General features: G+C 40.9%; 6 protein-coding genes and 1 pseudogene across 11 annotated transcripts; 3 read left to right on the forward strand and 4 right to left on the reverse strand.

Annotated features, from left to right (window-relative positions):
- Positions 1-3167: 3167 nt before the first annotated feature.
- LOC117256014 (E3 SUMO-protein ligase CBX4-like) lies at positions 3168-11142 on the forward strand (annotated as a pseudogene). Its single transcript, XR_013488448.1, has 5 exons — positions 3168-3471; positions 3676-3719; positions 4253-4318; positions 6882-6948; positions 8459-11142. The product of XR_013488448.1 is annotated as an E3 SUMO-protein ligase CBX4-like (transcript).
- A 7876-nt stretch (positions 11143-19018) lies between these two features.
- cbx8b (chromobox homolog 8b) lies at positions 19019-23091 on the forward strand. The gene is made up of 5 exons (XM_033623148.2): positions 19019-19199; positions 19328-19371; positions 19605-19670; positions 19812-19878; positions 21603-23091. The coding sequence occupies exons 1-5, from the start codon at positions 19131-19133 to the stop codon at positions 22470-22472; spliced, it is 1116 nt and encodes a 371-aa protein (XP_033479039.2). The 5' UTR covers positions 19019-19130; the 3' UTR covers positions 22473-23091.
- Positions 23092-24517: 1426 nt separating this feature from the next.
- Positions 24518-42833, reverse strand: c3h17orf67 (chromosome 3 C17orf67 homolog). 2 transcript variants are annotated; one of them, XM_078163739.1, is made up of 5 exons: positions 42721-42825; positions 31796-31973; positions 30509-30609; positions 25600-25721; positions 24518-24775 (listed from the first exon to the last, which is right to left on the reverse strand). In XM_078163739.1, the coding sequence occupies exons 2-4, from the start codon at positions 31848-31850 to the stop codon at positions 25605-25607; spliced, it is 273 nt and encodes a 90-aa protein (XP_078019865.1). In that variant the 5' UTR covers positions 31851-31973; positions 42721-42825; the 3' UTR covers positions 24518-24775; positions 25600-25604. The 2 variants fall into 2 exon arrangements, with proteins under 2 accessions (XP_078019865.1, XP_033480062.1); XM_033624171.2 differs by having other exon boundaries at positions 24643-24775; positions 25588-25721; positions 42721-42833.
- On the forward strand, positions 35946-45347 carry dgke (diacylglycerol kinase, epsilon). The gene is made up of 11 exons (XM_033624168.2): positions 35946-36649; positions 37945-38104; positions 38221-38340; positions 38475-38618; positions 38745-38902; positions 40331-40379; positions 40492-40605; positions 40780-40851; positions 42396-42523; positions 42728-42839; positions 43642-45347. Exons 1-11 carry the CDS (start codon positions 36198-36200, stop codon positions 43861-43863), a joined length of 1731 nt encoding a protein of 576 aa, XP_033480059.1. The 5' UTR covers positions 35946-36197; the 3' UTR covers positions 43864-45347.
- A 3156-nt stretch (positions 45348-48503) lies between these two features.
- Positions 48504-85650, reverse strand: LOC117255357 (E3 ubiquitin/ISG15 ligase TRIM25-like). Its single transcript, XM_033624170.2, has 9 exons — positions 85630-85650; positions 63339-63951; positions 61734-61829; positions 61334-61567; positions 60461-60629; positions 60108-60173; positions 50897-51082; positions 50386-50526; positions 48504-49314 (listed from the first exon to the last, which is right to left on the reverse strand). Exons 2-9 carry the CDS (start codon positions 63930-63932, stop codon positions 49169-49171), a joined length of 1632 nt encoding a protein of 543 aa, XP_033480061.2. The 5' UTR covers positions 63933-63951; positions 85630-85650; the 3' UTR covers positions 48504-49168.
- On the reverse strand, positions 71217-85729 carry LOC117255355 (E3 ubiquitin/ISG15 ligase TRIM25). Of its 4 annotated transcripts, XM_033624163.2 has the most exons (13): positions 85590-85729; positions 84669-85284; positions 83854-83949; positions 83375-83608; positions 80201-80369; positions 79862-79927; positions 79097-79264; positions 75978-75998; positions 75205-75255; positions 75037-75093; positions 74374-74520; positions 71935-71994; positions 71217-71832 (listed from the first exon to the last, which is right to left on the reverse strand). In XM_033624163.2, the coding sequence occupies exons 2-13, from the start codon at positions 85263-85265 to the stop codon at positions 71300-71302; spliced, it is 2199 nt and encodes a 732-aa protein (XP_033480054.2). In that variant the 5' UTR covers positions 85266-85284; positions 85590-85729; the 3' UTR covers positions 71217-71299. The 4 variants fall into 4 exon arrangements, with proteins under 4 accessions (XP_033480054.2, XP_033480056.2, XP_033480057.2 ...); XM_033624165.2 differs by lacking the exon at positions 75978-75998; XM_033624166.2 differs by lacking the exon at positions 75205-75255.
- A 1430-nt stretch (positions 85730-87159) lies between these two features.
- Positions 87160-105024, reverse strand: rasal3 (RAS protein activator like 3). The gene is made up of 19 exons (XM_078163740.1): positions 104072-105024; positions 99661-99794; positions 99450-99528; positions 98133-98200; positions 97943-98028; positions 96345-96474; positions 96109-96207; positions 95349-96020; positions 95027-95171; positions 94784-94928; positions 94428-94664; positions 94112-94313; positions 93601-93692; positions 93381-93494; positions 90178-90364; positions 89836-89946; positions 89417-89607; positions 88998-89082; positions 87160-87795 (listed from the first exon to the last, which is right to left on the reverse strand). Exons 1-19 carry the CDS (start codon positions 104688-104690, stop codon positions 87685-87687), a joined length of 3507 nt encoding a protein of 1168 aa, XP_078019866.1. The 5' UTR covers positions 104691-105024; the 3' UTR covers positions 87160-87684.
- Positions 105025-116467: the final 11443 nt, after the last annotated feature.

Genomic DNA, 116467 nt, shown 5'->3' on the forward strand with positions numbered 1-116467 from the left:
GTTTGTGCGCCTATGGCGTCACTTAGTTTTTAATTATTTCCCTGAAATTAGGCTTCATGTTACATCTAAATATCATTAAATGAGTCGTCCTTGAGATGCTGTCTGCTTCTGTTGGATGTGTCCGTGTGAGCTGATTTTTCTTTATCTCGTTCCGATAAATGTTAAAGCCTAACGCTGTGTGTGGACTCTGGTGCTGCTCAGGTGAAGTTTCTGTGCTGCGCGGTACCATTAATAACACACGCACGTGCTGCATCACATTCCCTCCGCCCCGGGAGCACGTGCCATGTTCGAAAGCTCTTGCATGTTAGACGAAACTGTCGCGTGAGCGTTTTGTCTATCAACCTTCGGCATCATTAGCCATTGTTCCGGTGCTTATCTGATCAGCCTAAATACCATATCTGATCAATAGCCTGCTGTTATCTGTGTGTGACACCATCATGGTGTGTGTCGGGGTGAGGAGCAGACAGGTGACAGCTGAGTGCTCTCCTGTCCACTGTTTCTCGAGAGTCACAGCTTCCACCGACCCCCGAGCTTCTAACTGACCCCCGTGTTTCTTTTGCTCGTTCTTAATTTAGGAATGACGCAGCTGAATTAGCAGACTCTATGCATGGCGCTGCGCCCTTGTGCGCGCGCTGAAGCTGCTGCACGGTGCGCGCGAGCCCCGCCGTGCCACAGAGAGCGAACCAGAGAAGAATAATGGATGTTTTGACACTGTGTGTGCTTATGAAGGGGTACTTGAAGCAAATAGACGAGTGTGAATGTGCCATGGTGGTTCATTTCATGTGATATTTCACCACCGATTTGCACTCATTGCCTTATAAGGAAAGACAGTTGACTCGTGCCTTTCTGCAATAGGCCGAGAGCTGCAGCCTGCGGGAACCCTGCACTTTAACCCTTTCACGGCTGAATTTTATTTGGTTCAGCCGTATAAAACAATTCAATGTAGGCTTCATAGACAATTTAACGTTTTGATTTTGGAAGCAATACGTCGATAGTGTATCTGTGCTGTAGATATCAGTCTAATGATTAGTGATAAACAGTGGATAGAGGAGCCAGTGGCCGTAAAACAACTGGATAGGCTGTGTGGTTTGTCACCTCTTTGTCCAACTATATCAACATTTATCATCTTCACTTAGGTACAGCCTTGAGCACTGCCATGTCGAGATGGAACAGAGGTCTGTGTGTCCCTTCAGCCTCAGGCCTAAGCTGGTTCATACCGTGAGCCGTGTCTGCACGCTCTCCGTGCCAAGTGATAACGGAACCGGCTGGTGCCTGTCCTGTCGGGGCTCCGCAGTCAGAAATAACCCCACTGCAGTTAGAGCCGGCGGGGTGAGAGTCCCGTTCAGAGGATGCTGACCTACATCGGTTGCCACACAACCAGAGGGCTGTCTTTTAACCCCGCGAAAATCCACCAGAAAATCCCCGCGACACGGTGCCATCTGAAATGTCATCTCTTTGTGTGACCTTGACTCAGAGAGGATATGGAAAATCTATTCATTGCAATGCGCATACAGCGGCCGGGCTCTGTCCGCAATTTACCTGCACAAGCAACGATTCATGCCGCATTATCATCCAAAAGAAAAGGCTCAATCCTACATCACAGCTGCATCTGATGGGAATTTGTTTCCCCATTTCACCAGGATAATGAGCGAGGCCTGTATGGTGGCGGGGATGAATCGAACAGGCTCTGACCTTGACGTTGGTTGGGTCTGTGTTGAGTTTTCAGGTGGACGAATTCGTTTAGTGATATTGATTGTCTTATTACTACAAGTAAACCCAACTCTAACATGTGTCCCAGCTCATAAATACATGTTAGACAGCTCTGGATGTGGCATACCATTGAGGGCGCACGCATAAAACTATCCCAAACGAACCCGCCCTGATGTGTTGTGACTGAAATTACAGAAAGAAGCACGGGGCCTTTCCAAGCTGCAACATTTGAGTTGACGAGCAGCTCATTCAGGCCATCACGGTTTAGGACAGAATGCTCTCTTCTTTCATAGCACCCTCTTGCAGTTAGATCTCGCTTCACATCCAGCGACACAAGAGGGAGACATGTTGCGTTCAGTGTCATACCTCAGCTCGTAATTTGGATAACCACAATCAGATTTTGCAAAAAGCTTGCCTTTGTTTGGACTTTATGAAAAGACTTACGCACAGAGAACATTATGTATAATTAGTATCTGTGTGCGTCACTTGTAGGTGTTCTTTCCAACCACACACAGCAGTGGCTGGCTTCACACATTGGCACACCTTCTCAGCCACAAAGGGAAGACCCAGTGAAATCAGCTGGAGCAAAATACTTCACATACATTCTTCCATGGCATGAGTCTGGGCAGCCTCTCTAAGAGGAAATATTGCCTGTAACAATTGTGTTCTCTTATGGTTTTGTGTTACAACAGCATAGCAAAGAAGAAGTGTGCACAGCGTGCATTAATTGATGCCTTAATATCAACACTGATGTCTTATTAATGCAAATACTGACTAAAGGTTAATAAAGAATTCAAATTCAAAGAAAAGGCTAATTTAGTAGTCTACAGAGAAGCTCAAACAACAAATTAAAAGAACCTACAATAGTATAATTTACCATTGTAGGTTACAATAAGTTGTTACCATGGTTTCCATACTCCTTAATGAATATGAATGTGTCTTCATAACATTAAAACTACATTAAAACTATTGACAGCCATACAGAGCACAGGCCTAGGGGCCACCCTGACCTTCATATCCAAAATGTCACTCAAATTATCAACCTGAAGGAGACTCAAAATGACCACGCAGAAATGCAAAGGAACTGCAAAGAGACACATAATTAAAATAAATACATACATAAAGAAACGGTTTACAACAACTACAAGGCGACACAAAATTAACTCAAAGACAAAACCACAAAAATGCACAACTTGAGAAAGAGGCAAAACAACAACAAAAAGAGGCAAATCCACCACAAAGTCTGTGTGTCTGTGTGTCTGGCTGCTAATGGGGGTAGGTGGTGGGACATTTTGTGTACCCAGGGGTCCATTATCTCACAATCCGCCCATGTTTCCAGCTTTGTCAGACATTATTCATACACCACCCTCGTCGTGATTACACTTTCTCCGATAGCACCTGAAAGCAGCACGGGAACAACCCCCGCCCCTATTACCGCCCCCTCTTCTGACGTCACGCCAACGGCTATTTGCATGAAGTGTTTTCTAGCTGCAGCTCCAACTCGCCTGCAGAACGAGTCTCTCCGAGGGGAAAGCGAGGGAAGAGGCGCAGTGCAAACAGGGGGAGGCGGGGGGCTCTTGTGTTTCACATCAGAGGAGCAGCAGGAAAAAGCGGCCCGAAAGCGAGGATAAGGTGTCGGATAGCCAAAAGCAGTGGGAACAAACAGAAGAGCCACTACTCTCGTGTCGGAAAATGGAGCTACCCGCCGCGGGAGAGCACGTCTTTGCGGTGGAGAGCATCGAGAAGAAGCGCAGCAGAAAGGTTGGTCATAAGAGCACCGAAGGACATTTTTACACACATGCAGCTGGAAAGGAGGATCATTTCTCTTTGCTTTCTTTTCACCTTCACATGGGCTTATTTTTGGTTATTTTATAAGCTAATTTCTCAGGTGACGGTGCATTGCAGAGCGCATTTTGCTGCGTAAAGTAACGTTGCGCTGATTATCCCGTTTCTCTCCATTCACAGGGGAGGTTTGAGTACCTGGTCAAGTGGCGAGGATGGTCTCCAAAGTAAGTCTCCTTTTAAAACAGAATGATAACACAACAGTCAAAACAGAAGTGTGTCAATGTGTGCATCCGTACGAGCGTGGGCGCGCATAAGGGCGGTTGCGCGTTCTTGCTTTAGGCGCTCGACGCGTTGGCCTCGATGATGGATGTGGTTTTAAAATGTATGCAATCCCCAGCGTGCCAATTAAAGGAAGACATGTCTATAATTGAAGCCTACGTTTAAGAAATGCCCATATATCTACAGTTGAGTGGAGGCTGGGCCCATTGTATCCTCCTCCCCCCCCCCCCCCCCCCCCCCCCACAGCCGCGCGTAAAAGTTACTCATGATTTATTACACGTGCATCCAGAGGGAGTGCAAGTGTTTCGGCGTGTTGTTTACACATGCACATGCCTACAAATATGAGCTATATAAGTCAAGAGTCGTAAGGGTCGTTTTGGTGCCAAACTAGCCTTGTATCCTCAGCCAGCCTGTTAATGTCTGCCACTGTTTGACAGGTGAATGTGTCCTCACTGCTTACTGTCTGCTCTCTGAATAGGTACAACACGTGGGAACCTGAGGAAAACATCCTGGACCCAAGACTGCTTGATGCTTTCCAAGACAGGTACGTTTAGATTTGGATAAACCGGCCTCACAAGTGATGATGTACAAAATAGAGATCACACAATAAGGCAAACTGATTTAAATTTCCTACATGTCCAGTTCATTACTCAGTACATGAATTGTCTGATACTCACCCACATGTTTAAAGTAGGAACTCTGTAGTCAGGAACTCTATCTGGATAATCCCATGTTAATCAATGATCTGAACTACACCATGTGCAGAAATTCAGCATGGGAGGGTTTGGATTAGGATTAACACTGGTGTCATCAGAGAGTCAGGTTAGGGTTAAACTCAGGTCAGTGTTACCACAGCAAACTGTGACACTTTGTTGCTTCAACTCTCTGTTACTTGATAGTTCATTGAGTGGCAGCATCAGGTTATCAAGTTTAAGTGCTACCTGCTGTCAAAACATCCATTCACCAGATGCACCTGTGTCATCTTCCATGGCAACCAATCATATCACCCAGTAAACTGATTATTATTGATTATGCAAAAATAATAAAGTGACCAAAACAAAAGTTTTGTTTGGCTTATTGCTAATTTAGAAACTTTGTTATTTTTTCAGACTTTTCTCATTTACACTATTTTACATAGATACTGAAACTTCAGACATCCTACAGAAATGTTTGAAAAAGTATCAAAAAATACTCTTCACAGACTTTCTTTTCATCATTTATGAGGGGTTAGGGGTTGGTGCAAAAAAAGGGAGGGGGCATGTCAAATATTTTTTTAAGTATTAGGGAGGGACTTGCATTCTTATTTTTGGCACACAACTTTAAATGGCTGTATTTTGTATTTATTTTACTGCAAATCTTTAAAGAAAACATGCCCTGCATATTTCCTGCACATTCGCCAAAATTACACCATGTATCATAGTCAGAAACTGTAAAACTGGATTTTGCCATACATAAACTGTTTGCACAAACTAACCTGCATGCACGACAAGAGAGAAAAAGTGAGGCTTTTTTTCAACTCCAGGATTTAGCCTTCAACTTTTTTTTTTTTTTTTTTAAGATATTTTTTAGGGCATTTTGCCTTTATTGGACAGGACAGGTAAGTGTGAAGGGGGGGGATGACATGCAGCAAAGGTCCACAGGCTGGATTCGAACCTGGGCCGCTCCGGCAACAGCCTTGTACATGGTGCGTCTGCTCTACCACTAAGCCACCGATGCCCCGTAGCCTTCAACTTTAAACCTTTAACTTTAAAACATCAGCGGGTACCTTTTGAAAATCTAATAACTCATTTATTGTGGAGGGACGGTGATGCATTTTCCCACAGTCACTCAGGGAGGCTCAAAGAAAAATGTTTGTAGCATCAAGCATCAAACAAAACCAAAAAAAGTCTGTACCCCAGCCACTCTCCTCCTCTGATAAGTAAAGAACAGTCCCTTAGTTACTATTATTGAAATTACATCTAGCCTACCTCTTCCCTTATTGAAAATCCAGGAACTATGAATATGTGAATATGATATTATTTCAAAAGTCTAACCATGATACTCAGTGTCTCCTACTTCAGTGAAAAGTCCATTCATCCTTCATTCATTGTTTCAAGTTTTCATACCCCACTTGTGCATATCGGAGCATCATTAGCTTCTAAACCAGCTGTGATGTCACCAATCTTGCTTGTATGAGTACATTTTAAACTCAGGTTTAAGGTGAGCACACCTTCAGCAGACAGAACTTCCTCATGTCCTCTATTAGTGAAGAAGTCCATGGCTTTCAAAGTGGGCTGCCATGGTGAAATTAACTGCTTGGCTAGTTGTTTAATAGTCTGTTGAGTGACTGAGCACACAGCTCTACATGAAGGAGAGTGTAATTGAATTTCCTAAATGCATGGCATGTTAAACTGTCACTGGCTTTTCTCTCAGCCTCCCTCACCTTTTTGCTCACAGCAACCTTTCAGGCGCAGGTCACACGTTGAAGCAAAACACCAACGTCACTCTGTGTCTGTTTTTGCAATTACCTCCCTCTCTCTAAAGAGGAGGGTTTTTTATTGAAACTAATTGCGTGTCTCTCCGGGGAGCCAAATCGTCTGAATGCCAGGCTATGAAAATACACTGAGTCGTCATTGTAATTAGATGTGAGGGAGGAGGGTGGGGGAGGGGACTGACATCACTCCTGTCTGCGGTATTGAGTTACTGCCTCAGAGAGACTTTCATGGAGAAGGAGAGAAGCAAAGAAAAGTTGGAGAGGGGATGGCCTTTATCTTCTACTGTGGATACAGACTTTACTTTGGATATTGAGTGTTATATAGAGTGTCTTATCAAGCCACTGTTTAGCTTTTTGTAGCAGTTAAGGACAAGTGTAATGAGGTATCACACATGAATAAAGGTTAGGATTCTGTGAAAAGAACAATTAAAAATAAAAAAAAATGTATGCTCCTTTAATCCATATTGAGTGAATTACACTTTGCATCAGGAAGTGTAACTCCAACCTGTAACATGGGCTCAGCATTTTCTAATTGAGCCTGAGGAGGACACCCGTGACGTTGTGTTGCCATGCAACAGCGACTCATCTCTGTGAGATGGTTTCACTGATTGGCTGCTGTTTTCCTCTCCCACAGGGAACGCCAAGAGCAGCTGATGGGATATCGCAAGAGAGGACCCAAGCCCAAGCACCTGCTGGTTCAGGTGAGAAAATAATGATACTTAATACTTCTCCTGATTAGCATTAATGTGAACAATGAATTACAGCTGTGCTTAAGATCCACTTTCATGCATAATTCCATTTAAAATCCCAGAAAGCAATGTAGAGAAAATGTTGAATATTTGATGGAAGGCAGATTCAAAGGGGCACTCTAAGGATTTGATATTGCACTTCCTGTCCCTAAGGTGCACGTTAAAAAATAAACGATCAAAATTGAAGCTGCAAAAGGCAGAGATATCCTGGCTTGTAGTTCAAGACTGAAGCAAGCTCTGGAAATACTAAATCCTACATGTCCCATAATGCAATTTAAAAGCAATATTTTGAGAGCCCTGCCCCTCAAACCCAACAACACATTCAGTTTGTACTGCAGACTCTCTGTTAGAAATGCTATCAGCGTTATTTTCTCAAACGTCCAGAGCCACCGTAGACATTATACAGCCGTTTCCAGAGGCTGAGCAGGGCCCCTCTGTGATGAGATAACTGATCTTCATCACAGAGGAAGATGTCCACATAGTGGGGTTTTTTTTGTTTTGTTTTGTTTTGTTTTTTCCTATTTTTCAGTTGTTCTCAATGTGGAGGGGATGTATGCAACCACCTAGAAAAGCTTTTAAAATCTCTGAGCTTTTCAGAAAGCCACCGGTGCCATCACTGCCACTTCTTTAGGTAGACAACTGTCTACTGTCACAACAAAGACAGAATAGCTCATTTTTTTTGGGAGCAGATTGGCCAGCTGACTATGAAGTTTTCTATGAAGTGCTCCCCAGCGCCCTGCCAGCACTTTTCTGCTGAAAAAAGAACGCTGTGTGGCCCTAACTTAGGTGTGAGAGTTCTTGCACATCGACCATTTATTACAGGCAACAGATATGCATGGAGATATTATCTTATTTTTAAGGGACCAGTTCCCTGACCTAACAGATGTAGCTAAGTGCCTGTGAATCGTACATTTAGCGCATCAATCAGTGGTCCAAAAGGCCAGGGGAACCCCTCAGAGGAGTGTTTTTGTTTCTCTCAGGAGGGCGTTGGTGGTAACACATGGGATAAAGTCAATGACGGGACACAAAGCAGCCAGTGACATTCCTCCGAGCTGAGGTCACAGCCACAGGAGACACTTTGAAATGTCACTCTGATGGCCGGGCCTGTGACTGAGAGAGCTGCACAGGAGCTGTGGGAAGGCTGTGTGAACACGGACGAAGGCCCCTGAAATAAACTGTGTGCTCGTCCGGGCCTCAGAAGAGCCCCTCACACATTCCAAGCACAGTTTCTTCAGTGCAACTCGTGGGCCCCAATGAACCATGGCCTTTTGTTGTCTGACAGAGACATGTGTAGATACTGTAGGCAGTTTAACCATTAATCAAATGCTCCACAGGGAGGGATGCCCTTTATTTTAAATACATGTGCAAAAACACCAGAAAATCCCCTCTTCTTCACATGATATTGATATGTTATATGTATATATGCTTTTTTAAATAACACAAATTACTCTCCGTTTCAAAGGTTCCTTCTTTTGCCCGGAGATCCAGTATTCTGGCTGACCTCCATGAGGCGTCCCTGGATGAGGACAGCTGTCAGAAGACCAGCCCCATTCAGATGCTCCGCCCCCAGGGCCAGCAGTACCAGCTCAACAGCAAGAAGCACCACCAGTACCAGCCACTGTGCAAGGAGCGTGAGGCCGAGCAGCAGGCCAACGGCAAGAAGTTCTACTATCAGCTCAACAGCAAGAAGCACCACCACTACCAGCCGGACCTCAAGGGGCATGAGCCTGTATTTGCTAAGCCCCGAGAGGTCAAAGCTCCAGAGCTAGCTAAAAAGGGGTACAATCTTCCCCCAGTGCTGCAGCAAAAGTGGGTCCGGGACAAGGACTCAGGCTGCCTGACCAAAGTCAAGGACATCACCATGGAGCTGAAGAAGCTCCCAGCAGACCTCAATGGCCACAAAGAGCCGGAGAAGGTAAAACCTAAAGAGGATGCTTCACCGCAGTCCAATGGTGTCAGCAACAGCAAGCTAAAGATTGTTAAGAACAAAAACAAGAACGGGCGGATTGTTATTGTCATGAGCAAGTACATGGAAAATGGAATGCAGGCAGCTAAGATTAAAAACGGCGATTCTGCTGAAAAGCTGCTGCAAGGAACTGACAACAGCACGGAGAACCATCTCGAGAAGATGAAACTGGTCAAGAAGCTCGGCCTCATGAATGGATTTGCAAAAAACTCTAAAGACAAACCAACTTTTCACAGCTCTGGATTTAATGGAGATTGGCCCACAGAAAAGGAACAGTCCCCTAAAACGGAGCCAACTGTGACAGAACAGGATAAACATGTCGAGGTCAGGGGTCAGGGGCAGCTTTCAGTGGATCAACCTTTACAATTGACAACCAAGACTAATCTGCTCTCCCGGCCTTTGGATAGGGGAGGTCCCTCCCCGCTGGACCAAAGAGGAAGCCAAGGTGGATTTCAAGGACTAAAGCGACACCTTTCTGACACAGACAACGAGGAGCACGGGAGTAGTAAGAGGTATTTGAGCTCCAGGAGTATCAGCACTCCCAACACGATATCTTCGCCCACCCAAAGCATCAGCATTGACCAAAACGGACACCAGAGTCACACTGGACTGCAGGACTGTGGGTATGCAGACCAAGAGGAACCTATTGACTTGAGCATTGTCAAGTCCAGGCCTAAAGCTACCCAGCCTGAAACACACACACAAGCTCAAACTGTAACACAAGCTGAAGCACACACACAGGATGAAACACAAATGGACGTACAGACAGAAAGACACGCTGAAACACAAAAAACTACAGAGGAGGAGAAAGTCAGTTCAGTTTCTGTTTCAAACCATGACAAGAGGAAAGAGGAGACGTTTCCCTCTTTCCAGCCTTTCCTTGGGAATATAGTAATCACAGACATTACTACAAACTGCCTCACCGTCACCTTTAAGGAATACATAACAGTGTAATTGGACTGGGCACCAACTGTGTAACTGTATAAATGTACATTAGAAATATTTGTATTTTCAGATGCTTGAATGTACAAATGGACCCTTGATGTTGTTTTCATTTTGTATAGTTCAGATTTTTTTTTTAAAAAAAAGATCCTTTATTGCGTTATTTGCATATTTCTTCTTATAAGCTCTCTGTTGTTATTGCTGGAGATTTTATCACATGCAGTATCTCTCTTTTTTTCAGCTACTTAAAACTTAGTTTAAAAAGCCAAATTGGGTCAAATAAATGTTTGATTGAAGATGCACTTAACTCTTGTAAATACTCTTCACTTTTCTATGGATGTCATTTGATGATACACTCGACTGTCTGCATCTGAGATAATGTTAAAGAAATGTAGGCTATATGGAAAATTTTGTAAGGAGAAAAAATATATTGAATCATGGTAAATTACACTGTGTGTGTGTGCGTGTGTGTGTGTGTGTATGTGTGAGCAGATGGACAGATTTAAACAAGGATGCATGCTGCTTGGACAGATAATGCCATTAGGCATGCTTAAACAAGCGGATAAAGAAAAATGAAGCGCCTTTCTGTCAATATATGTGATTTGCATTGTTGAAAGGGGAAATGGTTTTTAAATGAAAATTATTAATGGTTCATGTTTGATATATATATTCTCCTTTGATTTGATGTCTGTTCAATGGTAAGGTGTTTTTCAAGTCATGCATCTTGAGATCTGATACTGAGCACAAGTCACTTCCATTAAGACAGCAGATAAACAGTCCTGTGACTATTTATTTGAGGTTTTGCAGCAGTGCAGTGACTAAAATTTGCTTTTTTTCACTTAAGTTATATATGTCACAAATCTGTCTTAACACTGCCAGTTGAGCTGTGTAATACAACAGAATAGTACCACCAGGTAGGTCTGTGGCCCCATTCTCTGGCTCCCTGACATGTCCTGAGTAACGTTATGTAAGGGATTGAATGGACTTGTCTTTTGAGTAACTTTTGCAACTACTCGGTTATTAAAAGTCTGTAAAAGCACACATTCTTGTCATAATCAGATCTGTTCCCTTGTGTCATACATGCCCCCCCACCCCTTTTTTTTTTTGAAATCCCCTCCAGCACTATGTGATCTGAACTGCTCTGTGAGATCAGATGCACTTTTGCTGTTTTGTGTGCAGACTAAAAAATGAAGGCTTCCTATGATACATTTTGCAATAATAAAATTGTTTGCAAGTGATATATGGACTTGTGTGCAATGTGTTTCTTTTTATAGGCTACATACATAATCCCACACCGTGCAGGCTCAAGGTTGGTATCCTGCATCACATTTGACCTTGGCTTCCCTTGGAGAATTAAAGCTTTTAACCGGAAAGGGTGGCTGCTATAATGCTCTTAAATGGCTATACATACCTCAGAAGTTGTTAAATCTGTACATGGCTGTCTTTGTGGCTGTGTGTGTGTGTGTGTGTGTGTGTGTGTGTGTAGGCTGCAGGCCATGAGGATTATTACAGAGCCTGTGAGTTTATTTTCAGATGGGCTGCCCAGACCAGCTATTTACCTTAGGAGCATATAGCAACAGGTCAGCCCTGGTTCACTGCCACAAATGGAAAGCAATGTCTTTTCAATCACTTCAAACGTTCACAATGAATTAAATTGAAAGCAACTGAAAAGTCAGTTTGCAGTGTAGGGTGAAGTCAGGTAATGTGGGAAATCAGATAAAATGGGCCGGATAAGGTTTTACATGCTGGGCTCTTTAAATATTAGCAGCCAGTCACCAGACATTATTGCATTGTTACTATAAATGTGCTCTCCATCAAACAATCATTTTGATTGGTCTGAGGTAACTGGATGGGCAGAACAAAGAGTTTAAAAAAAATCACTGGTCCCAGAGCTTGCCAGATAAGCCATGTGGCATGATGATTTTCTCATTTTGGTAATAAGATAGCTAAAACAATGTGTGTACAGTGACAAAAATGACTGCAGGATGTTGCATTTTATTAAATGTTTGACTTATAATTACTATTACTAATTTTTTTTATATTACACTTTACTTTTTACTGTAAAGGTTTCCGAGTGAGCAGATAATGCATTCAGTTAAAATGAGACAAAGGTTTAAGCTAAAATGAGACATTTTTCTGAAGAGAAACCAGCATGTTTTAGGCCACAAGGTACCATAAAACCATGCATTATGCGATTGTGTGTCTCTCTGTCATATTACAGACCTTTTTAGTCTTTTTGTCACTTAAAAAAATATTAAAGATGAGGCAGTGAGTCCATGTCAGCCACAATAGTCCAGAATTAGCCATCCTTGTTACACACATGTTCATTGTAGACAAGATGGCACCAAGGAAACAAGCAGCAATAGAACAGGGACAGCATGGCAGAAAAGTTGGACAATCTTTTTTAATGGATAGCCACAGGTTCCATGAATGATTCAGTGACTAAGGACTGAACTGATAAGTAGATTTAACCAAAAAACAAATATGACTGTCCCATTTTACCTTACCAGCTGTCCCATTTCACCCTAACATGTCATCAGGGTGAGGTGGGGGTTCTTGATGTGTTTAAAGATCCAAAGTTTAGAAATCATTTTATTAGGCGACATATTTTCTTTTAAGTAATATAGGAGAGGACAATAACAAGTTCTAAAAGTAATGCTTAAGGTAGAATTTTGAGTTTTAGGTGGTTTTCTTGGTAATCTACCAAAAAGTGTCCCACCTTAAATGAATTCACCTCTAATTCTGGCCTGTGAACATGGTGATTTTAGGGGCAATGCAGGGGACACATTCTTCTCAATATTTAGAACATGTGCATTTATCCCCTCAATAATTTTTTTTTTAAAGTAGCAGAGGACTTTTATTTTTGACAAACTTAAAGAAATTCACACCATAAACTGATGCAGAAAAGGCACAAATTAGTGCATAAAATGCACCAGAATGCAAGGAATAAGGTGTTTGATACTCAAAACATTATAGCGGAGGACCTCCAACCCCCCGCCTTTATATGTGCCCCCCATGCTGAAATAAAACCTATGTGCCCTTGCCCATAAACGCACCTCATATAGTGCAGTTTAACGAGCATTAGCCTACATGTCTGTGCTGTAACTGTTAAATATGTTATATGACGTGTAGGATCTCGAAATGATCGGATAATGATTATTCCTAATTGCTGTTTATTACCTGAAGCATATACCACAAACTATCCGCTGTGAGCTGGAGGTGATTTGTGGGTTAACCTATATGTGCCTTTGAGGAGGACTTGAGTCGTTTAAAGCTCATAATTTTGACCTGAACAGCTGTTCATGTCAGATGTTTCTCGAATAAATCCTCCTGACATGCTGAGAGGGACCCAGCAGGAGGCAGCTGCTTTCTCTGCTTGACCTCCAGGTTCAGCTTAAATGACATAACGTAGGATATGATTTCCACCTTTCCACGGTTTCCTGTTTCAGCGCTCCATATTAATGAGGCAGACAGCCGCCGCTCGCATTGAAAACTGGAGAGAGCTTTAAAGGGAAGATGTGCGGAGGACCTCCGTCATAAACCCAGCGATAGATTGCTGCTGTTTGCCGGCGTCTGAGCGTCTAACCTCTCTGCCTGCTGTCTGCTGCAGGGGGATGATTGATACCCGCCTGTCCCGACGCTGTAAACACACGAGTCGTCGTGCGGCGTAATTTCGGTGAGCGCAGTGATAGAGACGGCAGCCCTCGACCATTTCCTGGGTTGCAGCCCGCCAATAAAACTGCTTTCTGTGCGCGTTAATGTGAGCAACGACAGAGAAAATGGCTGTCCTCTGTGCTTCATCCACTTTCTTTTCTATCGTGCCTCTCTGAAACGCCTCGCAGCTGCTGCGGCCGACAAATAATTGCATCTATGTTTGAGCTAGGAAACTTCAGCGGGGAATGGGAAATTCCCCGTAGGAATGAAGACAACACACTTTCCTTTAAGTATCAAATGGCTTGTTTGCTTGTATGTCCGCAAAAAAAAAAAAAAAAACACTGCAAAACTCCGAACAAGCTGCTGAAGTTATCGGATAAATACAAGTGTAGCTTTAAAACTGTGTAGGAAGACGTGTTCTTGGTGATCCACCCTGCGTGTCCCCTCTTCCTCTAATCTGCCAGCTCATGTTCAATATGTGCACGCATGACCGAGTTAGGCCTGAAAATGCGCTCTGACACACCAACAAACTCATAGGTTGTGCGCGGTTGATGTACACAATCACATATTTATTCTGGGAATCCTATTAACTCTAGTGCTTTTGACAAGAACATTATCTAAAATCTGAGCCACACATGTAGGCTGCCTATTCCACAGAGTCCTCTGTAGGCCTGCGGGGTTTTTTCCACATCTAGATGCGCAGAAATAGACCACAAAGTGCATGCAATGCTGATTTTAAACTGCGTTAGAGATTTATTAAGTCACGGCAATTGAATGAGGAAGGAGGCTTAAATAAAAGAACTGCAACAAACGCAATCGTTCACACATCTTCCAGCCTATTCAATTATGCGTACTGCTCCAGTGCGGTATTTGAACTGTCAGGAGCTGCACATACAGCAGCCATCTGGTGTAGAATGACCACCTACAGGTTACAACAAATAATTTTGAGGTCAGCTGCTATAGGCTATTTTGAGGTGACATAAAAAACATTACAATTAAAAGAAAAAACAACTCAAAACCACAGCATAGGTCCGTTATCAGAACGACACAAACTATTCTTTAATGGGCGATCTCTTTCAAAAGGCCGATACAACGCCTGTAGCCTATTTTCCTCTGAAGTTGTTGTCTCACTCCTAACAGTGACTAAGCAACTTGCTTGGGTCACTCAGCTGGATCCAGTTTAGTGAAAAACAAGACTAAACCCTCAATCATCCAGCAGACTGCTGACCTCAGTCCGTAGCCTAGGTATGATCCAACGAGAGTAAAGGCACGTTTGCTCTGTACCGGCTGCGGGGGTTATTATATTATCCAGTCATCTACACTGTGTAGTTAATTACAGATTCATGTGTGGCACGAAATAGGTCTAACAGCTGCATGCTCTGGAGAGTGTCATGCATGTTGAACACCTATTCTTAACTCTACAGTCTGCGTGTGTGGTGCTTGTCTGTAGCATATGTGGAAATCATTTTTTTCTTTATGGTAAGGGGGATTAAGGAAACGAAGCCCCCGTTTAATACCAAATGCCATATATATATAAAGCATGCATAATGATTAGGCTACCTGTATGCACACGGCACCCTGACTACAAAACTGCCCTACAAGACCTTTGCACGTTGCACATAACCTAGCCTATAAATAGCCCAAGTGTAGTATATTGAACCTTAAAGTGGGTCCGACAGGGATGGTTGCAAGAGAAAGATTAAAAAATACAGAATACCCTTTATTTTTTGTTGTCTCATATGATCGCTGCATCTGAACTGATACCATCCGACGTCTCACAACAAAAGGCTGATCAAATTGGCTTAATGATGACGTTACAGTCTCTGAGCTCTCTGTCTTTCTCTTTAAATGTGACTGCATGTTCCATGGTACTGTCTGTGTGGTATAGCCGGGCTTTCCCGTTTGCGCGCACAAGAGGAACCAGCGTCTTGCCCAGATACAAGCCAGCCAATGGTGTTTTAACGGCGGCGGCACTGCTGCACTGCAGGCGCGCCGAGACCAATCGCATCCACAGTCTGAGGTGCGCCCTTCTTCCCTTTCTGTCTCTACTGACTGTTTGTTTGTGCATTGCAAAATATGGCAGCTAAAGAAGTAGTCTTAAACGACATCCTTTGAATCAGATCGTATTAAGATAATTGTTGTCCTTCACTGAGAAATAAATACCGTAGGCTTCATAAAGCGTTAGGGAATGCTCTGATTCCCTTAAAAGATTCCGATAGCCTTTACCAACATGTTACAATTTCACAGCAGATCTTAATAAAATGTGGATACCTTCCAAAAATCAAATGTTTGGTAAAGATAAGATGGATTTGCTCTCCCTCTCTATGACCTTCCCAAGGCTTCAGCTCTCACTGAATAAAACAATTTTGCAAATAGTTATTGTGCATGCATGAATGGAATTAGCAAATAATGTGATGAGTGGGGACACATATGATTTATCTTTACTAGGCCGTCGCTTTGCTGTCTGCAAGTGAATGGAATTTGTGGCAGCAGGAGTGTGAGATGATCCTCCTTGACTGGAAAGAAATTATAAGAAAAAACTGTTTCAGTAGTGAATGTGGCATCAGTGTATCCACGTCTAAATAAAGACTGAAGAGAAAATACAATCCACCATGGCATTGAATTTGCAGACTGTCAGTCTGCAAACTGTCTGCAAACAACCAAAGTACCAAACTAACTACACAGTCTGCAAACTACCTTAATCATTTGCACCTAACGCAGTTATGACGGCAAATATTATGACAAGTGAATTAGATAAGATACTGGTCAGTGTAATAAATCACTGACCACTGTGAACTGTCATTGTATTTAAATAGAGGTTTTTGTCTTGATCTCTGCTCTCAGCTGTTTGAAAATATCTGTATGTGGGATCATAAGTCTTTAAAGTGTTTAAATGAAGCTGTCGGCCCTGGACATTATTCCGTAAAGCGCTTTGTTCTTGTCTTGCAACCCCGAAAAGCCGTTCATTATCATCTGTGCTTTTATCTGACTGGAGAGTTTTTAATTCACTGAAAGGACAAAATCAGTGGTTCTGATTACATATTGAGTCATTCTGACAAATGTTCCGAATTAAATTTATTAAGCTGTTTGATTCAGAGGCTTTATACTGTCTGACGGTGATGCTGCAGAAAGTCAATATTCTTTGCACAGAGTCAAGAGAGGAGGTAAATAAATGTCATTTGCAGGTTTGGAAACTTTGGATCTTAACATTTAATTCGACGTTCGTACATTCTTTCAAATCAGCGATACCTTTGCAAGAGTCTTTTCCATGTAGGCCTACACGTTTTTAATCTTTTTTTTTTTTTTTTTTTTTTTTTTTTTTTTGCGGTGGAAATATCTAAATCGTCATTTGACATGAGTGTGACGCATTCAGATTAATCTGACTATGCCTTTGGTCTGTATAGGAAGGAGAGACTCGCATAAGGTAGCATCCTTTATTGAGATATTCTACTATTTTAATAGTTGGTTTGGCTATTAGTACTTCCGAGAAATGAGGCTGGAATAAGTCTGAGTCCAGATGATCTATAATCTATTTTCCAAAAGTCAGTTATCAGTTATCGGGTCATCGATTCGGCCTGCATGAAAAAGTCACATTAATAAGACTTGGTTATTTTTTCATCTATTTTGCCCTCAGTTGTTCTCTGTTTATTTTACTCTTCAGTTAATTAATGAATGGAAAATGAATAGTTTAAAGGTTTGCCAAAGATACTAAAGACAATTAAACTAATGTCTAGTATTGTGAATAATTTTCTTATTACTCTGATTATTTGACCTATTCCATTGAGCCGCAACTTTCCCCTGAAAAATGAATAAATAAATAAATGAATAAATACAAAATAATGATAGTTCCGGTATACATTATTGTTATTATTATTACCCTTTATTTTTCGGTCTTATTGTTTTGTATTAATTACAAGCCTAAATAATTACAATAAAAAAAACCAATATTACCCACCTTTGCTAAGGAGTTGCCCCTTTGAAAGGCCTATATTTTGTCTTATTTTCATATCATAAAAATGTAGCTACTTACCGGCCTGTGGATTGTAGACTGAGCATAACAGTGACCTGATTCATGAAACATCGCCACGTCATTGTCACTCATTATTATTACTATTTTTATTTATTTATTTGAATAGTTACTTAGGATTTGGGTAGGCCTATATGGTTTTATTTTATTTTGTTAAGTCACAATTTTAGAGTTTAAGACACAAAACTAATAGATAGCCTATATTTTCCTTTCTCGGGTGTTTAGCCTATTTTTTTTCTGGGTGATTGCGTTGGCTGGTGCATTAAAAAAATATACAGATTATTTCTGCATTTGCAGATCATTTTGACTGAGTAGCCAATCTCATTATCAGAGAAAAGGCATATGATATAAAACCATTTGTTAAGAAATATCAGAGGCGGACCGCAACCACTTAATGTTTTATTGAAAGGATCAATCAGAGTGTGAGCACAGAGATGGAGGTGATGGGTAGGCTCGACGCTAATCGGACCTTTGCAGTGAATGCAGACAAAAAGTCTATGAAATGCTTCCCTGACCTTTGCCGGATATTTAGGCTTACATGGGCTACATCAGCCGGTCTTTTCTTGGTTCATTTTCATGGCATCAGCTTCGTTTTTCTAACATTGCATAAATCACAGTCACCAATGGTCAGTAACAGAAATCCTACAGACTGTCAATTCACCCGATTTCAGATTAAAAAAAAAAAAAAATCAAAACCACCTCTCTGCTTTACTTGGATGTCAGGTCTTTGATTCAAGAGTGAAGTCCACTGGGTAATTATTACAAACTAAGAGCTATGGCTGACTATATGCAATAGGCTAAATTTAGTACATATGCCTGAATACTTTCCCTTCAAATGTAGCTACATTTAATGGTTAGCCTATTAGATGAAATTATATGAAAACAGATAGCCCATGATTTTCCCTGACAGGCGCAGTGTATTGATCCTCTGTGCTTGGCCTGAAACAGAAAGGACAAACAAAATTAATGCGAGCATACACTTGTAGCGAGTTGACACATAGTGTCATAAGGTGTGTGCTAATGGACTAATAGGTCCATAAGATCGTCTGGGTACTGCATGAGCTGATAGATACAATGCTGGATAGACTTAACATTAATTAAGGATGTCTCTTATGTTATTTCTAGCCGCATAAAGCAAACGGCATTGTCATTTCCTGGTTTCTCTATTTGCTTGACGACACTGTCGCGTGCACAAACTGCTTCTGTTACCGCGTGCATTTTTGAATATCTCAAATAACTTGCGCGAAATGATTCACCCGCCGCGCGGGGAAAGAGCCACCATTTCCCCCCCGAAAGAATTCACACAGGCGCACGCTCCTCCCCTTACTTAGCAACCCGAGCACGTAGCAACGGTGGGACCAATGGGCGTTCTTCTAGAGGTTCCACCGACTGCGGTTCCTTAGCAACGCAGTAAAAAATTGCGCTGACGTCCATTCTGAGTATTATGGTCTGTCGGGAATTCAGAGTGGCTGGGACTGGAGAAAAATATCTGTTCTGCTAACGTTAGCGTCCACCAAGCTAACGGTAGGTAGCACTGGAGTAAACATGGAGCTGTCCGCCGTCGGGGAGAGGGTGTTCGCCGCCGAGTCTATCATTAAACGGAGGATAAGGAAGGTAGGCGTGAGATGTAACGTGCCCTTTTTTCCCAGAGCGTTGAATTTAATGCATCAACACCGCACTCTATACTACTGTTGCCCTGCAGGCTAATGAAGTCATTTCTGTTTGTTTCTGATGGCATGCAGGGTCGGATTGAATACCTTGTGAAATGGAAGGGCTGGTCTCCCAAGTAAGTCCTGCTACATTGTGTCTCTTGTATGTTTTCAACCCGCGGCTGTGGTGTCTGTGCTGTCTCGGCTGTGGCTGTCGTTAGCTCGCCAAGGCTAGCGAGACAGCAGCCCGGATTAAAACTGAGGTGTAGCACGATGGAGATTTTTAGCTCTCAAGCTAACGCCACGGCCATCTCCACAGTGTGCGTGTCAGCGCTCGCTTCCTCAGTGTAACTAATGTTTTAATTCACAGATACAGCACTTGGGAACCGGAGGAAAATATTTTGGACTCCCGCCTGTTTGCCGCTTTCGAGCAGAGGTAACGTTAAGATGTCTGGGCTGGCCTTTATGGGCAGAGCCAGTGAGTGTTAACGTCCAATAACGTTAAATATACGGTGTCCTTGGTGCACTTTGCTCCCGTGACACTGAAAGTGGGTGTCTGTCACTATATTTTTCACAGGGAGCGTGAGAGGGAGCTCTATGGGCCCAAAAAGAGAGGACCAAAACCCAAGACATTTCTGCTCAAGGTAAATTCAGCAGCCTTGTTTCGTGTGTTCTGTAACGCGACAGTGTCATCATCCCGATATGATCGTATTTTCAATAACAACATTGTCTAACATTATATGATGTGTATCATGGTCCCCTCACTGTTCATTTAAGTACATGTAAATTCACGTCGGCCTCATTGTATTTCCCCGAAATACGCAAAGCTCCTTAATGATGCTAATGACGCATATTCAGTGTATTTAGTTTGTGTATTAGCTAATGGGGAACTGTTGACATGCTACAGGGCGTTTGGAATACATTAAAAAAAAGCCATTCCTGTCAGTAAAGCTGCCGTTGGAGCGTCATACTCATAGTCCTTAATGTTTTTGGAAGATCCGTTTTTATTGCCACAACTCTCATTAGATTCAAATACATAAAGGACTGTACTTTACTTATCAGAGTAGAGAGGTGGCTTTGGTGTGGCTTTTTTTCTATATCCTGTCCCTCCCTAGAGATTCAAATATTTTTTCTTAAGCCTCCCTGAGTGACTGGGGGTAAATGCATGACCCTCCCTACACCATAAATAACCTTATTTCACAGTTTCTGGGTGTGATAAATAGTGTGATTTTGGAGATGCCTTTCAAACCCACTTGTGGGTTTTGGAGTTCTAAGGGTATTCAAAATAAATATAAAATACGCCCATTTAAAGTTGAAAGTTTCTACCATTTGCTGAATTGAAAAACATTACTCCTTCCCCAGTGCTTAAAAAAATATTTAAAGTGCTTTCCCCATTATGCACCATCACCTCTCCTCTCATAAATAATGAACTGTCCCTAAATGTGACTGCTCTGTAGTTTGAAATGATCAATCTAGCCAGATGTAGCGAGCCAGAGGTTTCAGCTTTCCAGAACAACAGAGTGTGAAAGTTGCTTGATGACGGACAGTTTATCTTGTTCTAAATACCAGAATGTCCATTGACAGGACTCAAAAATGAGTTAATGGACTTTCACCAATAATTAGAGATCTGACAGGAATCATTTGTGGCTGTCGTTAATGCAGTAGCTTCTTAGAACATGTTTGAAACTCACACTCACACTCATTTTTCAACTTGTTGAAATGTCGGATACATGGAGTTTAATACCTGTGCCCAGTGCCTGGCACGGGCAGTAATTTAAACAACATTAATAGGCCTTTCTCAGAGAACATATTTTGACATGCTACAGTCGGCAGGGTTTTTATGGTCATGGAACCTGGAAAAGTCATGGAATTAGTAAAAATCATTGAAAGTTTTGGAAAAGTCATGGAATTTTGTTGTGTGTAATTAAATAAATTGTTACAAATGTAAGTGTCTGACTGTGCCTTATAGTTTGAAGTGAACAAAGCAATTATTAGAGATTGGAAAAGGTTGCTGATTAATTTTCATATCATAATTAACATTTGGAGTAAAGCATACTACGATTGTGTTATGTGTTGTGAATGGGTCCTTGAAAAGTCATGGAAAAGTTTTGAAAATTTTGGCCAAGAAAATGTGTGGGAGTAGGAAGAGCACAATATTCCGTGTTGCTGCTCCAGTGTCCAGGGTCCTGGTTTGTGTATGCTACCTCAGTGTTGTGCTGTCATGGTTCTACAATGACAAGTCAAAATGCATACTGTGAAAAAGGCCTGTTAAGTCAACTAAGAAATAAAAAACTTTAAGGTAATAGTTTATTTTTTCTGTATAAATCTGAATCATAAATCCCCTCTCTTTTTCCTACCTTTCCAAAAGGCTCAAGCTAAAGTTAAAGCCAAGTCCTATGAGTTCAGGAGTGATGCAGTCAGAGGGATGAACATCACTTACCCAACCCCAGAGCCAGTTGTCACCCCCAGGGCCAGAGAGGGCCTGAGAGCTGTTGTTCCCACCATCTTCCCACCCAGTACTGTCAACCGCGGAGAAAGCGTACGCGTCAGACCACCAGAACTGAGCAGCCGTGAGTACCAGCAGCCTTCCCTTCAGCAAACCAGTCCAGAAGACCTCATCCATATACCCAAAAAAAGAGGTCCAAAGCCAAAGCCTCGCTTCAAGGACAGCAGCTGCAGCCCTGCAGTCTCTGAGCCCCACAAGAGGAGAGCAGAGGAGCAGGTGAGCCACAACCCTCACAAACTGGCTAAGGTCCAGGCGGGGGGAGAGATGAGGCTGGTCAAAGTGGCCCACAGACATCCAGAGATCCACGGTCACAGTCATAAACACCACCATCACCACCACCACCACCATCACCACCACACACACAACCGGGGAATCTCGGGTGGAAGCTCCTACAAGCTCTACTCAGACCGCAGCGTGCATCCACACAGAACTGACATGGACACACACAGGACTAAGGACAGCTCCACCTACCTGGCACCTGTACACTTCAAGCACCAGTCCAAAATGAGCCAGAGCTTGAGTCGTCCTGCTGAGCTTCCACAGATGGAAAAGCCTTACTTCTTGGACAGGCCGTCCCCGACCAGGCTCGACGATGACTTGGATGAAGTGACATGGAGGCCCTCTATTGGGGATGTGGAAAAGGTCATGGTGACAGACGTGACGACCAACTTCCTGACCGTCACCATCAAGGAGAGCAGCACTTCTAAAGGTTTCTTCAAAGACAAAAGATGATTGACTGATTTTTTTTAGGCCGCGCTTTGTTTTCTCTGACTTGCATCAGAGTCATTCTGACGCCTATAGGACATAGTGTGATTACTAAGCCAAGCAGTTTTGTATGTAATGTATAAAATCAAGTTACATAATGTGCATATGTATATATTATAAAGTCGGGCATCTGTTTAATGTATTGACCAAATCAAATGAAGTCCATTTCACATCTTGCACTGGTGAACATGACTGAGTTGCATGTTTCCTTTGCAGCAGCTGTCTGTACAGAGCTTGTGAATTTTACTATTTTGCAATTGTAACTAACTAGAATGTATTTTTATTTCACTCTCATATCTTCCAGCCTGAGCTCAAGCTAGCAGATTTTTTAGAAGTGAAGTGAGGCTTAGATATTAAATTCAGTCTGTGGATTGAATATTTCTTATAATTTGAACTGATTAGACTGAATATACCCTGTTTGATTCAATAGGGTCGATATTTAAAAATGTACTCAAGCACTTTGAATTCAAAAGTATTAAGAAATAATCTGTCTGTGTTGTATTCAGAGTCCAAGTCTGGCTCGGAGTTTGTCATGTCTAACATTTCTAATTGTAAGATAAATTAATAAATTCAACACGGACACTCTACGAGTTTTCCCAAGCTGTGTATAACTACTTTTTCCATTAACATGGTATATTTTACATTTTTTCATAGAAAATCTTCATAAAGCTTTAATGTAATAAGATAATTACAAAGTTGGTGTCAAATTGCTTTTTAGACGCTTTCCAATAAACCCTTTGAATTTTCTCATGTGGTCGTGTTTTACTCTCAGTTATTATCACAGCGCCGTCGGCCTCGACATGTTTGTAAATAATTGGAGGCAACGCCTGAACCCGTACATGAATGAAATAATACATTTAATAGAAACCTGTTACGTAATTAGGCCTTTAGGTCACCATCTAAATGGTTAGGGTTAATTTATCGTTTCTTATATATGTTTTAATGACCTTAATTCCAGTCATAGGTCATTGTGAAATTTATTTAAAAATGCGTTATTTTAAAGGGTCACTCGTGCAAAGAGCAGAAGTTACAGGCCTCAGGCTTGGACAAAAACACAAAAACCTGCTGCAGCAGGCCTACATTCATCTCTGCTCAGAGTTACAGTAGGTTTGCAGAAAATTGGATTCTGTCTGTATCTATCCACAGCAGCCCGTAGACCTGTTGTGGACATTTGATTTTAATGTGTGCGTCTACGTTTTAAAAGTTTAGTCATTTGAATAAATGACGATGACAAACATGCAACTGTTCATTCTCACAGGCCCCAACCGCTATATTCCAATGTTTCTTATTCATTATTTTATTCATGCTGTATCGTTTCAGAACAAGCGGCGCATTTATTTATGTCTTGTATAGCCTAATGTTTATTTTTACACAGGTAAAATATATAGTAGGCCTATTTATTAATACCACAAATACAGCAGTTATAGAGTGTTTACAGATGTTCAGGATGCGCTTTTTAAAATACATATTTCCTCTTTTGAATGGCCTATTTTTTCTGATCAGGTTTTCTATAGGCCTATTTCTCCCGACTGTGCAGCCGGATGATCAACTCTCCACTGCTCTCTGCAGACATGACACCGCCGTGTTCATGCATGACGCATTAGATCCACCTATAAGCTTCGGCAGCACATAGCCTACCTTAAATGCACAGGACTGCCGATTAACCCATAAACAAGCGCCGTCTCTTTTGTGCAGTGGTTCCACATGAAGCGAAATAAATTATTTACTGTGCTTTTGATCACGTATCTGATCCCAGTCCTCTCTAAATCAAAAACTGAAACTGAACCAAAGTTAAAGGCTATAACATGCCAAAAATATAGATTTTTTCTCGCTGCCAAGGGGTTAACTAAACGTCTGCACCTCATTTCGATGTGATGCGGTAAACCAATTCTGTCACTAACAGGAGCTGTTTGGCTCTCTCCGTGAGGGAACAAGAGTGGGCTGAAACTAAAAGGTGTGCAGCTGTCAGCCTCTCCTCTTATGTCATATTAATAATAACCATAACACAAACATTGTTACTCATGCATTTGGATTTATTTGTGATTATATAATACATCTCACTCTGATGGTGACTGATACACAATTGAGAGAATAAATGCAGAAACCACTGAAAACAGTAAACTACACAGCTGTAATACAGAGAGATACATGCATGACCATTTATCCACTCTTCACATGGTCATATCTCAGCAGAGAGGGTGTGTCTTCCCATCTTTTAATTTTTCAAGAGTTTTCCCCGTTGGGTCCATGCTGTCACGTCTGGTCCTTCACTGTGAAGAGAAAACAGGGACAGAACAAATGATCAGGTGAAGTCAAACATGATCTGTGAAGCAGCATCCTAACAGGCTGTATCAGACATGAAGCATATTTCAGTATCACTCAGAATCAGTGGCAACAGTTTTGAAACAACCCCTAGGGCTTCACTTTGCTTTTACAGCATCTGATCATTTTATAAGCAGAAAGCACAGAATGTTATGCAAGTTTTTATTTTAGTGACAAGCCGATGTTACTCAGTTCCAAACTATCCCAACATTATTTTTTAATTTATTGTCTACATTGTCTGTGAAATACAGTTTATATGAAACCAGTTTGAGTTTTAAATGATTTCAGCAAGGTAAGTGACTGTGTTTAAGGACTACCAACTCCGGAAGGTGTTTTACAGGTTTCTGAGGTTTCCTGCTGTGCAAAACTGTCAAGATAAAATCACAAAAATAACAAAACAGGAAGAGAAATAACATTACAGCTATTACAAAATGTCAACATCCTGTAAAAATAAGCAATCCAGTATGCAAAAGAGAAAAAGGTAAAAAAGATATAGTTGTAGATGACTGAGGTGTCTTCACTGTGAAGCAGAACAGTTTGTTTGTCCTTTTGAAATGTTAAAAAAGTCATATCACTTCTGAACTGATAATAAATCTGTAATCCCAAATGTTTGTGTGGAAGAAGGATTATGTCATGTGTTGGGGTCTTGTTAGTAAAATCTGTGTGAAATGAAAATTGATGATTAAGCTGCTGTGTATGTGAATGCTGTTCAATTCATGTGCAGTGTGCATTTTGGGGGTTGAAGCGACATTGTGGGGACCTCAGTCATCACCATCATCAGACGGGGTGTCCGTAGTTCCTGTCACAGTGAGGGTAGCAGTGGGGGTTCAGCCAGTGCTCCAAGTTAGTCTCCTGGGCCCTCTGATCCAGAGCCTGCATGTGGAGCAGGTGCTCCTGAGGGGGAGGAGGAAGGCAAATAAGGTTGAGGTACCGAAAGAGGAAAGAAGAAAGCTGGTATAACTGTATATGTTTTGCCAGCCACATTTGCACAAATGAAACCGAGTGTTTGAAGTGGGGGAATCAGTGCTGACTCAGATCTATGAATTCCTCTGCTTTCATTTTTGCATCACACCACAACAGCACAATAAACTGCACAGAGTGAAATTACAGAGATGAGTATAGGGCTAAGCAGAGGGAAACATGCTTGGACTTGTACTCTGATGAACTGATGCCTTCAGAGCATCACAATGCACAAACACGTGGTGACAGATATAGAAAGAGCTGCTGCAGTTACAATAGTTGTCAAAGAAATGACAGTGACAAAGGCTGGACGTGCCTGTCTTATATTAGTCAGATTTGTAATATATTCAAAAACCCTGTGTCTTATATAAAGTTTTGGGATGAATGTTTTCTATAGCAAGTCAACCAGGCTCTGTTATAATAAGTAGGTAATATATTTTTTTTAAAAAGTGGCAGAGGGCAGAATAAATAAGGTGTTTGTGTGGAGTAAATCACAATGTTCTCCAGGCGCAGGAGGGCTCTGCTCAGGCCTGCTTCCAGACTGCTTTGAATAGTGGCACAGTAAGAAATGTTGGTTGGTAATATGAATTCATACTCAGGGCTGTATGCATAACATGAACTGTTTCACGTTTTTATCTCAAGCTGAATGGGTGCTGTTTTTTAGGGTTTGAGGACATTTGGGGTGTAGACCTGACCTCAGCAGGGGGGTCCAGGGAGGATTGTGCCCTGAGAATATTTTTTTGATAACAAGCTCTATTTTGATACTCCAGGTTATTAGTACAAAATATAAACCAACTAATAACATGTGATGTATTAATATAGATTAAACTACTCAGCAGTGAGCCTATATTTAAAATGAGCTCCACATTTATCAGCTGCAATGTTAAAGTGATGAACACATTAATGCATCAGTAATTATACTACAATAATACAATTCTGAAATGGGCCATTCTGCATAATGAGTACTTTTACTTTTGGTAGGCTATTTTACTTTGATGTTAATACTTTTGTACTTTCACTTGAATGATATTTCGAGCGCAGGACTTCTTGCAACAGAGTATTTCTACAATGTTGCTTCTTTTCCTTGAGTAAATAACCTGAGTACTTCTTCCACAACTGTACGTTAGTCTATTGGAATATTTAATAGGTTTTCTTTTATTCACACACAATTTTCAGACACAGCTCGTGCAGTGCAGTGAACGAACTGTTGCCCTCTCCATCAGCTGCAGCTGTCTGTCTGACTGTCAACAGTCTGAGAAATAAAGTCAGTTCGCGCACGGAGTTTTCAAGGAGTAAAATGAATGTGTCATGTAGCTACTTGTTTAGTTTGTTTTGGATCTACACTGTAACATTATGCGACGCGACCTCTGACAGAGAACCGTATTTGATTCGACATGTTAGGGCCACAATCTAAAGAGTACAGTACTGCAATACACTCCTCTGTCACCCGGGGTGCAAGTAGCCTACCAGACTCCCTTTAAAAATCGCAATTTTGTGAGTTGTTGAGTCAGGGAAAGCTTTATAAACGCTCTTAAACACGGACTACAACAAATTCTTAATGATTTGACTCCTCTTGTAAATTCGGCGAATGTAATACGTGGGGGAATTTCATTCTTTTTTATTAACAAACCCGTTTTGTCAGTTTGTCCGGGTGTGTCAGTAGCCTACCGGACGGGAAAAAAAGTCTAACACACCGGCTTGTAGGTGTAAGACCAGACGGACCTGTCAGCCAATAAAACACGAGTATTTCCACGTAGATTTGTAAACCATTTCTGATGGTCTTGCCTCCTTCGCGTTCACCGAAGATAAAAATGGCAACACCGTTTTCAATAGTTAATCCACTTGCAGATGTACCCAGTTTATCAGTCTTGAGTCTTGAGATTTTGCACATAAACTAACTGCTGTAAATCGTATCATCTTGTTCCATGATTAAACAGAGATTTGATATTGGACAACATCAACATACATATTACCCAGCAATTACCATTACATATCTGTATATGACAAAAACTACAAAAGAAAATTATTAGTTGAACTAAATCGTTTTTATAGCCATATTATAGTTGTGTTATAGTTAATGCAGAATAAGAATTTGTTATATATTGATATTTTACAAAAACACAAAGCCATGACAGAGATGGGTTTGCCTTTTTGAGGGCATATATAGAAAATCCCACAATTTCTGATTTAATGGGAGTTCTTCTTTGAATGTGGGCGTATTTCCAAGTGGCAATCAGTCTCCTCATCTCAATGGGCCCCAGTGCAACCACACTCCCTGCACTGTCTATATTTACACTCCTGGCTCAAAGTGAGAATTATTCAGGGCTGCAGTTGGCTGTGTTTGGCATCAGTGGGGCAGGCAGAGAGGTGGCACTGCGTCCCTGTGCCCATGCCTAAAACTGACCTCCGCTTTGCTCAGTATTTAAGGGGGTGAACATGGTGTATATTTACAGGACTAACTTATGCTGCCATGTTAGCTCTATTAAGAAAAAGCTGTTACTGACATTTTACGAGAAATGGTTCGAAAACATTCTGTCAATGCCTTAATCAAGGACATATGTGCATACAGAACGGACATTTGGCCCTGAACCATATGTAACATCTCGCCTATCTAAAAGCCAAAGATCTTAAGCTGCACAGCTGGGAGCTGGTATTCTTCCTCTGGCCAGTGACGTTGGGCTTCAGTAATATTCAGATGGAAAACAGAATGTGTGAGTTGTGTGATCGGGGTGAAGTGGAAAGTGAGTCCCATTTTCTTTTATACTGTACAAACTATGATGACTTAAGAGAGATGGCTTGTATAAAGCCTGACATGTTCTGGTGCTCAGATGAACAAAAGCTAGAATGGCTGTTTAATTTTGATGTTTTAAAGTTTGCCATTTTGTTGCAAAAGCCTGGGAGAGAAGGCAAGATAGTTTGTTTATTGGTACTTATTTTGATTTTAGTGCTGCACAGTAAATGCCTTAGAGAGTGATCCGTGAATTTGCTCTTACACAATGATGTTCTGATTATGTCCAATGCTTTTGCAACCTAAGGGTGCTCAGGTAAAATTCCTCCACCCCACAATGACTGTGGTCTGTAATGGACTCCATTTATAGCATAGATTAAGTTAATATCTATCAGAGAATCATTCAATTTCTTTGATATCTTAGCTTTTTACTTGAATATTATTTGTGTTTATTTATTATTGTTTTTTATGGTCTTTGAGATTTTTGCTTTGTCATGTTGCTTGACTCTTTGTTGACCTGATATTTAGATTTTTGCATGTCAACTGTATGTGGGCTCTTTTTAGAAATAAATCCTGTTTTCCATTATTCACCTGTTTTCCTCTCTGTATTAGGTGACAGGAATGCTATTTATAGATACGCATCCAGCTCCATTCTCCCACCTTTAGATGCAGTATGTCACTCAGCCTTCAGATTCATCACTGGTGATATGGGACATACCATTATCTGCTTTCCCTGCTTTGCCTGCTCTTTAAGTGAGGAGGGATCAGCATTTTACCTTATTTATTTATAAAGTCTCAGCCATGCTTTCTTGGATTGTTGGTGGCCATTATACCCGCTCACAGACATGGCTCACCCTGCAGGTGTCAAAAATTAAGTGTGTCTCCGGTATTAAATAAATAAATTAATAAATGTGACACTTGAAAAGTTAAACCAAACAAGAACATTTTAAAAAGCAAATGAATAAATTATAAAATGATGGAATATGTTTTTTAAAAGATACTGGTGTAGTGTGTAAATATGCATCTTGTACAAACCTATAGAACAATCACAACACAGTTTATTTCAAACCTGCCAGTTAGCATCAATACACAGAACATTAACACTTAATAAATCATTTATAACACACTGTAATATAGCTGTAAGCTTTTAAGTGTTTGTTTATTATCTGTGAACAACTTCCCATTATGAAGCATCTCTAATTAACAGATAATGAATGCTTAATGACATTAAGTGATATAATGTAGTTGCATTATATATGTATATGTTTTCATGAGTTTGGAATACAATTTAAAACAGTTTAAAAGAAGCCTGCAAGTAATAACTGCTTATAAAACACTTTATAATTTATTTATTTTTGTGTGTGGTGTTATCATGCATTCACTGCTGTTGATACAACAGTAAGGGATGCTTCATATGAGGGATTATTATTGTTGACCAAGATATTGATGATCACTTCAAATGTATTTATACTGGGTTCCCACGGTTATGGAAAGAATGGAAAAGTCATGGAATCTCACAATCACATCTTCCAGGCCTGGAAAAGTCTTTAAGAGTTTTGGAAAAGTCGTGGGATTGTGTTGTGTGTAATGAAATTGTGCTTATCTCCAGTGGATAACCTTCAACATAATGTAACATAGCAGCACATCTATTCTCTTTGGCTGTCGACGAAATGTAGCTCTAGTATGTATTGTCTCTAAAATTATGTTTGAATAGAATCTAAAATATTTAAAGGAACACCAGGCAAGTGGGGGAAGAAGAAAAAAAATGTTATCATGGGTTCTTGAAAAAAAAGTCAAAGCCATGAAAATGAGTGGGACCCTGTTAATAATTTCTTACAGCTGTGTTATATTTTATTGTGTATGTAGTGGTAATGAGAGGAAGGGTAAAATGTAGTGTTACCCACAGAGCTATAGAACTCAGTATAATCAATAGTCAATAATCAGTCAGTCTCCACCTGATGTGTCTGTGCTCTTTGCTCTGAATGAAACTTACTCTCATTGGCTCATCGGGGTGGCCAGGCTTCATTGGCTGATCCTGCCTCTTACTGCGGAGCAGCTGCTTAGCGAAGCTCTCCTTGATGATAGGGTTGGCATCTGAGAGAGACAAAGATAAGAGTTGGACTGCAAAGTGATCAGATGTTTACTCTCATGTCATGTGATACACACATCCAATTCTTCTACCAGTAAAGATTCAATAAGGCTGATATACTATACATCAAAGAGATAAAAGAATTGTAATTTTGGCCTTGTGTGTGTGTGTGTGTGTGTGTGTGTGTGTGTGTGTGTGTGTTAACAGTCTCCACAGAGATTAAGGGACTAAGACTGTCTGCTCTGAGTTAACCTCTGCCTGAGTTTTTTTTTTATAGCTTTTTTCTATGACCATAACAGCTGTTTGCTTGGTGGTTGGGTGTTGGCTAATCAGGATAACATTCCTCTCAGTGGACACTGTGTTCAGACCCATGAATAAACCTCTCACCACTATCTGCTGCTGCTGAGCTGTGGCTGACCTGATCTGTTTAGCTAGTCTATGTGAGGCTGTTTACTCCCCAAAGCAAGCCCCAAGGGAGCTGCTCAAACACACACACACACACACACACACACACACACACACACACACACACACACTGCATGAGCGAGGGCTCTCTGTCTCCCTCCAACCCAGGCCTGTACTGGGAGGCAGGGTATTTGGTGGAAGGTAACAAAGTGCCCATTCATCCTCCTCACTCCCCAGGGAGTCAGGCCCATGCAGCACGTGACCCCAGCAGGCAGCCAGGCAAGCTCTCTCCTCCTCTCCTGCCACAGGGAGCTGCTGTGAATCAACACAAGGCCCGAGCTGCTGCTGCGGATGCTGCTGCTGCTGCTGCTCCCTGGGCCTTTGCAGCAACGTGGCAAAACAATCACATTCATTCTGCAACTGTCTCATTAAGAAGGCTTTCAATAATAGTATTTGTGAAGATTTGTGCAATTTCACTTTATGTTAATAGCAAGGCTGCATGCTGAAATTAAATCAACTGTACATGAAAATGCACTTGTGCAAAAACAATGAAATAATGAAACATCATTTCCATCCTTGATTCAGCATCTAAACATAGCCATGCAATAAAAGACAGATGTCTTTTCTTTTTTAACTGACCCAAACCCACCGACTTGCTCACTGCTGTAAAATCACTCTGCATTGAAAAAAAAATGGTTCTTTTGATTTAATCTAATTTAAATTTCACCCATAATTCGCAGTGACAGGCTACTGCTCTCCTCAGGTAAATCCCTGAGAGTTTCCTACCTGTGTAGATGGTCAGCAGGACTACGCAAAGCAAAAACACCACCAGCTTCTTCATCTTCTTCACCTTTTTCCTGCCTGAGCTCTCACTGCTCTGAGGTCCCGACCAGAGTCCAGAGGGAGTGAAGGGGGAAACTCTCCTCCTCCTTCACGTCACCCACAAACTGTCACATATGTGGTACTGGGGAGGTATTAAAAAACACACACACAAAAAACCACCATAAGTGATGATACATTTACTGACATAGAAATATAAGCCACATTGCTACACATTAAAGCTCTAAGTTGCAAAATGACTGGAGGAACAATTAAAGCACATACTGTATGAGGTCTGTTGAGGCAAGTTGGAGACTGTCCACTAGATGGCAATGCAAACACAGTCATACAGAGACAGGCGATGCCTCTGGGGTGATGAGCTCTTTGTGAAATGGTCGGGTACAGAGTGATTTGCCTTTTTATTAAGCATGGAAGTATTTATCTGATCTCCTGTTTGAGAATATTTCCTACAGTACTATTTTTAATATGCTATTTCTATGTAACATCTATCTATCTATCTATCTATCTATCTACACAAATAAACAGTGCTGGACCTTGCAAATTCAGTGCCCTATGCAAGCTTCCCCTGTCCCCCCTGACCCCCTTTTATATTCATTACAAACAACAACAAGCGCTAATAGGAAAGCACCTGCCCTTTTGACCTCTGGCTAGATTTTGCAAGACTTTTTTGTTTCTGTCTCTCTTAATATTTTTATGTATTTCATTTTTTAATCTGGCCCATGGCATCAATGCTCAATTAAATGTGTGTTGTACACCTTACAGCTGCATTTGAGTTGAGCCCCTTGCCCTCCCTTTTCAACTTCCCTTGTCACAGCCACCGCATTTAACGAAAGCAAATCGAACGCCTGCTGAGCAGCACTCACGTCTCCCTGACCTGCCGCCATGGACAGCCAGGTAACCATAGTGTTTGCTCCAAGCCTTAGCATTGTTTATCACTTTTGTGACATTAAAGTACTATTAAAACATCTCAATACAGCAAGTCTAACTGAGGCAACAACCCACCATTAAGCTTAAGTGAGCTAGTCTGGGGTAAAATCACACCGTCTCCCTCCAGCTCTTTGCCAGGTTTGGGTTCACCAGCTGAATTACTTTCCCACTTCCACATGTCTTTATGAACAAAAGCTCAACTTGAAATAATGTTTACATCAATGAACAAAGAGCACAAAGAAGCAGAGGAAGAGCGCTGGCAGACAGGTAATGTAGTGTGGTAGTGTTTGGCTATGGCTCCTGTTTATGCACTGATTTCATTTATAAGTCAATCTATTTACTTCGTTTATCTTAGTCTACGTAATACTTGTTGAGTATGATGTGAGTACATGAGTTATTATGTTCTCGGCACTGTCCTCTGCTGTTAAAATGACCACACATCCCCTCAGTGTGAGACTGGGAGACCACGTGCAGCTTTTCAGTATCTCCTTAAAACTCACTTTTACAAGATGGCAAGATTGTTTTTTCCATTCTCACATGCTATTTTCTCTTTATATTACTATGTTATGGTGTTTTATTTTAACTTCATTGTCATTACATATTGAAATTGTGCTTCTTTTAGAACCATCATTTAGCATCTTTATGTGTACTTCCATGTATTTTGCAAATTTTATCCATTTTAAATTCAAGAATTTGTGTTTTCATATTTGTTTGTATGCAGTCATTACTTAAATTTAAATTTAATCTACTATATGTGAGCGTCATTCTCTTATCTGGCTTTTCCTTTTTTACATATGAACGTATTTCTTTTACCTGCACTTGCACCTCCATCTGTTTATGCATGGGCACAGTGCTGCTCAATATGTGTGCTCTCATGTCTCTAACTTTTGTTACACAGAAGGGGCTTACATGGGTTTCTGATTATTTTTTATTCAATTTTTTTTAAATCTTTTTTCACCTTGATCTGGAAAGCACTGTGAGCTACATAACAGAAATTATTATTATTATTAGCCTATTATCTCTACCATTATTTCTGTACAAAGATCATAAAGGTTTTATCTCATTCAAAATAGCCTATCAACTCCTTAAAAAAACTGTTTTCACATTTAATTACTTACCATATTACCCTATAATATTTTAATATTTTAGTTCTATCTATGATTCTAGCACTGCCATAGAGCACGGCCAGTGACGTCCGAAAGAAGACGTCATTGTGCGTCATTGTTTCCGGTTCCGCTCCTTGTTTCCCCCTGTGCATTGCGCATGTGTTTCCAGTATCCTGTGCACTTTAATGATATGTTGCTTGCATTAATTCCTGGGGCATAGAAAGCTTTTGTTCCCTCGGTGTGATTATCTAACACGCCATGAGCTCACGATGCAGAGCATGCGTGCTGAGGAGCGGCAGTATGCGCGTCAGGAGCTCAGTGTCAGAGATGATAGGAGGGAGAGATGAATCCTGTATCGTTCCCATGTTCGCTTAACTATCATCAGGAAACGGGAAATAAGCGAGATATCTCACATTTGGTGTAGTCTTGTCTTTACAGAGAGTTAGACCTACTTGAATTTAAGTAGAAAGCTTTAGGTCTTAAGTTTGTCAGTGTTCTCTGGCTATAGTTACTGCTGGGGGTCTACAGTAGTCTGAAAAACTAAAAGTAGTCCAATAACTGAGGGCTTGACACCAGCTACTGTAATGGCAATGATAATTAAAGGTCTGCACTGGAGGAATTGAATACAATAGATTACAATATAATAAAACAGATCAGATCTTTATTGTCTTAATTAAAGCCATCTAGAAAAAAAAATAAAAAGAAGAAGAAGAAAACAGATTTGTGCAAAAGCACTGTCATCAATTGTATCTGGTCACCAGGGGTGTTGCAGTGGAGGGGGAAAGTGGGACTGAATACCTGGGGCCCCAATGGAAGTGGAGCCCTCAAAAAGCCTGGAAGAAAAAAGTTTTGTTTGCAATTTTTACTGCTCAGTAATTGTGTGCCATAACTAAATGAAAATCCGTGAAAGACTGAACTTTGTATAAAAAAACTAGTGGAAGCTCTCTGAGGCCCCCTCTCACCTCTTGAAGTCCATTCTCATGATGATTTTATGAACAGTGAATTAAAGGACAACGTCTGGCAGTCCATTGTCCAGCTTGGTGGCTGCGGTGAGAGTGGTAATTACTAAAGAAAGTTGATGTTGATGCTTGTTAAACGTTAGCTTGCTAGCTAGCTAGCTAGTGCTAGCTAAGGTAACGTTAGCTAGGCATTAGTGTAGCTACCATTACCGACTCACACCCGTTCACACTGCACGGACTTGGAACACAACAACGCAAAATTCCACAACGCTTCCGTACCGCGTCTGTGTATGGTTTAAACACGGAAAAGCGCTGTGCAAATATTCCGCAAATCCGTCTGGCATTTCCGCATCGCGGCAGTGAGAATGAACTTTTAAGGTGCAAAATGGTTTAGTCCACTCTTCCACAAGGATTTGTCTCTAAACACAGCTAAAGCCAAGCTGGTGACTGCAGCTGCTGGAGCACCAACGCTCACTGTCATGTGGAAACCAGGGTTCCTCAAAAGAAAAGTAAGAAAGCAAAAGGGAAAAAAGCAAACTGACTTTGAAAAAAAAAAAAGATATGAAAATTAGAAAGTGCACGAGGGAGACATGGCTCAAGAGAAGAAGGGCAAGGGGCCCAAGAGACTGCTTATACATGGGACCCAAAATTTGGTGCTACACCTCTGCTGGTGACCTTTTGGAGGAGCCTGACCCCTAGGTTGGAAACCACTGGACAATACCACCAAACTGCGTGGTTAAAATAAGCTTGAACGATAAAATGCTGCCTGAACATTGATGCATTAGTGCAAAAACTTGATAATATCATACACAATAATATATCAATCACGGGGACGTCTTTCTCTGCAGAACAAGGACTTTTAATGGGCCTACCTGAAATAGTTTTTGCTCACAAAATTTTTAAAAGTTGGATTTTTGAAAGGAGTATTTTTTATATTGTTTTACTGGTACTTTTACTTCCATTTTCCTAACACAAAATTGTTTAAACTGATTGCATCTTCCATCGCTGGTTGTGTGCTGAATTATAGCACTAGGGCACATAGTTGTGCGCATGCGCATTTTCCATGTTGGTGCACTGAACCATCTTGACATTTATAGACTCTCTGATAAAGCTAAGGTAGCGAGGTAGCTCATTGGCTAACGTCACTGTCGTTGTGTTCTTGTTTCGTTCTAGTTCTTCTTTAAAATGATTAGATTAAGGCAGAAACCAGTGCCAGCGTCCTGTTGTTGTCTGTGAACATGAGTGTTGCGGGGAAGAGGTCGCGTGCGTCCTCTCTACACTCAGTGTTGTTAACACAGCTCTGCTCTTCCCTGATTTCCGCTCATTAGCATCACCCATCGCTACTGACCAGCAGAGATGTACAAGGAAAGGGACGAGGTGCAGGACGACTGCGGCTCCCGGGAGGAGTGGACGCTGCTATTCTGGACCTCTCTGGCCGTCATCGTCCCGGTCATCATCACCCTTTGGTGCAGCGCCCAGCGCTCCAAGCGGAAAACGTACATGAAGGATTTTTTTCGCAAGAGCAAGCACGGCTGGCACTACACAGACCTGTTCAACAAGCCCACCTACTGCTGCGTCTGCTCCCAGCACATCCTCCAAGGGGCTTTCTGTGACTGCTGCGGCGTGTGCGCCGACGAGCAGTGCCTGCGCCGGGCCGACCGCAGCCTGCCGTGCAAGGAGATCATGGCCCCCTACAGCCCCGACGGAGCCATGGAGCACCGCTGGGTCCGCGGAAATGTCCCCCTCGCCAGTTACTGTGCAGTGTGCAAACAGCAGTGTGGGACCCAGCCAAAGCTCTGCGACTTCAGGTAGCGTGGGTGGTGCTACAGGTGCAGCCGCGTGGGTATAAGGCCCACTTAAGTGTGCATTATGCAAATGTGTGTGTGTGTTTAAGACATGCTTTTTGCTCTTTTTGCACCCAGAAAGAGCTCAGACGCAATGTGATTGTATAGAGATAGATTTGTGTCAGTATGTGTGTATCAACAATCACTGTGTTAATGTGTCATGTGTAAATCTAAAACACCTTCTACAAATACGAAAAATATTTGCAAACTCACAAAAGAAGTTTTCAAATATAAAATGGACCTGTAGATACACAGATTCCAGAAAAATAAAAACACATCAGTGAATATATTTAATTTACAAAAAATGAAAAGCATTTATGAATATCTTTCCAACATTTACAACTTTCAAACAGATGTTTGTGTATCCAGATTTTTCCATAATCTCAAAACTATACTTGCGGAATTGCATTTTATGCACATGTTTTTTATTTTTGGAATTTGTTTGCAGATCCTTTTTCTAGGCAATGTTAGTCCAATAAATGATTTTATCGATACAGATTTGTCTCAATATTATTTGTGTGAACCAAGCGACAATGTATGTGCTAATGTGTAATACATAAATATAAAACACCTTCCACAAATACAAAAAAGATTTGCAAACTCACAAAACTTTTTTGCAAATATAAAATGGACCTGTAAATACACAAACAAATTCCACAATCTACAAAAAGAATTAAAAGCATTATGAATATTTTTCTAACATTTACAATTTTTGAACAGATATTTGTGAGTCCAGTTTACATAGGCCTATATATATATATATATATATATATATATATATATATATAGACACAAATCTATCTCCATATTTGTGTATTAGCAGATCAGTTTAATATTTGCTAAAATTTTTTTTTTTTTCAATTCACAAATCTTTTTTTGGTGTTTGTAGAATGTGTTTTATATTTATGGATTACACATTAACACATGGATTGTCGATCTGTTCACACAAATAATACTGAGACAAATCTGTCTGCATAGTTTACCTACAAACTGAGGTTGCTTAATCTGTCTTTAATTTCCTTTTATGGACTGCTGCTGGTCTCTGGGATAGCAGACCACAGGCTGGCATGATATCGTACTGTCAGATAACTGTCAGATGGTTTATCCTAATAATGACAGCTTCACAGGTCAGAGGTCAGTGTCAGTGACAGACCAGCACCCCTGCAGCTAGTGAAGATTTAGGGTGTTGCTTCCCTCAGCAGGAATCGCTTTTGTGTTTTTCTTGCTTTCTTAACAAGTGTGTGTCCCTGTGCCTTCAGGTGTGTGTGGTGTCAGACCACAGTGCACGATGACTGCCTGGACAGCCTGACAGATGCAGATCAGTGTGACCTGGGCGAGTTCCACAGCCTCATCATCCCTCCTCACTACCTCTACTGTGTCAACAAGCTCCGCCGTAGGCACCCTGACGAGTACAGCAAGGTGCTGCAGATGTGACGGGGTTGTTTGGGGCCACAGTGTGATCATACTGTGGGAGTTTTGTGGTGTCCCAGAGCTCTTTGAAGCAACGTTCATGGTGTGTTTGTGTGTTTCCATAGCTGGCATCTTCCTGTGGCAGTGGCTGGACTCCAGTGTTGGTCTTGGCTAACACACGTAGCGGTAACAACATGGGGGAGGCTCTGCTGGGAGAATTTCGCACCCTTCTGAATCCTGTGCAGGTCAGGCTGCAGCTTCTTTTAGTTTGTCTCAGACTCATCCTTTAACTCTCCTGTTAGTTGTCATCCTCATTTTCACAGCCTGGGGATGAGTCAGTATTTGAATTTCTGAGCAGAACATGTCTTCTCTCCTCCAGGTGTTTGACCTGTCTGAGCTGACTCCCTCCAAGGCCCTCCAGCTGTGCACCCTGCTGCCCCCCGGCAGTGTCCAGGTGCTGGTGTGTGGGGGTGACGGCACAGTGGGCTGGGTGCTGGATGCCATCGACACTATGAAGCTGAAGGTCGAACAGGACAGTCTCTGAGCTATGAGATCAAGTTTTTTTTAACAGTTTGTCCTCCTGTGTACCACCATGTCTCTGTGCCTGATTAATAACATACCTGCTGCTCTCATATTTTCCCTGTTTCAGGGCCAAGACCAGTTCATGCCAAGGGTGACCATCCTGCCCCTGGGGACTGGAAACGACCTTTCCAACACTTTAGGCTGGGGTGCCGGATATGCTGGGGAGATCCCTGTGGAACAGGTTCTCCGTAACATCCTTGATGCCGAGGTGGTCAAAATGGACAGGTGGGTCACTAGTGTCAGTCCTTGTGTTGTACATAGTGCTGGGTGATATATCGATTATACTTAGGGTATTGCAGCTTGTTCCATGTGTGATGTATAAAATCACTATATCACGAACATCGAGAATAATTTGTCAGCTCGCTTTGGGGTTTTACGTAGTTCTCTCGCTTTCTCCTGTGTCTTTCACTCTTTTGCTCACAGACAAGAAATGGGGAAAAAAAAGACTCACAAACATGATTCGTCACACACACTCCCTCACCCATCCAGACCACTCTTTCCTGGGTGATAGTGTGAGCAGGCGAGGCAGCTTTTAATACCTGCAGGGCTGCAGACCACGACTATTTAGTCACATTTTGTGACCATGGAGCACCAGTGTGACTTGCAGATATTATAAATAAATGAACTTGAGAGCTGTTAGTTTGTTTCCAGCTCATAGCAAATGAATCCTCATATTTAAGGCTGTCGCTGTCACAATATAACTTAAACAAGTTTAATAAAAGTGTGAGCAGACGAGAAGTATATTTTTGTACCTGTAGGGCTTTAGACCGCAACTATTAAGTCACATTGACCATGGAGCACCAGTGTGACTTGCAGATATTATTAATATATGAACCGGAGAGCTAGTAGTATGTTTCCAGCTCACACTGTAAATCCTCTCTTTTAACGGTGGCATTGTATGTGGTTTAACTTTCCACTTACTACCAATAGCTGACTGTTGATCAGAAGCTTCAAGTTCACAGCAAAACCATCAACACTTCTTGCCTGAGACAAGCTGGGTGCTTCAGAATAAAAGCACCAGTGGTTCTGTTTTTAGAAAGGCGATGAGAAAGATTTGAAAGGTTCCTTTTGCTCTTCACATTGTGTAGCTAGCACTATTGGGCCATAACCACCATCTAAATGATGTTAATAATAATGATCAATCTTTCTAAACGTAGACCATAGTTTTAAAACAGTACTTTATTTAACTTTATTAGAACAGTAGTTTATTTAACTTTATTGTAACTATTTTATTTAACTTTATTATAACAGTAGTTTATTTAACTCAGTTATTATGGTACTTTGTTTAACTTTATTATTACAGTGATTTATTTAACTTTGTTGTAACAGTATTTTAACTTCCCTAAAACAGTGCTTTATTTAACTCTATTAATCTAATTTGTGTTCATTTTGGACACTGAGGTCATAATCTCACCATCTCCAGTTTTCACAGACTAGTGGCAGGTTAAACAATTAAACATTGTGGGTATTTTACAAGCTGGTTGTATTTTTACACTTAAAATATGTAATGGTTTCTACTTTTAAAGCTACAGTAAATAATTAAATAGAGAATTCAGTATTTCTCCACCAGAACTGTATTCATGTCTTTCTAAAATTCTAATTATTGCTTGTGTTTCTTCTGCTCCTGCTAACTTCCTACATGATCCTTTTCAGATGGAAAGTGCAGGTGGCTTCAAAAGGCCTCTACTTTCGCAAACCAAAGGTGAGTTTCTCATCGATAAACAGTTTTATCTTTACTTGCAGATATGTTGGGATTTAGGCTCGCTGACACACTCAGCAGTACATGTAACACATATGCTGCACATCCTCCTCAGGTTCTGTCCATGAACAACTACTTCTCTGTGGGGCCTGATGCTCTGATGGCACTCAACTTCCACACACACCGTGAGAAAACACCCTCCTTCTTCTCCAGCCGCATCATCAACAAGGTCACAGAGTTTGCAACTCTTCATTTGAATACATAAATCATGTGCAAATGTTTATTGAATTTGAATATCAATACAAAGGAACTGCCTGTGGATAAGTTGGTTTCCTTGTTATCAGAAGCATCAGAGAAACAAAGTGCTTTGTATTAACGCATACTTTTCTGTTTTCTCCCCCAGACTGTATATTTTCTGTATGGCACCAAAGATTGTTTAGTGCAGGAATGTAAGGATCTGGATAAGAGGATTGAGGTACAGTTGCCTTGTAGAAGCTTCATGCTATTTCTGTCTTCAGATAATGCATTTTTCATTTACATTTTTCATTTGGAGGCTCTCTGTCTCTTACCAAGCTGTCACTATAAATCTGACTTTTTTCACATTTGACTTGCTTACTTAAACATGGCAAAGATAAACGACAGTAATAAAAAAAGAACAATATTTTACATTCTATCTGGGCTTGCTTGTGATTGAATATGATGTTTTGTGGTTGATGTTTTTTTTTTTCTGGATTTACATCTCTGGAATGGACATACAGTGTACCGATTAACCCTCAACCTGTATGTTTGTTATTGTTAACCTGCAGTTTGTTGGGCTGTTCTCTACAGTGTTTTTTTGTGAATCAGATACCCTGAGCATACAATAAGGGTAAAAGTTTGCATAGAATGTGGAAGCAGGGGAGAAACAGTTAGCCTAGCTCTGGCTGAAGTTCAAAGCAACACCTACCGCTCCATACTTAACCACTAACTGTCACTTTTATGTTTTTTTGTGTGTCAGTATTTAACAAACATGTTTATAAGTGAGCTTGAGAGGTGCTGGTAAAAGTATTATTGTGTCTCTGCACCAGGGATAGCTGTGGCTGAAGGGTTGTGTTTCTTAGTTGTCCCTCCATCCCAATCTCATGAACGCAGGATCTCAAGAACACCTTGGGGGACTGTCAACTTGGACTCAACAATGAACTGATTTCAATTTAGTGATCAAAGGTCAAGGTTACTGTGACCTCGTATCTGACTCATTCTCGTGAATGAGATATCTCAAGAATGCGTTGAGGGTCCTCAGATTTGGCACAAACATCCACTTTGACTCAGCGATGAACTGCTTAGAGTTTGGTGGTCAAAAGTCGAGGTCACTGTGACCTTGCATCCGTCTCATTCTCCTGAATGCGATATGTCAGGAACACCTAAAGGGAATTTCCTTAAATTTGGCACAAACGTCCATTTGGACTCAACAATGAACTGGTAAGAGTTTAGGACAAAGGACAAAGGTCATTGTGACCTTGCAAAACATTTTTTTTCCATAACTCAAGAATTCATACATTTAATTATGACCAAATTTCACAGAAATGTGTAATAGCATAACATGATGACAAGTTGACATTTTATATCTAAAAGGTCAGTGTTTTGCAAAAACACTTCACTGGCTATTATTCAACATCATAACTCAAAAACAAAGGGAGACATTTGGTTGGACACTGAATTGGGGAAACCAATTTTTGGGTGTCCACCTTTAAACTGTGCTGATTGTATAGATCGTCTGTGCTGTTGGGGGAAGATGTGTGTGAAGCATCCATGTTTTAGAATTTGCTGCTTCTTTGCAGCAACATCCATAGTTGCAGCATTGTCTACTGTGGAGGCTACATATAAGTTTAAACAGACATGGATGTAAACTGTAACTACAACATACAACCGCAAGATGGTAATTCTAGTTGAATTTTGTTGAGAGCCAGGCTAGCTGTTTCCTCTTGCTTCCAGTCTTTATGCTTTGCTAAGCTAAGCTAACCAACTGCTGTATTGTTCCAGCTGGAGTTGGATGGGGAGAGGGTGGCCCTGCCCAGCCTGGAGGGTATCATAGTTTGTAACATTGGCTATTGGGGTGGAGGCTGCAGACTCTGGGAGGGTATGGGAGATGAACCCTGCCCCCCCACACGGTAAGACCTGCACTGTCATATAGGACAGTTAGAGATAATTATAACTGTGAGCAATAATTAATTAATTAATTCATTCATTCATTCATTCATCACTAGGTATTGTTTATGCTATAGTATTCTTACTGAAATGTTTATATCAATTGCTCTGGGTTACCATGGCAACTAACAGTGATCAGCAGTGATGTTTCCTGTCTCACCCTGCAGGCTGGATGATGGTCTGCTGGAGGTGGTGGGTGTGTTTGGCTCCTTCCACTGTGCTCAGATCCAGGTCAAGCTGGCCAATCCTCTGCGGCTGGGACAGGCCCACACTGTCAGGGTGAAGCAAACACACACACACACACACACACACAAACACACGGTGCTGCCACAGTGTTTCCTGTTTACCTGTGGGTATGGAGAAACACAATGACGGAGTCAGATTAGGTTTTGCTTCCATTTGCCTCGTCACAGCACTTGAGAATCTAATTTTAGACTAATCTGATTAAGCATACACTACTTGGCTCCTGCATGTGCTCATATCCTTTGCTTGTTTCCACACCACCTCATTCTGCTCATTAAATGCTAATCTAAACCCCTTCAGGAGCAATGTATATCTGCCACTGCAGCTTTGGTGTGACTGTGACAACCACAGGAGGCAAAACAAAGAAAACAGAATTTGAATACTATTTGTATACGTTCCATAGTTATGTACAACATTTTCAAAAACAGTGTTGCTAAGGATGTAGGTTTGATGGCACAAATGGGGGGACACACAGTCAAGGTTTAAAAAAGAATATCAATCTTGAACATTATTTTATTTTATTGTTTTCGTACTTAAAGGGAGTATAAATGAGCCCTAAGAGGGCTCCGTCCCCAGCAGAAATGACGGCCTTAGTGCTAACTATTCCCTCAATTTCAGACTGTAAAGCAATTCAAAATATAAAATGAGGAAATCAATTCAGGTGGATAACTGCAACATGTATAATATAAAGGATGTAAACCTACATGTACTTGTGCCCTTCTGCCATCAAATTAAAATATAGAACAGAAACACCAGTGAGCACCAGATGTGGTGGTAACCACTCTTGCTGACAAGATACAGTATATCTTATAATTAAGTGTTATCTGTCCCTCTCCAGCTGGTTCTCAAGAGCTCCAAGATGCCCATGCAGGTGGACGGAGAGCCGTGGGCCCAGGGTCCCTGCACCATCACCATCACCCATAAGACCCAGGCCCTCATGCTGTACCACAGCGCTGAGCAGACAGATGATGACGATGACGAATCCAGCGCCTCTGAGACAGAGAGCCCCACCCCTCACGACTCACCTAGGCCCCCGGGGCCGGCCTCTGCTCGTGCATGACTCAGCCTAAACATCACGTGATCTGGTGCCCCTCTTATCTTGATTTCTGTCTTCTTTCTGCAGCCCGGTCTCTATTGATCCCTCATTTGAAATATTACTTGGTCGTCCTCCTATAAGTTCTCTGAACACACTTTATCCTCAGATAACATTGATGAGAATAGGTGTTATAATTTTCCTGTGTAATAATTTTATGTTTTCAGAGAGCTCACAGGAGTTAGAGTGGCTAGTTTGGAAATGGGCTGGTGTGATTAGGTTTTTGGTCTTTAATCTCTACACTCCCTGTATACTGTAACCAAGAGCTCAGGCAGTTCCCCCTCCACAGGTGGGACAGTTAGGAGGAGCTAAATGTTTTGGAGAAAGACTGCTGTGTATTTGCACTGATCCCTTGTGCCATGAATATCTATAGTCAACTATTTGTATTTATTATACTGTATTTACAATTGAGTGCCCAACGCAGCCCTACAGGTATCAGTGAGCCATTTTTAACAAGTTGTCCAGGTTCAATTGACCAAATCTACACAAAGCCATGTCAAAGGCCCTGTCTACATATATACAGATATTTTTGAAAACATACATTTCCCTTGGTTATAAAAAAAAGAATTCTCCACACGACCTTCATTTTACATAATCTCTCTGTCCACACAAGAACGCAAAAGCAACCCTAAACAAAGTGTACAGGCTAATGCTACTTTCTTCAAAACACCAATTTATGGTCTAATAACAGTTGATTTCTGTTAGGTAAAAGGCTGAAAGAGCTCACTCAAACATATGATAGGGCTCTACCTGACTCAGAATTATGTTGGTTGAATCAGATTTGGCTGTGTAATTCAAGCATTGGATTATTTGTTCTTTTTTTTCCCCATATTCAGTTTTAAGTTTGAACAGGGCTCAGTGGGATGCTCAGTGTGACAGCGGCAGTCATGTAATATAGTAAACAGGCTAACTGCGCTAACGATGGATCGGAAATGAGCATCATTTTTTTAACGACTAGATATCAAACAAAAGCCAGAGACTGCGTTGTATTAAGTATCTGTGAGCTGTAAATTCACCACTTCTAAGCAGAAGAGACAAGATAAAGTTATCTTGGAGCCTTACAGTGGAAAGTTTCTCCTCCTCTGTGCAGCTGCATTGTGTCTACGGCTGTCTGTACCAAAGAGTGGAGTGAAAGTCAAGAGTGCTCACTCCGCAGCAAAATCTCGGGGCCAGAGCGCCCCCAGAAGTACACTGCACAGCACACTGACAAGCAAAAAAAACAATTGCTCAACTTGGAGCAATCTGTCGACTGAGGGGTCTCTCACTGACAGTTTGAATCTCCAACTTTCAAAGGGCAGCCCCACATACTAGTTCCCTCTAATACTCATCGATAACAATCACACTCTGGAAAGTTTCCAACCATCTGTTGGTTAGACGGTGCCTGGTCCAAAACGGCTCTGTTTATCTGTGTAGTGATACTTGCGATACTATGCCCCCACCCCCACCCACACTTATAAGGTGTTTTAGTGACTTAAACCTCTGTTTGCTTGTGGACGAGGGAACAACTTAGGGGAAAATATCTATTTTTCCAGAAATATCTTTGTAAGTATAGACAGGGCCTAAATCAGCAGCAGGTGAGGAGGTAGTAATACAGGAAAGAACAGTACTGTCACAATGATTGTGAAGTGGAGGTTTAGGTACATCCACAGCTTTATTTGCCATTTTTTACTCCAGAAAGAGCACAAACACATTTTCTGAGTGAAATCTAAACCGCACAGAATATCCATTATATCACTCCGTCAGGCTCCTCATCACAATGTTGACATTTTTCTCCTGCATTTGTGACCCGAGATAAAGCTTTGAAATGTGTGTGAAAGCCAAAAGGTATTTGAATCCCGATGGAGTGAGGGGCCCTGTTACAACTGCAGTGTCTCCGTGATGTCTCAAGTAGCTCGCCAAACTGTTGGATTGTACCGAGACACAGTCTTGAAACTATATTTAACTTTCCTGTGAGAGCTACAGCAAACAGCCTGACTGGTTTTGAAAGTACTGCCAAGTAACTGTTGTTCAGAAGATTGATTTTACCTCCATGTAAAACGTTAGCTTTCCCTCTTCTTTACATAGTTCCTCCTGTTTACATATTTTGTTTTGCACTGTTTTGGCGCTTACACTGATAAATACCTTACACTGCTTAGGGTGTAGGTTATATACATGAAACCATAGAGATGAGCTTTGATGTTGCTGCCAAAAGTGATAACTGCTGATGAGATTAAGCTGTCCCATGTTGTTATTTTACGTTATTCAAGTCATCCTCTTGCATTTATTCATTCCTGGTTTACCAAATAGTCCCCACAAGGTGGCAGACTAGACAGTATTTTCTGTAGACAGGTTAAGTAGAGTTGGTCTTCTGCTTCAACCTCCACAGTTAAATATTTATACCATCAGAGTTGCTTGCATGTACTTCTCTTTGTAGTGTTCAGATGACATGGATCTAGCTGTTGAGTTTTATTTGTTGCATCCTTCCTGTTCTCGAAATAATGTGTGCAAGAGGTCATTTGTGTTTCTGTCTAATAGCCTACGTGTATGGAAATTATTTTACTCTTTGAGGTGGTCCTGTTTATTGCAGAATGGTTGCCTGTTTCTCACAGCCATATCAGGAAAGACCGTAGAATGTTAGTTTAAGCTTTCCTATGAGCCTGGAGCCAACTTGCTGCTTATAAGGCTGAACAGGGATCAGTGTTTTGCCGCGTGATGCCTGTGCTTTTGGAATATGCACCTCCTTAGCAGGTAACCAAGCCTCATGGTTTCATCACCCTCTGTTTGGTGAATGTCTTCTTGCGCAAGGACACCTGACTGACCTTTTACCTTATCGTCCATGTTTACCAGTGTTGTGTGTGTCTTGTGTTGCACTGAATTAGTTTATATGTAACTGGTGTTTATTGGCAGGTTTTTAGCCACGACAGCAGCATGGCTGTAGTTCAAAACACTGTTTTATAATGAAATACCTCCATAAGCATTTGATGAATTGTGATGCAATTTGGTATAGATGTTGATTTTGTTGACCCTGAAAATTTAGTTAACGCCACCAACAGGTCTAAATCATGCTTGTCAAACACTTTGCTTCTTGACTCCAAAACTACCAACTGAATTTCTCTAAGCCTCAGCTGTAGTTTGAGACTAATGCTAGATAACATGCTAAATATTAGCATATCCAGAGTTGGACCTAAATACAGAAGTTGTATGCAAAACAGCTTAAGCTGTACTCGAATATATTTATATTACCAATGGATAAAATAACTGTAATGTGAAATGGGTCACTGATAGTGGCGAACCCAGAGGCAGTTATTACCAACTCTGCAGGCCCCCTCAGATTTACAGAGCACTTTAGGTCATTTCAGGTCATAGCTTGGGTTTTACGGCTCGCAGCTTCACAACTTCAAACTTGTTTCCAGCAGCAGCAGGAAGCAGTTTTGAGTAAAAAAAAAAAAAGCTCTAATAGAGTGCCCCAGGAATGAGTCCTAAAACATGGAAATGGGTTAGCATTTCAGCACTGTTTGTCTTCAAGTCAGTGGATTTTTGTGTGGATGCCTGAATTAAGACTTTCACATTTTGTTGCATGACATAAAATATGTCCGTAAATACCCCATTTGTGAATTTTAAATATTTTTGTGTCTACAAAAAGGCAGTTGCTAACAAGGGGCTAGAACAAACGGAACCCTGACAAAGCAGCAACTGGCTAGTGGCTAACTAGTGTGCCAGCTTAGCAGCCAAAGAGCCAGACCTTTTCATCGGGAGATGCTACTGACCAAAACAGAGTTGAAAAGAGAGTGAATATTGTATTCACAGTTGTAATGTTGCCAGAAACATGACTTAAAATGAACGCTAATGTCGCTCTGTCTTTCCTGGATGTGCAAGAAGGCTTTTGTTTGCTAATATATTAAGCCACACAATGGTATAAAGCCATTACAAGTCAAACATTAGGGATGTTCAGCTTGTTGTCGAGTTATGCCCCCAAGTGGCCAAAGCAAAAAAAGCTGTTTATGCAGTTTTGATCCAATGAAGGTTGACAATGTTCAGCTAAGCCTGATAAACTACATGGGGGATTACAATCCTTTTGTTTTGCACAACATGGCCATCTTTTTGGCACCACCATTAAAATGTTTTGTGCCACTAGTGTTAAGGATTTGACAATAGCAAAGTGATTTCTCAATTTTTAAATCATCCAACAAATTTGTTATCTGGCGTATAATGACTATTACACCTCACAAGGTTGCTAGTGTGGCTAAAAACTTGTACTTGTTTTTTTTTCTTGTTATTAAGGGTGGAGAGACATGACTTAGTTTTTTTTTGTTTGTTTTTTGTTTTGTTTTTTTAATTCCCAATTCAAACCTGTCAGTTTATTATTATTCATTAAATCTTGGCAGATACAGAACAGTATTTATATGGACTTAGTGTATCAAGGCAAATTTCACTGTATTGTGTGCACCAAATGCTTTCATTATTAATTAATGTATATTTGAATATGCTTACTTTTTTGCAGCCCAATATCTGTTAAAAAAAAACCCAAAAGGCTGATGAGAATGTGCAGAAAACATATTTTCACAATATGATCCCAAGAGGAAGTCTTATGTAGCCTCGACTAAACAGGAATGAAAATACAAATTAACTGTGTCTGGGAAAGAATGAGCTTTTATTGGAAACAATCATGTAAAACATAGCTGTTTACAAAAATGATAGTAAAGAGGGTTTGGTGAAATTATTTCTACAGGTGAGAAAAATGGATTTTGATTGAACTGAATGTAAAGAAGCGATCTTTTGAATTTGAAGACATTCCCATAAATATTTTCATATATAAGCCACATGTCTCTGTGTTTTCATTTGATAAATTATAAATTATATACAGAATTTGCGGGGGGAAAAACTGCTGTTATAATCCCTGGTCAGAGATCACAGCAGTCATGTGCTCCTGTTGCTTCGAACACATCACACTGACATATCGATGGATGTGTTAATCATTTACCAATGTAACAAATACTGTGCTCAAGTTGTTAGGAAATGTGGTCATTTCAAAGCACCTGCTACCACACTCATTTACGTAAATATGTCCTGTAAAAACATACAATATATATATCCATTATGACTATTATTTAAAGTAATGCAAATAAGTGTCAAAGGCTGACTTTGTGTATGTATGTGTGTATGCTGTTTATTTAAGCAGCAGGACAGTGCTATTCTCTATCATGTGACTGGCTGATAGGCTCCATTTTTATGATGCACAAGTCTAATATAGTGCCTCAAACCAGGATTGCAGAAGCAAATACATGGACTTTGTTTACTTATTTTTATGAGGCCTTGGGTGGGGTTTTGTTGATTTCTCTGATGAGGGATGGCTTCTGGGTTTGTCTTTCTTCTTAAAATCAGATCCTTTCCCACTTTGGTTATTCCCTCCTGAAGCATTCGGGGGCCTTTTGTCTTGTTCTGAAGGAAAAAAATATATATAAGTTTCTTTAGTAGTTTGCCAACAGAGATGTGCCACTTGCCAAACTGATTGGAATTTTTAGATATCTTGTGTGCTGAAATTAAACTGAATTCTGTCAAGCTGTAGTACAGCAATGTGAACGCCTGAATTTGTAATTATTACTGAAAATTAATGTTATCTAAAGTTCAACTCGCTAAAAGCCTTCAGAGTTTGCCAACATCTTGGCACCCAGGTAATTTAGGTAGTGCAGGTCTGTCTCCTGCAGACATTTCAGAGACGGATATCTCAAGGCCAAGTAAAACCAAACTCTCTGTAAGGTTTCATACCACCAGAAGGAAGTATGAGAATGTGTTTTTCTGTAATTTGGGTGAACTAACCCTTTAAGCTTAAAATACAGCTGAGTCACGTTCATATCATATGGAAGCCCTTTTACAAGTTTCTGAGTTGTAAGTGTACGTGTTCACTGGGCCACCACCTTTATAGTAAATACTGATAACAGATGGCATTAGAAAAAAATCCACACCCAATTCAAACAACTATGAAAGCATGTTAAGTTGAAATGAGAAGAGTCTGCCAGTGGTTTGTGGACTACAGAGATTCCACAGTGTGGTATGCAGCGCATATGACCATTTTCGACCTCAAGGTCTTTATCAGGATGTTGTTGTTTTATTTTTGTTTTGTTTTGTTTTTCTTGCGCCGTGATGAAGACCATAGGGTCGTAACTGGTTGGTGTTTTAATGTAATAAGCCATGTATTTGCATAAAGGCGTTTTAACTTAATTTGAGTGCATTTGTTCCTGCTCCACGTATGAGTGCCTGAAGTTCATTTTTTCTCCCCATGTGCTGACCAAGAGCACCTGCGTTTCTTCTTGAGTTTCATATGAAAAGACAGTCCTCAAGCACACCACTACCTCAGACTCCATAAACTGTATCATGTTTGAAAATAAGAGAGGTCAGTGGTCAGGTACAGAAAAAGCTGCACCAAGAGATGGTTGGGATTTTTTGTTTTGGTCACATAAACTTGAGCATACATTTGTGAAAAGTCATTACAAAAATGTACTTCTCTCATACCTTTGTTTTTGACTGTGTGGCTTCTGTTGGATGCTTCTCCAGTCTTCTTCGGGATCCCTTTATGACCTGGCTTGCAGATGATTTTCTTCTCTTTCTTTTCTGATATGGTTGTCTTAGTTTTTCCTTGACATTTCTGAGGATCTGATATTTTATTTGTGAAAGTTAGGTGTTATATTTTATTGTGAATTGTGTGTTTACATTCTGTCATTTGATTGGTTGTTGGGCTGTTGATTGGCCTTCTAATTGTGCAATTAATTCATGCCTATCCCTTCGGATACATCATTGGATACATGCTAAATTAAAACAATGTGTAGAATATTCAATTATAGCATCTTTCAAAGGATTCTGCTGGAGTTTTAGAGGAAAAGTGATACAATCACAGTGGAGACTGATGTAGTCTAAATGTTGCAGACATCCCATTGTTTCATCTCAGTGTCTTTTTTTCTTATACTATAATGATTAATATAACAATTTGATATTATGTATGATTGTACATTTATGTCCGACTTACTTGTCTTTTGTCCTGTAAATCGGGGACCCCTGTAGACACCTGGTGGATGGTGCTGGGGTAGATTCCAGCCTGCCTGTGACCCTATATAAACAGGTACAGGAATGGGCTGGAATAATGGCTGGGCTGGTGGACATCCTGGACTGTGGGAACTGGGCATGTTTTTCTGCTCTGGAGGCTCTGGTACTTCTGAAACAAAGAGGATGAAATGAGAAGACATTTTTTGCACCCATAAGTCTTTATCACACTAAAGAGTTGTGTGTTACAGAATGCTCATCTAATTGTTGTATTATTAAACAGAAAGTTCGAGTTCTTGATTAAGACTGTCTAAGCCACATTTGAAATACTGTATAAACACAAAGCTGTGACCACATTTCAGTTTCAGTAGTACTGCGCCAATTAGTCACCTGCTGTCACATAAGATGCAGAGCTAAAAGGGGGAACCACCAACTGGAGCCTGACTAATTCATCATCCGCCAGGACAAGAACAGTCAGAAGTATGCAACGCTGTCATTGAATAAATGCACAAACCGCCTCAAGGTTGTATGCACTTATGGGTCAAGTTGCACTTACAGTTTACATCCATGTCTGTGAAAGCATTAATGGTTCAGAGACCTCCCACCACATTTAGAGTTTCTATTTTTGGAGCTGGATCCTTCATTAGAACCGCTGTTGAAATATATTTATCGTTTGGTTAATCATTGCTCCACACTCTTGCAGCACAGAGCGTACTCTGGGCACAGACAGAGCAGCAGAACGTCAGGTGCAGTGAAAGTTATACTTAATTATATATTGTGCTGGGTCTAAAAGTTTGCCTCTGCAGCAGCTGCTCCTCTCATCCATCAATCTAATCTGCTCAGCTCTGATTGGATCAACTGATGAATTATCTACCCTGCAACTCAAAACTTCACAAACTGCTGCCAAGGAAGAAACTGAACTCATGAAGTTCAGTCCAAGTGGATGTTTGTGCCAAATTTGATGAAACTCCCCCAGGGCCTTCTTGGATCGCCAGTGTTATCTCTGTAGATAGCATATTGTAGCGGCCCTGGGGCAGTGGTGAGGGTGAATGAGTGGAGTCAGCTGTCAGTCAGTGTAGGAGCAGAGAGGCTGAAGGCGTCCCCGCTCGGTATTGTAAATGAGTATGTGTGTGTGAAGTGTGTGTTTTTTTGCCACTGACCGGTTCAGATCGCCAGTGCTATCTCTGTAAATAGCATGCTAACTTAGCCTTTCCCTTACCTCTGGGCTGTGTGATGTCACGAGATTTGCTCCACTGTGTCTGTAGCTCTCTCTACTCGTGGGACAGCCGTTTTCTTGAGGAAGAGGTGTTTCGGGATTGGATGTCTTCTCTTCTTCGGCTGGCAGTAGTCATCTTGGGAGAAGTGAGCACTGCAGACCTGATGGTCTGCAAGGCGCAGTGTCTGGAGAGGAGTGTTAGCATCCATTTGTAGTGCAACTAGCCACAACTTCAGCATCTCGCCGTCCGACAAAGGCAGCCTATGAAAGCTGTACGGGGTGTTGCACGGCATCCTGTTCTTGCGTTCGGGAAAAAGGCCCGTTTATCTGAGCACTCCAAAAACTCTGGTAACACTCCAGGGGGTAGCATGTAAAAGACTCCATCCTCTGACTCTTTATAGTGTAACACACACTTCACACACACATACTCATTTACATTACCAAGCGGGGATGCCTTCCGCCTCTCTGCTCCAAGACTGACTGACAGCTGACTCCACTCATTCACAGTCACCACTGCCCCAGGGCCGCTACCATATGCTATCTACAGAGATAACACTGGTGATCTGAACCGGTCAGTGGCGAAAAAAAGCACTTTTATACGGGACTCATTTGCCCCCCATTACCGTTTTAGCTCGTTTCGCGGCTCAATACTGAACCAATTTTAGAACGAGTGGTACCCAGGAATCATACGCACACATACACATGGGGAAATAGAGCCCAGGTTGAAAAATACCGAAGTTGTCCTTTAAGGTATTTTTTAAGATATTATGTTCACAAGAATGAGACAGACAAGGTTACAGTGACCTTTTACCACTAACATCTAATGAGTTCATCGTTGAGTCCAAGTAGACACTTGTGGCAAATGTGAAAAATTCTTTCAAGGCACTTGAGATATCGCATTCACGTGAATGGGAAGGATGGACAGACAGAAGAACGGACAGACAACCTGAAAGCATCATGCCTTTGGCCATGGCCATCACCACTGCGGAAGCATGAACACAAGATGCCACGAAAGAAGCAATGAGATGTCTACAGAGATTTATGTTAGAGTTGCCAGGGATCCCACTGTATCCTGTCATTCCCTTGGAGTCATTGCTGTCTCCCAATCCACCTGCCTTTTATCTCCACCCAAAATGGACAGCCCACACCAATGATCTATGGTTAAGTTAAAAATGTAACTTCAGCTAGTTTGCACGTTTTTACTTGTATCCTATTATGCTCGCTTTTCTTTAGCTATGTTGTCTATCCAGCAATATTGTGTTTGTTAAAGTCTAGCTTGGTCACTCAGCAAGTAATCAGGCTACATTGTCACGAAAATAATATCGCTTGCAGTAGTTGCTGCTGGATACATATGTGGTTATAATGTAAATGCAACATGATGAGAACTTTTTGTTTCATTCTTCTAATGTTAGGTATACTAGGGGAACTTCTCTGACTCCATGTTGCCACGGATTTGTAAAGCAGCTGGCACTTTACGTCTGTGTTGCTTGGCAACCATTTTGCCAAATGTCACATAAGAAGTACATTGCCTGGCAGAAAAATAATTACTTGTTATCGATAAATTTCTACATTTTTTTGTTGTTATGTGTTTTTTTCAGGAGCAGCAGTAGTTAAGGAGGTAGAGCCGGTCATCCACTAATCGGAAGATTGGTGGTTCAATCCCCTGCTCCTCCAGCCCGCATGTCAAAGTCCTTCAGTAACATACTGTACCACACATCATACACTGAGTGCAAATCAGTGTTTAACTGATGAACAGGTGTCACCTTGTATGGTAGCCTCAGCCACCAGTGTGTGAATGGGTGAATGTGGCATGTAAGAAACTGGAAGAATCTCGTTCAGTCTGGGAAGACAGTCTCAAAACGTATAAGAGGGCCCTCCGCAATGCCAGAGCAAACTATTATAGCAGAAAATAAGAACAACCGCAGGTTTCTTTTCAGCACTGTAGCCAGGCTGACTGAGAGTCACAGCTCTATTGAGCCTTGTATTTCTTTAGCCCTTAGTAGTGATGATTTTATGAGCTTTTTTATTGACAAAATTCTAACTATTAGAGGCAAAATTCATGACCTCCTGCCCTCAAATGGACCCAATCTGCTCTCAAACACAGCTGTAAGACCTTATATATATTTAGCTTCTCCCCGATTTCTCTTCAACAGGTGATCTCAATGATTTCTTCATCTAAATCATCAACGTGTCTCTTAGACTCCATCCCAACTAGGCTACTTAAAGGGGTAGTGCACCCAGAAATGAAAATTCAGCCATTATCTACTCACCCATATGCCGATGGAGGCCCTGGTGAAGTTTTAGAGTCCTCACATCCCTTGCGGAGATCGGCGGGGGGAGCGGCCAGCACACCTAATGGCATACGGCACCCCAGACTAACGTCCAAGAACACAAAATTGAATCCACAAAGTATCTCCATACTGCTTATCCGTAGTGATCAAGTATGCTGCAGCCCCGACATAAAAAGTTGTTTCGAAAAATGTCATGTGAACTCTGTTTTTAGCCTCACTGTAGCCTGGAGCTCTGACTGCTTCTCTGTTCTCCGTGCTCACGTGTGCGCGCTCAGGGTGATCGGTGATCTCTGAAGAGCAACAGTCCCATCAGTACTGATGTCCAGATTCTCAAGTGCAGGCATCGCCAATTCCCAGTCTGAGCAGCAAAGACTTTCCTCATCCATTGGCATTGCTTTGCATTTGAAACAACTATACCACCAGATTTCCAGTGCTCAACTCCGGTATTCTGTGGCTGGCTGAGGGTTAGGCTCATGAGCTGCGGCGGCTGCTTCGTCCAGTAGCCTGAGTTCCGTGCGTATACTCGGGCTCAAACAAATACGGCTCAACAAAGAAATGCTGTTCCTCCTCAATTTCAAAGTCTTCAGACATGTTGGGCTGTCTTTTGCTAAAAGACCGTAGTGCAAATTATCTTTTACCTCTGTGGTTACGTTGTCTCCCTGTGCGGTGCATGTGTCACGTGATGTAAACACGGGTGAGCAAAGCTCATGCTTTGGCTGGTCTTGCGCAGGCGTGCACACGTGAGCGCGGAGAACAGAGAAGCAGTCAGAGCTACAGGCTACAGTGAGGCTAAAAACAGAGTTCATATGACGTTTTTCGAAACAACTTTTTATGTCGGGGCTGTAGCACACTTGGATCACTACGGATGAGCAGTATGGAGATACTTTGTGGATTCAATTTTGTGTTCTTGGACGTTAGTCTGGGGCGCTGTCTGCCATTAGGTTTGCTAGCCGCTCTCCCCGCCGATCTCCGCAAGGGATGTGAGGACTCTAAAACTTCACCAGGGCCTCCATCGGCATATGGGTGAGTAGATAATGGCTGAATTTTCATTTTTGGGTGCACTATCCCTTTAAGGAAGTCTTACCTTTAGTTAACACTCACGTATTAGACATGATCAATATATCTTTATTAACAGGCTATGTACCACAGTCCTTTAAGGCAGCTGTAATAAAACCTCTCCTAAAAAAGCCCACCCTGGATCCAGAGGTGTTAGCCAACTATAGATCAATTTCTAATCTTCCCTTTCTTTCAAAGATCCTTGAGAAAGTAGTCGCAGACTGTGTGACCGTGTGACTTTCTCCATGATAATAATTTATTTGAGGAATTTCAGTCAGGACTTAGAGTGCATCATAGCACTAATTAAAATTACATATGATCTTCTGATTGCTTCAGACAAAGGACTCGTCTCTGTACTTTATTAGATCTTAGTGCGGCATTTGACACAATTGACCATCAAATTCTGCTACAGAGACTGGAACATTTAATTGGCCTAAAAGGCTCTGCACTAAGCTGGTTTAAATCTTATTCATCTGATCGTTTTCAGTTCGTTCATGTTCATGATGATCTCTACGTACTAAAATTTGTTTTGGAGTTCCACAAGGTTCTGTGCTCGGACCAATCCTATTCACTCTATATATGCTTCCCTTAGGTAACATCATAAGGAGTCACTTTGTAAATTTCCATTGCTATGCGGATGATACACAATTGTATTTATTGATAAAGCCAGAAGAAACAGATCAACTAACTTAACTTCAAACATGCCTTAAAGACATAAAAACCTGGATGGGCTCCAATTTCCTGATGTTAAATTCAGACAAAACTGAAGTTATTGGTCTTGGCCCCAAACACCTCAGAAATTCTTTGTCTGATGATATAGTTTATCTGGATGGCATTGCTCTGGGCTCTAGCACTACCGTAAGAAACCTCGGAATAATATTTGACCAAGATTTGTCTTTTAACTCCCCTTTAAAACAAACCTCACAGACTGCGTTTTTTCATCTGCGTAATATTGTGAATTTTAGGCCTATCCTGTCCCAAAAAGATGCAGAAAAATTTATCCATGCTTTTATTACCTCTAGGCTGGATTACTGTAATTCCATATGATCAGGTAGCTCAAATAAGTCTTTGAAAACTCTCCAGCTAATCCAGAACGCAGCGGCACGTGTGCTGACAGGAACTATGAAACGAGATCACATTTCTCGTGTTTTAGCTTCTCTGCACTGGCTCCCTGTAAAATCCAAAATTGAATTTAAAATCCTGCTCCTAACTTACAAAGCTCTAAATGGTCAGGCTCTGTCATGTCTTAGAGAGCTCATAGTGCCATATTATCCCACCAGAACACTGCGCTCTGAGAACGCAGGGTTACTCGTGGTCCCTAAAGTCTCCAAAAGTAGATCAGGAGCCAGAGCCTTCAGCTATCAGGCTCCTCCTCTGTGGAATCATCTTCCTGTTTTGGTCCGGGAGGCAGACACCATCTCCACATTTAAGACTAAACTTAAGACTTCCCTTTTTGATAAAGCTTACAGTTAGGGCTGGCTCAGGCTTGCCTTGGACCAGCCCCTAGTTAGGCTGACATAGGCCTAGTCTGCCAGGGGACCTCCTATAATACACCAAGCACCTTCTTTCCTTCTCCCTCTCTCTCTCTCTCTCTCCTTTGCTAACAATCATGTTCTGTTACTGCGTCTCGCTAACTTGGCTCTATTTCATGTCACTAACTTCTCTGGAGCCTTTGTGCTCCACTGTCTCTCAGGTTAACTTAGATCACAGCGGTGCCTGGATAGTGTGACGTGTATGGTTGTGCTGCTGCGGTGGTCCTGTCTGATGCCTTCTACTGCTGCTGTTATCATTAGTCATACTTCTACTGTTATTATACACATATGATTATTGTCATATACATATACTATCATATATTAATATATACAAACAGCATATTGTACCACAATAGCCGTAATTATTATTATAATATTATTACTTAAATTGATGTTGTTGTAAGCTACTGTCATTTATGTCTGTCCTGCATCTTTCTCTGTCTCTGTCTCTCTTCATGTATCATTTTGTATACGGATTACTGTTAATTTATCATGTTGATCTGTTCTGTACGACATCTATTGCACGTCTGTCCATCCTGGAAGAGGGATCCTTCCTCAGTTGCTCTCCCTGAGGTTTACATATATATACATACATACATATATATATATATATATATATATATATATATATATATATATATATATATATATAAATATATACAGTACAGGCCAAAAGTTTGGACACACCTTCTCATTCAATGCGTTTTCTTTATTTTCATGACTATTTACATTGTAGATTCTCACTGAAGGCATCAAAACTATGAATGAACACATGTGGAGTTATGTACTTAACAAAAAAAGGTGAAATAACTGAAAACATGTTTTATATTCTAGTTTCTTCAAAATAGCCACCCTTTGCTCTGATTACTGCTTTGCACACTCTTGGCATTCTCTCCATGAGCTTCAAGAGGTAGTCACCTGAAATGGTTTTCCAACAGTCTTGAAGGAGTTCCCAGAGGTGTTTAGCACTTGTTGGCCCCTTTGCCTTCACTCTGCGGTCCAGCTCACCCCAAACCATCTCGATTGGGTTCAGGTCCGGTGACTGTGGAGGCCAGGTCATCTGCCGCAGCACTCCATCACTCTCCTTCTTGGTCAAATAGCCCTTACACAGCCTGGAGGTGTGTTTGGGGTCATTGTCCTGTTGAAAAATAAATGATCGTCCAACTAAACGCAAACCGGATGGGATGGCATGTCGCTGCAGGATGCTGTGGTAGCCATGCTGGTTCAGTGTGCCTTCAATTTTGAATAAATCCCCAACAGTGTCACCAGCAAAACACCCCCACATCATCACACCTCCTCCTCCATGCTTCATAGTGGGAACCAGGCATGTGGAATCCATCCGTTCACCTTTTCTGCGTCTCACAAAGACACGGCGGTTGGAACCAAAGATCTCAAATTTGGACTCATCAGACCAAAGCACAGATTTCCACTGGTCTAATGTCCATTCCTTGTGTTTCTTGGCCCAAACAAATCTCTTCTGGTTGTTGCCTCTCCTTAGCAGTGGTTTCCTAGCAGCTATTTGACCATGAAGGCCTGATTCGCACAGTTTCCTCTTAACAGTTGTTCTAGAGATGGGTCTGCTGCTAGAACTCTGTGTGGCATTCATCTGGTCTCTGATCTGAGCTGCTGTTAACTTGCGATTTCTGAGGCTGGTGACTCGGATGAACTTATCCTCAGAAGCAGAGGTGACTCTTGGTCTTCCTTTCCTGGGTCGGTCCTCATGTGTGCCAGTTTCGTTGTAGCGCTTGATGGTTTTTGCGACTCCACTTGGGGACACATTTAAAGTTTTTGCAATTTTCCGGACTGACTGACCTTCATTTCTTAAAGTAATGATGGCCACTCGTTTTTCTTTAGTTAGCTGATTGGTTCTTGCCATAATATGAATTTTAACAGTTGTCCAATAGGGCTGTCGGCTGTGTATTAACCTGACTTCTGCACAACACAACTGATGGTCCCAACCCCATTGATAAAGCAAGAAATTCCACTAATTAACCCTGATAAGGCACACCTGTGCGGTGGAAACCATTTCAGGTGACTACCTCTTGAAGCTCATGGAGAGAATGCCAAGAGTGTGCAAAGCAGTAATCAGAGCAAAGGGTGGCTATTTTGAAGAAACTAGAATATAAAACATGTTTTCAGTTATTTCACCTTTTTTTGTTAAGTACATAACTCCACATGTGTTCATTCATAGTTTTGATGTCTTCAGTGAGAATCTACAATGTAAATAGTCATGAAAATAAAGAAAACGCATTGAATGAGAAGGTGTGTCCAAACTTTTGGCCTGTACTGTATATATGTATGCATATATAATGTTAGTGGTGTGACAGGGACAGGTAAATCAAAGGAGGTAACGGATGCTGTTAACCCTGTGTCCTCTGTTGCAAGAACCAACTAAGAAGTTATAAAATGGTTCGATATGAAATTTGATGTTGTACACACACACACACACACACACACACACACAAACACAACAGCTACAGGAAGCTCTTCCCAGTCACAGCTGCAGATGAGTCCATTGCTTGCATCATCAGAGAGACCTCTCTGTCAGGGGTGACACCAATATGCCTCTACTGGACCAGTCAACAGCAGGCTCAAAAGGTACGGTGATGTACATGCCTCATTAAGTGTTAAATTGCTATACATTCTGACAGCCATTACTGATAGCTTAGTGTTTGGTCAGTAACGTGGGTCTCACAGTCTCATCATTCATACAGAAGATAAATATGTGGAATCCTCTCTCCTGATTGATTCAAGTGGAATGGGATGCCAGAAATGTCAAAAACACATGTATTAAGGCAATTTAAATAACCCATTTACATTTTTAAGAAACCTAATCTGAAGCTTAAATCTGCTAACTGCCAATGTTCTCCCTAACAACACCCCTTAGTTTTAAAGTTACTGTAAACCACAGCTTCGAGTGGTTTGTTGCTTAAATCAAAACTTCAGGGATTCAGTATGTCCACTTCATGCACATATTGATGAGCAAAGATCAAGTATTATTTTTCTGTGAATTCAAAGCTACCAGTGCAGATACATGTGTGACTGTTTATATACATACGAGTAGATCTTTTATTATAGGTACTTTCATCAAGATGAACATACCAGATACCGGCTGAGATCCAGTACTTTCAGTACTTGCAGGTCCTGAGACAGGAACTGCTTTTTCATCTGTGAATGGTAAATGAACTGCAGTTAGAACATCCCAGGTACAATGATTGCAAAAGGGAAAGCTTTTTTTATACTTAGAATGTTAAACAATTATCCCACCACCACAAAACAGAACAACTATCATAGTTGTAATTAATTTCCAGTCTTTCCCCACATGACACAAACTTACTAGTTGCAACAATTCCAGTGTTAAGTTCTGCAACAAAACTGGACACGGCTAAGATTCTAATTTAATAATACATCTCCAACTGTAAAATCTCTCACTAAAAATATCACAGTACATCCACCTTGTTTAAGCATCAGTACTCTGGCCTCAACAGGCTGTTTAAGGATCTCTGCCAGATGCTCCCTCAGCGCAGCAGCAAAGGTCTGTGTTGCTGTCACCTTCTTGGAGTCCAGGGTGATTCGAGGCATGTGAGCATCAAACTTTACAGCCTTAGGCAAGTCAAATGAAGCCTGTGACGAATATGGGAAAATATACCTGTTGATGGGATGTGTTTTTTTCCAAGTCATGAAAGACATGGCTGTAGTATGTGTAGGGTTTAGCAGCATGCACTGTTCTCTTCATTGGATAGTTCCATTGGATTTGTTAATAAAAAGATGGAAAAACAAGGAATACCTGTGATACTACTAAGCTGATGTATTCATGTTGCATATTCAATTTGAACAACTGTCCAAAAACCCAAAGATATTTAATTTACTCTCATACTATATCACAGAGAAAAGCATCAAATACTCACATTTGACAAGCTGAAACCAGCAAATGTTAATTTTTGCTTTAAAATGACTTAAATTATATATCTTTTGACAAAATATTTGCCAATGAATTGACAAACAGCTGCAGCTGTAGTGGAAAGTCTATATATTTGCTTCACTATGAACTGTATTGGCTGAAACATGGCATGCACCCAAATAACATACAGGCCAGTTCCTCTCTCGCCTCAGCCATTCCATCTCAGGTTTGCATAAAGAGGGGCGCCTTTAATAAAACACTGTAATATTCCAAGTGCTTACAATATTGAGACCATTTTCCTCATTTTAATTGGAATCTCTCTCTCTCTGTTCAGTCTATTTAGTCTCATTTGTCTTTTGGCTAAATCTCAATACCCCACCCTTAACCCCTCCCCTATTTCATCTTCCTGTGACAGTTTTCATCCCACCTGTAGGAAGGCCAGGGTTTGGGACTGACTCAGCAGACTGTTGACATCTGCACGGGCTTTTGCCATCTTCTCAGTATTCTCAATCAACCTCTTCATGAGGTCCTGAAGTTTAGTCTGGCTGTTCTCAAGCTCGTGGTCCACCTCATATTGGGCCTCACGTTCTTCTTGGGCCAACAAATCCCGCATCTGCTGATACACAGCTGCCAATGCTGTCTTCCTTTTGGTTGCTGCGTCCTGAGCCAAGATCATGACAGGAGCCGTACAATAAGTAATTAAAGGAACATGTAAATAGATCAACAAACTGATGTAATTGCTGTCACATTTTCCTCTCTAGATTTATCACCAATTCATTTGTTTCCAATTGTTGCAAAAATCTGGAAAAGTTACAGATAAAATTTACCTTCAGCTTGCTCTGCATGTCATTCATTTGAAACAGAACAGTCTCAGTTTTCTCTATCTTCCCGTCCAGTAAGCCCAACTTGTCCCTGAGGTCAGACTATGAAGACAGATATGGAGCACAGCTTCAGTACACAGAGGATTACATTGTGTTTGGTATAGACCCTGCTCACCACAGCCTCACTGGAAGGCCTAGAGCACAATGCAAACAATGCTTTTACAACTGCACGCACTTCCTTCAAGTCCTGTGGCCTATTCTTTAAATGGCAGCACCTTCTTACAATTACTACAGAGGCCGAGAACAGTCATTCTCCCAATTACTTCTCAATGACGTTACCTGAAAATTATTAATCAATTATTTCAAAAGTGTGTCTTTAGTACCATTACTCAGTGGTGTAGTGGTAGTTGATTAGGTGAGTGTACTCCTAGGTAGATGAGTAGGGTTCTAAGGAGGAAGTGGGTATACTCTCCAACTTTTTTTTTTGTCTGATAGGTGAGTATACTGTAAACGGCCAGAAAAAAATGTCGTAGGTATACCCTGTATATCAATGTAAACTCTCTACTACACCATTGCCATTACCATTTGATACAATCAATGATATCAATAATTGGTACTTCTTGATCTGACATTTTCAGCTTGAATCAGTTGCATGCTGCCATGGCACTTCTGACCACCTAATCTTTTTGTAATTGCGTCATATCTCAAGATGACAAAGCTCATTTTCTCAAAATTAGGAATGCATAATATTGGATTTTTAACTGGTATCCGATATACCGATATATAACAACTTATTTGACCGATAACCGATACCAATATTGATATATCCACTTTTTCCCCACCTAATTCTAATGATCACCAAGTCTCTTCTGTAGTGGAATTAAAATCATATTATGCATGCATGCTCCTATCATGGGCCACCAGCAGATGGAGACATGAAATTCAATATTTTTCAATGTATGTAATATTCATTCAATGTGCAAAATAAGAAAAAGCATGTTGGCCATTTCCTAATTTTATTTTAAAGCCAATATCAGCTGATACCAATGACGTGCCAATATTATTGTGCATCCCTGCTTGAGATAGTTAATAATTAACTCATGATCTCCAGATAATGCATCAAAAAAATAATTGGGAGGACGGTTGTTCTCTCTCACATCTGTATACATGGAAACTGATTGTCTGCCTTGCTGGGCATAATGCCAGATACTACATTAATATCAGAATACAGTGACCCCTCCATCTGAGTACATTTTTGTTGTTAAACATGCTTTATTCCATCTAAATGTTCATATATTTTAGCCCGATTTGGTTGTAAATATTTTTTAGTATAACACCATGATGGTCAATATGAGAATTTATCAGCAGTCAGGTAAAAGTAAATTGAAAACCTTGCCATAGGAGCCAGCAGCTAACTCAGCTTAGCACAAAGACAGTACAACCAGGAAAAACAACAGGCCTGGCTTTGCCTTGTGTAGGCTAACCAATCCTGCCTATCCGCAACTTTTAATGCTTAAAATTAACACATTATATGTATTTATAGAGAGGAAATGTAGTGAGACTCCTGTCGAGTGAATATTCACACACACACACACACACACACACACACACCTCTATCAGGTTCCTCTGCTCCTCAGGAGACACGAAGGTACAGCCTTTGTGGACTTGCTGGAGGCAGAGGCTGCAGATCGGACGGCCATGTTGGCTGCAGAACAGCTCCATCAGCTTGTGGTGGTCCGGGCAGATCCGCTCCGACAGGTCGCCCACAGGCTCACTCAGCTGGTGGAGGCGAAATATTGGGTTTTCCCGGTGAGGCCGCAGGTGCTCGTCACAGAAAGAGGCCATGCAGGTGAGGCAGGTTTTGGACGCCTCTGCCTCCATACATGTATCACAGCGTAGAACATCCTTTTCCTCGGCTTTGCTCTCCTCCACCACCAGGCCGGCCTCGCTCCTGCTTGTCATGCTGATGGTCTCAACGACGGTGCTGAGGACCGTGTTTTTCTTCAGCTCCGGTTTGGTGGAGAAGATGGTGAGACACTGAGGACAGCTGTAGGAGTCCTTCCAGGTGGCCAGGAGACAGTCCTGACAGAAGTTGTGTCCGCAGGGGATGGTCACCGGACAGTCAAAGGTACTCAGACAGATGCTGCAGGTCAGCTCATCCTCCAGACTCATCAGAGAAAACTGACTCTCGCTCAGTTCGGCCATGATGAGTCTTCAGCTCAGGCTGAGGGAGAAACGAAACTTAACTTGAAAACGTAATCCCCATGCCCCTCCCTGTGTCCTCAATGAAAACCAAGTCCCACTACTGGCGTTAGAATAACGTTCAAACAACTTTAACGCAGCTGACCTATCAACATACAATCCAACTCCTCACCTTATTTTCCTTATAGCGATAAATGTAGACAGCACACAAACTATTTATCTATACAGGACTTCTGCCACATAGGCTACCCTTTGTCCTAGAACAGCTAACTGCAGCTTAATGGCCTCAATTAAGGCAGTAACTGTGTGTGTTATCATGATAGCTCATGACTAGGAAAAACACATTCCTTGCTCTCTCTCTCTGTTTGTGTTTCTGTGTGTAGCCTATGTGTGTGAGTGTAAGTGTGTCGTAGGCCCATGCAGACAGAACCCAGGTGGTACTCAAGCCCCTACACCTTTCCCCTCTGTCTAGGTAAATTCCAAATATCCTTTTTGGAAGACTTTTTTTTCTGTTTCTTTTAATAATTCTATATTTTGGTCTTTTAAATTTGGAAGTGTGTTTTATGCCCGACAACCGCATTTTAGTCGAACCCCGGCCCCTCCCTCTTCATCTTCCCTTGTGGCAGCCGCACACAAATCTTGCGCCCTGCAGACATTTCTCCTGCTCATTACTGTGTACAAATGTACTGTATGTACTGAGGACTAAAGCTCAAGATAACCTCAGGTGCTGGCAGATAGAAACCTCTCAGAAGAGTGCACTTTGCATGTACACAATGTTTCGTGCGTGCAAAAAAAAAAAAAAAAAAAAAAGATAAAATTTTATTGAGGGATGCCCTTTTTTTCCACTTGAGCACCTGTCCTGCAAAATGTTTGTGCACGCCACTGTGTGTGTGTGTGTGTGTGTGTGTGTGTGTCTGTGTGTGTGTCTGTGTGTGTCTGTGTGAGCTCAGCCTACTTTGTCACACTTCACCTCATCAACTCTGTGAAAGTGAAATCCTGTTTAATTGCATTGGCAGTGAAGGCTTAACTATTAACTGGCACTATATTTAAGGTGTTCTGATGTAAGCCACATATGTCAAACTACTATATTTGAATTCATTCAATGGCAGTAATATATTACAAGTCAAAAGCACACAGAGATGCTCGTTAGCTATAAAAAACATGAAAAATGTTGAATCACATGGAATAGGGTGAGTATTGTTAAAACGGGACATTTTCTGAAAATCGGAATTCTGGAGCAATTTGCTGAATCATCCCATTGCCTTAGCTTCCAACTTGATACAATTCTATAAACATTAACCTCCTGACTACAATATACAGAAGAAAAAATAAAGAATAATCAAACACAGAACTGATGACTCAATCTCAAACACAATCGTCAAAATGCGACCTTATATTTTGCTATAAAAAACTGAGAAATTAAAGACAATGAGTAATTTCAACATTTTTATGTCCTCAGATAACCATATTATGAAAATACAACAACACAATTGAGAATCTTCTATAAAACATTAATAGTATTTAGCAGCTCCACATCTCTTTTTTAAAAAAAATCAAACAGGGCTCTCCAAACAATTTGATAAGAATACCAAGCTCAAATAAGAAAACAATGCAAAACAAAGTAGTAATGTACAATTCAATAAGTGTCTTCAAATAACCATATCATGGAAATACAGCACAATTGAGATACTTGTTGTTGCTTTTATTTTGTCTGCCACTGGCTTCTGAAATGTACATGAATATCCATCTAATCATTTTTATCTGCTTATGGGGTCATGGGGGCCAAGCAAAGCACCCCAGACAACCCTCTCCCCAGCAATGCTTTCCAGCTCCTCCTGGAGGACCCCAAGGCGTTCCCAGGCCAGATGTGATATGTAATCCCTTCAGGATGTTCTGGGTCTACCCAGGGCCTCCTACCTGTGGGACTGACCCGGAAAACCTATACCAGGAGGCGCCCAGGAAGCATCCTGATCAGATGCCCGAACCACTTCAATTGACCCCTTTGGACACGAAGGAGCAGCAGCTCTACTCCGAGCTCCCTCCAGATGTCAGTGCTCCTAATCCTATCTCTAAGGCTGAGCCCTGACACACGCTTGCTGGCTGGTTCACCCGGGCTGGTGGTTGGGCCTTGGCCATGGGACCTGGTCAGACTCAGCTTGAATAAGTAACATGAATCCGCCACCCTGTGAGCCCACCACCCACAGGGACAGGAATCAGGTGCAATGTGTGCTGGTCAACAGGCAGAGGCAGGGCCCCAGGCGTGGAGAGCCCCAAATACCAGGCTCTGAGAAATGAACACTTTCCCAAAATAATAAAAAAAACACCCTGAATTTGAAAACATGACAGACATGGAGAAACTCCCATACTTACTTGGGGAAATACCCAAATGTGAGAACACTGCAGCTAAATTCATCATCTCATGTCACGACATGAGGACAGCCAGTGGAACCTGAGAAACACAACTCAGTGTTTACTTCTTTTTAATTGTTTAATTCTTAATTATTTATTTATTCATTTATTTCTCGTATCAACATCAACACACACACACCCACACACACACACTAACAACTTCAACACAAACTTCCAGTCTTTGTGCCTGCCATAGACTGAGACAGGAAGTGACACACATATTTGTTGTTTTCTTCTTTTTTTTTGTTATTACTGTTATTATTATTACTGAGATTGATTGAATGTGACTATGACTGTGATTGAGTCAATCATAGTTATACATATTATACATACCGTATTACCAACAGTATAGATTATAACTAATTTATTGTAAATATTGTTTTCCTTTATTGTTATTATTTTGAATTCCAAACGCAGTGTTACCTCATGCCAATGAAGCCATTTGAATTGAATTGCATAGAATAGAATAGAATAGAATAGAATAGAATAGAATAGAATAGAGAGAGAGAGAGAGAGAGAGAGAGAGAGAGAGCTTTTTCTTAGTCAGCTAGCTGAAACATGGCTATGCTAGCTCCTCTTAGCTTAGTTCCAGAAAGCCAGCTGGTAACATATTCAAGAGAGAATATATTTGATCGAGGTTATAACATTGATTTCTTTTAGGACAGTTTTGTGATCCTAAAAAACATTTTTCAGAGCAGCATCACGTTTCAACAATAACAGGGTGTCCCATTTTAACAGTAGGCTATTGGCAAAATGGGACAGGATCAAATTTCACATTTTCAAAAGGGTTAATAAAATCATAGTAATTTTCATACACAATTACATTCCCATTAATAAATACATTAAAATGAAACAGTATCTGTTTTTAGATTTTTATAAACTGAACAACTTTGACATCAGAACACTGTTTCATTTCACTTACCATTATGACTCTGGAATCAACCAACTACTAATGAGAAAACTGTACGCTCTTTTTTTATCTGACAGTTTCTTACTTGACTTATTGCTATTTTTTTGGTTCCAGCTGAGATCGAACCATTTGAACCAGTTTATTTAACCAATTTAATTTAGTTTAAATGCTTTGAACGGATCAAAATTGGCCGTTTGAGCTGGAACAGAACTAGTTCCATATTGGTGGAAAAGGCGTGTGAGAGTACAATGACATGAGAGGATCGGTATCAATGTCATCTCGGTGCGTCTAAATGCACATCTGAAGGGGACACAGACAGATGAGGGTTGACATCAATGTCCACTACAGGTATACAGCAAAAGAGGCAGTTTCCCAAAATGTCAGCCAGCTCTTTAAACCACATGTGGCTTCTTAAAAAGAAAAAAAAAAAACAAGAGTGTCTGAGAGAGAGAGAAACATATTTTATTAATAACAATCATTGGTTCATTTGTATTACAAACGGTTTTGCGTAAACTTAATGTAATAGAACAAAAATCTTTAGAATGTTAACACAATCAAACTGGTTTGTCCATGCATCTCCTGTTTGTACACTGAATACAACCAGCACACACGAAGCATTGCACAAAGGTTGATTTGATAACTTTTGATGACACACACTTAAGTACAAGCCAATGTACTGGGACCCTTGAAAGTATCAGATACAAAGAACAGTATAAAATACACTGCAGCTGAAGAGCACAAGGACAAACAACAAAATGATCTGCAAGCCACCGGAGTCTACAGACTATACCACATTTTTTCAAGCCAAAAACAGAAAACGTAAGCTATAAAGTCAATGTTGCATGAAATAAACAAACTCTTTTACTCTGCTAAGCATGAACGCACACACGTTATTTAAGCATAGTAGTAAGACTAAACCAGTGACAACACAGTATAATTGCTTGGCCACCTCTTATTTTATGGTAAAGCTTTCTATAGTTTCACAAAGCTATGTGTCCCAAACCACAATTCGCCACTGTGTTGATAAACTGCAAAAAGTGAAAACAGCAGATTTCACTTTACAGGTTCAGGCTTTACACGCAAAGATGCACTGTACCTTTAAATATTGCCATGTAAGCTAAAACTAAAGGTCCATACCTGAAGTGCTTTGCCTGAAATGCCTCAGAGATTTTTTTTACTTAATCAGCAGTTTAATTCACTACAGCAGCTGTCATGTCCAAACCTCTACCAGCTTATCAGCTTAGTCACGCTAGACAACAGTGTCTTCTCAACTGCTATGAAGATAGAACTTAAGCCACCTTTGTCAAAAAGACCAAAGAGAACTATGTTCAAACAGCTAACTTCACTGTACCTCATTTTGTGTAGACAGATCTGCTCAACACCCATACGGTTTGTCATGTCACATCTTTTAGCACCTGCAAGATGAGCGTGATCGTGGTTAGCCTGACCGAAACTGATCAGTATGCACTGACCAACCACTGATGTACTCCCGTGGTGCCACATTGGGAAATGAGCCACCATAACTATAGTCACTAGTGTGCTCAGCAAACATCTTACAAGCCGGGGTACACTTAGCATCAAACAACGAATAATAAACCCCAGTGAAACTAACATCTAACTACCCTCCTACCACCTTACCAAAAGCCAACGGAGCATTCTGATGGCTTATTGGTTTAATGTGCCTACCATATATGTGAAATTGTGTCACACCATGCAATCATGACATCCTGGGATCAAATCTGACCAAGGACCGCTGCTGCATGTCATCTTTCTCTCTCTTCGCCATTATCTCCTGACTCACACTCAACCAATAAAGACTGATAGCTCTTGATGAAAACATTCTATATGACTTCTATTCTCATCAGCCATACCAGTCAAAGAGTTGAAGTGATGATATAGGGCTGGGTGATACAAACAATATATTCAGTTATCTTGATAAACAAAATTTCACTGTCTGTAGGACACACTGCTTGTGCACGATGGACAGCCAGTCCAGCAAACAAACATGTATTTCTAGCCAGTCTTCTAGGAATGTACAACCTGTTTTAACAGGGTTAGTCACGTTAGCTCAACCAACCACAAGCTATTGTTTTTATTTCAAAAGTTGGAAAAATCTAGGCAATACAGGAAATCTTTAAGGTCACCAGAACTGATTCATATGATTTATGGGAAAAAAAATCTTGATAAAATGTTCACATTGCCCAGCCCTATAACCTGAAGAGCTACACTCCAAAACAAATATAGGTTTTTCACATGTAGACTTTATGTGAAAACACTGCATATAGACATATGCTGGAGAGTGACATAATTAAGTCACTTCTTTATCCAGTCATATTCGCAATACAGGAGACACACGAGTGCACGCATGCTGTGCGTATAGTGTACAGTGTGTGTCGTGTGTTCTGGTGTAATCCTAGTAAAGGATGGAGTAGCTCAAATCTCTGATATTGAAACCAGCACATGGAAACCCAGCTACCATTCCTCCCAGCTTCATCTCATCAAGGCAGCTGGCTGAATATGACAGCACACCCAGACTTTGTTACATTGTTGATTATCTGCTTCAGTTAGGTTTACTGAAAAAAAGAAAAGGAAGTATGGTAGATCATTTATTCTGCTCATCTTTTGCTATCAATAACAACATTATGTGTTTATTCCTTCTGCATATAAGATGTACAATATTTGCCTTGATCCAGACCTTTGAATCCGACCACTCCACTGAGTTAGAGTTGACTGAATGGTCTGGCATTGTGACATGAAATGATGTTTTCTCTGTCAAAAAAAACAACCAATGAGCTCCACGGGGGTGACTAACAATTAGCCAATCAGCACCCTGGAGGGACTAACACTGTTGTCAAGCAGTGCGTTGGAACCAATGAGGAGTAATATCAATGGCAACCACTATAGACAAAACAGACACTGCTAACAAGGCTGTTAAGACGACATGTCTTGTCAACACTGCCTGATATTGTGGTTTGTATTATTTCTCCCTGCTCTACTCTCAAAACAGGTAAGTTGGCATGGCTGCTCATCTGACTACTCATCAGTAGGTCTGCTTCATATCAGTGCACAAGTGCACAGCTTAACATGTAACAGCCAGGGCCAGGTAAGCTGTTAAAATGGAGTGTAATGTGTCAGCCAGCAGCAGCAGCAACCACGTAATTGTCAGCTGACAAAGCAAACACCAATGTCAGCCTACAGGGCAAAAGCCAAGGTAGTTTCTCCAGCATATCTGCTGGCTCCGAGACTGTCAAATGGTGTGGAGACTCCGCATACTCAGCGTATCACAGGCATACACCAGCATGCTGATGGTACGGAGATTGAGGCGGATATGTGGGTTTGTAGTGGTTGGTTAGAGGAAATCTTAAAGGAATCTCCAACCTCCACAGATATCAGAGTGGATGCAATGTCAGACTGAAGATTGTAACTGAGTGTAACGAGTTGACAATTCAGTCTGATATCAGGCAAATATAATATAGCTTTAAAAACATATTTATAGCTTGTTTTTAAATACTTATGAGGTGATTATGATGCATATGTGCATCCCAATCACCTTGAATGCAGTTTATAGGCTTAAAAACACAAGGTATGTTGTTTTTCCTGTGATTTGAAAAGCTAGCATATATGCTGCAGCTATAAATCAAAGCTAGCGTAGCTAACGACAACAGCTAAGAACTTAGCTGTAAATTCTGACATCCATTTTAAAGGTGATGCTTTAAGATGTCTATGGACTAATAATCCCAGGCTGGGCAGAAAAACCATTATCTATTCCTTTTTTGGTTTGACGCAGAGCTTACAGAGGGGCACCTAGCAGCAAGCAGTCACTGTTTCACCTGATCCATTCCAACAGCACAAAATGCCACTCAGTTTCAACAAGGCAACAAGGCCAGCTTTGTAAGCACAACTAGCAGGGTATGCTTTTCATTATTAGCCATTCTGTTTAGAAAAAGTGCTGATACTCTGTGTGTGTGTGTGTGTGTGTGTGTGTGTGTGTGTGTGTGTGTGTGTGTGTGCGCCTGTGTGCCTGTACATGCCATTTATGTGGATATGCTCCTCATGCCTGCAGCTTGCACAAAGTAATGGACGAGCCACTTGAGAAAATCCAGAAAGCTGGATACACAGCTTCAGCAAAGGGGAACACAAAGGAGTGGAAGGGATATGCCCTGTCTGCCACGTTATAGAACGTAGCGGTGCCCTCCTCACAATCCAACAGCACGCCTACGAGCTTTGGATTGGGATTGACCAGCACGGTCTCACTGCTGTTATACCATGCTGACAGCTTAACGTTAAACCACTCGACACACCAGGAATGGACATTGCGGCCCAGTCGACTGGTGGGACCTTTGCGGTCAATGCTGCTGTAAGCCAAGCCTACGCCAATGAAATTGTTGCTGCTCAGTCGGACTTCCCAGTAGTGGCGGCCTCTAGAGAAACCCTTAGTGGCGAGCACCTGGGAGCAGACAGCGAAGCGTTCAGGGCAGTCGGGGTAGTTTGTGTGTTCATCTGACACAGAGGCCTTAGTGAACTCCTCACTCAGTGCAATGCGTTTGTGGGCCGTCTTTGGATCCAAAGTGAGCACTGTACCATCTGATAGGGACAAAAACAAAACAAAAAAAGGACCATTCAAATAACAGACACAGTTGCTACTACCATTTGACAGAAAGATACCTGCTACACGTATACACTTACATTTCAGAAGTTCACTTCTTTTTTCAGCAGATGTTATGTTTGGGGGAATGTCCGATGTTTCTACATCAGAGGAGAAAAACTTAATTTGTCATCAAGTTCAGGGATAACAAACAAAAGCTTTATAAAGGGAAACTATCAATTTCACATTGAAGTCTGTTTACAGATGTTGGAGAGTACTACTGCATATGTGAAAAAAAGTCGTATAAAGCCTTTTGTTGCTCCAGAGAGAGCTGCACAAAGTCTGATATATTGCCTTAAGTGTTGTCACTTGAGTCAGTGTCAGCTGGGGCTGAATGCTGCAATCCATTGTACACAGGGAAAAAAAAAGAAAACCTCTGACTAGGGATGTCTGTATCGCCGCCGATACTAGCAAAAAAGCCCAGTGCTCCGCGAGTCAAGCAGTCCATTCCAGTGATCCGCTCCAGCTCTTACTATCAATTCTATTGTTGTCTATCTATTTGTTTTCTGCTCTGGTTTTTTGAGAGTGATATTTTTATTTGGTTTACACTTACTGTTTAAGTAAAGAGCACTGATGGCATTGTTTTGGGCACAATTAGTGAAATTGGAGCCATGGATGGACTACAAAAACACTACTAAAATAAGTGAAAAGGAAAGGCTACATTGTTTGTTAAATGCCAACAATGTTTTGTGGTGTTAATCTTTTTTTTATTTATTAGGGGGCCAAAGCACAAGTGTGTGGAGTCTTGCTGCTATTTTAATTTCAATGTTAGACATTTTAAAGATTTCTTGTGTTGATCTATTTTCTATTTATTAAGCGGCCAAAGCAAACCAGCTATATTTTTTATTTAATGTTAATGTTCAAATTTAAAGTTTGTTTATTTAACCCTGTTAACAATAAACAGGTCAGTTTCTCATACCAACTGTTGTGGATCATTCTAACTAACCCGATTAAGTAGTTGTTGTTGTTAGAGGAATATTGCTTGATCAAACCTTTTCTAACATGACTGACAACAAAATAAGTGAATATGTATAATACGTGCTTGGATCGGATCGGTATCGGTATCTGCCAAAACTCAAGGCTGTAATATCGGTATCGGATCGGAAGTGAAAAAGCTGGATCGGGACATCCCTACCTCTGACATCACAGCAACATGGCGGCACACAGTGAACTGAGCAGAATTAACTTTACTTTTTTATCAATTATTTCTTGATGTTGTGTTTTATGTAGTCTTTGTGCCATTGCCTGTCGTTCACACTATTATGCTTGGCACCCGTTTACACAACTTTGTGTTGTTATTTGAATAAGCAAAGACAAGCGAGACCTGCAGTGTGTCTCAAATCGCATACTCCTGTACTAAACACTTAATATTTTGAGTGCACAAGTGTGCTAAGTGCGATCACACTGCATAGTATGGGAAAATACAGTGTACTTATGGCGCACTCAAAACGGTCCAAAAGTTGAGTGTGGAATGATGGACACTTCTCACCCTCAATGGTCGCCATCTTTGTGGCCTAGCAGGAGCTATGTCACAAACTTCTCCAGTTTTGACATGGTGGCTGGGGACAACACGGAACCTGTTAGTTATACTTGTTTTTTGCACTAAGTCCCAATACTGGTGTCGAATAGAAGCTGTCAGTAATGTTTGTTGGGTCTGTAATGATTTGGTATTGCAAAAAATAATGCAAGTGGTAATTTTAGCTTGCTAGGTAACACTACCATTCTCTGGCTAGCTAACTGTTCTTAGCTATGGCCGCACATTTAAATCAGCATTGACATTGTGGTGTAAGCTTGGTTTTTGTGTTGGTGGAGATAGCTGTCAAATGTTGGCAATAATGTTCCACCATCCATTTGCAAATCGCCTAATAAAAAGAAGACAAAGACGAAGAAAAGGTGGTTAAACCAAAACAAAACAAAAGCCAGTGTCACTCTGGTAAATGCAAAAGAGCATTGCACGATTTGTGAAAGACTACCCTCTTGAAATTAGTGCACCATGCAAGAAGTACTTAGTGTACATAGTATACTACATTGAAGTGTACTAGCGGAGGTATGCGATTTAAGACACACTCTTAGTTTATGCGTGGTAATTGATTAGGTCCTCTGGCAAGTTTGAGCTTCACAAGCATCTGCAAATAAGAATCAGTTTGCTGCAGATGTCCATGTTTTCCTGAGTCGATGAACTGGTACTCATTTAGATCAGAAGTCGGGAATACCCTTAGTGAATTATCGACTTCTGACTTGCAATGCATTGCAGCAGTGGTCTACAGCTGAACAAAAAGAATTTGGGGGTGTGGATTGGACTGTGGGTAATATAGGCGCCAGTTTTTAAAAAGGAAGAAGGATATGTGGAATACAACATAGGATATCTCTGGTTTTGCTGCATCCATTTGGACATATCCTGTTTTAAACTCTCCATCATGAGTCCAGCAATGTTGTGATACTAAATTGGTGGAGTGCTCTTTTTAATTGATGGTGTTTACCTGGTATCTCTTTGGACTGGTCTGCAGGAGTTTGAGGGTTTGTCTTTCTGGGTTTGTCTTTCCCATCTAAATCCAACAGGTTTTCCATTGAACGGGCTTTATTCTTTTGTTCTGTTTTGTCATCCGTGGTTTGGGGAGGTTTTTGTTCTGAAGATAAAAAACACAGTATGTTTGTTATGTACTGCAGTGATAATTCTAAAGAGCTATTAAGTGTTATGTGACAGACAGCTGCAATCAACATACATTAAATAAAAGAGTTCTTAGACCAACTAGTGACCAGGTGTAGGCAGGAACACATTACACGAGTGGACAAAATGTTACACAACCATCTCAGTATAATGCATTAGAGTACAATAGGACCAAAACTACAGCCTCCAAAATGATCATTACAGTAGAATCAACAATATGTCAAACTGAATGTTATGACCTTCATGAAGGTAGGATTGGTTGTATTGGTGTGAATGAATATAGTCCCTCACTCATGGCCACGATGCAAAAAATACATTTTAATAATTTACCAATGTTTCAACATGACAGTCTTCCTCAGGGTATTCTAAGATTTGTTGTATTCAAATGCATTTGTTTCTACTAGATGTATCCAATATACCACCAGAGTTTTATCTATTAGTTTGATAAAAAAAAAAAAAAAAGACATTTTCTTACTTTGTTTCTTCTTTGGTGCTGCTTTGGGTTGAGGAACTGGACCTGTCCACTGTTGCTCTGTGATAGGAATAGGTGAAAGAACAGGCATTTTATTCTCAATCAATTATTCGTCACAAGTCACTTTTTTTCATGTATCAAAAGGCACAAGTTAGGACACATGCAACATACCAGATGACTGGTATGTTCCTGGGTTGAAAGGTGTAAATCCCCCATAAGCTCCTGAGAACATGTTAGAAAGCCTCATTACAATAGTCTTTTTAGTCCACATGCATTTACCCCAATCTTGCCCCACCACAAGCCTAGTTTGACCATCCTGATGATATGAGGTCAACATTCTGTTTCGCTCTCTGTAACAGTGTGGACTTAATGCCGCCCCGTAACAAAAACACCAGGGAGCATCTTTATCACCAACGGAGCCAGTTGATAAATAAATCTTTAGCCAAATCCATTCATTGGAACGACAAAAATGTCTTTTCCTCCAAGAAACTCGGAGTGCATACTCTTGTTCTTGTTTAATTGTTATTGACTCTATTTCTCCAATAACTTCAGTTATTGCTGCGTTTACTAAAATTAGAGTTAGCGCCTGTTGCTTCAGGAGCTGCCATTACTGTTCTGCAAGCTGCAGCCTGCATTTTACATCATCAACTGTAATGCAGTACCTAAACTGCTGCTTATGTTGTCAAAGATGGTGCAGATTTCTCATTTGCCCTGGCTGAATTTCAATGTCTGAAAAGTGTTTGAGGTGGCACAGAGTCCAGACTGATACAAAAAGCAACACAGAATGTTGAGCTCACGTCATCAGGATGGTCTTACCACGCCACCCCAGCACACAACACCGTACCAATTTGAGGAATGTATTAAATTTAGGTAAGAGTAGCATCATTGTTTTGATTGGATTTCTTGATTTCTGTTTCCACCAAGTTCGGCGTAAACCAACTCACCAAAAATGCCAGTGTTAACATCTGCAACAAAAGTGGGCATGTTTGGCTTCATTATACTTTCTCAATGCATCTTCAACTGTAAAGTTTCCCACCTATTAAAAAGGAAAACTTTTTCCATGTTTTTGTGTCTCTAATCATTAAAGCCAGTCAAACACTCACACATTACTACAATACATAATTTTATGAGCAACATTGCCTATTCAGGTGGGTAGCATACATGCAGATTCAAATGGTGTCAGAGCCGATCTGCACATCACTAATATACATAGATACAGTAGGCCATATTTACATAGCCTTATGTACTGTAAAACTTAAATTAAAAGCCTAGTCCAAATTAAACACCCAGTCCCTTTTACTAGCCCGGTGTGGCTACACATTTTAACAAGTAAAGGCCTGGCTCAATTAGATGCCTGGTCTGGTTGCCAAGCAGTTCAATGTTATAGACATTTTTTGGGTGTATGAAACTGTTGTTGGCTGTTTGAGCTAATGCTAATTAGCTGCTTCGATCACACATACAAAAAGTAAATGTAAATTTTGTCAATATGGAGACGTTACATACGTTTAGCTCGGTTAGATTCTCCACACTTCAATCATTGAGTTCATTTTACTGAAACTGATTTAGTGTCTACTATTTTGTCCTGTGCTGTGAGCACCGACCAAGGTTTTTTTGGCTGAAACGCAAGAGTGCCTTTCTTTAAGAATACTAATGTTATTTTTATTGTTAAATCACTTGCTAGCTAGTTTCATGCAAGGAATAAACCCACTCCTCCTTAATTTCTGCGCAGAACTTGTGCTCACTATTGCTTTGCACATATTTTTTTAAAGAGCAGGGTCAGGGAGGAGACAGTGGACCAGAGGCCAGCAAGGATGATCATGCAGGGTCTTCACAGGTGAGGAGAGATTACAACTGGCTGAGAGAAAATATCTATAGCATAAAAGTGACTTTGAGGTTAATTTTCACAGCTATGTCACCACTACTATTCCTAATTCTATTTATGAGGTATCAGGCAGGTATCAGGACAGGGACCTGACGGTAGCACCAATTATCAGTCCAAGGCTTCACAGGTAAGGAGACATTATAACTGGCTAAGGAAATGTCTATAGGATAAGAAAGACTCTAAGATTAATTTTCACAGCTATTTCAGAACTTATTTATACTCTAAAATGTTTTTTGTCTGTATTGCAATAGCAATACTACTGCATTATTTGGGTTTTTGAAGGCAGCAGGTATAGGTCATGCCATTTTTCATTATCTTGATGAATTTTGCACATCTGTGTTGTCATATTTGACGATGTGTGCACGCAAAAAAATCAAAGCTACATTGCATCCCCCTTGTTAAAAATTAACAATTCGACCACTGCCTGTAGGGCTTACCATTTTGTAACTACTGGCTGCAGCGGTCTCTCTCAGCAAAGGACCAATTTCAAATATTGGTGTCTCCATTAGCCACTTAAGCCCCCTACAGCCTGTGAGATTTCTGTCTTAAAAGTTTAGTGCAAGCTACGCTGTGCGACATGGATCTAATAAACATGGGTATGACATCAAGTTTGATCTATGCAGACTGTATGGTGACAGCGCACTGAATTGCAGGCTACGACGAACGATGCAACAGCTTTCCATACTGACTGCGCAAGGATGTTACACGGGTTATTAGTTTTCCAACTGTGAAGCACAACATAGAGGGTCACATTATTAAATAACCTGAAGTTTTGTGAGCACTATATACTGTGGTGTGTCTGTGTGTGTGTGTGTGTTTGCTAGCTGCTAGGTTGCTCAGCTGGCAGCTGCAACTCCACCACTATAGAGTGTGCCAGTAAACCCGGAACTCTGTTAGCGCTTTTAGCACTTCCGGTACTCTCGTCTAAAAGTCAATACGTTTTTTGAATGGGATTTTGGTAAAATCCCTCAAATAAGGTCTGTGGTTAACAAAAGCTTAAGCGAGTTTCAGGTTTTGTTCTACGACATAAAACACGTCAGTAAATACCCTACTTGTGAATTTTGAAGCTTTTACGTGTCATAAAAAAGGCGGTTGCTAACAAGTTGCTCAGTACGACTACAAACCCTGTTGGGGACATTCAACGTCATCACCCCTGAACAGGCGAGAATGCTGGCAGTCCGCCATTACAGTTTCTTATTTAGCTCAAACAGTCCGATTTCCCCATTATACAATGTTTTTAAAATGAAGCGGCCTAAATCAGTTGAAAGCTTAGTGGCGGTGACGTCAAGAGTCACGCGACCGTGGAGTAGTCCGTTAAAGCCTAACGTTATCTTTTTACTTCTGGCGATCGCATTTAAGCTTCAAATACGGTATGAAAGGTGTTCATATGTGAAGATTATCTTGCTGAACAAAACCTGTAAGTATCATAAACTTGTGTTAGCCGCAGAGCTTATTTTCTGACATAATCCAAAACGCAATGCAAAAATCACATTCACTTTCTCTTCCAGGAACCAGCGCAATGCTAAACTTCCGGGTTTTGACGTCAGCACTGGCACACACTATTTCCTTCCATGCTTCGTCCTTCTTTATGCGGTCATAGTAAGAGCGGGAGGACACATCATACAGGCAAGGCTTCTGCTGCCACAACCTCTTTGCTGGAATCCCAGAATTTATTTTAGTGCATTTTGCCTCCACAGCAAATCTGTTTGGGTTTAGCGCGAGTGTGTCATTTCATGCTGCATCTCTATTGGTTGATAAGTAGATGTAGGTCGTAACAGCAGTCACACAGTGTCAGAAATTTGGGGTGACCATCTCATTGTCAGAATTTTATCCCAGGCTGTCTTTGATTGCAAGACCATGTGACAACAGCCATCCTTGAACCTCTCTCACTGTGTGACATAGGACCACCATTTTAGAGCCACAACCAAAGATGAACCAAGACGTTTCTTTGACGTTGGTCATCTTTTGTCTGGCACAGCCCAAAATCACACAGTGTATACTGGGCTTCAGACACAAGAACATGGGAAACTTAGTTTTCTTCAAATGTAAAGCTGCATTTTTTTTTTTAACGATTCTGATGGCCTACGTTTTAGTAGAAAACTGATGATCTCAGTGAGGATCGGATGACTACATGTTCCTAGCATCCCATTGTTTGCATGATTGTGTGTTTGTATGACTTACGTGCATTTGGTCTTCCCATAAATCTAGGACCTGGTGGATGCTGGGGGGGAAAGAAGCCTGCAGGTGGCCTAATATAACTAGGAGCTTGCTGGAATAAAGGCTGGATGGGTGGACGACCGGGACTGTGGGACCTGGGTGGCTTTTTCTGCTTTGGAGGCTTAGTTACGTCTAAAACAGAGAAGGTGAAAAGACATTTTGTGCACCCATAAGTATTTTGTCACATTGTAGAGAGTTGTGTGTTATAAAAATGCTTGTCAAATCAATTTATATTCATTTTTTTTTTACCCCTATCAAAGCACATACTGTATATGCGTGTCAGAGATGTATAAAAGATATTTTATTACAATTTCTGGAGTCAGTATGCAAACTACAAACACATGTTGGCTAGCAAAAATACACAGATTTATATTTTTTTCTGTTATTTAAAAGCTGTGCAGACATGTGTGCCAATGTTTATGATTTACATGGGCAGATATTTTATTAATGGTTCTATATGAAATTATTATATTGATTTGTTCTGTATGACATCTATTGCACATCTGTCAGTCCTGGAAGAGGGATCCCTCCTCAGTTGCTCTTCCTGAGGTTTCTACCATTTTTTCCCCCCGTTTAAGGGTTTTTTTGGGGAGTTTTTCCTTATCCGCTGTGAGGGTCCTAAGGACAGAGGGGTGTTGTATGCTGTAAAGCCCTCTGAGGCAAATTGTTATTTGTGATATTGGGCTTTATAAATAAAATTGATTGATTGATATGTAGAGATGAACATACCGGATTCTGGCTGAGATCCAGTACTTCCAGAATTTGCAGGTGCTGAGCCTGGAACTGGTTTTGCATCTGTGAATGATAAATGAATTGCATTTAGTGAACAACCCACTCAAGCTTCTGAGCCACAGCGGCAACTGATGATCCCAGTCAGTCCCAGTAACCGATCACCACTTAACACAGCATTAACCAAGTCAACATTTGATTTCATCTCCAGTCTCTCCCACACAACACAAACTCAGCAGATGCAACAATACCAATTTTAAGTTCTGCAACAAAGCTGACCGTGATTCATTACATCTGCACATGTGAAATCTCTCACTCAAAATGTAACTGCACATTCACCTGGTTTAAGCATCGCCAGTCTGGCCTCAACGGGCTGTTTAAGGATCTCTGTCAGATACTCCTTCAGGGCAGCAGTAGAGGTCTGTGTTGCTGTCACCTTCTTGGAGTCCAGGGTGACTTGAGGGGTGTAAGGATCAAAGTTCACATTTTTGGGCAGGTTATACGAAGCCTGTGAGTAGAGGAACACAATGTTTTTTTCTTGATGAAACAAGGTTATATTAAAAACAGTCAAGATAAAGCTATACTATTTTATATGATGGATCATATATGAGGTAAACACTGTCATTTAAATATCATTGGAATGATGTAAGAATAATGCGGTCAGATTGCAGTGTGATGGTTGAAATGCGGCAGCAAAATCAACTCCTGTGTTTCTCTTCAGTCACCCTGTCTCCTGATGTGAACTGTGCAGTCACACGTGATCTTTATTTCATAGACTGAATCAGATCAATCTGCAAAGTTTTATCTGGAATTATCCTGGTCAGATATCCCACTTGCATTAATTTAACACGTTAGCTGATTAAATAAATTAGAATATTATATTAAATTGACAGTATGCTTTGTGTCTTTGTGGGGCTGCAGGCATCAGTTTTTTTCAAGTACATCTGAACCATTTGATTGGTTTGTTTCCTTTATTTTCAGGATTTTGGCAGAGTCACTACATGTCTTTGTCAGGTACGCCACATATTGTAACATTCTGAATAAGTTGAACTACTCAGAAATGCCATCAATTTGCAAGTTAGTTACTTCTGTTTGGGATAATCATGTTTTGAGTTTTGTAAATGCAAGCAAAACGGAATGTGAAACTAAAAAGACCCATTGACTGAACTGACTAACTGCTGAAGCTGCTGAATATTAGCTTTGGCTGAACTCTGGAATATATTTTTGCACAGGATGAGAAGTGTGGATTTTGCCATCCATCACTTCAACTGAAATCACCTTTGAAATGGATTCAGTTCAGTCAGAGATACTATACTCCTGCATGGTAGGTCTGTATTTATGTCTCATACCATATGCCATTCACTCCTTGCATGCAAGCGCACTTATGCTTTGCTGTCATTGGCTATGTGTATGCACAAGATCAATCAGTTTTTTTGCCCTTATTTTGAAAAATACAGTTTTCCTACAAAGCTGTTTACATGGCTAATGAAAATAAATATACCACAAATATTCTTGTTTACATGCAGCTCTGCATACTACAATTAACATGCCTTCACATGTCTTTTATCATGTCAAAATATAAAAAAGTGGAACAACTGGAGCTGCACGTCATTTGTTCTTTGCATGAAAATAAGATGTTTTTTCAAAGTTTACTACTGATGGCAACTCTGTGAACACAGCCTCCCTCTTTCATGCCTGCATCCACCCTCTTGAAACGGTCGGTTTTGTGGCATTTGCGCATATCCAAAAACCTGCTGGTATCCAAGTCTGACATGACGTTAAAAAGTTGGTGTGTTTCTCCTTCCAACCAAAAATGTGGGCTTTTCTTTTGAACGTGGATCTCTACTCAGCTTTGCAAACTGTTAGCGAGTTGGTTTGTACACAACATCTCCATGACAACGCACAGAGCCAACCGTAAACTGAAAGGAGGCCGTGCGTCACGAACTTAGGTAAAAACCCCAGTTGAGAAGCATAGACCAAACTGGCTGAATACATGCCCAAATGATGCTCCTAAAACCTGAATAGTATCGGCATATCCCATATCTTAATCAGAAAATGATAATTCCAGAAAAAGGCCTAATTCGGAAAATCTGAACGGAATATGCTGTTTATATGGCCCACATTAAATTCAGAATATTGTCATATTCATAAATATAGTAAAACAGATATCTTTACTTCTTCACCTGTCTCTCCTGATTGGACTGTACATATGCATCTCTGTGTGTGTACTACTACTGTGGAGTGCTGCAGATTATTGCAGAAAAAATGCTCTGTGACACACAAAAGTATCTGATACTAGCACGTTTTGTTCAGCAAGATAATCTTTACAAATCAACACCACTTATTATTTTTTTTAAATGGAAATGCAATTGCCAGAAGTAAAAAGCTAAAGTAAGGCTATACACTGACTAAACCACGGTTAGCATGACTTCAACGTCACCACCGCTAAGCTTCCAAATTGTAATTTGATTTTGCTTGCTTACCTCTTCTACAAAAGCCTTTCCTGTGTGACCTCATCAAGCTAGCGGTCATGACTGTGTCGATTGCCAGAGTAGTTTATAAGAGCGCAAGTATAAACATGACAATGCTATAAAGGCAGACGTATGAGTAGATGTGTTGGTTGTTTGGCATGATGGAGTTTAACATCTCCATCAACCTCTGTGGTCTCATTTCGCTACTTGTTAGAAACCGCCTTTTTTAAGACACAGCAAAGCTTCAAATTTTACAAGTAGGATATTTACTGACATAGTTTATGTTGTTGAACAAAACCTAAAAATCTCTTAAACTTGTCTTAACTAGCCTGGTTCCAGACCATAGACCCCGCCCACTCAACTGAGTAGGCTTGCATCTCTGGTCTGGCATACTGCAATGAATTTGCGATTTATCTCGTCCAAACATTGGAAGGACCAATGAACGCCGGGGGTGGGGGCGGGTCTAGCGATTAGCCAATCAGCGCCACACTGATGTCAAGCTGTGCGCCGGTGGGTAACTGGCGAGGATAGCAACAATGGCGACCGCTACAGATCTTACAGACGACATTAACAATGCTATCGAGGTATTTCGCCACTACTTGCGTTAATGGAGGACCAAATTAAGGAAGCTGCTAAACTGGATTTAACGGTGATGCAGCTGGGCGTGCACGACGACGGAGACATTTTAAACGGGCAATGCTCACTTGTTTTCAGCACCCCCGAGGCATGGATACTAATGACGTCAGATTCTGGGTGAGTCCTTGATCTCTACTGATTGGTTAGGGAAAAATCAAATTCCTTCCCCCTTGTAAATCGCCTTCAATGGAGGCGATGTCAGACTGAAAGTTCTGGGAGTTTCAGTCTGACACTCAGGCTATGTCTTAACCACAGACTTAATTTCAGGCATCTGACTTAAAACCCATTGACTTTAAGACAATGGAACCGGGAGTACTCAAATGCTGACTCATTTGTAGGGTTTTGGGCTCGGTCCAACAGTGCTCTATATAAATACTGCATGGACTGACAATCGCAGTTATCTCACCTGTAAGAAAGCCAGAGTTTGGGACTGACTCAGCAGACTTTGGATCTCTTCTTTAGCTTTGCCCATGCTGTCAATATTCTCAGTGAACTTCTTCACAAGACCCTTGAGTTTGGTCTCACCGCTCTCCAGCTCGCGGTCCACTGTGTTCAGAGCAACACGCTCCTCTTGGGCCAAGATATCCCGCATCTGCTGATACTCAGCTGTCAGAGTCTTCTTTCTGTTGGTCGCTGCGTCCTGGGGGAGAATCATGAGAAGATCCATAAAAAGATCAGTAGGTAAAAAGACTGGTAAATACAGGGCTTAGACAAAATAACAGAAATACTCTACAATACAAAACTCAGTGTTATGGATCGCAAATAAACAGGGATCACTTATTCATTTCTTTCTTTAGTCAAGCTTTTTCTTCTTTCAAGGCAATATTTTTTAAATTAATAATATTTATTATTATCATTGAAAATACAACAAAATTCGAGACTTACCCTGAGCTTGTTCTGCATGTTACCCATTTGAGATATAACGGTCTCATTCTTTGTAATTTTCGCGTCCAGCAAATCCAACTTGCCTCTCAGGTCAGACTACAAACAGAGAAACAAACACATCCAGAGAAACCTTCATTCCTTCATTATCTGTAATACTGGTACTGGTTGCAGTAGGGATTGAGCCCATCCCAGCTGACACTGGGCAAGAGGCGAGGTACACCCTGGACAGGTCACCCGACTATCACAAAGCTGTCACATATGGAGACAGACAACCATTCAAGATTATATTCACACCTACGAGCACTTTTAGAGTCGTCAATGAATCTGGACCGTGGGAGAGGCCAGAGAACTCAGAGAAAAGCCACGCTGACACAGGAAGAACATGCATACTCCACACAGAAGGGCCCCAGCCAGACAGCAGATTTGAACCCTGAACCCTATGAGTCGACAGTGCTAACTACTGCTCCCTGTCCCGCCCATTCAGAGAATCACACAGCTGTATTTATATGTGCTCACAACAATGAATCCTGCTCTGCTAGATCTGTGAACAGGTTTCACTGGAACTACTTCCTACCAAACAAATATTCCCTATGATACACACCGACAGTGTGTTCTGTGGATTATGTAGAAAAACAGACAAACTATTTCTGGAAGACAATTTGGTGTTGCTTTATGAAATATTTATTTCAATGCTGTGAGCATTACAATTTAAATTCCATTTGACCCTATTTTTGAGAGGAATGCCCCTTTAAAGTTCTCAGGTGAACACACACACACACACACACACACACACACACACACACACACACACACACCTCTATGAGGTTCCTCTGCTCCTCAGGAGACACGAAGGTACAGCCTTTGTGGACTTGCTGGAGGCAGAGGCTGCAGATCGGACGGCCATGTTGGCTGCAGAACAGCTCCATCAGCTTGTGGTGGTCCGGGCAGATCCGCTCCGACAGGTCGCCCACAGGCTCACTCAGCTGGTGGAGGCGAAATATTGGGTTTTCCTGGTGAGGCCGCAGGTGCTCGTCACAGAAAGAGGCCATGCAGGTGAGGCAGGTTTTGGACGCCTCTGCCTCCATACATGTATCACAGCGTAGAACATCCTTTTCCTCGGCTTTGCTCTCCTCCACCACCAGGCCGGCCTCGCTCCTGTTCGTCCTCAACACGAAGGTCTCCACGACGGTGCTGAGGACCGTGTTTTTCTTCAGCTCCGGTTTGGTGGAGAAGTGGGTCCGGCACTGAGGACAGCTGTAGGAGTCCTTCCAGGTGGCCAGGAGACAGTCCTGACAGAAGTTGTGTCCGCAGGGGATGGTCACCGGACAGTCAAAGGTACTCAGACAGATGCTGCAGGTCAGCTCATCCTCCAGACTCATTAGAGAAAACTGACTCTCGCTCAGTTCGGCCATGATGAGTCTTCAGCTCAGGCTGTGAGGGAGAAACGAAACTTAACTCAAGCGCGTGAAAACGAAAGTAGAGAGATGTCGCTTAAAGCAGTATTTAGCGTTAAAGTAGACGACTTTTCTTTAGTTTGGCGTATTTTTGATCGCAAAAAAACAGCGTTAAGTAAAACTGTCGGGGTAAAATGTTAGATTGAATGACTGAAAACGAGGTTTGAACATTCACGGCGACGCCGACCTCGTCGTTCAGGTTTAGGCTACAAATTAAAAAATGAACAGGCAATCCTGAAAGAAAAAGACTTTAATGAACAGAGATAAAATATCCCACAGTACCTGAAGTCCTCGGGTGTACAATAAATGCAGGATAACTCACTCCAACTCGATGACGTTGTGCTTGAGCTTCGCGCAGTTTGCTGTCCCACTGCGGTGAGTTCACTGGTCCAATATCAGCCGTGTGAGCATGACTGGCAAAGTCCGACCGCACACACACGCCCACACACATACACCTTCTTTCTCTCCCTCTCTCTCTCTCAATTTCAGTTTAAAGGGGGAGGCATGTCAAATAATTTTTTAAGCTCTGGAGAGGGACTTATGTTTTTTACTTTGGTTTAGGGGAGGGGCATACAACTTTAATGTCTGTATTTTGTGTTTAGTTTACCTTTTAAAGAAAACATGCCTTTGAACCCGGGTTTGGAAGGCATGTTTCCTTTGAAAATCACCATAATTACACCATAGCCAGAAACTGTAAATACAGATTTCTGATGGTCCTTGGACACATTACGTGGGATGGACCCTTCTGTCAGAAAAAAAAAAATCTGAGCTTAAAATATTAATATTTAATCAAAATCACTTTATTCTACATGTCTCATTTAAAATTTCACCATAAAGAAAAACCCTAACCCTTTCAAATATCAAAGGGTACAATTAGAAAATCTAAAAATTAATTTGGGGTGGAGGGAGTGTCATGCATTTACCCCAAGTCACTCAGGGAGGCTCAAGGAAAATATTTGTAGCTTTGGGAAAGGTATAAAAAAAACAACAACAAAGTCACACCCCAGCCACCCACTCCTCTGACAAGTATAGAACAGTCCCTTACATTAAATATTTCTTGTTTGGAACAATAACATGCTCTCCAATTCTTCGTCTTTGGCGCTGTCTTCTCCTGTCTTTAGGGTTTTTGTTTCCTGTTTTATTTTGAAGGTCACTCTTTTCATTTGTCATGTCTTGGTTTACCTCCTACCTTTGTCTGTTTCAGCCTGTTTGCTCACACACCTGCCATGAATGTCTTGTTAGCCCCTCCCTGTTCCCTGAGTCTTACCTGCTCACCTGTATGTTATTAGTATTGTTTGCCCTGCCCTGCCCAAAGTTATTTACCTGAAAGCCTCAGTTAGGAATGGCAGGTGTGGAGATTGTAAGATGAGGGCATTTATAAGGCAGGAAGGCCTAACAAAAGCTGATATTGGTTGCAACATGATTTGGCATTTTTGACGCTTGTCCTGTAGTAGAAGCTGAAAGTCCCAATATCTTAGCCTCTGGTGCTTCTATTTGAACTATTCTTTTTTAAAATTGTGTCTCTTGCAAGTCTCCCAACTTTATGAAAGCACAAGACTAAGTTGTTGGAATGCCTTTTTCAGTAAGCTGGTAGACCTTAAAGAGAGAGTTTGTTTTTTTTTTTAAGTGGGGTTGCATTAGGTACTTATCCATAGTTTGGGGAAACAGACAGGAGTACCAGCACAAACAAGACAATGAGTACGTTGACATGCACAGTAATATTGCACTATTATTCCAAATATATCAATACTCTGAATTTGATGTGGGTCATGTAAACAGCATATTCTATTTAAATTTTCCAAATTAGACCTTTTTCTGAATTTAGCATTTTCTGATTAAGACACTTGGGATATGCAGATATTCAGCTTTTAATAGCATTATTTGGGCATGTATACAGCACATTTGGAATATGCTCTCAAGTGAGGTTTTTACCAATGGTTGTGACACATAGAAGCATAAAGCAGTATATAATGATATTTAAATTCTCAATTAAAGTATGCTGCAAGTACCTCAAAACGTCACCTCAGTGATGTAGCGGAGTAGATGTACTTAGCTACGTTCCACCACTTTTGCACTTTCAGTGACCCATTGCAGATTGTCCTGAGAGAAACACTTGCAGTTGTAGTTCTTTTATTTATGGGAAAGTTTTACAAATCAAAGACATCTTTAGCTGAGATACAGTAAAGCTGAAATGCAGACAGATCCTGTGAGTTTCATGTTCACCTCAGACAAAGTTTGCCTACTTACAGCCATTCGAAATATGTTCATGAAGTAAACCTACATCTGATCAAGAAACCATAAACAACTTAAGGTACTGGCTTTCACGTATTTACACAAACTGTGATACTGCAGCTCTAAATCTTTTTACTGTCAGAGTTTAGTTGCTGTTGATGTGTGGCTTTTCAGAATGCTGTATGTTGTTTTGGCCACTGTTGTAGGCCTCACTGAGCTGGTGGAGGTCCTTCAGCAGGTCTGCAAACTGCTCCTCCTGTAAGCATGTAGAAAACAGCAGGTTTTCTCTCAGTCACTCATATTTGCAATGTAGCTGCTGGATACTGTCAGTGAAGGGTTTTTTTCCCCATAATACCTTCAGAGTAAATGGGTTAGTATTACAGGAAAGACATGAATGTTAACTGATAACAACAACATGGATTAATAATTAATTCCAAAATTAAGATTATTTTATTAACTTTTCAACCAGAGGTCAGGTGAAAAATCCAAAGGGCACGAAATGCACTCTCAAATTGATTTGATTTTAATTTTAGGATGCCAAATTAGCACCACATTACACAAATAGTGCAAATATTTAGCTACAAAACAAATTGAAATTTGAAGTTGAGGGGATAGTTTGGATTTTTTTTTGAAGTGGGGCTATATGAAGTACACTCCATAGTCAGTTTATTACAGACAGCAGATGTCAGTCAGCATGCCCCCAGTGTGGAGAACCAGGCTGGAGTCCAATACAGAAGCTGAGCGATGTACTGCTGTGGAGGGGTCAGCAACAAAACATATTTTAGCCACCTAAACAAAGTCCCACCTGAAAAAATCAGTTTAATCAGTTTAAGTGTGTGCTATATTGAGAGTAATTTTAGTAGAGTAATTATTGTCAGTCAGCCAATTCCAACAGGGAAGCCATTAACAGCTTCAGTTCCCCATCTATGCTCTTGTCAAAGCCAGCAGACTCATTGACAAAAACAGTCATTTTAACTCACTGAACACAGGTCTATTGCTGCTTCAATCAGTTAGTTAGTTTGTGTGTGACTTTGGTGACTCCAAACCCACCCTTTTAAATGCCAAAGTCATACATTACACAAACAAAATACCTGATCAAGGCAGTGGTAGACCAGCAGCTCCTGTGTTTAGCAATGTTAAATTCCTGGTTTTCTCAATGAGGTTGGGCTTTGAAAAGAGCGATTGAACAGCTTCATTTTCCCGTTGAAAATCACTGTCCTGACATTAAGCTAAAGCAATGAAAATATTCTAAATATAGCATACACTTAAACTGATATGATGGGACTTTTTAGGTGGCTAAAATACTTTTTCGTTGCTGACCCCTACACAGCAGTACAATGCCAACGGTTCTACAAAGTTCAGTGCCATTTTGACTGACATGGGCTTCAGTAAATAAAAAGTGGGTGGTGAAGTGAACCATTCCTTTAATGAAGCTCGATAATTGTCTGTCTTTCTTACCAGTATGTTCATTCGCTCGGCTGCTGCAATGGCAACGCTTAGCTTCCTCTCATCTTCTTCCCTCTCCTCCTCAATCACACCCAGCCTGTGTCAGACACAAATAGTAGAGATGCTCATACAGACGAGCACAGAAAACCTCAGTAACAAATGATATGGAGACATCTAATAATTTACTGATAATTAGAAATATAAAAAAAATAGAACGCAGTCTACCCTACTGCTTTCTACACCCAATCCAGATGAAGTATCAACAGCTTCATTAATCTTTATGAGTGTAATTCAATGTGGAATACAGTGTGCAGGTTGAATATACATATGCACAATAAACACACAAAATGCTGGCAAAATTTCATGTTTAGACAGAATACATTTGCTGACAAATGGAACAAGCACATTACTGTTTATCTCTACTGTCTTACCTGAAGGTGGCACTGGCGAGCTGCTCCTCTCGCACAGCCAGCTGATTCTGGAGCTCTGTCACCTCAGCCTGCAGCATTGCATTCTGGTCCTGGCTTTGGATGATGAAGTCCTCCAGGCGCTTTGCCATGTCCAGTTCACGCTCTGTCACCTGCTCTATTCCCAGACGAAGCTCTGATAGCTCTTGAGCATGCTGGTATGTGAACAACAATTTGACATTTTATGAAATCCCATTGAATTAGCTATACCTGCTTATCCTTCAGAGTGTTACAGGGAGTGGAGCTGATCTCAGCTGATGTTGGGCAACAGTGCTAACCACAGCGCCACGCCCAACCCGATGTATTTTATGAAATCTCATAATAAATTCTTATACTATACAGCCAGAATTATGTCACTTTAGTGGGTAGCATGTTTGACATACCCTATCCAGTAAGTTGAACTGCTCATTCTCAGTCTTCATCTCACTTGACTCCCTGTTGTGGCTGACTTTGATCCATGGAACTGGTGCGGGTTGACGTTTGACAGTGGCACTCTGAAACAAAAGGAAAGACAGTCTACTTGATTCCTTCTGATAAACCAAGGTCATGCTATTTCTGTGTTACCACACGTCAAAAATAAGTTTATTACTACTGATTAAAAATGCAATAATTCAAGATAGGCCACTAAAAAACATGAGGTATTTATTACATTACAGCAGTGGCATAGCCACATGCTTAGGTCAGCAGTCAAAATAGCCAGATTCACAGTTCCTCTTTGTACTCACAGTATTTGGTGATGTGATAAGTGGTTGGTTGGTCTCCATTTCTTGTTCATTGTCAGCTATCGGCAGAGCTTCAGAACTTGTTTGCCTTTTCAAGGTATGTTTTGCCTGACCAGGACGTCTGTGTGGAGCACTCTGAGTTCTGGTGACTGGCTTCCTCTCTCTCATACTCCTCCGATGCCTGCCATCCCTGGTGAATGAATTAATTTATTAGTAAGTGCCATACATCACATGATGGCATTTGGAAAATCTGCAAATCATTTTATTATTTTAAACAATCCATGTGTATTGTACACTATGCACATGTACATATCCCAAATTGATTGACTGATTGATTGATTCTTTATTTCGAACATATTTTAAAAAAGAAAGTAAAAGAACAGACATATAAAATAAATCATAGGTGTTATAGTTTCTCAAAAAACAAAACCAATATTCAAATCAATAAACAACGTATGCTCGAAAAGGAGCAGGAGGAAGCCAAGCTTCTCAGTTCCCACCCCTTATTCACTGCTCCATCATTACATTACAATTGAGTTAAGGGTTATTATAGTATGCCTTTGACTCAGCACAGATATATTGCAGTGAATGGTAGTTATTTTCCACATGGTGTATGTGATATTTTAAAGAAATAAAGATTCTTCAGGATAAACCTTGACTACTTTTAAGGCGTGGGGATGTAAAACATCAAATTTAAAGTGTTAATCATTCATTGTCATTGTTATAATTGCCTGTCTGGGGGCCTTAATTTTCAGTTGACCCACTTCCAAACCCTATGTATGATCATGAGCTCTGGGTATTCACTGAAAGAATGGAGCTGTGAACACACGTGACCAGAAGGGTGGGCTTGAGTCATGTGACCTTGACGTGAGTCAGACAAATAAAACTTTGGACTTAACTTGTCAAAATCAAAAAAGATTTGCAACTTGTGACATCACTTGGACTAGAGCCTTTTGACTCAAAAAAAAAGGTAATACCTTCACCTAAGCCCAAAAATAAGACATATGTTATTTAAAGTGCGCGACAAATCAATGCATTTCCCTTAAATTCCTGCATAAACTAACATTAATGCTATTCACTCTGAGCCAGTTGGAACAAATTATAACAAAGATAATTTCACTCAACAAAAAAACATGAATTGCGGAATGCAAAACATGTGGGTCAAAAATTACGGACTGAAGCAGAAAATTTGTTTTAACACATAAATACAACATTTAAAGCAATCATGATTTTTGTAATTTTAATAGCCTATATTATTGTTCTGTTGTTAAAATGACATTACATTTGGTGAATAGTGTGTTATGACTTGTTTAGGACTCAAAACCCAAAGTTTAGGACTTGGGACTTGTCAGTCTTAACTTGGGACTTGACTTGGGTCTTGTCAGTCTTGATTTGGGACTTGGGGGCAAAGACTTGAGACTTAGTTGCAAAACAATGACTTGGTCCTACATCTACATGTTACTGAATAGAATATTTACTCTTCAGCATTGAGAAAGACCAGTTAGGGTTATTTGGGCTTAGCTATACTGGGCAGGTCCAACTGAGAGGACACCTAGGGGCTGGCCCAGAGCCTGCTGAAGGGATTACCAGAGTTGGGTGAGGGTTACTTTAAAAGTAATAAAATTACTTTACTGCATTACTTTTTTGAAAAGTAACTAGTTACTTTACTGTGTTACTCCCTGAGTAAAGTAACTCAAGTACTTTTAAAGTATTTTTGAGTATTCTACATTTCCTATTGGGCAATGGACCACAGGGTGCTAAGCCTACATTTTTTTGTCTCCAAAATTAACGTTATGGACCACTTGCCCTTCACTGAGATCCAATTCTCCCATCACAGCCGTCACTTTGACCAGTAGAAACACAAAACGATCTGCTGCCATAGACAACTGTGTGACAACAGCACCCCAGCATTTTTAATATTTCCTCTAGGGATGTTACCACACAGAGTAAAAGGGGAAATGATGGTGTGAAACAGCAGAGGCACTTTGTCAACCTGCTGAGTTAACGTTACTGTCATTAGCATCAAGCTAGCAAACAATGGTACATCCTCATAATGGAGACGGACATAAAGTAATAACATTAAAAAATAGTGGCGGGGCTTTTACTCACCACAACTGCAGAGGCTACCAGCTTAATTTGAAACAGACTACATTATAAAAGGGCCGTTATTTATTAATCCCTCTGTGTTTTTATATTTTTACTTTTTATCTACTCCCGTTGCCTTTATAAAGTTAATTCATTGCACCGTCATTTCAAACTCAACACTTCCTGAATTTGTTTCAAATTAAAAGCCCCTTATAACCTAGGCTGAGAGAATCCCTCCATTTTCTAAATAAGCTTTTATTGTGAAACATTTGTAGGAACTTGTTGTGGAGGATACAGTAGCTTGAATGTTTGCGTACGGTACTTCAAATTAATACAACAACATTCCGGCTGACACATGAACAGACACAGTGACTCAAAAAAATAGTAAAAGTAATAAAAATAGGACAAGAATAACCGATGACATCACACATGTGAAAGACGACCGGGGATAATTGGTGAGTACCATCGTGTAGTGTGTCATGTCTGTCGGCCAAGTCACAGCACGATTTTATAACTCCACAATCGTGTAATGTGACATAGTGACTGTCAGAATGGGCAGAAAAGTCGTGTAGTGTGTACCAGGCATAATGCAAGTCCTGAGTCTGACCTGTCTATTGAGTCGTGGGGATTTTACTGACGATCCTGCGGAATGTTTTAGTCTCCACCGTAGACAATGGCAGCATTTCTTCTACCACGTAGCGAGCCACAAGCTCCGTGGCTTCTTTCGGACTGATAGGTTTAACGTTATCTCCGTTATTAGAACCAAAAGACAGTAGTTGGTGTTTCGGAGCTTAAGGACCAGTGTTCTAAAAGTAATGAAAGTAACTGATGGCTTGTTTGAAAATGTAGTCAAGTATTTGATTACTCAAACAGCAAACTAACGCGTTAGGTTACTCGTTACTGCAAAAAGTAACATATGCCATCTGGTTTGCAACTACCTCTGGATTTGCAGAGATGATGCAGGACATGATAGACAGATGACAGATCTACTATTTAAGGAATGATGAGTGGATGGATGGTTGATACAAAAAACTAAGGGGCAGTCAGAAATCAACTTCATAATTACTGACATCCAAAAGTCAATATGGCTGAGTCCAGTAACAGACATACAATGATCTTACCCATCTCGTAGGCCTTTGGAGTCCACAGGAAGCTGCTGGAGTGATGATTGGAGAGGGCTATACTTGCTCAAGTCTTTGGGAGGAACGTACATCGGCTTGAATTGCCCCATTTGGCTGCAAAAAAGAGCTTGTTTAAGTAATATGTAACAACACCGTGTTTAAGTTTGTGATACATCACAACTCGCTCACAAGTCAAATAAAACATAGGCTTTGAACATACCTGGTGATTATCATCCGCTGTGCTTCGGGGCTCAGTGACTCTGTTATCTGGTTCAGAATTGACGGCAGAGGGTGCAGCTTGTCAACTGTGTCCTGAGGGAGATACAGTCTGTATGTTAGGCCCCATTTATTATACTTTTTAAACATGCAGTCACTATTTTGATATTTTCTATACTAATACGAAAAAATGCCATTAGAGCAAGCTGTACATGCAAACATCAATCATAATGTAGTCACTGTGCTTGACCATATCTGGATCTGGATAGGTATCACATTTTTACCATCAGGTGTAAATGAAGTTTTTAAGCAAGCAATTCGAGACTTGTTCTGTTAGGTGTGTAATAGTACTTGTATGTGAGTCTGCGAATTGATAGGAAACTTAACAGTGGGCTAATCAGTCCTCTGGTCCAATAATACACAAGGTTTAAGTTCATGTATACCCAAATACTGTAGGAATTAGACAAACCTTTACAACTAACTACCAAAATGGACTCATTGGTTTTCTGTCCTACCTGGTCCTTCTGATAGATGATGTCCACCAGAAGGCCATGGAGCACTGCCAAGCGCAGAGGCAGATCCACATAGCCATCGAAGGAAGACATTGGGATTTCTGTGTCTAGATTTGACACTTTTGATAGAAAACCCCTCATTCCATCCCAGTGCTGCTGCAGGAATTCATTCATAAAGAGCATATACTCCTCCTTCTCTCCAAACCTGAATTAGAAGGGGTCAAAGGGTCAAATTTTAATTATTATTTAAGCTACTTCAGGTAAACTAAGAGGATTTTTCATTCTCATCAGATTTCATAGCAGATAAGAGGCCACTCACTGGGTGAAGTTGGCCAGATTCTGGATGACTTTGGCAGTTAAAGTGAGGGTACGCAGGGTGTTTGGCTCTGGATAAGGCTGTGTCAGACCAAAAAGAGAAGGACTGAGGATAGCTGGGCATAAGAATCGAAGGAACAGGGAAGCAGATATGAGACGCTGGCCAATCTCTGGTCTGCCTTGGTCTTCACACAGCTCCACCCAGCTGGAGAAGATATTGTTTAACTCTTCGGGAAAGGGTCTGAAAGCAAGAAACAAAAAAAGCATCAGGTTTGTGAATTTGTCAACTTACTTGGCCTAACTTGTTACATTTATTGCATTTATTTATCTTCTACTGTACAATGACCTGTCTGCTCTCACCCGTGCGTCTCAATAATCTTCTGCACCACCTCCTCACAGGCTTCCATCAAGTGCTTCTGGTTGTTCGACAGTTCAGAGGCAGGGCATTTAAGCGGATCAACTTCACAGTTCTCCGTCAAGGCATAAAGACGGTTGATAAAGTCCCCTGCAGTGAAAAAAAAGCACAAAAGAATCAATGAAAACAAGCAAACTGCCAACCAATACTAGTTACAAGAAGCAAACTTAACCACTGAGCTGCTCTACCTAATGTGACAATGAGGTACTTCTGGCCAACCAGCTTCATATATTCATCTATGGCTTTAGTGGCCAGTGTGTTCTCTCTGAAGATCAGTGCCTCTCTCTCTCCAAGGCGCTCCACCTCTGCACTGCCAAGATCAATGAGGAACTCCTGAAGCACACACATTCAGATAAGAAAACATATGTCTGATTATTCCTTTCTGTTGTATTTTTAAAAAAAAATCAGATTGTGTTTAAATTGTAATTTCGCATTGTGGGAATTTAAATACAATTAGATACAATTGATGCAGTTAGCTTATTTGTATTTTCTGTGAGACTTATTCTGCACCTTGGCTTTGCCAATACTCTGCAGCACATGGACCAGAGCTCCTGCCAGCTCTTCCTTCTCCTTCACATTCAGAAGTGGCTCCAGGCTTCTGCACATTTCCACATAATCCAGTGTCACATACTCAGCAAACTCTTTGTATTTCTCCATTGGCAACACTTGCAAATTCTGAAAACGGGCCTTGATGCGGAGTGAAGCCTGCGGCCCCAGCAGTTCCTTGTTCCCTGCTGTTCCTGAGGCCTTGTATGGCGTGATGGGATACCACTTTTCCTGATAGGTCCTCCCTCTGATCTCGGCTAAAGGTATGGCCACACTGCCCAGTGGGTGCAGGCTGGACTCTTCTCGGGAGTGACGCTTTTTCTTGGGGTCCTCTTCCCGAAAGAGGTGCAGGGTGATTTGGGAGACACATGGCAGATTATCTAGCTCAAAGAATTCACCCCAGAATAAGTGACAGCCTCCAGCCACACCTCCACTGGCCCCCAGGCCTCCTGAAGACCCAGTGGAAGAGTCCCCCGGCAGCTGGCGGTTAGGCGGCTTGCCGACAGCTCGGCTGCTGGTACGGGCGAAAAGGGTACCGTCCAGGTGTACCTCACAGTAATAACTTCGCTTGGGTGGGAGATCCTTAGCTTCATTTATCCACAGACTCAAGGAGTTCTCTGTGCGCTCGATGTTATCCTGTGAAAAAATGATGCATTTAGCTCCTTTTAGAAGAATTTTCATGTTGTGTGACAGATTTGTATGGAACAAATAGCTAATGGCTTACCTTGTTAGGCTGGGCAGCCCGTCTTAGGTCTTCAATCCAACGATCACGTTCAGCAGCTGAGGAGCAGCCAAAGCAGTGGGTGTTCTCAGAGTTTATGACCTATAAGTACATTGAAACCAACATGACTATGTTAGCCTTACTGGGATAGAAATTATTATTATTTTGGACACAATGGAGTGCACTATGTGAAGCTGCTGATGGAGCATCATAGACAGAATGCACAAGTCAAAGTGTACCTCAAAGCAGTACTTCTCCCCCAGAATGGAGCTGTGGACCGGCCTGATGACAGTGCTGGTGTCGGCACTCAGATCTAGACTCCCCACTGCACTGACTGGAATTGACACAGAATCCCGGGAACCATAGTGCCTTTGAAATAATCAGAGTAGAAAAAGTCAGTCAAAATGGAAAAGCTAAAAATGTGAATAAGGGTAATAACAATTTGCTTTAACCTAGAGTGCTGGCACCATAAAAGGTTACATGAATATGTAGGCTACCTGTGATATACAGTACAGGCCAAAAGTTTGGAAACACCTTCTCATTCAATGCGTTTTCTTTATTTTCATGACTATTTACATTGTAGATTCTCACTGAAGGCATCAAAACTATGAATGAACACATGTGGAGTTATGTACTTAACAAAAAAAGGTGAAATAACTGAAAACATGTTTTATATTCTAGTTTCTTCAAAATAGCCACCCTTTGCTCTGATTACTGCTTTGCACACTCTTGGCATTCTCTCCATGAGCTTCAAGAGGTAGTCACCTGAAATGGTTTCCACTTCACAGGTGTGCCTTATCAGGGTTAATTAGTGGAATTTCTTGCTTTATCAATGGGGTTGGGACCATCAGTTGTGTTGTGCAGAAGTCAGGTTAATACACAGCCGACAGCCCTATTGGACAACTGTTAAAATTCATATTATGGCAAGAACCAATCAGCTAACTAAAGAAAAACTTTTGGCCTGTACTGTATGCTGATCAGCCACAACATTAAAACTACTGGCGGATGAAGTGAATAATATTCACCCTGTCATTAAAATGCAATGTCCTGTTTGGAAACCTTGAATTGTGACATTCATGTGGATGCCACTTAACACGCACAACTTACTCAAGGCATGGACCTGGCCTCCAAAATTCCCTGATCCCAATCTAATCAAGAATTTGTGGTACATGCCGGTACCCCAGAGGTAGCAACCCATGGTGGGGCCTCCTTGTATTGGACTTCGCTCTGACCTATTGAGGCATGGACACAGGACCCCTGGGGGGGGGTGTCCTGGTGTCTGGCACCTGGGCATTGGTGGTGGATCCTTTGAGTCCTGTGGGTTGCGAGTTGGGGTATCAGCACATCCCACGGATGCTCAATCAGATTGGGATCTTGAGAATGTGGAGGCTAAGTCATAGCCTTTTGCTGTTTCTCACGTTCCCCGGGTCATTCCTGAAGGTGGGTTGAGTGCGTTAAGTAGCATTCACATGAATGTCAGGACCTAAGGTTTCCCAGCAGAATGCTGCATTGTAACAAGATGGTCAATGTTATTCAATTCACCCACCATTGTTTATGTTTTGGCTGACTGGTGTTGACAGATTAGAATGTTCTCTTTCTGGTAAGTATGAAAAGGATGCCCTTGTAGAGATCACATTGATTGCCATGATATTGATACCAAAAACTGTTCTCACAAAACTATTGACATCCCCGAGCCAATGATGGAAACTACCTTAAATCAAAACTTTATGCACTTCAACCTCATATTCAAGGTTTTATATCAAATCTTCTGGAGTACAGAGCCAACTCAACAAAAAGTACTTCTGGAATGCACTGTATTTGCCTTTACAAACATTACCTGCTTCCTTTGCTTAGTCCTATAGGGTTCAGTTGGGTGTTGCTATTTCTTTTCGCCCTGTTCTCGAGACGTCGCTTGATCAGTGCCTTAGGGTATAGAAGGCAAGCACAGTGTAGCAGGGCAATTATGTATTATATCAACAGGAAACGTAGGGCTAGCAGAAAGATTGTTATCTCTGGTGTATACTCACCCTGACACCCCCATCTTGGTTCTTTGGGCGAGGGCCAGCTGGTGACCCCACGTGGTCAGGGCTACATTCTAAGTATTGGGAAGAAATGAACACTTTGAGATTGTAAATTACTTGAAAATGTCATCTTTATGTCAGCTTTATTTTTTTCTAGTATTCTGGCAGTGCATGAAAGTTTAACCGAAGGCAGTTACATGCATAGAAACATATTTTTTTTCCATTCAGGTTTGTGGTCAATACTTTCAATCTGAATCATTTGTTTCCAGGTCTTAATATGCAAAACAAATGTCTGATTGGCCCTTTTTGAGTTCAAACCATTCTCTCAAAACTCTGGGGTAAAATTCTGTGTTGTTGCTGCTCCAACACTACCACTGACACTCATTTATGCACTTCCACTAAAGAAAGACCAAAAAACATTGTCAAAGCTGTGATATATTAGCAAATACTTTCAGATTAGGCCATACAGGATGTGGTATTTAGCTGGAACTGCAGCTATCTAAGTAACGTTTACTAATTGTGTATACTTCACTAGCAGACATTCTTCTTATTGAAACACATTTAAAGCTTTGCAGAGGATAAAATTTAAAAAACAAATCACATTTTTTTTTGCCTTGATTGGTCTCTTCTGTGTCACTTTTTTAGCCCTTCAGTTATTAGGTAATGATGTCCTTAAATTCAAAAATGTGAATGTAGAAGTATGCAGAGTATTGTCACATAGATTTTCTTTTTGCTTACCTAAAGCCCCACCACAAACAATCCAGCGTCTAAATCCCATCATCTAGTCCGGAGGTGTGCCACTGTCTTGTTACTTCAGTCTCTGTCCCTTTAACATTGCCCTACACTCCTCATTAACATAAAGTGATGGTGACACTGAGCCAACCAGTTGAAAACAATAAGGGATCAGTTACTTCCACAGCGCAGCTTCATCTAAGCAAAACAGCTTGAATGGAAGCAGATATTGACAGTGCCTTCTCTCTCATTGCAAGCTGTCATTGGACGGCTACACCCAGGCAAGATGTTATCTTCCCCAAAAAACGTAGAGGAAGTAATTTGAAAGTCACTCGCACGCATAAACATCCAGCCATTTCCTCTGTGACTGTCGGCAACATCATACTAAGTGCTGCTGTGATGTCAGTAGCTGTTACGCTGGTCATAATTGGTGTTCACTGCATTTTTAAATACAGGAATTTGCTCCTAAGTTTCGTTAATTTACGTAGATTGTGTGTGCGTGTGTTTTTTCATGTTTGTATGTGTTTGTGTGTTGTGTGTGTGTGTGTGTGTGTGTGTGTGTGTGTGGGGGGGGGGGGGGGTAGTATTAACCTGTGTCGATATCCACAAGATTCTGCATGCTGAGGTTGGACAGGCAGCTGCTTACACGGTTTCGGGTCCACATCGTTGGCTGAGAAAGACACACACGTATTTTGCTTTCACCTCCTCTGTTGATATAAATTTTTCACACTTGCTGCAGGTGTCATGACTTTTGTTTAACCATGGGGGGAATGCTGAGTGGGGTGTATGTGTGTGTTGGTACCTCTTCCTCAGGAGAAATGAGAATTTGGCCATCTTCAAGCATACAGTTACTGATGTCCCATAAGGGCACCTCCTGAGGTGGGGCCCATTGCAGTCTTGGGAGTTCAGTGGGTGCCGATTCAACCTCCTCCACATCTGCCACACAAGCAGACATGCACACACAAATACACGTACAGTGATTTTCATCCCTATACAGCTTACAAACACATTTGACAAATTAAAAAACAAATATAATTTCTTTCTTTATGGACTATATATGTGTTTATACAACTACATAGTTAAATGCAATATGAATATTGCAGGAGCATAATTGCAGGCACATGCTGGCCCTTGTTTTTTAGTTTTGGTAATTACGGCATGATGGCACTTATCTCCTACAGCACTTGGCCAGTCCCATTTGTGGAGTTGCCGGGGTTACTGATGCTATCTCTCTTTTCATGACACTCCAGGATGAGTGGCGCACATCCTGTGGTTCCTCTGTAGTTTTTTTCTAGATGTAAACGTCCTTCAAAATTTACGATGGAAATAAGTCCTGGGGCCATATTCACAAAGCTTCGTTGTACTTCTGGTGAAGACAATTCTTAGCATTGTGACATTTTGTGAGAATTTCTCCCTAAAGTTAAGACTAGGTCCTAGTAAAGATAAAAGTTATTCACAAAACATCTTATACCTTAAAAGAGCTTCTAAGATGAAAAACTGTTAGGAGTAGGGAGGAGAACTTTTAAGAGGCTGAAGAGTTTCTTAATCAGAGGAGAAAATGGCAGAAAGACAAAGTGGTCGGAGAAATATTCTCCAGATGCTGGATGACAGTGAGTAAATGAAATGCTACAGATTAGATGGTGCAAGGATAATATGTGTGGTTGATGTCATGTGGTTGATGTCATTAGGGATAAACACACATTTCCCACCTCACGCTATAATGCCAGAAATAAAATGATCACAATACTAATATTTTTGGAAAACTGGAAAAATGCAACAGTGCAGCAGTGATGACTGGTCTGTGTCAACCTTCCATCAGCAGAGTGATCACACTGACAATGACAACACTTTTACATACAGCAGTTCATTTCATTTCCAATGGATGTCCAGGCTCACAAAAGGGTGTGTCTGTGACAGCCAGTCACATCTGTTAAAGGAATGCATCACACCTGGCAATGGGGTCAACCACACCTCATCACTAAGGTAAAAGTTTCTGTCCTTTCCTTGCTCAGAGGTGTCCTGAAAACTTTCCTAAATCACTCCTTGGCTAGGAGTCCTTACTAAATAAATGTTAGCTTTCTGAGAGTGTTCTCAGAATGTTTGTGAATACGGCCCCTGGACTTTTACCATGTAATCCCTTATAATTTTTAATAAGATTAATTGGCATGATGTTTTACTTTTCTTGCTAGATTAAAACAGTTAAGTAAATGCAAGTAGCAATAAAATCAAAGCTATGATCAATGGAGTAGTTATTGTTGTATATAGTTTACTATAATATACTATATTATACTATAGGATATATGTTGGATAGATAGATAATAAAGTACGGCAACAAAACAGGGTTCCGCAACCTTTATAATCAAAATAAAGAAATTGTCCAGAACCACAAAAGATATTTGAGCCCCATAATAAAGGTAAGATAGCCATTTAAATCAGTAAGCTTCATACAGTAGCACATCTTTTACTTATATTTGGCTTTTTATTTCAGTACTCTCACAGTCATGCGAACAAGGATGTTAATTTGTCTGACCATGGTGAGGACACATGAAGCGCAGGGTCTGGAGGTCTTCTGCCAGTAAATTTTGAGCATCAAACATTTGATTTCCTGCATTCTGGTGAATTTTTCTGCATCAGTTTATGGTGGAAATGTCTTGCTACTGTTCTGACACACAGACACACTGAGGATAATTTCTACGTCAAAGGTCTTCAATTAGATATAAGACTAATAGTAGTAAACTTTATTTGTATAGCACTTTTCAATACAGATTTACAAAGTGCTTTGTAAAGATATGAAATCCACACAGTGCTGTCGAGAAAAGAGTCTTTTGGGGGAAGCTTGGCTTATTTACTTATTTACATTTACATAACGAACATGAGCAAAGGGCCCCCAGAACTTGAACACCAACCACTGCAAAGTATTCAGTTTATATGGGCCATATAAGCTGAAATCTTTGCAGTGGTTGGTGTTCAGGTTCTGGGGGCCCTTTGCTCATGTTGACCCCCATCTCTCACCCTTTTCATATCTATCTGTCCTATCTAATAAAGGCAAAAGGCTGAAAAATACAATCTTATAAAAAAACGTAACTTTAATGTGGCTGTAGATTTTGATAAATCTTTTACTGGTACTTAAGACTAAAGAATGTTGACCCAGTTCATCCCTTGATGTGTTTTTTTCTTTGTACACTCTTGAACACTGTTTGTTTGAGTCAGATTCCTGTGCCCCTTTTGTAATAGGAAGCAACACAGCTTCAGTCATACTGTGCAATTGGTTCAAGAGCTGATTACATCAGCCACATCCTCCTCAGCATCTACATAGTAAACCTGTACTGCTTTAACTTTGAGTTCTGTCTCAGCACAACGGAAGTTTCCTGTTACAGCTTTCAGTAACAGCTACATTCAATTTCTGGGTCATTTCTCATCAGTTTTGACCTTATTCGGAGAGTGATGGTTTTGGTCTTTGTCACGTTAACCTTGAAGGTCTGACAGGACAAATAAAGAAGGTCTTGGTTCTGGTTAAGTCTTTTTCAGTGGGGAGAGATGTGCCAGATTATCTGCGTAAATCAGACATTTGAATAATGTATTTAAAATTGTGAGACCAGCTGATACTGCGGGTCCACTAATATTCTTAACATAAAGGGTAGGGCTGGGACTACAGCCTTGCTTAAGGCCTCCACTCTTGCTGCAGTAGCTTCTTGAGGTTAATACTGACGTAGATTCTTCTGTACAGTCGTCAGGCTCAGATCTGTCATCAGATGTGATCACAGTTGGGGGATGATGTAAGAGGTGTGGACTTAAGTCACAGATTTGATAACTTTAGACTTGGCTTGACAAAACAGAAAAAACAATGACTTAGACTTTAATAAGAATGACTCATGACTTTACTTTAACTTGAGCCTTTTGACTTGAAAATACTTGATACCTTCCCACCAAGACCAAAGATTAAACAGTATGTTATTTAAAAAGTGTGCCACGATTCAGTTCGTTTCCCTTCATTTCCTGAATCAGCAAATGTTATCGCTTTTCAGTCCCAGCAAGTCAACACTTCATTCCCCAGATCCATTTTGTTTGAACCCATCTGACAGCATCCAGTCAAGCTGCAGAAGAGAACCATGACGAACTTGTGTTGTGTTACTGAGCTCCAGTTGGTAAAATTACACCAAAGATAACTTTGTTCGATTAACAACACAAAAATGAATTGCAGTATGTAAAACGTGCAGGTCAAAAATTACAGACAGAGATGCAACAACCTCCAACAAACTTATTTAAACAATTAAATACAAACTTTTTAAAAGCATTTATGATTTTTGTAAATTTCATATTATGCTAGAATGGTATTATATTTGGTGAAGAGTGCATTATTTCTTGTTTAGGACTTGAAACCCAAAGGAGAGGTCTCGGGACTTGCCTGTCTTGACATGGGACTTGATTCTGGACTTGCCTCTCTTAACTTGGGACTTGACTCATGACTTGTCCTCATTTGAGACCTGACTTGTGACTTGCCTGTCTTGACCTTGGACTCCAGTGGAAATGCTTGTGATTTGCAAAACAATAACTTGGTTCCACCTCTGACTGTAACCCAAGAATGTAGTTTTAATATTTCTTTAAGATCCTGCCAAGTTTTTAAATAGAAATGTTCACAATTATCTCCAATTTTAATACACTCCTCTCTGTAGCTTCAGTTAGTACGTAAATGAATTCCAGTTTCTCCAAATTTGACACTGAGAGTCTTAAAATAATTGCAAAGAGTTTTGCAGATAATGTTCTATTTTTGTTATTTGAACTTTGATACCTTCCTCTCTTTAACTTCCTCCTGAACGACATCTTATTTTAAGTTTGTCAGCTTTTCTCTTAGGTTGTGTTTTACTGCTGAGTTTTTCTAATATGGCAGGAGCTGCTGAAACACTATAGTGATACAACCGCATTTATCATGTCATTGTGAAGAAAGTTACACATACCCCACCTACTGTTAAGTGTGTGACAGAATGATCCTACATACAGTAAAAGGAAATGATGCTTGAGCCACATGGCGTGACCTCATATACGTGAAAGCAAACTTGTGTTTTATTTGTATTTTACCATCATTTGATATGTTTAACACGTAAAGATTTATGATTTCAACTACTACGCTTATCCCAAACATGAAATTGGAAGACTGAGCAAAGAAAATGAATATAGTTTGACAATACATATGCTTTCAGATTAGGTGGTGTTACCTGGCAGTAATGCTGGGGTGCTGTTCCGACTCTGCAGCCTGGGCCTTTTAAGCTTCTGGGACACACTCCTCAAGTACTTCTTCAGGAGTGCCCCTCCACCTCCTTTCTGTGAAGGGTCAGTGGAGGAGACTGCTGACGGCTCTGCAGCAGCTGACGATGAGGCTGCATTAGCTGAGCTGGCGGAGCTGGAGGAAGGGGTCAGGGCTGCAAACAGTGACCCAGGAGGCTCAGACAGGGCTCTTCTGAAGGGGTTCTTTCTGGCACCTTTGTCCGTCTTGGCGTTCTCTCCACCTTTCCCACTGGATGAATGTTTGTCTCCAGGGTCCTCGCTCAGGGCCTTGCGCCAGTTTTGCATCTTGCTCCACTTGTTGGTGGAGGCCTTCTGAATCCTATCGATAGTCGATGTGGAGGAAGCTGCTCCTCCGTCTCCATCTTCTTTCACCTCATTAAGTGTTCCCCTGGAGCCGGTGTGCCACTTGTACGTGTTGAGGGGGTCGTTGGTCTCAGGTGTTTGTCCTTGAGGAGGCTCCACAGGAGATTCATTTTCCTTCTCTGGTGATCCTTGTTCCTTCGGTGGTTGTTGCACTGCAGACTCTAAATCTTTCTCCTCAGTGCCCATTTCAGATTTTTTTTGGGGGGGGCTTGTGACTCAAACTTTCTTTAATCTCCTCTCAAGGATGCATCAAACTAAATTAGAATTCAAATACCTGCATAGGAGCCCTCCTTTGATTTACTGCTATCTTGGAGACTAATGTGAGTGCTAAGGATGACAGAGTAGTCAGTGCCTTCACTCGTTCTATCTCTCTGCTTCTCTCGTTTCCTGTCTTGCAAAACGTTATCCGGCAACAACATTCGACGAGCTGCTCTGTCTGTGGTTGCTTTGCTGCAGCACCCAACTCCTCTCACTCACAATGTGCTTGCTTCCTCATGACATGCCACCGAGAAGTTCACGTAGTTACAGGAATCTCACTGTTTTTGTTTGTGCTTTTCGTTTTCACCTAATACTTCCCTTCTTCCTCACTTCCTGTTCTGCTTTTATGTCCAAACAAAACTGTCTTTGGTGTCATCTTAAACATCTGACCCAGAATGTCTTGGAGAAATCAATCTTTCATTTGCGTAGCAACCAAACTCAAAGAAATGTAAATGTGCTTTTTTTTTCAAAGTGTGATTTGATGTAGGGCTGTTGAAGGTAGTTATGAACTCCACCTTCACCTCAGAGGAAACCTGCGTGTCTGCCTGTTATTAAGTCATTTAGTCTGTCACACTATGAGTATGTGGTTTTACATTCAGTTCATTTAAATGATGGAGGATGCGACTTCATTTTCTAACCCTTCAATCAGAAGTACACTTGTAGTAATTTGATTGAGTTAAATAACCAGGCTCAACATTTCTGCTGTCTGACAAAATTAATATTTCGAATGATTTTGCATATAAAGGTCCAGGACACTATTATTAATACCATGCTCAATAAAACAGTCTTTAACTAAAAGAGTGACATTATCCACTTATTGTCAGATACCTGTGGGTGTTTGGTCTGTTGACTGTTAAGATCAGTTTCCTGTTGAGGCGAGGCTGCACTTCCTGCTGAGATCAGTTTGTCAGACTCTGAAAAACCACTTCCTGCTCTCATGCCGCTCTCTGCTTGTACACACCTGCAGGATATTTCTGTGTCCCACTGGGGCAAGATGTCGCCACTAATGTCAGTTGTTTATTGATGGTGATATACAAGTGGACAGCAAGTTACCCATGCCACTGCCGCACTCTACATATTGTATCTGATATATACATATTCAAATGTATAAACAGGACTGTTAACTACTTCATTTAAAACTGTTTTTTTGTGCCTGAAGTTACTTCAAAGTAAACTTTTCTTTCTTTTCTTTTTCTTTCTTTCTTTTTTTTATGTATTTCATTTAAAGAATCAGTTGTATAAAGCTAGTGGAAGTTAAATGTTTGTCTTGTTTTATTGATGCCCCCTAGTGGCTATTTATTGATATTGACATTGGTATTGAAATGATATTGAAAAAGGGTGACTGTACACCCGAAAAAATAATTAGACCTAAAATGCTGACTTTAAGTATTTCAATGACATGTACATTACAAGTTCAATGTAAATGGTCACATTTAATGTAATGTTTTTCTATCATGTTGAGTCAGTTTGAATAAATTAAATAACTTAGACAGAGTTGATTAAATTAAATTCATGCAAACATCTACATAAACCTAACAAAAAGAAGAAGAAGAAGAAGAAGAAAAACAAGCTGTTACAGTGTTTGTTTGGCTTTTTAAAACCACATGAACTAGTTAGGGGACTTTGTCCATCACTGTACTTGTGAGCTCAATGAAGCATCTTAATTTTGAGTGTTTGGACCTTTGGGGACAGTTTGTTGCCATCCAGGTTCATCAACACTCAAAGAACTCAAATGTGAATTTGTGTTCCTGGGGATAGTTCAGGTCGAGAGTGTAAATCAGTCCAAAGAGCATGGCACATCCAAAGGAAATACTTCCCAGCTTGCACAGCAGTTCCACACCCTTGATCACCACTCCAACATCCTCTGGCTCGTCGTCTTAATCAGCACCTTCTTTGCGAATCACATAAAGCCCCATGGTGGTCTGTGCAATCCCTTGGCTTCCTCACTGTTGATGTTCTAATGGTGAAAAACAAATTGACCATTTTGAAATAAAGAAAATATTGCAAGTTTAACACTGAAAGCTCACAATAAAATGCAATTACTAACCAAGTACTCCTTCATGAGAGTGTTGCTGTCCTCATTGAGCTTGACACACAAACTTCTGAGGACACAGTCCCTCTTGAGGTCAATATCCTCACTCTACAAAGAAGTGAAATTAAATATTAGTCTCCACTTTTCAAGACATTTTCCAGGACATTGTTTGTAACCCTCTCATTCTCACCCCACTGGTTACCTTGACTTAAAGGGATAGTGCACCCAAAAATGAAAATTCAGCCATTATCTACTCACCCATATGCCAAGGGAGGCTCAGGTGAAGTTTTAGAGTCCTCACATCCCATGCGGAGATCCCAGGGGAGAGGGGGTAGCAACACAACTCCACCTAATGGAGGCTGACGGCGCCCCAGATTCAAACGTCCAAAAACACATAATTGAAACCACAAAATATCTTCATACTGCTTGTCCGTAGTGATCCAAGTGTGCTGAAGCCCTGACATAAAAAGTTGTTTGGAAAAATGTCATTTGAACTCTGTTTTTAGCCTCATTGTAGCCTGTAGCTCTGACTGCCTCACTGTGCACCACACTCACATGTGCACGTGAGACCAGCAAAAGCATGTAAACACATGAACGCGAGGTAATTCTGTTTAGCTGCTCACGTGTGCGCAAGTGTGGTGCACAGAGAGGCAGTTAGAGCTACATTTTTTTTTCTGTGCTGAAAAAAAGGACCAACAGTTTGGACTATAAAAGGAGACTTGGGCAGTTGAATCACAACCAGCCAAAGTAGAGACGATCTTTTGAATGGGATGTTGCCTGTATCTAACATTCTTGTGCATGTTTATTTGATTTCCATATTAGAAACTCTGTCAAATGGTGTTAAGTAGGCTGACAATTGTCTTGCCTGGGTTTGCACAGTTGACACTGAGCTGTTGCCTCCTACTTATACAATCCATTAATACCAAAGTTTTGCAGCTACACAAAATCTGAACATTGTGATTAGCTGAAACTCACTACACAGATATGTCACGATTGTGTTTCTTGTCTTTTTGATGTTTGCAGCTGCTTTTTCTTGACCTTTACGCTTTTCTTGAGAGAATTTACACTGACCTCAGGGTATCCAGTCTTGTTAAGTTTTGTGCAAAAATTGCCAACCTTTGTCCTTAGATAGTGTTTCCATCCCTCATGAACAGGCATGTGTTCCTCTTTCCTTCAAGCATGGATGGGTATGCACCAATACCTCAGAAACCTCTTCAATTTGGGAATCACTGGGATATGACGTGTATTTGAAGAACTCTTCAGCCATGCCTTCAAGGATGTCCATTCTTAGCTTTGGCGGAGGGATAAAAAGAGTGCCATTTACTCTTTGGAGCTGAATTTCAGCGAAATATGAAAAACGAGGAACAGTGAAGATTGGAGGCCAAGAACAGGTTCTTGACTCTGGAGTTGGATCTATAATGATAGTGTCTGCACTGCCAAGTGAGTGATCAGAAGACATACTGTCTCGGTCAAGGGATGAGAGCTGAGGGGGTTTGTAGCAGTCCCTCCTGAGGTAACAGAGCTCTGGGATGTAGTGGGTGAATTTACTGGTGTGCTGGTGCTGCAATGTGGAGGAGTCCCTGGAATGCTGGAGCTAGTTTCTTCACACGAAAAAAAAATCACTTTCAGAGTATCCCTGTCCCTAATTTCACTGGTTGATGTAAGATTGATATATGGGTCAATGACGTGATGCTGCTTTTTTTGTGTCCATATGGTTTAGTCAAATTTAAAAGGGTTAAAATTTGAAAATAAATGTATGATCAACTTACAAACTTTAATTTTGTGTCGATCCAGTATAAAATTTCTGCTTTTAATACATTTTGAGAGAATATATTAGAGGATAATGGCAAAAATGTCTAAGTGGTGTAACCATAAAATCTTGCACCAAATAATTAAACTTGCTTAAAAACACTAAAATTCTCAGTAAAACACCATATCAACTAGTTTGGCATGATCTTTAAATTATTACTTTTTTATATTCAATAAAAGGTAATGAAATACAATTGTTCTAAATATGAAATTTAATTTGGGGAATCATGAAAGTCAAGTAAACTACATGAAGTGTCAAGTGGTGTAACCACCATTTAAGAGGCCGTTTTGTTAATACTGTAAAGAAGGCCATGTGACAGGAAACGGTGTTACAGAGAAGGACCTCTGATGAACTGCTGCATGACAAGGTTAGAATCTCTTAAAATTACTAATAAATTGACGTTTTTAGACTCTGGTCAGGTTTGGTAAGTGTACATGTCAAATGGTATGACCCTAGAAAAACATTAATAATTCATAAAAATCATTAAAATGAATATTTACTTTAAAAATTAAGTTTGAAATCTTGAGACCAAGGCCATGTGCTTACACAGGTGTCCATGTTAATGCCTGTCAAATTTGATTTTAAAATGAAATGTCATTTCACTCCTATTAAGAGCCTTTCTGATATAAGCAATTATGTCAAATATAAGCAGTTTATGATAGTAATTTTTATCAGTAGTTTATGATGCTAATTAAAGATGTATTATAAAAAAATACTTTTGATCTTGTACAGTAGCTTTAAAATACCTAAAAATCCAATAATTCATTGAAAGTAGAAATGTTACTCAAACATTAAAATTTCTGCCTGTAAAATACAATTATTTACATTTCTGCTATTTCATTACTAATGTATGATACATTTATAGAAAACTAAAGTAATCAAACTAAATAAATAAAATCATTTTTCCCCATTAGATGCCAGTTTCTAACAAGGAAAAAGTGGCTCGTCATAGAGTGCTAATGCAAATGAATGCTAATGAATGCTAATGCTGCAGCAAGGGCCAATTACGTCCTTACGAGTTGTTGTTGTTGTCAGGTGACTTTTTCCCTTATCAGAATTTAAAACACAAAACATGAAACATGAGTTAAATTTTAAAATTAAATGATTGTTGTTAGGGGCGGCACGGTGGTGTGGTGGTTAGCACTCTCGCCTCACAGCAAGAGGGTTGCCGGTTCGATCCTGGGCGTGGGAGCCCTTCTGTGTGGAGATTGCATGTTCTCCCCATGTCAGTGTGGGTTCTCTCCGGGCACTCCGGCTTCCTCCCACAGTCCAAAGACATGCAGATTGGGGACTAGATTAATTGATAACTCTAAATTGTCCGTAGGTGTGAATGTGAGCGTGAATGGTTGTCTGTCTCTATGTGTCAGCCCTGTGATAGTCTGGCGACCTGTCCAGGGTGTACCCTGCCTCTTGCCCGATGTCAGCTGGGATAGGCTCCAGCCCCCCCGCGACCCTCAAGAGGATGAAGCGGTTAGAAGATGAATGAATGAATGATTGTTGTTAGCAAAGAATTTACAGTAGAAGAAGTTGTCAAATGTTCCTTTTTCTGAACTCTCTCTCTCTCATTAAATTTGTATCAACTGTATTCACAATAGTAGACCAGTTCACCCTTATGAGTTGTTGTCAGGTGACTTTTTTCTTATCAGAACTTAAGATACAAAACATGAGTTAAATTTTAAAATGAAACATGATTGTAAAATGTTTTTTTTCAGCAAAGAATTTACAGTAGAAGAAATTAGCTCAATGTTGTCAGATGTTCTTTTTTCTGAACTGAAATAACAGTAGCCCTCTCACTGTTAGGCAAGAGGGCTACTGGTTCTAACCCTTCTGTGCGAGGCGCTTGAACCAGTAGCCCTCTTGCCTAACAGTGAGAGGGCTACTGGTTCCAGCGCTGCACACAGTAGGGCTCGAACCAGTAGCAATCTTGCTGTTAGGCAAGAGGGCTACTGGTTCCAGCTTACTGTGCGCAGCTTGCATGTTCTCCCCGTGTCAGCATGGGTTTTCTCCAGGTACTCCGGTTTCCTCCCAAAATACAAAGACATTGTATTATATTACCTGTGTTCTGTTTATTTATTATCTATATTATCTATAAATAGTATTATATTATCCCAAAATAGAATATTCAAATAACTATGAAAAAAGAAGTTGTGAAATTATTTGATTTGTGTACTGAATGTTTTAGTGGTTGGAAGCCTAGTAAGGCACTGTACAACCTCGTACAGTAGTCGTACTACTGTCAATATGGTATTTATCTCAGATAATCAAAAACGGCGGTCTCAAAATGAGCCAGTTCTAGCATCAGTCTTTAACTCAAGAAAAATCTTTTATTTGAAATCATTCATCTTTTATGTGACTTGAGATTCTGATGTGAACAGCCAAATCTTTATTTAAGACCTTTGTCTTTGAACATGACTACAATGTAAGAGAGAGTAGGTAAAATCCAAAGTCCTCATTCTGCTCTATGGGTTCCAGGAGGGCTTGCCCCAACATGTTTTCGTCATATATAAACCACCAAGTATCATTCATGTGCTCCTAGGATGGTCCGATTTCCCATGTCGGGAAGTCGTTCTTACTTCATTGTGTGTTCATGAGCGTTTAAGTCGTAATTTGGAGACAACATGGACATTACAAAAAAGATGAGTTGTATTTTATCACTCAAAATGTTTAAAAAACACGTCGTCAACCGTTTCCACTGAAATATTGCTTTATGGTTGGAAACTCATTTTTCCGATTATTCCGACATCACATGAGGCAGCGCCACTGTGCAGCGGTCACATTCAAGATCAACATGGCTAACGTTTCCAGCTGATCCAAGAGGCTTTTTAACCATATAGGTTATAAAGTAACGACGCATAGTGCGTCCAAATTCACACCCGTTCTTCTCTATGGATTTTCCCCGCGACTGTTAGCGAGAAGCCACTCATATCACATGAAACAGCGGAACCGCAGCGCAGGACCGGAGCTTTCCAGTGATACCACACACATCATTGTGCTGCCATCCCATCACGCTATAAATACAGATCAATTGTCTACAAAATAAAAACCTGACGAATTTCTTTACAATCCATTATACAGATCTTGTTATCAGTCACTTCATATAGTGAGGAATATCGTATCTTACCATGTCTTAGGCTTGCGTGTGTTTCTCCCAGTCTATCCACATTTGTAGTCCGGCTTTCAAGATGCAAATATCTCCATATTGTCCAGTTGCCCCCCCCCCCCACCCCAATATATAACTGAAACTGAAAAACAACAACAAAAAAACGTTCAGGTCAGGTCAAAGAGCAGTGATACTATGTGATGTGCATTGTGAATACCTTACTCAGTTTTATTTGATTAATGGTAAAACAGGTCTCTGTTCGCATTCAAAGATATTTGTGTGTGCAAACTGATGAAAAGTAGATGACCACAGTGGATTGTTCAGTCATTGTAGAGCCAAATTAATTCAAATTTACCCACTGAACGGGTCACCTCAGCGATCATCACAACAATTGCCACCCCTGAGGAATTTGGCAGGAGCTGCCACTGCTGTTGAGGCTCCATCTGTCGAGGCTCAAGCTGCGGAGGCACCTGCTGCTGTAGGTCAGACCAGAAGTTGGTAGCATAGCTGTGCTAAAGTTCTGCTGAAAGCAGGCTTGTATGGCGGCATCATTGCTTCAGTGCTACTTATTCCTGTGTGTGTCCGGGCCATCGCTGACAACCTTGACAGCTGCGACTGCAACCTGCTACCACTAGAAATATACTGAACGGGACAAACAACAATATTCATAGTTTCTATTCGGCGGCACGAACCAGTAGCCCTCTTGGTTACTGGTTCCAGCCCTACTGCGCGCAGTGATCGAAACAAGTAGCCCCCTTGCTGTTAGGCAAGAGCCCTCTTGCTGTTAGGCAGCTACACGGGGAGAACATGCAAGCTGACATGGTTCGAACCAGTAGCCCTCTCGCTGTTAGGCAAGAGGGCTACTGGTTCTAATCCTTCTGTGCGCAGCGCTCGAACCAGTAGCAATCTTGCTGTTAGCTAAGAGGGCTACTGGTTCCAGCTTACTGTGCGCAGCTTGCATGTTCTCCCCGTGTCAGCATGGGTTTTCTCAAAATGAGCCAGTTCTAGCATCAGTCTTTAACTCAAGAAAAGTGTCTTGCCATGAGGATTTCATGGACCCATACCCTTCTTGCTGCTGCTGCTGCTCGCCTCCTCCTCCTCCTTAGAAGAAGAAGAACTAAAGCCAGTGCTTTTCATTGAAGCAGGGACAGATACATGATGAAATCCGGGGTGCCAGACCGGAACCGGAATACTTTTCGGTCGCTTTGCAACTTGCGCCAAATATGTGCGCGATGCGTGCTTGCGCGCCTTGCTCTCCGCTTGCTCTGCGCCCTACCCTGCGGTGGGCGCGGCGAAAATCGCGCTCTGTGTGAAAGCCGTTTTAAAACTAATTTATAGCCTACACCGTAACCTAACGCCGTAGACTGACGTGCACCTAGCGTTGCGGTGACGCAGACCTCCTGTCTGTTTCTGTATACTGTCACCATTTCCCTCAGTGGAAACAAAGCTTGTATTTACTGGTATTTCACAGATAAGAAACAATTAATTGTGAAGACAGTAAAGCCTCCACTAAAATAGCATTATACGTCTTGTGTGTGATTTATCCTTTAGGAATTTATACGGATTTATCCTGGCTTCATAGGAGCAGAGGAAATCCCCGCTCGTCGCTAGGCTAATTTATACAATACCTTATTACTAATACTAATAACCTTAGCATGTTGTATTTGTTTAGAAAACGTGTTTAGTGTGACAGTTGTTTTGTCGGTGAAAGTTGTGAGTTGTAATGGAGTCAAATTATGTGCCGTTACCTTTGTTACATGTTGCTGTTGTCCCTGGTTGATTATGAGAAGAGGGAAAAATCTGTAGTTGCTAGGCTAATTTATACAATGTAAAATGCCATAGGCTTGTGCTAATAACGTTAGCATACTGTATTTGTTTAGAAAACGTGTTTAGTATAAGGTGAATCTTGTGAGTTGTAATGGAGCCAAATTGTGTGGCATTACCTTTGTTAAATGTTGCTGTTATCCCTGGATTTATATGAGGAGAGGGAGAAATCTGTAGTTGCTAGGCTAATTTATACAATGTAAAATGCTATAGGCTTGTGCTAATAATGTTAGCATGCTGTATTTGTTTGGAAAACGTGTTTAGTATAAGACAGTTGTTACGTCAGTGAATCCTGTGAGCTGTAATGGAACCAAATAGTGTGCCGTTACCTTTGTTACATGTTGCTGTTGTCACTGGTTTTATATGAGAAAAGGGAAAGATCGCTAGTTGCTAGGCTAATTTATACAATGTAAAATGCCATAGGCTTTTGCTAATAATGTTAGCATGTTGTATTTGTGTGGGAAATGTGTCCAGATAAAGACAAGTGTCTGTCTGTCAGTGCTGTGTGAAGCCAATTTGTATACTTGTGTTTGAGATTGTCTCTATTAAGCCATATTCAATGTGGGTTTAATGTGTGTTTTGAATCAACTAAACTTCACAGCACTTAACAGAAACCTCCACCGCCATCTAGCATTTTGGAGGTGTAACTGCACAGTGACACAGACACCACCGCAGAAGTAAAGCGAGATATAGGCTATGGTTGTGCACATAGCCTAAGCTGTTGTGAGCATTTTTACTTGTGCGGTGGTGTGGCTCCACGTCTGGTGGACCAACCAACATTGTGTAGAGCCACACAACTAGCATGGCCAAAAACATAAATTGGTTTATAAGGCATGATAAAATAAAACATGATAATGTGTCCTCCACGGTGCCCATCCAGTGAAAAAAAAAAAATAGATGTAGAGCACTAATGGGTGCCCTTAAATCAAGAAAACATGATGCAGTGCCCCCTAGGGCACCCTTCCAGTAAAGAAAATGTAATAAAGTGCCCTCTAGAGAGTGCCTCTAGTATAAAAAAAATGCAGTGCACTAATGGGTGTCCTTGAATGGAGATAATGTGATGCAATGCCCTCCACGGCCCTAAAATTGAGAAAATATGATGCAGTGCCATTTTGGTTGCCCGACAATGCTGGAAAACATTCTATGCACTTTTACCCCATTGCATGTAGCTGGTGCGCTTTTTTTTTTTTTGCCCCTGCCCCTCAGACAGCCTGAGTCCTCCACTGTCTATAGATGCAGAGTTCTTTAAACAGCAGCCAATCTGAGATCGAGTTACGGAGCCTTAGACAGGGTCTTGACACTGACAATACAGCGGAGAGAGAGACAAAACAGGTAATGTGGTTTCCGGATGATCACTGGATGAATAAAAAGCTTGCGCACAGACATCATTGGATAGTAGTTTGTTGTGATAGTGAAAAAGGTGAGGCCTCCCAGCTGCAAAGAACAGCAGAATGCCTTTTGTTTTGGATAATACAAGGTGCAGCTGGGTACAATGTGATGTGTCCTACTACAGATGTGGAGAGAAAATGGAAATATAAGGAGTACATGCTGTCAATAAAACATCAGCTTGTCAAATGAAACCTGTTACCTTTTAAGGCTTAGTAATTGTAATTTGTTGTAAGTGCAGCAATTCACCAGTAGAGGGCGCTGCATATCCATGTTAAATCCTCGCAAGTAATATAGTATCATTTCTTTTCCCATATAAACACAGTATTTTCTGTAGTCTGCTCTTGAGTGGTTGATCCAGAGTACGTTATCACAATTTACCACAGACTGTATCTGTAATTAATCTATGCATAAGTTTCTATACTTTTGAACCCCCCAGTAGGCCTCGACTTACATATTGATATTTCCAAAGCACAAGCACACCAAAGACAATTCTTCCAGAAAGAGAGATGGCAGAGAAATCAGTCACACATGCTTCCCTTGATGATATATAATAATATAAGATTATTTCCCTGTTTTTTGCCTTTATTGGATTGTTGAGAGTGCAGGTAATGAATACCAAGCTGTATATGAATCCGCGATGTCACATTATAGTTTTTTCTTTCAGCCCGCTGAGGCTTCTGTACACCCCACTTAATGATTACAAATGTTGACATGAACCACTGACCAACACACAACTTGATGACCTTTTGCAGTGACCTTGATTGATGGATTCTCAATACATCACATACTCTTTAAACACACACTCCAGCCAGACATTACATGACCATACAATAACTTGTTAATGTAACTGCTGTTGTTTAACGTTTGGTGTGGTGGCTGTACGAACTCAGCTAACCTGGCCTTTGAGACACAATCGCCTTACTGCTATCATCCACTGCCATCGCTGCTAAACCTCTTACATAATTAGGATGTGAGTGTATTTAACTCTGAGAACTAAACAGAAGCTTACAGGCCACACAAGTCCAGACAGAGTTGTGCAACCCTTGTATATGAAACACATAGCAAAATAAGTTTGTACATGCAAATCTAAGTATTTCTGTATTTGATTGTTAATCAAATACAGAAGGGGTTTTCACTTAATTCCTTTTAATCTTTTATTTTTATTTGTGACAGTTATTATCACACCATGGAAATACTTTCAATGTAACTTTTCACCGTTAGCTATGGTTTAAATTTCAACAACGGCAGAGGTCTTGGGTTTCAGGTGTGAAAACGAGCTGGTTCATATATAGGATCAGCACTTGTTTACAAAGCTCGTTTTACATGTCAGCAACACAGTAACTGTCAGGTTCCAGCATCAGCATTGATTACCTGTGGTGTAAAATGGCTCACACTGTCTCCATTTACACAAGTGTGTTTGGGGGTTTGACGTCTTGCCAAGATCACACACTTTTGAGGGTAGATGAAACCAAAGACACTCCTCCGGAAAAGACACACCACTTTCTATCGTTCTGAACAGCTGAAGAAAAGACACTTTGGTGTCACCATTA

Source organism: Epinephelus lanceolatus, chromosome 3 (assembly GCF_041903045.1).
Source record: "Epinephelus lanceolatus isolate andai-2023 chromosome 3, ASM4190304v1, whole genome shotgun sequence".
In the NCBI taxonomy this organism is placed as follows: Eukaryota; Metazoa; Chordata; class Actinopteri; order Perciformes; family Serranidae; genus Epinephelus; species Epinephelus lanceolatus.

What these genes read in the sequence shown, in the direction of transcription:
- cbx8b (XM_033623148.2), top strand. Translation starts at nt 19,131, where the DNA reads ATGGAGCTGTCCGCCGTCGGGGAGAGGGTGTTCGCCGCCGAGTCTATC. An exon ending in TTTGCCGCTTTCGAGCAGAG is followed by an intron (nt 19,671 to 19,811) that starts GTAACGTTAAGA and finishes TATTTTTCACAG; the next exon opens with GGAGCGTGAGAGGGAGCTCT. An exon ending in CCAAGACATTTCTGCTCAAG is followed by an intron (nt 19,879 to 21,602) that starts GTAAATTCAGCA and finishes CCTTTCCAAAAG; the next exon opens with GCTCAAGCTAAAGTTAAAGC.
- rasal3 (XM_078163740.1), bottom strand. Translation starts at nt 104,690, where the DNA reads ATGGGCACTGAGGAGAAAGATTTAGAGTCTGCAGTGCAACAACCACCG. An exon ending in GGACTAAGCAAAGGAAGCAG is followed by an intron (nt 96,475 to 97,942) that starts GTAATGTTTGTA and finishes ATTATTTCAAAG; the next exon opens with GCACTATGGTTCCCGGGATT. An exon ending in CCGAGCGAATGAACATACTG is followed by an intron (nt 87,796 to 88,997) that starts GTAAGAAAGACA and finishes ACATGCTTACAG; the next exon opens with GAGGAGCAGTTTGCAGACCT.
- LOC117255357 (XM_033624170.2), bottom strand. Translation starts at nt 63,932, where the DNA reads ATGGCCGAACTGAGCGAGAGTCAGTTTTCTCTGATGAGTCTGGAGGAT. An exon ending in ACATGCAGAGCAAGCTGAAG is followed by an intron (nt 61,568 to 61,733) that starts GTAAATTTTATC and finishes ATCTTGGCTCAG; the next exon opens with GACGCAGCAACCAAAAGGAA. An exon ending in AAACCCTGGCCTTCCTACAG is followed by an intron (nt 60,630 to 61,333) that starts GTGGGATGAAAA and finishes TATTCGTCACAG; the next exon opens with GCTTCATTTGACTTGCCTAA.
- dgke (XM_033624168.2), top strand. Translation starts at nt 36,198, where the DNA reads ATGTACAAGGAAAGGGACGAGGTGCAGGACGACTGCGGCTCCCGGGAG. An exon ending in TCGACACTATGAAGCTGAAG is followed by an intron (nt 38,619 to 38,744) that starts GTCGAACAGGAC and finishes TCCCTGTTTCAG; the next exon opens with GGCCAAGACCAGTTCATGCC. An exon ending in ATCTGGATAAGAGGATTGAG is followed by an intron (nt 40,852 to 42,395) that starts GTACAGTTGCCT and finishes GTATTGTTCCAG; the next exon opens with CTGGAGTTGGATGGGGAGAG.
- LOC117255355 (XM_033624163.2), bottom strand. Translation starts at nt 85,265, where the DNA reads ATGGCCGAACTGAGCGAGAGTCAGTTTTCTCTAATGAGTCTGGAGGAT. An exon ending in TGGATCTCAGCCAGAATCCG is followed by an intron (nt 79,265 to 79,861) that starts GTATGTTCATCT and finishes TCTCTGTTTTAG; the next exon opens with ACGTAACTAAGCCTCCAAAG. An exon ending in AAGAAGTGAACTTCTGAAAT is followed by an intron (nt 71,833 to 71,934) that starts GTAAGTGTATAC and finishes TGTCCCTATCAG; the next exon opens with ATGGTACAGTGCTCACTTTG.
- c3h17orf67 (XM_078163739.1), bottom strand. Translation starts at nt 31,850, where the DNA reads ATGAAGAAGCTGGTGGTGTTTTTGCTTTGCGTAGTCCTGCTGACCATC. An exon ending in CCTGCTGACCATCTACACAG is followed by an intron (nt 30,610 to 31,795) that starts GTAGGAAACTCT and finishes TGTCTCTCTCAG; the next exon opens with ATGCCAACCCTATCATCAAG. An exon ending in ACCCCGATGAGCCAATGAGA is followed by an intron (nt 25,722 to 30,508) that starts GTAAGTTTCATT and finishes CCTCCCCCTCAG; the next exon opens with GAGCACCTGCTCCACATGCA.